We start from the raw sequence: 141453 nt of genomic DNA on the forward strand, positions 1-141453 counted from the left end.
AAAGAAATATAGAGGATGTTATATATAGATGATCTAGTGGTCTACAAAGAGATATAAAGGATGAAACTAGTTTAGATGATCATCCAAATGAAGATATAGATGACCAAATTTAGATGAGCTGTTAGGGATGCTCTTAGGGGTGTTCAGTTGGTGAAATGAAATTTTTTGCGTGTCACATCAGACGTTTGACTGGATGTCGGAAGGGGTTTCGAAAAAAATAAAAAAACGAATTTCACGTCTAGTATAGAAACCGTGAGACGAATCTTGAGCATAATTAATCCGTCATTAGCGCATATGGGTTACTGTAGCACTTATGGCTAATCATATACTAATTAGGCTCAAAAGATTCGTCTCACGATTTCTCACATAACTATACAATTAATTTTTCGATTTATCTATGTTCAATACTCTATTTAGGTGTCCAAAAATTTAATGTGATGTTTTTAGGTGAAAATTTTTGGGAACTAAACCGAGCCTTACATGATCAACTTTAAAACAGGTACACTTTTTCTGGTCAGGTTGCGTAGTCAGATCCGCGTATCTACAGCTCATTTTGTTGGAATAACACGACGGACTACTAATAGAAGTGGTCTCTAGAAGCCATTAGGATAAAGACACGTGTAAAAAAATTCCAATTTCCTACGATGCATGTGGCTTCATGGTGACTTCAAATTTCTATGTCAGCCTCTCGTACTTTCTATTTTAGTTCTCCTATTTTCTTTACTTTATGTAAAGGTCCAAAAATTTACACCACACCCTATAAAATCCTGGGAAAAAAAACAAAAATCTTCCATCGTCTGCAGCGGGTCGCGCCTCCCTCTCCTCCAGCAGTCCAGCGGGTTGCGGCGCCTCACAGGAGCCATCACCTCCACCAAGCCGCATCATCCCGGCCGTTCCCTCCTCCAAGGTGTGTATCCCGGCGGGCATTGTCACGTCCAGAAATTTCACACATAAATTTTTGAACTAAAAGTGCATTAAATCATTGTCTTACAAACATATAAAATAAATAGTCTATTGAATACAGAGAAAAAAGAAAATAAAAGCGAGCTAAGCTCGAGCGCGCGAAGCGATGGCTCCACGCCACAAGCAAGTCTTAACGGTAGGACGAACTTCACTGCTGCGAATTATCTCCATCTAACTTGTATTCTGGCTTTGGTTGAAAATTAGGCAAGCTTGAGTACAATCCACAGTACTCCAACAAGTAGAACACAAGAGGAGAATACGTGAGTGCAATTAGTAACAAGAAGAGGCTAAGGTTAATTTGCATAAAACAACATTTATTTAGCAACACGTAAATGTCACGTCCAAAAATTCCCCACATGAATTTTCGAACTAAAATGTGCATTAAAACCACTGCCTAGGACTAGGCAGGGTACACAAATTGACAATGTTGATTACATAACCTTGTCCTAGAAACAAATAAAGTTTAACAAATAGTCTAACGAAATGCAGCGGAAAAGCTAAAAGCAGACTAGCTAGCAGGCTCCAGCGAAGCAACGGCTCCAGTCCACATGCAACTCTTGATGATTGGATTAGCCATATTCTTGAGAGTTACCTCCGTTCGAGTCATACTCTACCTCTAAAGGGGGAAATTATGCAAGTCTAAGTACAAACCACGTTACTCAACAAGTAACACAAAAAAGGAGGAATAAATGATGCATTGGATCAGAAGAATAGGCTAAGGTTATTTGTACAAAGCAGCTTTTAATAAACAATAGTGCTTGAATAGAATAAAGTACATTAATAAATAATTGAAATAATCAATATCACTGTCCAGCGTTATACCACGCTGCAACATGCAAAACCACTATCCAATGTTACACCATATTGCAGTAGTCCCAAACCAATTCCAGATTAATCCATTTATTAAAGTGAATCTAATCATAGTGAATTTGGCAGTTCATTCATAACCGTGGACACGACTATTCGAATAAGTTTACTCTGATCAGATGTGTACTAATGTACCCACAAGACACAGTTCCACTACACATGAACATGCGCCAACGTGCCACCATGACATACCGGATAGGAACCTGTGATAGGACCCGTCGCATAACCCTCCCTATCCAATCTACCACACTTCATGTTTCACTCTCTCCTTTAAACCTAGTTGGGCAGTCCCCTCTTGTGCCTAGGTGAATCCAGAAGCAACATAGACCGTCGTGGGGTCCATCCATACTCCATTACGCCAACACTTGCCTAGGTACATCGAATAGTTCGAAGCTATACTTCAAATCCCACCGTTGCCCACTCTGGCTTGTGGTTAGCACTAAATAACTTACCGGTTTTCCTGCGAACTGGTCCTTAATTGCCATGGGTGCAACTCTCAAAATCATGCACCCACAACCCACCATTAATCAATATTTCAGTTGGCATTAATCTTGACCGGGTATTAAATCATGATCAATAGCTATTCAAGTCTAGCATTGACTAATTGTGATCCCATGTGCTACTTGTGCTAAGTAAAGCTAAGCATGTCATAGGCCTAACTCTACTTTAATTACCCCTAGTATAACATAGATAATAAAGGATAAACAACGGCATAATAATGGGTAAAGCCTAGAAAATAAATACATTGAATAAATAATGCATGTTTGAATAAATAAAATGAGAATTTTATAATAATAGGAGCAATATGATCAAAGATGAATGTCATTTGCCTTGTTCAGACCCCTGATGTACCTGTACGATGATCTCGAAGTAAATCGGCGCGTCGATGGGCTTCGAATCTAAGCGAAAAAACACAAAAGCAAGCAAAGCAGGCTTAAACTATACTAAAACAACACAATAGTATATTTTAATGAATTCTTAGCATTTTTCAGGATTTAATGAAATTTGAATGGACTAAAACGGAGACTAGATGAATTAGTTATGAATTTTAGAAGTGTTCTGTAATTTTTAACTAAATAGAAAAGCCATAAATCAATTATTACGCAATTAATAAAGTCGTTGGCGTCGGCCCGGGGGAAACCGGTACTAACAAGTGAGGGCCACTTGTCAGCGAGGGGAGAGGCTGACAGGTGGGCCTCAGCCCAGAGAGAGGGAGAGAGGAGTATGGGGCTGGCAAGTGGGCCCGACAGGAGAGAGAGGGGCGACGGGATAAGACTGACCCATGGGCCTGCGGGGAGAGAGAGGGGGGAGGGGCAGTGTAAGATCGACGAGGGGTCCCACTGGTCGGCGATGGGGAACAAAGGAGGAGGAGAGGCCACGGTAGCTCTTGGGCACGGCTCAGCTGGCGACGACTGGTAAGCAGCGGTGGAGACGGTAGCACGACGTCTGGCGGACAGCGAGAACGATAGTGCCGACCAATGACGGCTGAGGGCTCAACGATGTCGCGGCCGAGGAGGATTCACGGTAGTGGCAGCAACAGCGTCGGGGAGATGGCGACGGTGCGTGGCGGTGGTGGAGAGGCGCAGGCATCGATGGCGATGTGTCGGTGATGGTGAGGTTGCGGAGATGGCGTTGGGTTGGGCGGCGAGGATGCACGAAGGCCGGCGGCATCCGAAGGGGAAAAGGAGGGAGGAGGAATGGAAATGGGCGCTCACCGGCGGCGGGGAAGGCGGCGGGGAAGGCGGCATCGAATCGGCGAGGTTGAGGCACAGGGGTGACGATCCCTGGCGACGGAGTTCGACGATGGCCGATGAGATCGGAGGGAGGAGGAAGCGGCACGCACGGGAGGCGGAGGAAAAGGTGGCAATGGCGGTCGGCGCGACGGCATTTATAGCGCGAGCGCGCGCAGGCAAGGTGGGGCGGCGGTTCGAGTCCGTGCCGAGCGTGAGCGGGTCTCATGGCGGTGATTGCAGTGGAGTCAGCATGGCATAGGACTCGGCTGGCGCACGTGGAGGGAAGGCTGATAGGTAGGCCCCACCTGTTAGTCACTCGGGAGGTGGCCCGGACTCGGCGGCGAGAACAAGGGTGGCGTGGGCCTCGACCCAACTTGGGGAGTGGAGGAGAGCACGGGCACACGTGGGAGGGAGAGAGAGTTGGGCCACGGGCATGGCAGCCAACCCAGAGAAGAAAGAAGAGGGGCAGGGAGAGGCAGACCGGGCAGAGGAAAAGGAGAGGGAATTGGGCTGCGGCCCAATTAAAAAAAAGAAAGGACAGGGGAAAAGGAAAAAGAAAGGGAAGAGTTGACCTTTGCCAATTTTTAATTTAATTTTCGAGCAAATTTTATCCTCTACAATTCAAATTTAAATCTTGTTAATAATTTCTCTGATCCCGAGATATTTTTGAATATTTCAGCAAACTTAAATTTAATTAAATTAATTTCTTTTTAATGATTTTCTCGTTAGTGACTTAAGCAAATTATTTTTAGATGATTTATTTAATGCTTTAGGTTTAGGATGAAACTCAGGGTGTGACAAACCTACCCCCTTAAACGGCATCTCGACCCCAAGATTCAGAGGTGTTGGCGAAGAGCTGCGGAAGGGCGATCTTGAGTTCGTCTTCTCTTTCCCAAGTGGCTTCTTCTTTTGAATGGTGGCTTCACTGAACTCTTTAGAACTTGATCACACGGTTCCTGGTCTTCCTTTCACTCGTTTCCAAGATCCGAGCTGGTTTCTCCACATAAGTCAAATCTTCTTGGATGTCGAGGTGCCCTGAATTTGCTTGCTCTTTAGGTACCCGCAAACATTTCTTCAAATGTGACAAATGAAACACATCATGGATCCCTGTCATGTTAGCAAGGAGCTCTAACTGGTAAGCAACTTCTCCTCTGTGTTCCTTCACATCCTATGATCCCACAACGTGTGGTGCCAATTTTCCTTTTGTTTGAAACCGATGAACCTTGCGTAGCGGTGTGACATGAACATACACATAATCTTCTACCTCAAAGGCAAGATCTCTTAGACGGTTGTCGACATAACTCTTCTGTCTGGTTTGAGCAGTCTTTAGTCTTTCTTGGATGATTCTCACTTTTTCTTCAGCTTGGCTCAAAACTTTAGTCCCAAAAACTTGACGTTCTTCTATCTGATCCCAAAAAAAAAGGTGTGCGGCCCTTTCGACCATACAAAGCTTCAAACAATGTCATCTGCAAACTGGTTTGATAACTATTGTTGTAAGAGAACTCTGCATAAGGCAAACTTTTGTCCCATGCTCGCCAAAGTCAAGAGCACATGCTCGAAGCATATCTTCTAGAATTTGATTCACTCATTCAGTGACCAACAGTTTGCGGATGATAAGTTGTGCTAAAATTTAAGCGAGTTTCTAATTCTTCCTGTTGTTTCTGCCAAAACTTCGAGATAAACTGACTCCCACGATCAGAAACAATCTTCTTAGGCACTCCATGTAAACACATGATCTTTGCCAGGTAAATTTCGGTGAGCTTCTTCCCGGAATAGGTGATATGCACCAGTATGAAGTGTGCAACCTTTGTTAAACAATTCACAATAACCCAAATTGAATCATGGCCGGTAGAGGTTCTTGGCAAACCGGTGATGAAGTTCATCCTGATTTCTTCCCACTTCCACTCTGGAATCTTGAGAGGCTATAGCAATCCTACATGCTGACATACGTCGCACAAGGCGACATATTCTGTAATTTCTCTCTTCATACTAACCCACCAGAATCTTTCTTTTAGGTCTTGATACATCTTGGCACTCTTAGGATGAATAGAATACTGAGTTTGATGGGCTTCTTGCAGTATCAACTCTTTATTATCTGGCACACACAATCTGTCACCCATCCAGATTGTCCCATGTTCATCTTCTGTGAAATCTCAGGCTTTACCAACTCTCATGCTTTTCTTGAGTTCTGCTATTTCTGGATTATTAGCTTGTGCTTGGCAAACTTGCTCCACAAGCGTAGGTTGTGCCTCTAGGGCTGCCACAAAACCTTCTTCGACCAAATCCAAATTTAGTCGTTCAAACTCCTGTTGTAGCTGTTCACATACATTAGATGCTAGGGAAACACTGCAATAGTTCTTTCGACTAAGAGCATCTGCAACCACATTTTCTTTACTCGGATGATAATGTATGCTGAAATCATAATCTTTGATCAACTCCAACCATCTTCATTCGCGAAGATTCAAATGCGGCTGAGTAAAGATATACTTTAAACTCTTATGATCAGTATAAACTTCACATCTGTTATCGATTAGGTAATGTCCCTAGATTTTCAAGGCATGTACCACTGCTGCTAACTCCAAATCATGAGTCGAGTAGTTACCTTCATGCGGTCTCAACTAACAAGAAACATATGCAACCACTCTTTCTTCTTCCATCAACACACAGCCTAGACCTGACCTGTATGCATCACAATACACCTAGAAATCTTTCGTCTAATCTGGCAAGATTAAGACTGGCGCTGACACCAATTTCTGCTTGAGTTCTTCAAAACTTTTGGTGCACTCGGATGACCACTTGAACTTTTCTTCTTTCTTCAACAGTTGTGTCATTGACTTGGCAATCTTTGATATATTCTCAATGAACCGACGGTAATATCCCGCAAGTCCTAAGAAACTCCTGATCTGAGAAACTATCTTTGGTGGTGTCCACTTTGTAACAGACTCCACATTACCGGGGTCCACTACTACTCCTTGAGCATTGATCACATGACTCAAAAACTTCATGAAGCTAGAAGTCACATTTACTGAACTTGGCATAAAGCGGGTGTTCTTTTAATTTCTCCCCATGGTAATTAAGGACCTGTTCTCGAGACATTCTTGATATCTTACACGTACTAACCACGAGCCAGAGTGGACAACGGTGGGACCTGTAGCTTAGCTTGTCCCTATTCGACGTACCCATGTAAGGGTGTGGTGGAGCATGGATGGACCCCACGACGGTCTATGCTGCTTCCGGATTCACCTAGGCATAAGAGGGGGCTGCTCGACTTGATGTATAAAGAAGAAGGCAAAACCTATAGTATAGTGCGATTGTCTAGGGAGGATTAGGTGAAAGTCTTATCGTGGTTTCCTTACTGAGATATTATGGTGATATGTTGGGGCATGGTAACATGCTTTGGAAGTCATGTCTTATATGTAAAGTTGTACACCTCTAATCAGATTAAAACTATTTGAATAGATGTGTCCGCGGTTATGGGGCGAACTACCAGATTAGCTGGGATTAGTCGAACCTTTAATATCCTAATAAATTTGGAACTGGTTTGACCCTATCGCAACGTGGTGTAACGTTGGGTAGTGGTCCAGGTATGTCGCAACGCGGTTTAACGTTGGGCAGAGAGTTGACCCTGTTACAACGTGGTGTAACATTGGACAGCGGTTTGTTTGGGCCTATTGTAGTGTGGTGTAACGTTGGACAGTAGATGATTATTTTAAAGATTTATTTCATTTTATTCAGTCTATTTTATTTATTGTTTTGCTCAATACCACCACTTTATACAAACTAACCCTAGTCTCTCCTTATTACCAATTGCATTCATCTACTTCCCTATCTTGTGTGCTGCTTGCTGAGTATTATGGTTTGTACTCAACCCTGCTTAATTTTCCTCACCAGAGCAAGAGCAGAGCCTGAGACAGAAGGTGCTAGTTCGCAAGAGTGAAGTTCGTCCTACCGTCGAGAATGCATGTGGTGTGAAGCCGTCTTCGCCGACTAAGGATTAGATTGTTTTAGTTTGAGTTTGTTTCTTTTGCGCTCCATTTCGATAGACAATTATTTTTTATTTACTTTTAAGTCGTGGAACTATGTATTCGATTTGTCATAGTGTGTACTTGGATTGATTCCTGGACCAAGATATAATACATACTATTGTTCGAAAATTGGTGTAAATTTCTCAGTGTGACAAAATGTAACATACGTGCATGTGTAGCAGTAGCACTATAGTAAAATATATACACCCAAGTAAAATGTTGCCCAAGGTTCACCTGTCTGTGAAAGAAGACATGTTGATTGATTAGTGTTGCCTGGCCAAGAAAATCTGATCGATATAGGAGGTCAAGGGACAGAAAGAATCCAATAAGATTATTTCCAAACATCTACCACTCCCTCAAAGATCTAGAGATTCCCAGTGACACTAAAATTTTAGAACAAGAAGTTTTTCATTTTTCTATAAGTCAGATAATACAATAAATCCAATTAAATTCTAGCTACTCTTATTCTAGCGCAGAACTGAGTTCTGTGATGTAGCAGCCTGCCGTCTCCTGTCGCCACACGATTTCAAAAACCTCATCAAATTTTGAACGCTAATTGTCGACAGCATTCAGTTATGCCTATTCGGATGTTGTTTTCCTCACCAACTCGCCAGACATGAAAAGAGCTCCTGCAGTATCCAGTATTGCAACATTCTTTGTACACACTGGAATGCATTGACAACGTATCCATTAAGCGGCTAACAGCAACGCTCGCATAATCAAGGGAAAAAGAGATGGGAACATTTCTAGCACCATGCTAAATCAGCCTTGTCATTCAGAAATACCGCTCTGCTATATCAGTGTCAGCCTGTCACAAAATCATTGTGTTCCTTTTTCCAAAAAAAAAAAGGTCTGGTAATTCATTGACACACGGTTATGTACAACACTCTGCCTCCAGAAGGAAACAAGCAGCTGTTTGCACAAGAACAACATCTGGAGTCTAAACAGTACCAAGTTCGCAAGTAATTCTTCCGTAATACGAAGGCAGTATCGAAAGGACAGGACGTCTGAAAATACTTACAAGCCGTTTGTTGTCGGTGTCGTGGCTTTGTCTCTTAAGCTTTGGAAGAAACATGACTTGCCTTGATGCCTTTTTGCATTGTCTTAACTCCCTGCATGCCTTTTTGTACCATTCGCTCCTTTCGTCATCATAGACAAAAGTGACAGCAAATGTTTGAAGGGATCCTGCTTTCGACAGTACGAACTTCATAAAACTCATTTGATTTGAGAAGTACTTGACACCACTCAGGGTCACATATTTCAGGCTTGCAAACAAGTCACCCCTTATCTCTGAATTTAGATAGCCCTCATCAATCTTATCTTCCTCTGGCCATTCTGTATCAGCCTGCAAAACAAAGCCAAAATTTTCCAGTGCCAGTTAATTAAATCAATTGACCAAGAATCGTCTTTATATTGCAGCATATCAAGGTGCGAATCTAATGTTACCATAATGTGAAGGTGTTCGATGTGCGGAGCAAACTCTAGCAAAGAAACTAATGATAGAACACTTGAGTGGTTGCCAAAATTTATGTTCAGGTGGGTTTCCGTCAGATTCTCAAACTTCCAGGTAATCCCCTCAAGCAGATTATTGTTTGACTGAAAATCACAAGAACATAGTTACAATATGTCGATGATGCAACTTTGCATCGAAATAATAACATAAGAAATTATTCATATATCTGGACACCATAATCTTTGAACTTACAAAGGTTCTTGTAGCTTCCTTTTGAGAAGCTAATGACTGTCTTGTTAGGCTGCTAATAATATTTATAACTTTGAAAAAGCACGACATGTCATCTTCACAATCTCCTGCTGTTTTTTGGAACAAGAGGGAAAGGATAATGCCCTAGTCCAATTCCATAAAACAAAACCTAACTGTTTGTTGCAAAACTAATATAAGCAGACCAAGCTGGTAAGACAGCATGGTATAAAAACATACCTGACCCTTTTAAGGGCCTGGGACCAATCTGTTAGTTTGCTAATAAAGTGGAGTCAACCTCTTATATGTGTTACTTTATGTTGTCTGATGCTTGTGACGGCAGTAAAAAAACACTTTCAATTGAAACACAAGTTAGACCATTCCAACGGTCTTTATCTGAGCTCACAAACACCAATTGCTCTTCCAATTAAGGCAAACTAGAAGCAATAAATAATTGCCTCCTAACAACCATCACAACCAAATTTTAGGAGAGATCGCATTCTTTCTCAGAACATGCTGAAAGAGAATGTAACCAATATGGATTGCTTGTACAGAATATTGGGAGATACTGATATCCTAATAATCAAGGATGACCTTATGCAGGTGATTCACAAGCACTTTGAAGCAAATACCTCTCTCTCAATACTGTTTACAAACCAGGGACTTTTGTTAGGCGACACCAAAAAGAAAATAATCCATTTCGATCAGAACTAGCCAAAAGTAAAAAAGAATACAATTCTGCCAGGCTAATTTTGTACTTTTTATTAAATATAGTGCATATTCCTCAAATATATTTTTATCATATCATTTTGATATAAATTATTTTCACATCTACGAGAATATATTGTCAAGAACTAAAAAGTGTCCCAAACAGATATACAGTAAAACATTAATGGTACACACAGTGGAGAGCTACTCAAGCAAGCATAGATTACTCTACCATAAAAGACCTAAAGTCAGCACGCCAATTCAAACTGATGGCTTGGCCATAACCACAAAACTTAAAGTATCATAATCACAATCTTTGGATGTGATGACCATCCTCCAGAAGGATTTTTCCTGAGAACAAACTTTGGGTGTTTTTGGATATCTAAACAGCAGTAGTATCAATGTTTAATGCAAACATCTCCTAAGTGGTAATAAAACCAGATCAGGCATAACAAATAGTTTACAGTTTAGACAAGTTCTGAATATAATCAATTCAGGATGACTCGTGACTCAGAGTTACCACAGCAGTTGCAGTGTTACTGTGTCCGTGATTGAAACTCAGTGGAAATGAGGTAACTAAAATTCACAAGGGTGGATGAACATGTAAATGTGATTAAAAAAAGAGATAACTAAAAATGCAGGAAAGTAAGATAGGCGTGTAAGGGTGATTCGAATTCAACAAACTGTTCAAATGATTTGGTTTCATACCAGATCACTGACGAAACAAAGCTCATCGACAGTAGCAATCCGTCGGAAAGCGTCGAGGAAATCTTGGGTCCCGAATAGGCAATCGATTGTGATGTACGCCTTCTCCAGCAGCGGGAACGGCATTTCCAACCCAATGACTGGGAACGGCATTTCCAACCCAATGACTAGATGGTGTCCATAACATTAAATAAGTTGTCATCTAGGATAAAAGATGATGTGGCAAGTGAATAAATGAGGAAAGAGAATGAAACCATGTATCGCATGAGATATCATGTAAGACAAGTAGCATTAAATTGAGTATGGAATAGTGATGTTTGCATTAAAAGAGTAGTGTCTAATACTAGTTTTTTGATGATGTGGAGTTTATGAAAACTATATCAGTGTTATGGGTTAGGAATGCCCTCATAAGCGCTTGGCACGATGATCAGTAGTTCCCGGAGGTTGGGCGCCCGGATGGCCCACGTGTCCACGTCGCCGTGGTCGTGGATGCCAGTGGTAAACACGGCGGGCAACTCGAGCACGGCGAGGCGCGTCGCCGCGGCGATGAGGCGTTCCAGCTGCGCGCCGCCACCGTCGAACGGGAGGATGACGTTGTCGAGTGTGAGCCAGATGAGTTCGGGGAGCCCGAGAAGCCCCGTGGCGCGGGCGGCATGTGGCAGTCCTCGAGGTGGAGGCGGACGAGCGCGGCGCAGGAGAAGATGGCGGGGCCGAGGAAGCAGCGCGGTCTGCTGAACAAGGAGGAGGGCTCGAAGTGCAGGATGAGCTCCCGGACGCGCCTCCGCGCCAAGGCGCGGAGCCAGCGGGCGGCGCGGTAGATATCGCGCCTGCGGATGCGGACGTAGGCGTCGGCGCGGAAGCCTTGGACGGGCGCCGCGCACTGCCAGAGGACGCGTGAGGAGGATCCCGGGGGCAGCTCGACGTGGAGGAAGGGCACAGACTCCCACCGGCGGCGCCACGCGCGGGAGAGACAGCAGGTGCGGACCAGCTGGTTGAGGCCTTGTTCGGCAGGAACATTTCAAACCAAGTCAGGAACCGTTCTAGGTTTAAAATGTATCCAGGTGGATTCACTGGAAATCTAAAACCACCTCTTGGATTGAATCCACTACTTTTGTTAATCCATCTCTCAAAAAAGTGCATTCGGTTTGAGCTGGAATGAAGCCATTCAACATAACACAAGCTGATTACAAAATTGAATTCTCTTGTCACTTGAGACTGAAAAAGAAAGCAAGGACACCACGATATCTTGCCTGAATATTCTGCTGATTACAAGTTGATAGACAGAGTGATTAGTAACGTTCTGCTGATCACAAGCTGAACATTCTGCCTCAGGACTAGTAACGTTGGTCCAATATCATCTTCAATGGCAACAATGATTCAGCATGATTACTCAAATGTGCAGTAGGGATATGCAGCAGAAAACATATGACTACAGAACAGAAACAAGGTGTATGCATGCATGGCTTATAAGCCAAATTCCCCAATCACATATGACTAGAGAACAAAGCCAATACTAGAATAATCCACTGACAGTGCACATGCCAATGCACCACATTGATAGTGTAAAAGAAAATTCTCTTCCTAAAATTCCACATGAGAATGTATCACTCTAGTCCACCACTGATTCCTCCCAACAACATGTACACAAAGAAATCAAGTGCAAGCAGCAGTGCAGAACAACACTAGAAACCTGCTAAATTTCCAACTAAACAGCCAACTTCTTTTGAAGAGTAGAACACAGCCAAAATGTGATTGATGAACTGCCCCTTGTACCCAATGTAGGACCTGTAAGATTTTAACAGAGGTATGCATCAAGCTTTCTGAAACATCAAGCTTTCTGAAACTTCTCAATAAGAGCATTTTCTCCTTGTTCTATTTGGCATCAAAATACTATCTATTGTTTACTTATCATTCTGACAAAACGTAGAAGACAAATAACTTTAACTGAAGAAAGTAACAGGAAAGATGATATCTTGCAGGATTGTGTAATTGCCTAATTGAGCATTGATGGAATTCCTCAACTGTTAAGGCAGAGGGATTTCACTGCAGTGTGATAAGTCATGGGATTTAATTTAATTCTCTTAATAATACAATAGGTTCATTTGTCTGTTGTACTCTAGCAAGAGAGATGTCCTAAATTTGTTTGAATCATTTTAGTATCTGTTTATTCTAATTCTCTTTTTACATACAAACTATGTAGAACATTTCGAAATAAACCAAGAAGCAATGAGAACGAAAATACAAGAAGAGAGTATATACCGTGCAAGTGGAACTCTAATGTGTTGTTTGCAACAAACTTATGAACAAACTTATAAATAAAAAAAACTCTTCCTCTTCCTCCCTTCTCTTTCTAACACGGTCTCTCAAAGTAATATTCATTGGATTACTATATACCAAAAGAACATGGCAGTTATATATTTATTGAAGAACATGGTAGCCATATAGAACAGTAGTTGACAATGAATTCAGCTTAACAAAATTGATAACCAATACTACCATTATCTAATCAGTCATTCACAGGAACCAAAATATATCCACAATAATCAACATTCATAATTAAGAGAGAGATAGGGGGAGAGAGCAACAAACTACTAGAGTACCTTTCGGAGTCAAAACAAAGTCCTAGGAAGGAGGCGGCTCGTCTTCACCAATCCTAGGAACTGCTGGTACAATCTGAAAAAGCACAAAGTAACAAGAAATTAGGAAATGCACAATAATATTTATGAATTGTTAGCAGATCAATGGATGGATATTTTTTATATACTGGACTAATGTATATTTAATAGAAGCAGCGATATATACAGTATGATATCGTAGAATCAGTAATAGGAATCCATCAATTAATCTGAATTAGTAGTATTACTTCTCTTACTGGATTCTATAGTTTTGTAAGGCACAACAAAAATTTTTGAGATGGAGTAGCTAGTATATATTTTAGTTGTATTGTATATAGGAGACATGAAGTGTTATATAAACCAAAAGGAGTGCAAAAATGTCATGCCTCACTAAACTACAGAAAGAATTCATCTCAGTTAAACTCATTCAATTCATCTTTGCTAAACCCATTCAATTGAATTGACCTAATTACTCCCTTGCGCTGTAACACCCCAGCTCGTCCTGTATAAAACCAAGCACTTCCATGCATCTACAGAACACAGCATTACTCTGTATAAAACCGAGCACTTCAATTTAATAATGCATGTCACAGTCTTCCAATCTCTTGCTCGCTAAAAGAAAAAAAAACATAGCCATTTGATTTGTAGCTAGCTGTCTGGTTACCAAAAAAGTGGTCGATCAGGAAAACTTAACCCTGATAGACGTTAAGTTTTCATCATGGAATACAAGAATTCTTTTTCGTAGACACGAAGAAAAATCACAAGAAGCAATCAGATGCAGGAGGAAAAATCACAAGAAGCAATCAGATGCAGGCTCATACTCAAACTAATTAATCAGTTAACTAATAAGCTCAACCATGAATCACACACAAGAGCTAGGTAATTAAGGTAATAGGTGATGATGCGTGGGAGGAGGCGAAGGCGGAGAAGACGATGGCAGCGGGTGCAGGAGAAGCGCTTCTTGCTGCGGAGGCAGATCGGCAGGCACAGCATCCGTCGCGCCCTCTCCACCTCCGTCACCACCACTGCACCGCCGCACCGGGCGCCCTCCACGATCCCATCTCCCTCTCTTCCTGGGCGAGCAGCTGCTCCTCCTCGCGCCCTTCTCCTCCACCTCCTCCACCTCCCCCTCCCCCTCCCCCTCCGCTCCCGGAGATCCTCCACCAAGAACCCTAGCGTCGACGTAAACCCTAGCGCTGGATGGGAAGACAAAGAAGTTACCGGCGAGAAGGACGTCGGATGGGAAGAGGTCGCCGTCGCCGTCGCCGTCGACGTCGGTGAGCAGCCGCGTCGTCTCCTCGCGTCGCCAGCCGCACGCCGCTGCCTCGCGTGGATTGGAGCCAGAAGGTCGGAGGTGTGGATCCGATCCGGGCTAGAAACAGGGGGAACGAGGCCAAAACGGGCCCGTTTTCTATCCGAGCAGGCCGAAACGAACGATGCTTCTGGGCCAGGCCGGATTTAGAAACGGGTCACTTCGTTCCGGCCGGAACGAAGGCCGTTCCAACCCTTAGCGAACAAGGCCTGAAGGGGATCTGCGCGAGGATGCTGTCAAGGATCTCCGTCGGTGGAGACATCAGCTTGTCCGCTCCCGCCGGCGGCGGCGCCTCCGCCACCTGCCGGCGCTTCGGGGACCGGGAGGAGCCCGAGCTGGCCGTTTTTTTTCTATCTTATTATTAGCGAGAAAATTGCGTATCTATAGTTGTCAAATCATGGTTTCGACTTTGATAAAATGTCACAGTTAACATTCTGCTACCCGAGGGACTTTGGATCATTTGCCATCCTCTCGGAAGACGCGTTCCCAAATGTCACTATCTTCGTCAACTTTAACTATTTGCCACTAGCATCACATATTTTATTAATTCAGTGTCACTTTTGAGTTTTGACTAGTTTTGTAGAATTATAGCTATATAAAATCTTTTATCTTAATAATAATTATTTTTTAATTGTTAATTTGAATTTAAAATTTTCTAAGTTATATTTTTATATGAAACACATTTACCTATGTTCTAAATTGTACTGGTTCATAAACTCTTTTCTACATAATATTTAGTTTATAATTCAAATTCTAGATACTTCTAAATTGTATTTTTCCACTAGAATTATTTTCTTAAATACAATTATGGGCCTGAATACTTAGTTTTTTTCATAAAAGTAGACTCCTTCCCTGAATACTTGGTTTTTTTCATAAAAGTAGACTCCTTCCCTGAATACAATTATGGGCCTAAATTCTTGTGCACATAAACTCCTTCCCTGAATACTTGGTTTTTTTTCCACAAGATGTCTACTTTTAATACTCTGTTTCAAGTTATAAGTTGGTCAAAGTCAGACAACTTCAAGTTTAACTAAATTTGTAGACAAATATAGTAACATATACAACACCAAATTAGTTTCATTAAATCTATAATTAAATATATTTTCATAATATGTTTGTATTGTTTTTAAATGTTACTAATCTTTTTATAAACTTGATTAAACTTGGAGTAGTTTGACTTTAACGGAGGGAGTAATTATTAAAGTTTACATTAAGCCACATGAAGAATATATTAAGAATGCTAGTATATTAAAAAAATCGACTCTCTTGCTATGCCGGGTAGTATTGATAATTTATCTCGAAAACTCAAATTAATATCCAAGATTATTATTTCTAGCCAAACACATAATCAAACTTATTTTGATTATGTCCTAAATCTAATTCACCGAGAATCAAAATCAGAATCATTGAATCTCAGAATTAGGAGCCCTACCAAGGCCCGAACTTGGCCATTAGATCTGTTCCACGTCATTTGATTTTTTTCTCCTCTTTATATTAATATATATATATAGCAAAACTAATATGTGCATCTCAGAATAAGCTATTCTATGCACCCCTCCCCTCACAAGGTCCAAACCTATATCCCACCACCTTCCAAGGGCCCAAAAGCTTTCTCCTAGCCTAGTCAAACCTTTTTCCCGCCGGTCAAACCCATTCTTTGGCATTCCTCCCCATCCCATCTTTGTCCAGTCCATCTATTTGAAAAGTACAGTAACACGTAGACAGTAATATGCTTTATAAAATACATAGTAATACCATGACAGATCTAGTTTTTTAAATCCCAATTTTTTAACCACCGTAGTGAAAACGATTTTAAAAAATAATATAAGACACATGAGATATTACTCTCTAAAGATTGAGAATACAACATTTTAGCTCTCCCACATGTATTAGTTGTATTATAGCAATAGTATGAAGTCACATCTCGTGTTACTGTACTTCAATCATAATGTTACTATACGTGTATCATGAGTGTACTTCAATCATAATGTTACTATACGTGTATCATGAGTTTACTGCAATTGTGCAGTAACAACGCACATGTTACTGCACTTATATCCTAATTATGCAGTAACAATACACATATTTTATAGCAACATGACGTTATAGCGTTACTGTAGCTATTGCCATAACATTAGTGTATACTAATACAAATCCTATAGATATTTCTTAAGATTTCAAACTTTAAACAACTTTATCTCTCACATCATATATTATTTTTTAAAAACGTTTGTACCACGTTGTTAGAAAAAAGTACTTTAAAAAATTAGATCCCTCATGGGTATGTTTCGATGTTGTTACTGCAAATTAGTTGTCATGTTACTGTATTTTTGTCTTCATGTTACTACAGAATTTCTGTGAGATGAGAGTTGTGCTTAGATAGATATGAAGGAAATCCCATAAAGGGGTTGACCCACGGGGTTAATACTTTAACCAACCTTTAAATGAGGTGGGGGTGGTTTTTGGGTCTGGAGAGGAGGGTCGGAGGCGGGATGAGCCTTGAGAGGCCTTGGAAGTGAGGGGGTGTAGAATAGCTTATACTAAGGGAGCGTGTGTATTAGTCCTGCTATATATATATATATATATATAGGAAAACTAATATGTGCACCCTCCGTTGAATAAGCTATTCTATGCCCCCTCCCTCATAAGGCCCAAACCATCTCCCACCCCTTCCAAAAGCCCAAAACCTCTCTTTTAGCCTGGTCAAAACACTCTCCTACCGGTCAAATCCGTCATTTGACCTTCCTCCACACCCCACATTTGCCAACTCCTGTCTATCTGAAAAGTGCAGTAACACGAAGCCAAAAATACAATAACATGCCTTATAAAATATGGTAACAACGTCAAAATATGGTCATGATGGATCTAGTTTTTTAAATCACTTTTTTAACTAATGTGGTGAAAACGGTTTTGAAAAATAATATAAAGCACATGAGATATTGCTCTCTAAAGATTAGGAATAAAATATTTTTAGCTCCCTCACATGCATTAGTTATACTATAACAACAATATAAAGTCACGATGTTACTGTACTTCTATCGTGATGTTACTGTATTTCTATCACGATGTTACTGCAACTATACAACACACGTGTTACTGCACGTATATCGCGATGTTACTACACATCTATTATGACGTTATTGCAATTGTGCAGTAACAATACATATATTTTATAGCAACATAACGCTATTACTGTATAAGAGACGCATCATTACTGCATATATAGATATTTCTTAAGATTTTAAACTTTAAACAACTTTATCTCTTATCTCATATACTATTTTTTAAGAATTTTTGTACCATATTGTTTGAAAAAAATTGTTCTAAAAAAGTAGATCCCTCATGGGTATGTTTCGACGTTGTTACTGCAAATTAGTCGTCACGTTACTGTATTTTTGTCGTCGTGTTATTGCACAATTTCTGTAAGACGAGAGATGAGCTTAGATAGACATGAGGAGAAACTCATAAAGGGGTTGACCCACGGGATTAACCCTTTGACCCGCCTTTAAACCAGATGAGGGTGGTTTTTGGACCTTGGGAGCAGGGTGGGAGGTAAGATAGGCCTTGGTAGGCCTTGGAAGGGAGGGGGTGTAAAATAGTTTATACCAAGAGATGCACATATTAGTCTTGTCTCATATATATATATATATATAAAAACTAATATGTGCACCCCTGAGCGGCATGTGCTCCCACCGTTATCCAGCGCATGCGAGAAGAAACAGAATCCGTCCAGTGCACATACTAATACAACATGGAGGCGGCGAGGCTAAAGTCATTCCTCCTCTCTTGCTCAAGTGGTAATTAGCAATTAGTCTGAAGGCAGCTCACGCAGGATCGATCCTCACCAAGCACATATTTTATTTCTTTTTTAAAAAAAGTACTGTGGTTTTTTTGAACCATGCTATAGCTTTTTATACTGTTTTTTAGGGATAATTTTCGCGCTGTTTTTTTACAGTACCATACTATAATTTTTCACGCTCATTTTTTGGTTTTTGCATATGTTTTATAAGCGAAAATTCAAATCTTCGCCCTTACATTTTAAGTTGATTTTGAGTTTTATTATAGTTTATTTTTTAGCCTTGTTTTTAGATCGCTAAGAACACATATATAAATGTTTTATTCATAAATTATTTGCTTTCGTTTATTTTAAATTTTACAGGACCATACCACAATATAGTTTTTAAGTTTCACAATACAATGCTATAGCCAATATGTTCAAACTATTTTGGAAAAATGCTAAAAGAATGTTACAATTTTTTAAAGAAGCGTCTCAACATATCTATGGTATAAATACACATCGATACATGGACAATAAAAAGATAATCTATTAAAGTGAACTTAGCTCATTCGGTTACATTAATTTCGATCGATCCAGCCTATCTAGCCCATCTGTATTAGTTGACAGAGCCACCCTTTTTGTCGCATGAAGAAGGGTGTGGAATTCTCCGCTCGGTGATGATCACTTTTGTTATTCTTTAAATTGATGTTGCAATTATGAATTAAGTTTAGATTTCTCCAGTTGCAACGCACGAGCACTTTTCTAGCATATATATGTGTGTTTGCTAATTGCCTATCGTGGATGCTCATATTTTGAAGAGGAACTATGTTAAAATTTTCCATAATATACAATAACATACGTGTATATTTACACATATGTTATCTGTAGTAACAGTGGTAACATTGTGACTTTTTTATCATTCATTCTTGTATATTTTTCCACTAATTGCCTGTCGTGGATGTCTATATCTGCAGGAGGAACTCTATCAAAATTTTTCATAGTACATAGTAATATATATGTACATTTTTGTGGTAACACACGTGTATATATGCAGTAACAAACATCAATTGCTTCCACAATATGCAGTAACATATGTATATATTTGCAGCAACACATGTGTATATCTGCAGTAACAGCGGTAACATTGTGATTTTTTTACCATTCATTCTTGTACATTTTTCCACTAATTGCCTGTCTTGGATGTCCATATCTGCAGGAGGAACTCTGCCAAAATTTTTTATAGTATACAGTAACATATTACATTTCTGTAGTAACACATGTATATATACAGTAACAGATATCAATTGATTTCATAATATGCAGTAACATACGTATACGTTTACAGCAACACGTGTGTATATCTGTAGTAACAATGGTAACATTCTGATTCTTTTTAATCATACATCCTTGTATATTTTACCACTAATTGTCTGTTCTGGATGTCCGTATCTACAGGAGGAACTCTGCCAAAATTTTTCATAGTACATAATAATATATGTACATTTTGCAGTGACACATGTGTATATGCAATAACAGCATTCACAGTAGTTGTATAATGTTGTAATCAACAAACCAACCAGAGCACAAAATATAGCAGAACTGCAGTAACGTTGCATTATCATTATAGCATCATAAGTGTATGTCTGGAATAACAAGTACAAAAACAGTAAATCAAGCTAGTTTAAGTACAAAAGATCCTCTTCGTCTTCTTCCTCATTGACCTTATCATGTGTTCTTTTTCTTTTACAAACACTTCGTCCATGTCCTGAATTTTTTTGCATCAACATAAAGCATGAATTTTACAGTAAATACATAATCATTATGCAGTAACATAAAGCCTCAATTGGGAAGGGGTGATCCTGACTTTTTTTTGCAGTAACACAAACCATAATTTTTTTACAGTAACCCGACTCATGTAGTATCATAAAACCCTAAAATGCCTCATTTTTTTTAGCAACGAAAGCATGAAATTTTACAGTAACATAATTATCATGCAGTAACACAAAACCTCAAAAGGGAGGAAATCCTGGGGTTTTCAGCAGAAACACAAAATAGTAATTTTTCTGTAATCTAACTAATTTATGTAGTAGATCGAAGCCTGAATTTGCGGTAGGGAGGGGGCCAGAATTATTTATGCAGTAAAACAAATCCTGAATTTGCAGTAAAAAAAATTTTATACAGTAACAACATCGACGTAGCAGTTTTTTAGGTTCAAGGGACTACGAACCTATGGCAATGATGGTGGGAAGAAGCCCCAAATCGTCGCTGCTGTAGGGAGGGATGGATGGGAGGGGGGTGGGGAGGGAGGGAGGGCGGGGGAGCAGGAGGACGGTGTGTGTGGGGGCTGTTGTTGCTACGACCGTCAAGGGAAGGAGGAGGATGGGAGGAAGGTTGCTGCTGCCGTCTTTGAGGGGAGGAGGAGGACGGGGAGAGGAGGTGGAGGTGCTACCGCCTTGGAGGGGAGGAGGGCAATGGGAGAGGGGGAGGGGTGGTTGCTGCTGGCACCGTGGAGGGGAGGAGGAGGACGGGGGAGGGGGGAGGCTACTGGTGCCGTGGAGGGGAGGAGGAGGACGAGGAGGGGGGGGAGGGGGGAGGTGGCTGCCTGGAAAAAAAGAGGAAGGGAGGACGGGGAGGAGGGAGGGGGGAGGTGGCTGCCTGGAAAAAGGAGGAAGGGAGGGGAGGTGGAGGTGATAGTTAGGAAAAGAAAGGAAAAGAGAAGGAGCTGCACAAAATAGCTTATACTAAGAGGGGTACGCGTATTAGTCTTCGTCATTTATTTGCTTGAACCATGACGATGTACGTATTCTGTGATCAAAGTACTGCCCTATTTTTGAGACAAAAGTGCTACCCTAGCTTATTTGTTAACTAATCTGGTAGTTTCACTCATGTCAATTTTTCATTTAATCCTTTATTGATTGAATTTTGAAGGTGTGCCATTGATTATATTTTGCAAAATATTATCTATTGTCTTGAATTCTTGCTGTCAAAATTTGCATTCAGTCTCCATATTATGTATTTTCTCGTGGTGTATCAGTTTCAGAATTTGAATTCTCAGCAGACGCTAGTTTTGCTTGCACCTGTTAGTCTCTTACCTGGCCGCCTAACCAAACAGCGGCAAAGCACGTAATCGGTTACGTTGTAATCGGTTTGCGGTGGAAGCATTCCCAATTACGTTCACGTTAACGTTATTGAAACAAACACCACCTGAAATTAAGTTTGTACGGTAAAGCTGGTTTACCCTAGAAAAGGTATACGTAAATTCTAATTAACAATCCAAATCACCTATTTAGCATGCTCGTATAACCCACGTCACCGAAGAGACAAGAGACACATAAAAATATGCTCTAGCAACAATTGTGTTGTTGATCTGCCACACAATTACACAATTTTGTTTCTAAACAAAAAGGGAAATGGATTATTCCCAGCCACACAATTACACAAATAGGAGTATTGCTTCTTATTCTTAAAGAAAAGGTATGAATAGTACGTGTCCAATGGTAGAAATTTAAAAGAATATATATAGTAACCCCAAGTAGCATATACTGGAACCATATTTTAAAATAGCTTTATTGCAACCTGCTATGGTTGTGGACAGTAAAATGCATTTCTCATTCACATGAATAGTGCCATAAGATAAACTAAATCAGTCTGGGACGATTGTTTTGGTTTTTTATGAAAAAACCAAACGACATATTTATAAATAAAAAATAATTTATGAATAAAACTTTTATACATATTATTAGTGATCTAAAAACTAAGGCTAGAAAATAAACTCAGATGAAAAAACCCAAAACAACTCCAAATTTAATTCCATGATCAAGAAGGCTTTATTCGTGATGGAGCAAGGACATGCTTTTCCTGAAGACCAACAAAGGTGTAAACTGAACCTCCAATGATGTTATGCTATAAAGATGATGTACAGTTACCTCAGATTGTGAATCAAATTTGGATGTTTTGATTTCAATACAAGCTGTCTCCTGCCACCTGCTGAACACCCAGGTTAGGCCAACCCCCCCGCCCCCGGGTGCTTAGATTATCATAGTCAAGAAACAGTAAATTGCATAATATATTCCATCCGAATGTTGTTGCAAGAAAAAAAAGAGTAAACTTATGGAATAATTAGCAATGCGTTTGCAAATTTTACCAAACACATAGGAAATAGAGTAATTAATGGCAGGAAGGGATCAAATCATCGACAACAAGCAGAGAAAATGATGATTGGTTCCCCAGCTACTTCTATCTTCTATTGACAGAGAGCACTTAAAACGAATTTAGATTGACCTGACTCGTAAAGTAGTAAAGAAAAAAAAATCAAACATCTATCCCCATCCAAAACAAAGTCTTGAGAAAGAGCTGTGTGTGAACTAGGGGTGGCAACGGAGCAGGGTGGGGCGGGTTTGCCAGGAACGGCCCCGACCCCGACCCCCGACTACATTACCTGAACCTGGCCCCGACAGCCATTCTGAGGCTGAAGTGCGACCCGGCCCCGAACCCGCCGGGGACCCGACCCCTGACTGGGGCCCCGAACTTGCCTGCTTGCTGGTTACCGCTGCCGGCAGGCGGCATGCCGGATCTGGCCTGCTCGCGCCGTCTACTTGCGTCGTCTGCTCCCGCGTCACGCTGCCCGTTGGCCTACTGCATCGTCGCCTGCCGCCCGCCCGCCAGTCGGTCAGCCATCCACCGTGTCGTCGGCCTACCACGCCGTTGCAGGCTCGGCGCACGCCGCCCGCTCCCCCGCCTTTCGTGGCACCACCGCCCGCTCCCCCGCCTGCCGTGCCCCCGCCGCCGACCGTGTGCCTACTAGCCGGGCCCAGGGGCCGCACCCGTGGAGAGTGGAGAGAGATAGAGAGATTGAGAGGGTATTGGTTAGCTAGGGTTTTGGTTTCTCCTCATTTATATATGATGGGTCAAATGGGCTTTAGTATATGGGCCTAGAATTTACTATGTATGAAGTCTAATAGTTCTCCTCCCCGAGGCTCCGTGGGTCACCCGTGGGTATATTCCCTTCCCCGTCCCCGCCCCTGCCCAGAATCGGGGCTCCGACCCCGATTCCCCGCGGGTGGAAAAATAGCCCTGTCCCCGTCCCCGTCCCCGTAGGGGTAGGTCCCCGGCGGGTCCTCGGCCTCACGGGGGAAATTGCCACCCCTAGTGGGAACTAACAATCCAAATGCCATGTTGCATCGTAAACTAACAGAAAAAAAATTAATCTTCCTTGCCATTCCAAAGTATACACTATGGATCAGACTCAGGTCGTGTTCGCTAGGGTTGATAAGTTAACTTATCATCCTCGTTTTTCGTGTGCACGCTTCCCGAACTGCTAAACGGTGTATGTTTGTAAAAAATTTCTATAGGAAAGTTGTTTTAAAAAATCATATTAATCTATTTTATATTTTTTAATAATTAATAATTAATTAATCATATATTAATCTATTACTACGTTTTTTATGTCAGGTAAGTTAACTTACCTAGCCCGTAAACGAACGCGCCCTTACATGATGCCCAAGATTCGCATGTTTGGGTAAAACATCAATAGAGTGGGTCGTCACTGAAGCACCCACCTATACGTCCTCCTCTTCCGTGCCATGGAGGAGGCGGCGGTTCGGGGGCTGATATCTGAGTGTTTCGAAAAAACCAAACGATATATCTGTAAATGAAAAATAATTTGTAAATAAAATTATATATACGTATTCTTAGCGATCTTAAAGCTATGGCTAGAAAATAAACTTTGATGAAAACCTTAAAATCAACTCTAAATTCAGGGTTGAAAATCTAAATTTTAATTTATAAGCATCAACATAAGCAAAAAGATGGATGTTAGAGGCAGCAGCGCAAAGGGGGCCAGGGGAGGTGGAAGAGGGATAGCAGGGTGGAGAGGAGGCGAGGATAGATGACATGTCAATATTGCAGTAGGGCGGGACCGCCAACTTGCACGGTTAAATGATAACCTATATGTCACATTCAAAAATAGAAATGAGGATTATCAATAGGATAGTAGCAGAGTTGTTTGGAAAAATTTATATCTATCTCTATGCATGCTTACCTACAACAAAAAAATATATGAATAAATTAAATGCAAAATGCAGGAAGAGGTTATTGTTTGAGTTGGTATACTAAATATTTGTTTCCATCAAATACATAGGAGAAGTTATACTAAATCAAACAGCCACACATTGAAAGTGGAGGGATATGGGTAGGCTTCAGGATGGGCGTGGTCTAGGGTGGGTCGACCCAGACCTCCTAGATTGAATTGGTTCCATGGGTCAACCCATCAGATTCATTAGGTATTATGGGTCGATCCATTAAACGTTGCACGCAAAGGATAAGCTCAATCAGAGTTATGGACTGCAGATGTAACCAACAATAGAACATAAAAGAATCGATTTTTTCCAAAGGTGCAAACCACATTAAAGGCATCCACATCTCCCAAGTCGCCTTATCAAATACTATTGATGACCTTGTAAAAGTTACTTTCATCTCTCATCCTAATTGCCGTAGATGTACCGAATTACCTTTCGTTTTACCATTCAAAGCATAGATCAAGTTCAACTCTGTAATGTCATCAGAGTGTAAAGAGGAAGGAAAACCGTGCAATTTCTTGCTGATTTATTTTCATTTCTCCCACTATTTGTCTATAGCCCCTATATATATATTCAAGTGATAAAATCATTACAACATTGTGATAAAGGATTAAGGAATGCTATGAAAGGAGGCAGGGGCAGTTCCATCTTTTTGCATGGCTATTCTGCGGGGAAAAAATAAATGATGCATCAAACTCTCCAAAGTGGTATTTAATTGACAAAAGTAACTTATTGAGTAACACTTTAACAACTACATACATTATAAATGGTGACATTTTATAGAAGCCAACACTATGGAGTAGCATATTCTTAATTTTCTGCCTATGCATCGATGTCCAGTACGAACCCCACCACTGCTGTTGCTCTGCAAAAGCCAGTACCTTGCCCAAGCAAAATCAAACCAGCATTCAGAATCAATTTGTTGGCGACAGATCGATTAATTTACAGAAAATCTAACAAATGTCATTGACAAACACTTTAATTATGAGAAATGTTATCGATAAGTGTGAGTTCTAAGAAATGCCATCGTATAAATGAATTTGTCTAAGAAATGTCATCACCGTTAGGGTTCCGTTAACTTTTTCCGTTAAGTGCTATAGTATGAATAGTGTATTTAACGGCGGAATGGACGGAATCCTAACGTTGACGACATTTCTCAGACAAATTCGTTTGTATGATGATATTTCTTATAATTCGCATTCGTCAATGATATTTCTTAGACTTAGACGTTTATTAATGACATTTTTTAGATTTTTCTCATTAACTTATTCGTTTACTCACCTGGTTAGCAGCAGGATTGTCATCCGTGTTAAAGCATCCGTGTTCAGCAATCTGAGAAAAAAAATAACCTGCGCAAAATTTGAATATTCAACTTTAAATTTGGAGTTGATTTTTTTGGTTCACCGTAGTTTATTTTTCGGTCACTATTTTTATATCACTAAGAACACATAAATAAAAGCTTTATTTATAATTTTTTTAAATATGTCATTTCGTTTTCTCATGAAAAAGCCAAACTATTTATATTGGAAACAGCGTGGCAGAAAGGGAAAAAATACTTTTAGGGAGCGAATAAAATGTTAAGCAAGATATATTCTAGTAGAAAGCAAATTAGTTATTCAAACATGATATAATATGTGATTGAGAACATATTTCAAAGATATTGTCCCTGTAATTCTCAATGAACCAGATCAAATATTTAGTAGCATTTACTGGATTTTTTTTATTTTTAAAACCTTTTAATAATTTTATTACTAAACTCGTGGGAAAAATATTTCCACCTATGAATCTTTTGGCCACGCCATCAATATAGGGATTATATACAAATAGTGGGAGAAATGAAAATAAATCAACAAGAAATTGCACGGTTTTCCTTCCTCTTTACACTCTTATGACATTGAAGAGTTGAACTTGATCTATGCTTTGAATGGGAAAACGAAAGATAATTCGGTACATCTACGGCAATTAGGATGAGAGATGAAAGTAACTTTTACAAGGTCATCAACAGTATTTGATAAGGCGACTGGAAGATGTGGATGCCTTTAGTGTGGTTTGCACCTTTGGATAAAATTGATTCCTTTATGTTCTATTGTTGCTTACATTTACAGTCCATAACTCTGATCGAGCTTATCCTTTCGTGTGCAACGTTTAATGGGTCGACCCATAATATCTAATGAATCTGATGGGTTGATCCATAGAACCAATTCAATCTGGTAGGTCTGGGGTGACCACCCCAGACCACGCTCATCCTAAAGCCTACTCGTATCCCTCCACTTTCAATGTGTGGTTGTTTGATTTAATATAACTTCTCCTATGTATTTGATGGAAACAAATATTTAGTATACCAACTCAAACAATAACCTCTTCCTGCATTTTGCATTTAATTTATTCATATATATTTTTGTTGTAGGTAAGCATGCATAGAGATAGATATAAATTTTTCCAAACAACTCTGCTACTAACCTACTGATAATCCTCATTTCTATTTTTGACTGTAGCATATAGGTTACCATTTAACCATGCAAGTTAGCGGTCCTGCCCTACTGCAATATTGACATGTCATCTATCCTCGCCTCCTCTCCACCCTACTGTCCCTCTGCCGCCTCCCCTAGCCCCCTTTGCGCTGCTGCCTCTTAACTCCATATTTTTCTTATGTTGATGCTTATAAATTAAAATTTGGATTTTCAACCCTAATTTATAGTTGATTTTGAGGTTTTTCATCAAAGTTTATTTTCTAGCCTTAGTTGTTCTTGGCCACTCCAATATTGAATTTACTCTGTTGTTATGTCATTTGACTCTCTTCAAAAGCTCAGAAAATACGATATAATCCCTCAATTTAGCTATGATGAGTATACTAGTACCCGTAGACATATATAGAATGCTTGTTGACGTAAACAACACATAAGAATGATTGCCTCTTTTAGAATGAGAAGAAGATCAAAACTAAATTCATATCAATAATATATAATTCTATAATAAATGCTATGCAAATCATGAAATATATTTTATCAACTCTATTATTCTGAAACTCTTATAAGAAATCTAAATGGGGGATTCTTCATCTAAACTTGCTGGGAGTTACAAAATCAAATAAAGAGATTGTTAAAATAAAACCTTTGAGATATTTTGTCAAGAAATTCATGAAGAGCAATCGTCACATTGTAGAGGACAGGTCAGCTATGACAAACTTCCGAACGGGACAAACTTGAGGTTATAACACCACCATCTCACACCGAAGCGCTCTACTCTCCACCAGTGATCATGTAGTGGTGATAGCAACAAAATCACATGAGATGAAATCAATCTATTGCTCAAGGGGATAATCCATACAAATGCTTCCATGCTAAGATGTCAACTAGTCGATTTAGTAATAAGATTAATAACTTGAATTAGAAATAAACCTCTAAATCATGGCGCTCCCTCGTCGTGCTACGATTCTTGAGAAAGCAGAAAGAGTGGACAATGCTCCTTGCTCATGGTGGGGCAGAAGATGGAGAGATGCTCCTTGCAACCTTGCCTCATGTGACAACAACGGAAGACAGGACCAATAATAAGGTTGAATGTGAGCGGGATGCGGTGGAGTGTTGTACGGGAGGCGGGGTCTACTCGTGATGGTTGAGGAAGAGAGGACGTGTTAGGCTATGAAATCATATGTAGTGATGGAGCTGGATGATCGCTACTTTGGTAAATAGGAGCAGTGGAGCGGAGCTACGTGGAGGGTGCCCTCCGTTGCTCCAATTCAGCCTGGAGGCTACTAGCGTCAGCAACGGTGAAGGAGAGCTATGTAGAGGACGACGGAGGAAAACGATGTGGAGGGCTTCGGTGTCGACTACGATGTATCAAAGGAGGTTGGCGTCCAAGGGGAGCCGCGTCTGTTGCGTGTAGGGGAGTGGCGTAGATAGCGACGAGCCGACGACTGATTGTTGTGCACAGTGGAGCAATTTACGGTCTTTGAGAGGAGCAGTTCATGGGTTGATTAGTCACACGTCGATGAGCTATTACCGGTTGTATCCTAGGTACGATTGCTAGAGAGGAGACTATCATGGATGATCCAGACTATTGGATTGACTCATCAGACGGTTATTGATTGATAGAGGAAAATATGTGTGCTCTAAATTATGTGACTATAGAAAAAATCTACTGCACATTTTTATATTAGTATAGATGAAAAAAATTAATAAACAATTAAAGACACACTGTTTTAGTTGGATACATCTTTATTCACAAACGTAAAAAGAATCGAGATGCAGAAAGCAGAGAGGAGAGAAAAAAAAGGACATCCTTTGGATTTTGGAGCGCAGCAAGTGACGGCAAAACCCCCACACCAGTTCTCTCCAAAGTCCAAAACCCTCTTGCCACGAAACCCTAGGAGGCTAGGAGAGCCGCGGCGGCGGCCATGGCGACCGGCGACGATAAGCCCCTGTCCCTCGACGCCGACATCGACATGGCCGACCTCGCGGCGCTCGACGCACCCACCTCGTCCAACGCGGCCGGCGGCGGCGGCGGAGCCCCCTCCACCCGCTTCCGCCCCAAGGCCAAGGGCAAGCCGAAGACGAAGCTCGAGCCCAAGGTGGAGGAGCCCAAGCCCAAGCCCAAGTTGGAGGATCCCAAACTCGAGGCTGCCGCGCCAATGGAGAACTCCATGGAGGTGGATGAGTTGGGCCCGAGAACCAGGGCGAGTGCTAGCGCGGAAGGCGTTGGGGCGAGCGCGAGCGCTAGCGCGGAGGAGGTGGAGGATGGGGATGACTTCGTGGTCCGGGAGATTGACGTCTACTTCACGCCCAAGCCCTTCGACGACGAGGACTCCATGGTATGGCTCGCAGAATCTCTTCCGTATCCTCGTATCGGTGGTAAAATTGCTTAACTCGTTGCTTGTCAGTAAGGAATTGTGCCAGTTGTTTAGTATTCGCATGCCTGACTGACCAGATTACTTTACTGCGGATGCAAAATGGGGTGATGGTTTGCTGGCCTCTAGTTTGGTAGTGGAACTGCTTCCTTCTTTTAGTGTCCTGTTCTGGTCCTTGTTTGGGGACTTACATGTGATTTGTGTCTCTATACAATAAGGATTGATGCTATGTGATACCCTCTGTTTATATTTGTTCTCACTTAAATTGTCCCATCTATCAAGTTTTCTGAACTTTAGGTTTGTACTGATAGCTCTCCAACGGTAACCTTTTGAAAGTAACACCTTGCCTGTTGATATTTTTGGGTAGATTCAATTTTGTCATTCTGTTGATAATATCATTTAGTCATTTATCTCGTGTTTTCACATTGTTAATGATGGATTATATCCTCTTACTTTGGCTGATGGTTATTATATGAATGCCTTCAAAGCAGTTGAGTCTCATTCCATTGTGGGCATATCCATTGATATTTTCGTTGTCCTTTTTGTATTCTAAAAACTCATTTGGATATTTCATTTGAAAGAACTGGGACTATGTTTTTATCATGTTGAGACAATTGCATATGAACCATTAGCAGGTCTCATAATAGAAACTTGCAATTTTTCACCATTAACTGATTTAAAAGATGAACACCGTGTTTTTGAATTCCCAATTATGCTCTTTTCCTGATGGCTCATAAAGGGCTCATTTTCTTGTTCATGGTGAATATGCTGCCATGCTGGTCATGTACTCAGACACGTTTGGTTTCATGCAATTGTGTCTGAAATGTTATCTGCCATTGGTCATTAATTTGTTTTCTTTGTTGCTTGTGCTAACTTAAAGAAGACAACAAAGTTTCATTTGAGCACATCGTTCTAGTTTAATTCCAGAGGGTCAGCATGGCAGCATGCTCAATTCCCGTGGTCAATGGCTCCTAGTGAGGGAGAAACATGAAATTTAAACAGATATACCCCAAACTTGTGCGGAGATTGTCATAGCCTCATAGGCATTGGGCCTAGGGGCGAGATCCGTAATCTGGCCCAAGAGAAAGGTGTAGCCAGCCAGGGTTTTCGCTTTGTGTGCATGAAGGGTGCAAGGCATGCAATTAAAACACATGCAGAGGTATTTTCTGGAGTCAGGGATTTGATCAGATTAGTTTGGATTGTGAGGTGCTGGTGGCTGGCCTATCTAAGGCTATTTGGTGAGTCTATTGGAGTGAAGCAATGAAGAATTGAAGATCAATCTATAATCTCTTCCCCATTTCATCACCTGAGCCTATAATCATCCTCTCATCCTTATTAGCTGACGCTGCCTGGCTATCCTCCTAGCAATGTTTATCTCCAATGAAACCTTCCCCATACCAGTGCTACTTGCACTAAATAGCTGTTGGAAGTATGCACCTGTGGAATTTAGAATGTTGGTATAGCATGATCGCTTCACAGAGTTAAATATTCAGCTGTTCTCTGGGTTTCTTCTGAGTTAGTGAAGGAATTATTTGATTTTGTGGCAACATTTTATTGTTTGCACTGGATTTAAGAATCACATTTACACATGCACAGTCAAGTTTCAGTTGCATTTACATGGACGTTCCAAGCAGAAACTTTGGAAACTATTGGGCTGAAGTGCCATTTTTATTATTTTTACTGTTTTGGAGTGGCATATATATGGTTATATCTTTACATTTTTTTAAAACAATACATTTGTATGTGAACTCTGCATGTTTTTCCTGTTGTTTTGCTGAAAGATGCTATGTATATTCTCTCTTTGAATTCTCTTTTATGTTATTGAAGAATGATTTTCTATAATTGAAGAGACAAGAAAAGTATGATTTATTTTCATCTTACAGGTTCAACTTTTGTTTTTGGAATAACTGTGCTTTTGACCCTGTTTCCTTAACTTTTCTTATTTGACCCTGTTTTTTTAAAGATAAAGTTACCGTCTGACCTATTCCGTGAAATTAACTTAACAGTGTTAAACTCAAGGCCAAAATACCATTTATACCCTTACTTATTTGATCATACTTTCTCAAAGTTTTGTTTGTGCCAAGATTTGTACTAAATTTATCAAGGTTCAATCAACATTTTGTCAAATTTGTTAAATAAACAAAATCTTAAGTATGTAGGGTACAAATAGGCAAGGGATCAAGTGACATTTTGGCCCTGATTTTATAACACTGTTAACATGGCTTCATGGAATAGGGTCAGATGGTGGTTTTATTTTTGAAAAGCGGGGTCAAATAAGCAAAGTTAAGAGAACATGGTCATATTGGTAGTTAGACTTCAAAATAGGGTCAAAAACACAATTGCACTGTTGTTTTTAATTGTAAATTGTAATGCTTCCTTTGCTATCTACCTACTTTTGTAGGAATTTTATTGTGTTGTAGATTTTGCACTTTCTTGTACTCCTCAACCAGTTACGAACCCATTGGGCTTCTTTCTTCTTCACTTGTACATGTCCTTGATTCCTTGTAGCCAATGATTCAATCTTTGGCCTAGCCTGCACAAGCTTTCCTTGAAAAATTGACCTAAAAGTGTTCCAATATGCTTTTTTCGGTTAATGGCAAATAAAAATGTACCTGGTGCAGCTTTCTTTTGCATTTTTAAGTTTTACTTATTACATTGTTGAGTATATTCAACATATATAAATAGATATTAGCATTACCACATGAGAGCTCATTCAATGTTTCAATCTACTAGCATATTGCCTGTGCATTGGAATGTGGTTTTAATTAAAAGAATATCATTAATCTGTTATTATCTTCATTATCTACTTTTTTTATCTCTTAATTGCTGCATATATTTATTAGTAACATGTGGGGCACACTGTCTTTTTCCCTTGCAAGAAATAGGGAGTTGGTGGTGGGCTGGTGGCAGATTCACCAGTCACCATCACCATTGCTCCTTTTCAAAGGAGTATAGAAATCCAAAACTGAACGGGAAAATGTTTTGTTTTTCCTTCTGGTTAAATTGAGATATACCAAAAGTTCATTGGCAGATACTATTTTAATCATATTTCTTGACACTAAATTTTATCATATATACTTCACAGCTTTACCTTATGCAATATCCACTGAGGTCATCTTGGCGCCCATACGAGCTAAATGAAATATGTAAGGAGGTACATGACCAGTTAACTGTTCACCTTTGGATGATTTATACCTAATTTCGAAATTTATATTGTATTACTCCTGTTTTTTAGTAGATGGCACCCTTGACTTTTAAGAACACATTTGACCATTCGTCTTATTGAATAAACTTTGTGTGATTATCATTTATTTTGTTGTGATTTTATTTATTATTAAATGAATTTAAGCATAACTTACATTTTTGCATATTTGCACAATTTTTTTTTGGATAAGATGAATGGTCAAACATATGCCAAAAATCGACGGCGTCATCTATTGAAAACTGGGAGAGTATTTGACTATACTCACATACTTCTGTGTCAGGTCCGTGTTAAGCCATTGAGTTCAAAAGTTGAAGTAGACTTGGATATCAATACAGAGTGTGAAAACTATGACCCAGAGTTTCCTGTGCCTTTGAGACGAACAGAACAGGTGAGCATTTCCTTTTCTATTTTACAGAATTAATCACATCAAGGTTACCCTTTGCTGTATAGAGAGTAAGCACTTATGTATGACCTGCTTATTTCCACAGTGTGTTCTTGTTAGTTTTGGAATAAGTTGATTTCATTTTGTTGCTATTAATATTTACACGCATCTCTGAAGTAAATATTTCATAGTGTTGCAAGAACTTCTGCAATCATGATACTTATACAGAGGGCCAGTTTGGCATATCTATGCTCAGATGCAGAATCTAGTTAGCTTTAGGAGTTATTACCTTTTCCTAGAGCAAGTGCAATAAGGCCTTAAGCGCTAGCCCCAAGATGCCATTTAGGCTCACATGCTGAGGTGGAGGAGAGAAGGGAGGAGAAACCACCCCTCATGCAAGAGGCAACCCGCACACAAACTCCAAGAGAGTAAAAGGAAAGAAATAGTAGATTGAAAGCAAGTGAATAAAACTTTTTAGTCTTAGGGCTACTGTATTAAAGCCGGTGTATTATGTTGCCTCCTGATTGATGAGTAAATAATGTGGACAAAACAGAGGCATCAATCACCTAAATTAAATTTGCTCTTAGTTAAAATTTTCTATTATGAGTTCAAAATATATATAGTCTGTAAATGTTCAAAATACAAAGAAGTTAAAGTGCTTTCAAGAAACCTTTGCAACGCTAAACTACCACTGAATTCTAGATAACAGTATATCAGTTTCTGATATCAACTTGATCAAACTATCGTGGATTTGGTACGTTGATTTATCGATTGGGACAAAGAGACCGTCGTTGTTAGTGTTGAGCATCTTTAATATCTTAATTGGCATTGGAACAACAGATTTTTCTGCATTGTATTGTAAACTTCTAATTTGCTCTAGAATATATTAGTAGTCAAGCTAGTTTAAGTTACATTCCTTCTCTTTTGATGGTTCTAAATTGGTTTATACTCCCTCCATCTCAAAATATAACTATTTATGCCCTTCTTTAGAGGATTAAGGTTGAGTGAGAAATGGTTGTGATTGGTTGAGGTGAGCAAGTAGATGAAGAAATTAAATGAGATGGGGTAGTAGGTGGAGAAGTAGCTATATTATGAGAGATCTTTTTTTTAGATAAAAGGCTCAAGATTGAGCCCTGCTTTTACTGAAAACAGAAAAGATTTTTGCTGGGATTACCAGCTTACATATTGAGTTCAGAAAAACTCCTGGAAGAAGCCACCTCTAACAAACATAACAAACCAAAAGACCTGAAAATGACAATCTGTTTTTCAAAGTAACTAGCTACCAACACTACCAGAAACTAAGATTAGACTACACCAGTCCTTTGATTCAGTGTCCCCGCCACTTTCTGAAGTTCTTGAATAATCAGCTCCTGGATACTCCTTTCATTTTCCTTCAGAAGCGTCTTCCAGTGCCTAAAAAGAGAAATAACACGAAAGATAATTGTTACTGGGGAGGAAATCAGCTTTTTCCTGAAAATCATACCATTTCTAGTCATCAGCTATAAGCAGCACAATACCAAGATGAGCCTTTTTGTTGCCAGCTCTTCCCAAACTAACCAATGAAAATGCTCAAAGCTCTTCGTGATACATCTCCAACCAAGTGCATCTCTGCAAACACACCAGACAAAGATCGCCATAGGACACTCAAAAATAATTTGTTGGGTATCCTCTATCCCATTACATAAACAGCAAAGTTCGGATCCCCCCATCCTCTTTTTTTCAAATTGTAAGCTGCCTGAATTCTATCCTTCTCTTCCAGCCATAGGAAATGTTTAGATTTCAACGGGCAAGGTGCATTCCAAATATCCTCACATCTTTACTCCACAGAAGGTTAAAGCTCTGTACATAGATTTCACAGAGAAACATCTATCTTTCTCCAATTCCAAAGTAATTTATCAGCAAACCCTGTCAAATAAACCTCAGTAATCTTTCTTTCTAAATCCTGCCAACAACTGAGGTCATACTCACTAAACGATCTCATTAAAGGTTAGATTTCTAAAAGAATCATTAACAATCTCTCTAACTTTCATCTCTTGTTGATTACTGGTTTTAAAAATATTATAGTACCCCACCTTGAGAGGCGCATCCTCTAGCCAAACATCATGCCAAAAACTAATTTGATCACCTCTTCCCAACACCTACTTACTCCCAATATTAAGTCAACTCTTAATCTGAATCAATCCTTTCCAAAATTGTGAGGCACCATCCCCTTCTTGTTGCAAAAGCCCTGAGTGTTGAATATATTTTTTCTTAAGAGATTCAAACGAGGACTTTCTTTGTCAGAGTAAATACTAAATATCAAAGATCCACTTAGAGAGCAAGGCTATATTCATCTTTCTAGTATCAGTAAAACTTAACTCTCCAAACTATTTGGGCTAATCTAAATCTCTCCATTTAATCATGTGATATCTCTTTTTGTCACTAATACCTTCCTAACAGAATTTTCCTCTAATTGAGTCCATCCTCTTATGAATCCCCTCAGGAATGAAGTATAACCCCGTAGTATAGTTAGGAATAGCTGAAAGACAGGAATTAATCAAAATATCTCCCTTATGAGAGAACCTTGAATGGTAGAAGTAGCTATATTTTGAGATGGAGGGAGCAGTTCAGTTTCTGGGCAAGAAATTTATTTGTGTGCTTATATTTGGTATGCACTATATTTGTGTTGGTATCATTGCTATTTCACCACTTCTTTTTTGTTATTTCCAGACACTATCATCATCCAAAGCAGCTGATGTGGCTGATTATGCAGTTGGAGTTCTTAGAGGCAACTTGGTAAGCCACAGGAGAATAGGTTGTAAGGTTGACAGTTATTGTCCACTAATTTACTGAGTAGTACTAGTCTATGCCTCTATGGAACTCTAGCATGCTACATAAGGCAAAGTTTGCAAGGAATACCATACTGAAACATAAACCTGAACTTGGTATATGCCTTTAGACTGTTGAGTGTTAACTATTCTTTTTAACTGTAGTAGTGTAATCAGAGTGGTGTTTAGTGCTTGGCTTCTGTATAAGTTGCTATCTGCTTATCCAAAAGAAACAAACCATTCACAAGCAAGCCTTTGAATTATGTGATTGCTGTTTGCTTATCACACGTTGATCAGGTATGCTCTACTAATGCCAATAGGAATATGTTCAAATAAATATTCTGTGGAAATAGGACACTGATGTGCTCTCTCCATCCCATAATTATAATATAAGGGATTATGCCTTCTTTGGTGAAAGTTAAGAATGTAGGGAACACTAGGATATCCAGTTAAATAAGAGGTGGTTGGAGATGGCAGGGTAGTTGGGGGTAAGGGGGGAAGAAATTAGAATTAGGATTGATTGATTGATGAGATGACTACTATAGCAAAATGCCTTATATTTTGGGAAATACTAGAAGGGCGAAATCCCTTATATGATGGGAGGGAGTAAATGCCAGTAAAATAAGGTAGTACTACTTTCGTTGTTTGTTATGCTCCAATCACCAAAACAACTCCAATCCAAACTAGAGATAATAAGTCTGTTTTTCCCTAAATATCTTCTTCCTTGGTATATAATAAATGTGATTTAGGGCTTACCCGCTCCAATAATTGTTTCTATATGCTGAAAGGCCTTGTGTGCTTCAAGTAGGACTTTGTCAGAGCTTCCCATCATTTTTCTTCTGCTTCTTCTTATAAGTCAAAATTTGAATTTTAAAACTTAATTTTGGAGTTGATTTTGTGGTTATTTCATTGTAATTTATTTTACAACATTTGCTTTTGAATCGCAAAATTTTTACTCACAAATTATTTTTGTTTACTAATAAGCCGTTTTGCTTATTCTTCCAATAAGCGAAATGATGGGAACCAGAGTTTGTCAGAGTTATTTAATATGATGCTCTATTTAAGTATTCATTGAATATAACTGATCCATTGCCTTGTTTTACAGGTTCATTTGAATCATATTGATGTAGTGGTGCAACTGCGACCATCAATGTTACATGTAAATTCTGGTCGATCGAATTCCCGGGAGGCTTTACATGGAGGAGCAAATAGTGATGCTAGCGGCTCAACTATGCCATCAGTTAAGGTGAAACATTCAATCTCTCTCTGTCAGCGCTGGTACTATTTTGTTACTCTTTTATGAGAACAAAAGCTAGAGAAACCTCAAAACAACCAATCAGCTAATTCATGTTCTTTTAAGTTCCATGTCTCCACAAGCTATGTCCACGGTAGCAGCCATAAGACTATATCAATTGAATCAGATTAAGCATGCATATTTGCAGAGCATCCCTCTTTACAACCCTTTTGGTATGATTGCTTTGGGTTATGTATGGCCTGTTAGTTTGACTAAGCATGTACAATCTTCTGAAGGGCTAATTGCTTGTTATTAGCCAAATGGTTCGTTTGGCAGTTGTGCAAAATTTGTTTAGTGTGTCTACTGATTATGCTGTCTGGATCTGAGGAGACAAATCATATGTAGCTCGAGGATATGATGGCACTGTTAGTGTTGTCCTTGGTTCCAACCAACTTTTTTAGCCTATTCTTTTTCAGCATAGTTTTATTTGACCTGTCATACATTTTGGTTTATCAGATTCCTACTTCATGCTCTAGTTATTTTGTTAAGTTATACAAAAAAAAGACTGCAGTATTATTAAAACTTGGGCAGCTCACAGCTGCTGGTGCTAAGCATCTATTGACGATCAAATATGTTGTACTTGCAGCGAAATGAGCGCTTAGAAGATTCCAAAGACTGCACTGAAGAATCTGAGGTTAGGAAAAACAGCTTAACTTTTATGCTTATTGTTGATCAATGTGCCTCTGTATTTTAAGGCTTTCTTTTGGTTCAGCAATCTTTTATTTTCTCAATGTTGTTGAAGGATCTTCAAAGTTGTAACATCAGGTGCATCGGTGTACTTTTGTCACTTGTAGACTTGTTTATTTCTGAAACTACTCCCTCCAGTTCCATAATTCATGTCATTTTCATGTCATTTTGGACAAGTGTACTCAGACTTTTAAAACTTTGACTATTATTAACTTTTAAATTATTTAGTTTCAAAACACTAGAACAACGTGTATAGATGAGTCTTAAAAAAGTGTTTTAATGAAAGTAAACTATTATTTATTTTTTGTATATATTTTGATAGAAAATCACAGTCAAAAGACCATGTTGTCCAAAACAACATGAATTGTCAAACTGGAGGGAGTAGTCTTTAGCCTGGGTATGCATGCCTCATTGTTTGTTTTGATATTGTTAAAAGCATATTGCCTAGACTTCATCTGATGCTAGTGGCTCCAAATCTGAGGCTTGCTCTTGACCTCTGGTAGAAACATGTGCCATAGATACACAAAAAGAATCAGTACAGTGACTTGACATATCTTGGAGTCTGTGAATTTGCTACACTAGGCTAATAGAGTTGATTGTGTCCCTGCCAAATATTGGTCCAGTGGGAACTGGGAACCAACAATGTTCACATTTTAAAATATATTAGTAGTTGCATTAGATTGTTCTATGATGTGTTTTCTGCTTATTTGCATTTGGCCTCTGGTCCCTTGTACATGGGCTTATGGCTCTGTTTAGGGGAACTTATGATTCTAAGAAGCAACTAATGAGAAGTTAGGTTCTCAGAATCTAGAAAAGTTGAATTTTCCAGCTTCTAGCTTCTAGTTCATTTTCTGGATTCTACAACTCCAGATTCTCAAAAGCTAAGTGCTGTTTAAGAGAGCTTCTGACTTTCGGAGATTTTGTGAAGATTTTGTGAGAAGCTGCTTCTACCAGAAGCTCCCCCAAACATGCCCTATATATGTTAGAACAGCATATGCTTTGTACAATTTACTAGTATGGTTTCCTGCATTTTTCTGCTTGTCAACTTGAATTTTTTTAATCTTTTCTTTTAGTAGTCAGCACATAATTAAATGAGTAAAGATTTCACAGACTCTTCCATGTACCTATTTTTCTGTGTAAATTGTAAATAATTGATATGCCTTTTTGTTTCAGCCATGGATTTCTCTCACTTACCAACCGGCTGGGAGTAATATTGCAAGCAAGTACCATGCGGAGATGGTATCAAATGAGGGTGGGCCTATAGATTTCACAATGAACACGTAAGTGTTGTTTGTTCTTCATTATCATGCTGTTGCATTTTGCAAATCATCATCTCTTTTATGAAATGTAATGATAAGTTGATCTGTCATGTATACAAAAAAAGTATGGATTAGATGGAGGGAGAGACTTGAGTAGCCTTGACATGTAGCAGGAGTCCTGGAATATTTATTTTACATGGGTTTAGTAAGCTGAGCATAATATATACAGGAAATTATACTCATTGTATTTTTCTAATGTTTATTTTACTCGGATCTGTTTATTTGAGATTGTTGTACCTATGCTACATTCGCATGTATGATTTGATCCATGTTTCACCAGTAGAGTGGGCTAGATCATGATGACGAATATGGTTTGCTCAATTAGGTCAGGTTGTTTACTTGCCTGAGGTGTGTAACACCGACGAGTGAACATAACTGAAAGTTAGTTTGGGTTGATAAGGAGACAGTCGTTTTTGAGTTGAGGCGCTTGGATTCCAAACAAAACCCAGAAAATGGCTCCTACGTTCGCATTGACTTGTTTGCTTTGATTTATTCCTTGTATGTTGACCTGTTTAAGACTTCCTTGGTTTCTCAAGTACGTTGAGGCAAAGTCTGAACTCTAAGCTCTGGGCTGTGTAGCACTTTATACAATGTAGGTTGTGCAACTTGACATGCTTGTTTTTTTTATCAATATCCCTTCTAGGGAGGCAGTAACGGGACAAACGGGGAGTGGTGAAGGGGTTCAATTTCTATGGTCATCTTGAACATATGAATGAGCTGATTGTTGATTGTGCGGCATGTGTGGTCGTAAGAAGGTTAGGCATGTATGGGTTAGAGAGAGAACTGAATGGTTTGAGTGTATGGGTGTGGAAATATTCTTGTCTGTCTTGTGTCTTCCTCTTCAAGCTTATTGAATACACTATGTGCGAGGGGTATATAAAGTCAGTCAAAATAAAGGTGAAAGTTGGAGGTATATTTAGAAAGTAAAAGCACCACACCAACTGTGCTTTTGCCATATTACTTTTCTTAGTTTGTATTAACTACTCTCCTATAGATATAGATGTGATCCCACCATATATGTAGTTCCTGAGTTCGATGATCAAATAATGGAGTCTATCTGTAGATAGAGGTCATTGTGGGAACCATACAATCAGAATTTTTAAACTTCGATAGTTTGACCATCCAGGTATCTAGAATTATGTAGACAACTAATTGAAAATGTGTTATTGGATTTTCTTAGGAAAATAGGCTGAGTGTAATTTCTATTTTTTTATTATGTTATTTTACAGAAACTGTGATCAAAATTGTTATGATAGACTATCTCTAAAATTATGTTTCATGATTATACTCAATGATTGTGCAAATGATGTTGAGTCATCTGCAGACTGAGTCTTTAGCACAGTGAAGGCTGTATCGTTTACACTTATCTAATAGTGCTTTCTTGTCGAGCATTTCTTTTGCATTCCGATATTCACTTATTTGTTTTTCACTAGTGTCAACATTATGTGTTGATGCTATGCCTTGAGAATCGTGAATAGAATAGTAGATAAGTTTATCGAAATTTTCAAACAGGCAATCTTCTTCTACAGTGCATGCATATCTGATCCTGTCAAATTTGTCATGCAGATCTGATTATTTAATGTCCTTGTGCCCTGGAGGGTCGACAGGCAGCAAGGGTGTCAACAGAAGTCATGCAATAAGGTGCAGTGCATATCTTTTCCTCTGCCAGTGCAACTGATCTTGTTATTTACTAGTATATGTATTTCGTTGCTTCTTTCTGTTTGCTTTGGTTTTTGGTGGGACAGCTTCCTTTATAATAGTACCATGGTGATAAACCTAACATTTGCTTCCTCCATTACCATCTAATTGTGAATTTTGAACCAAAAAGGTTGTTGCAAATATTTGGCACTGCATGGAACCCACTGTCTAATTTCCATTTTAACCCTATGATTAGAAATTGTACAAAGTTCTTTAAGATAGTGTACATATATGTGCTGCTTTGAACACTAAACAATTTATCTAGCCTTCTATGGGCAAAATGGCCATATGTCGTACTAATATGGTTGCCTAGTTTTAAATGCCCTAGTCAAGGGTGTCCATAAAAAGAAAACAGAGGAGTGAGTACAGTGACATGTCCTGGGAAAATGGTAGGAGGATTTGGTTTGAATGTTGGTAGTCACAGAGGACCCGCTTGTTAGATGTATATGTATTCTTGTATTTTGCCATTGTATAAGGTGCTTTTGTGCATATTTACCCACTCCTGTACCTATATATATTTGAGCCTAGAGCCCCTATAATGAATAGAAGTGCTATTCATAGCATGGTATCAGAGCCAAACTACGATTTTTTTTCCCACCGTACGAACGCACTTCCGTGCACAATCTTCATGATATTAAATGTTTGGAATTCATTTTATTCTGTGAACAGAATTACCAACAAGCTTCTAACTCAATTTCACATGTTGTTATGTAGTGTTTTTGCTCCCTTTAATTTTAGTACTTCTGTCTTGTCCCCTTTTTCTCAAGGTAGACCTGAGATAAAAAGTGTAATTCAGCATAGAAATTACAACCTTTTCTCATTCACTGCTTAACAGGGAAATGCTTAAACTGCCATTGGAAGAGCGCTTGAAGAAATGGTTTACTGAGGTTAGATCTTAGATGCTCTGATTTTAATGGATGTTCTTACTCCGTCAACAGTTTTAAGTTCTCTTAACTTTTGTCCTTATTACTTGTGCATTTGCTCAAAATAGGTATCACAAGTAAATCAATTTGATGCTCTGATGCATCTTGCCCAAACCTATTCAGAGGATGATCTTCTCAAAGTGCTTCCGGTGTATGCGGATTTGGTGCATGGTTTGTGGGTCTGCAAAAGTTCTTTACTGTTTGATGATGGATATGCTTGCAAAAGAGATAGAATTCTTCTTGAATTTACGAAAAAGGATTCCATCCCTTTGAAGGACGTAGACAGATTGATTAGGGTTGATGATGAGAGAAGGAAAATACTTCTGCCTCCATTGTGTAAAAGAAGGGAAAAACTTCAAGACTACAAATTTATATTACCAGTGGATTCTTCCTTTATAAAACGCTACCCCCATATAGTCAAGGAGCAAGATCATGCTTGGTCTGTACGTGAGATAACTATGCGTGACTCTCAAGAGACATCCAGCCATACTGAGGCAAGGAAAACCAAGAACTCAGCTAAGTCTAACATTCCTTCAAAGGGGCCTGATCCAAATACAAGCAAGGCCAAGGATGGTCCTGTACAGGGAGTAGAAAACCTTGTGCAGTCTGTTTTGGAAACTATTTTCACTGCCAATAAAGTTCGCAGGTAATTGTGTAGAGATTTGAGATCTTGATCTGTATCCCTTCCTGTTCCAGTTTTAGTGTCTTTGTATTATAATCCATCTACCTGCATTTGTTGGGTCTAAATGTCTAATGCACATGTATGACAATTGAAGGTACTATGCATCTCTAGAATAACTACAGGTAACAGTCTTAGGCTGTAGATATCCACCTTCAGCCCTTCAGGGTGTAGGACTGGCACTAGGATGGTAAAATACCAATATTTTTACCTGCATTAAATATTATTTTCTGTTAGTTTCTAATATAAACTTTACCTGGCTTAGTACCAGATGCTTCATGGTAGAGCATGTGATTTCATGGAGGACTGTCCTGGAGAGTCACGGTTTCAGATTAGGCCCATACTAATACCAGCACTTTCGCAAGACAACAAACGAATATAAAAAGATATTACATTTGTAGGTTGTTGATGATAACTTTTAGATTTTATTTACATGTTTTGAGCAAGTACTTTAACAATTTTCAATACTTTGTGCTAGAATGCATTAAGTGCTGGTTATAGTGCCTAGTGCTGCACTAACTGCAGAACATCTGGTTTTCTTATTTCCTTTATGTTTTTTTTTTCACATTTCTGATTGCATCTTTAGACTTTTTCATTGTGATAATTTCGATATATTTTTGATTTAGTATTCAGGCAATTCGTAGAGACTTGAGGCAGTTGGCAGCTAAATATGCTTCTGATAGAAAGGATGGACAAAAATTGCAAGCTCTGTCAAATGCTGCAACATCTTGTGCTGCGCTTCCTCTTGTAGAACTCCAAAAGTCAGTAGAGCAAGTTGCTGTCCATGTTCATGGTGTATATGTTGCAAAGACTCCAACCAAGAAATCTTTACGGTATGTAGAATTTGAAAAACTGAACACCGTCTTACTGTTGACACGGAACTCCATACTTATTTGTTAACTTGGTGTCCTGCAGACATTTAATTCTTAAGCTCTTCCATGATAAAGATCCCAATGCAAAATTAACCAAGCAGGAAATCCTGGATAGTGCAGTTATTCTAAAGAGAGACATTGAAAAAGAGTACCATCAGGTGTGGAGGGAAATCAGCTATTTGTTAACTTTTGTACTGTTACTGCATAATACTGCATTGCTGGCACCATTCAATTAGTTTAGTGCATTGTTTTTTTTACCTATTATCAATTCTCTCGTTTTACAAGTGGGAATGATGTTCAATAATAATTTTAGGCACAAAACCGAGCTGAATATTGATTGTTAATAACTGATATTAGGCCATTTTGAAATTATATTGACTAGTTAACTTGCTTGAAATTTTAAGAGGGGGCTATTCTAGGTCCTTTTCTAGTATCTTTTTTCATTCTCTCTTAATCTCATCGAATAATTGCACTTGGCACATGTATCTAAAATTTTCATTTGAATCTCCAAATAACGGTGAGTTGACAATGTCCTTTCATTTCTTGGGGTTAAGTGAACTCTAGCAAAGACGAATCCTGTTCGAACCATTTAAACTATACAGGCGACTAACTATATTTTATAGATGATCTGTTACTATACCTACTCATACCTATAAGTAACCATAAGAGGTTCTTCAAGGTCTGTTAAGATTACAGTGGCTACCTTAAGGATTCATTTTCTGTCTGTATTCTGGCTGTATTTCTAGGTGCACCTCTATTTAGGCCAGGCATTTCAATTTGTTTATGTGATGGAAATTCATTTTCTCTAAACTAGGAACATCATTTTGTTATCAGGTTATATCTGAGATCTGCATCCAGACTGAAGATGGACACTTGGTGCTTAAAAATGGTGATGAACCCTGAACCTTGTAAATGCTCAAAGAGTTTCCTATTCCTTGAAATTACAGGTATGTTTTAGCTTTTCTTTCATATATTAAGGAGAATATAGTTCTTAGTGAATAATAACATATATTAAAAATGAAATGGAAGAACTAAATTACCGTACTCCATCTCTGCCAAAAATTGAAGACCGTTAGATCCAAACTCCCCCCTCTAGCAAGTGCTAACCTAGCTTTTCTATTCACTATTTTGAGCTGAATTTTAGTTGGTTGGTGAATGGTGATTCAAAACACAATTCTTTTACTAGTTTTTGTGGATCTCTTTAATCACATATTGGTCAGCTTACTCATGAGCTCTGTTGTTACCGATTGATTTTATTATGGGACTCATTTGTTTTTATTTCCAATCTAATAAGCGATTTACTCCTATGTTTTGTTTATTTCAACAGTTTTTGAAGTTCTTCAGAGTCACGGAAATCAGTACATAAGCATCTGAGATTAGGTTTAGTTGCAAGTTCACAACATCTAGCCTTAGGCCAGACTCCAAGCATGGTTAGCTTTGATTGCACGTTTCCAGATTTTCGTTCCCTGGGAACAGTATTTCGTTCAGAAGGCTTGTTGTGAAGTTTGCATGTGACATGCAATTACAGAAGGAATGACAGTTTCCATTATTAGAATGATATTTTGTTAGTGTTAATAGGAATGCGTGTATCCTAGTTCCTTCTATACTCATAACACCATGGGACAATTGGCAGATCCGCCTCTTGATGATTTAACAATATATTTTTCATACCCGTCAATCGTTTATCTATGAAATGATATTTTGTGCTGCTTCTGAAACTAGAGCTGTTTTGTTGCTTACGCATATCAATGTCAAATTTTTATGGAGTGGAAATGTTTTGGAGCTAAATTTTACACAATTCATGGTTGGCACTGGGCAATTGTCCAGTAGATTAGGTGCCAGAAGAAGCAAAGTAAGCGTTTAGAGAGATGAAGCAATGTTACCAGTAGCTTTTGTTTTTTTAAAAAGAAAGAATGTACTCCCTTTGTGCTAAAATATAAAAATTTCTACAAAGGTCCTTTAGCAAGGATTAAGGTTGGGCAGAAAATACTTATTGTGTCTACCTTTGTTATTAAATATAAGATATTCTAGAAATGAATATGGACATAGATGGAGATAAAATGAGAAGAATTTTGAATGATAAGTGATTAATGAGACAAGTAGAAGTGTGAATAGCGATATAAGTACTTATATTGTGTAATAAAATTTAAATCTCAGAAATGCTTACATCTTTTGTCACAAACTAACCTAGTACTGGATTTGATATATCCCAGGACTGCGAATCTTCACATTCAGTAGTATTAGATTAATTTTTGTGTAATGAGGAGTATGTTTTCTCATTAATTACTTGTGACTGCCTATATTGTACGGATGTGATTTTTTGGTGTTTTATAGAAAAAACCAAATGACATTTGTAAATGAAAAATAATATGTGAATAAATTTTTTATATCGTATTCTTAGCGATCTAAAAACCAATGCTAGAAAGTAAACTTTGATGAAAAAAAATCCTAAAATCAACTTTAAATTTAAGGTTTAAAATTTAACATGTAAGCATAAACCTAAGCGAAAGGTATGGGGGTGTAACTCAGCAGAAGTGCAAAGCTATATATATATATATATATATATATATATATATATATATTCTTATTTACAATTGTTGGTTACGTTACATCAACTGTGCCTTTTGTATCAAAGTAAAAAAGTATAGTACACGCCACAATTTACATGAGCTGTCAATATATCACCATATGTGCATGTATTTACACCATACAAAAGATGGCAAGGAAAAGAAAACCGTAAATCAGCAATCTTTGTACTCAAGTCAACAATCTTCAAAACCAATAGAAAATGCCATCAGGCCTTCAAGCATCTCACGGTATGTACATCATTGCCTGTCAACATAATCCAGAATAAATTCATATTGAAAACAGTAAACGCCCAAACAGTACATAGGTTGGCCATTTGGTGCAATTATTAACGTAACCATGTAAATGCATGATGCTTTCGTGTAATGGACAAGTACACATTCCATCACAGGGAAGAGAGATGCCCTGACTTGTTAGGGGAACCATAGCCTTTAGGGGGTGTTTGGATTAAGAAAATTTTTGGTAATAGACAAGTACACATTCCATCACAGGGAAGAGAGATGCCCTGACAAGGGGAACCATAGCCTTTAGGGGGTGTTTAGATTGAGAAAATTTTTGGGAGAAATATCACGTCAAATGTTTGACCGGATGTCGGAAGGGGTTTTCGGACACGAATGAGAAAACGAATTTCACGGCTAGCCTGGAAACCGCGAGACGAATCTTTTGAGCCTAATTAATCCGTCATTAGCCCATGTTGGTTACTGTAACACTTATGGCTAATCATGGACTAATTAGGCTCAAAAGATTCGTCTCAAGATTTCTTCCATAACTATGCAATTAGTTTTTTGGTTCATCTATGTTTAATGCTTTATTTAGGTGTCCAAAAATTTGATGTGATGTTTTTGGAAAAAAAATTAGGAACTAAACAAGGCCTTAGGGGTTGTTTAGTTGGCAAAAATTTTTGCTAAAGGGGTCACATCGAACGTTTGACCAGATGTCGGAAGGGGTTTTCGGATGCAAATAAAAAACGAATTTCACAGCTAGCCTAGAAACCGTGGGACGAATTTTTTGAGACTAATTAATCCGTCATTAGCACATGTTTATTGTAGTACTTATAGCTAATCATGGACTAATTAGGCTTAAAAGATTCGTCTCAAGATTTCTTCCGTAACTGTGCAATTAGTTTTTTGATTCATATATATTTAATACTTTATTTGGGTATTCAAAGATTCGATGTAATGTTTTTGAAAAAAAATTTTAGAAACTAAACAAGGCCTTAGTTTTAGTGACAAGTTACATTCACTTCCAAAATGAATTTGGACAAGCTCCCATTCTGAAATTTTTCGTCAGGAGTCGGCACAAAAAAATGCTGAACAAGACAGTGAGTTCTTGTTTGAGCATTTTTTTTCACCCAGATATGCTCTTATTACAAATGAGTGAATAAAAGTTCAAGGAATCAAAATTGAAGTGGGGAAAAAGAAACTACTCTCTTGACACACTGTATACCATTTGCTTACAAGTGCATCATCACTAGTTGATCAAAACTTTTCTGAGCACCACAGCCAAGACCAGTATCAAGAAGCATCTAAAGAATGGCATGGATGCAGCAGCCTTGATCAAAGGCCTAACTATCGGAGCAGAGAAGATGGCTGCACTCACCTCAATGAAATGGTTCATCAGCAGCAGCTCACTCTGTGTGTGCCCTCCTCCCCCTTTGGACGAGCTACCTCCTTCCCTGCTCAGAGCTCTCACCGGCGGCACAGGAGCAGATGGTCTCTTCTCCACCTGAACATCCTGCTGCTGCGCTTGGATCATATCGAGTTTTGCGCAGATTTTGGCCAGTAGTTGGGCTTGCGAATCGCCGTTGGTGATGGCGGATTCCTTCGTTTTGATGAATTCGGTCTGAAGATTTTGTACATTGAGCTTGATCTGCTCGATGCCTTCGCCCAGTTCGGCAATGGTGGTGTGGTCGCTGCAGTTGCACTCTTTTCGCGCCTTCGCGCTGTGGCGGGAGGCCATGTCATCGTCGTCTTCTTCGGAGATGATCTCCGGGGAAGCTCTCGTGGTAGATCTCAGGGTGGCGCTCTCCGAGTATCTTGGCACTCGCCGGAGCCGGTGCGACGCCGACCGGTGCAGCTTTGGCGCCGGCGGTGGCGGCTGGTGGTGGTGGTGGGTCGCATTGGACGTCAGCCACTCGTTCTTCTCCCTTCTGATCACCTCGCCTATGTCGGACACCGTCCTCGCCGGCCTCCCGTCGCCGCCGCCGTTCTTGCCGGCGGAGTCGATCTCCGAGCAGAGCTCCTCCAGCCGTGCGGCGGGGAGGGAGGCGTTCCTTCTTGACGGAACGACGCCGTTCTTGGCGAGCTTCCTCAGCCAGGGGAGGTCGGCGGCTGCGGCGGCGGCGCCGTCACCGGCGGGAGGCGCGTACGGCGGGTCGCAGCAGACGGCCAGCAGGCGGCGGTTGAGGGAGGCGATCTCCATCTCCTGGTGGAAGACGACGGCCTTGAGGAACGCGAGCGAGTCCCCGTCGTGCAGGATCCTCTCCTCCGCCACCCGCCGGAACTGCTCCGCCTCCATCCGCTCCGCCGCTTTCTCCGCCTGCAGCCGCAGGATCATGGCCAGCGCCTCGTCCGCGCCCGACGACGCCGCCTGCCTCTCCTCCTCCAGCTCGGCCCTCAGCTCCTCCACGGCGGCCGCCTGCTGCCGCAGAGCCTCCCGCAGCGCGGCCACCTCGCCTTCTTCTCCAACTCCGGCCATACTTGCAAATCAGTATGCAGTTATGCACACTGTTGCATACCTTTAAAAAAACTAAAATCTTTGAAGAAGCCCCCCCAAAAAAGGGAAACAGATTTGCAAAACAAGCAACTGAAAAATCCAATATGTTTCTTGGTTCTGTGAGAAATCAGAAATGGATTGGATTTGGATCAAGACAAACACAAGAGAAGACAGAGTGGAAGATGACAAGTCATCACTGCAGATTGACAGGAGCTATCCAGATGTGAAAGCAAAGAAAGGAGAGGATGAAGCATCAAGAACACAATTTCCAACTTCTAGCTAGAACAAACTCTATTTTCTCATCACTACAACTATGAAGTCCAAATAATTGGCAACTTTAGGAGTAAGGAAAGCTACCCATGATTAGAACCTTGCACTATTTTGTCATTGTCAAGAAGAAAGCTGTAGTGCCAAGGAGTGGCATCCATCGATTGGCTTAATATATACTCCACATTTATATGGGTTTATAAATATTTTAGGCCAACTTTACCTCATATCTTTATATGAAAAAAAAGAACCATTCAATTCTCACAAGAACATGCATCTGCCACTCTTATAACATAAATACATGTATTCGTCAAAAGAACATAAATAAATATAAGAAAGATAAAAAACATGCCTAAGGTCAACCGTATTGATTCCGAAATATGGGTTAGTCATATATATAGCCCACATGTCAATGCCCTCTTCTTGTATGGGTATAATTTTCTTTTCTTTTCTAAAATATATACCTAACTATATATATATTATATATGACCCACGTATCATTGTCCCTCTTTGTTGTTGAGTTTAAACTGCCTGTCACGAAGGAGGGCGGCATGGCGCGAAGCGCCCAAGACGTGGAGTCACCGCCAGCCCAATCACCTGACGCCACGTGGCAGTGCAGGATTTGTCCATCCTGGAAAACGATGGGTTCCCAACTTTTTTTTTTCTTTTACGCGTCAAACAATCAGATTGAGAAAGGTGTGCTGGAGCAAGATTTAATAATAGTGCTGGCGTTCCCCGCTGCTACATTCAGTTTAGCTAATTAGCGCATGAAAACAATTAAATACTTAGCATATAATCAATCAAGTATTAAGCTATTTCAAACCTAAAAATAGATTAATATGATATTTAAAAACAAATTTTATATAAATTTTACAAGAAAATGTTTAGCAGTCTGGGGACGGTGCGTCCATAAAAAGAAAATTTATATATAGTTAATCTAATACTTTATTTATAAAACAGTTAGCTATAAATATACATTAATATAACATTATGCTAGTACTAGATACCATACGTCCATACCATCTTATTTTCCTGCCGATTTTTTTTTGGGAGCTGGTACTGTAGGTTATAGCTAGCTACCGAGGTGGCAAGTGCTGTAGCCCATTAGATCTTATAGTACTTCTCTTATATCTTGATTTTCATTTTTAAGGGAAAATTATGATTTTTTTTGGGGCATTACATACTCATGCTGGGTGGCTAATGACTTCATCTACACAACGCATATACTGTAGGTGATAGGGATTTGGACAGACAAATGTTTTGATCATTGAATTATTGAAATGATATTATCTCTAGTTTTAATTTAAAAATGAACTAACCAACATCACTTAATTGAGAATGGAGAGAGTATATAAGGAGTGTTTGTTTGTCTTTTCATGGAAAAAGCCAAATAATATATTTGCAAAAGAAAAATAATTTGACAATAAAACTTTTATATATGTATTCTTAGAGATCTAAAAGTCACGGCTGAAAATAAACTTCAGTGAAAAAAATCAACTTCAAATTTGCGGTTAAAATTTAAATTTTGGCTTATAAGCATAAGAAGAAGCTTGGCCAAATAAAAGGATGTTGAAAGGATATAGTTTGTGTCAAAAAAGTTAGGGCATTGAGCTATTTTGTACAAAAATTAGTAAATTTCAAACAACCCAGTAAAACAATAGTAGAGAAAAATAAATAACTTTTACGGTACAATATACTGGCAATATATACTATTTTAATAGCAAACACGATTAGTTGTAAAGTTGTGCCCTCGTATGTTAATGACTTCACCTACCATAATTTACACATAGCGCAGGAATGTAGCACCATGCACATATTTCGTGTAATAATAAAATTGACAAAGGCTGATTGGGTAGAGCTGCAACTCATAAATCTAGTTTGGTTGGAGTTGGAGCTGAGAAGAGCTGGAGCCTTCACCATTTCAATTTTTTAAATATGCACCGTTTACTTGGGCTCCAGTTTCATCGGACTGTTCTTAAGTTTAAACAAATGGACCTGAATGTATTGAAAATTAGAAAACACAGTGCTTGATACCTGTAATTTAATATAATAGTCAAAGCCGTTTTTTATATATGTTTAACCATTCGTCTTGTTAAAAAAACTTAGGTAACTAACATTTATTTTGGTTATGAAGAAATTTATTACTAAAACTATTTTCACTGTAACCCGTAATTTTTTATATATTTCTATAAAATTTTTAAATAAAATTAATAAAATAGCGTAAACCAAAAATCAGAAATGAGGAAACACGCATGAATCACAGCTAGAGATGACAACGGGGAATTCACCGTCGGGGATTAACCCCGCGTCCCCGTCCCTGCGGTGATAAATTTTCCCTGTCCCCGTCCCCGCGAAACACCACAGGGTTTATATTGAACCCATCCCTGATCACCGCGGGGATTTTTTCACCGTGGTTTTCCCCGCCCCGTTTAATCAACAATTCAATCTCTAAATCATATAAAAAGCAAAAGAACACAGATCAGTTGTACATCAATATATATATCTAATCCATTGAATATATTATAGGCAATATAATCACTAATAAACAGTATGTCATATCAATATATATCCAATCCACTGAACAAACCAACAAGCATCATATCAATGTATATCCAAATTCCAAAATAATCCAGTCTCCAGCCAAGCAACCCCAACAAATAAACGTGCTGCATGCAGCAACATAAGTGCATCTCTGTCTCTGCCTCTCTGGGCAGCAACAACTAATTTAGTAGCATATAGCAACAAATAGGCATATAGCAACATAAGCATCATGCATGCATATGCTAAGGTTGTCACTTGTCACTTTGTCAAGTACATCAATCTTTGAGCAAAATATCCAAAAATATCTCAACCAGCCAAAAGTTTACAACATCAACAAGACAACAACTTGATGACCCAAATATTAAAGTACTACATGCTATATGAGGTAGCTTAGAAGGCACTGTGACCACTGTCTTTCAACTCTTCATGATTCGAAGTTCAAACCAATTCAAGTCCCTGAATACAAGAACAAGTAAAATAAATGGGTATTAGTCAATTATTTGATAGCAAGCAAATGAGGGGAGTAGTGAGTACAATGCAATACCTCCATCTTATCTTGGATGTCTTGGAGGCAACTCCAAAAGCTTGCAGGTTCTTCATTACCAGCATCTATAAAAATAGTTGTAATCATTAGTATGCAGCCATGACATTGCAAAGTATCAATGAACACAAGATTTATGAATGGTAGAACATAGACCTTTGTACTTGTTTCGTAGCCAATTTTGGGAACACATTAAGGCCTCCAAGATATCTGAAGTCAGTCGACTACGATGTTCACTAAGTACCCGCCCACTAGTGCTAAATGTGGCCTCTGATGCAACTATACTAACTGGAATGGCAAATATATCTCGTGCTACTTTTCTCAATGTAGGATATCGTGTCCCAGCCACCTTCCACCAATCAAGAATCTTAAAGTTCTCCATATTAATTGAGACCAATTCATCCTCCAAATACCTATCTAACTCAGATTTGAATCTTATTGCTAGTGGCCTCCTTCTAGCAACATGAGCACTGATTGAAGACAGAAAACCTGAATTAGCAAGTGAAGGAGCTGAAGATTCAGTGTTATCTTCATCCTCCTCCATTTCATACTCCTTCATGAGATCATACAAGTTGTTTTTAACATCATCAAGTTTCTCTAGACACTCTTCACTTGATTGACTAGTAATGGACTCAATGAATCCAAGGAAGTAATTTGTCTTAAACCGAGGATCAAATATGGTTGCAAATCCCATCGGTCCTTGGATCTCCTTCCAATACTTATCAAACTTTGCAATCATCTCAGTTGACATTTCCTCTATAATAGTGTTGCCACATGAAGCCCACTGCCTAAATTGTGCTTTAGCATCACAAATTTTAAAGAGTTGGACATTGGCAGTTACATAACTTGTACCGGAGAATACTTCAGTGATGTCATTGAACAATTTCAACCTATTCACTACCTCTGTAGCAAAATCCCATTCTTCTTCACTAGGGGTGCAATCAAAGAGCTTCTCAACACGTCGTGCACGTTCAAAAACACGTTGACAAGGTAAAGCCGTAGTAAGCATCTTGTAGGTGGAATTCCACCTAGTTTTGCAATCAAGGCCTAACTTGTGATCCATTTTAACTTTGTCATGCTTAGCAATTTCATCAAATTTCTCTATTCTCTTAGGTGTGGCTGTCCAAAAAGCAACAGTTTCATGAATTTTTGCAATTGAATCTTTTATGACCTCTAAACCATCCTTCACAATCAAGTTTAGAATATGGGCAGCACAACACATATGCAACAATTTCCTCTCCAACATCAACTTATGCTTGCCTATCTTCTTACCAAGTTCACTGATTACCTTATCATTTGTGGTACAATTATCAAGGGTCAAAGTTGAGATATTCTCATCAAGATTCCATTCCACCAATGCTTCATAAAGATGTTCACATATAACTTCAGCCGTGTGTGGCACAGGCACATATATGAATCTACACAAATTTATTTCAGATTAAAATCAGATCAGCATTAAAATGAAATTAAATCGTTTGTAGGTCAAGTACCTCATGATAATGCTTCTAAGTGTCCAAGAATCATCAATGAAATGGGCTGTGTGACAGCCATGTACCCTCTTTTTTGGTTATTGGAAGTCCACAAGTCCGTAGTAATAGCAACTCTTGACTTAATTCCAGCCATGTAGGCAAATGCCTTCTTCCTTTCTTCCATATAATAGTCCATAATGTCCTTCCTACCATTGCAAAAATGATAATTTGTCATCCTACATGCAGGTATTAGTATTTAAGACCTAAAACAAATAAATATCGCTTCGAGTCACCATCTTGAATAATGGTTGAAGGGCAGTTACAAACCTTCGAAATCTAGTATGATCAACAATTGATAAAGGATACTCATGCAATATAATCATGGCAACTAGCCCTTTCCTAGCTATTTGTGGATCAAATGTGTACTTCTCGACGGATATTTTTCCTCCATCCTGGGAATTGAACCTCAAAGAAGATTGTGCAAGTGTCTTGTTTTGTCCCGCCATCTTGATCTTTTTTAGTGTGCAAATTTTCAAATGGTCATGAAGATGTCTTGTTCCATTAGTGCTTTTCCCTCCAAGCCTCTTGTGACAATGAAGGCATTGAGCCTTCACTTCACCAAAAATTTTTACTTTCTTGAAATCCTTCCAAATGATGGAAGTAAGTTTTCTCTTCGTCCCAAAGTCTGCATCCTCCTCAGCTTCAGCCTCATCTTCATCATCATCAATTTGTATTGGGTGAGAATCATTGACACTCTCATCTTGTGGTGGAAGTGATCGTGTTTCTTGACGGCTGCTATTCGCACTACACGTCGTTGAATTTGATGTGAATCTAGGATGTGAGAAATAAATTTATATCTAAATTTCTGCAATGGCCTAATAACATACTGAAATATATGCATAAATATGTGAAAGGGGGTTTCTTTAAAATAGTAATTTAAAGTTCAGATCTTGTTCATGCATAGCAATACAATGAGAAGAAATAATACATGTACAACAATATAAATTGTACGTTTAAAGTCACACATCCAAAGAAATATTACTTTAATTTGCACACAAATATATAACACTAACATCAATCATTGCATCATTCAGCACAAATTGTTAAAAAATGAGCTAAAACAAATAAGAGGGGTAGCCTGCTTGAAATCAAACCCCATGGATTTTAATAGACGAAGGCCGGCGGCGGAGGATGACGTTTTTGGAGTAGTCGGAGCAGAAGGAGCTCCTTCAACTGCAAGACGGCTTTTCGGCTTGGTGGTCGTCCTTTTCAAAGGAGGCAACCTACGAAGCGCATTTGCATTGGACTGGCGAGAGGGCCCAGCACCCGACCCGACGACCGCAGGGGCTGTACACGATGCAACGACCGTAGGGGCAGCACCCAGCGTGACGGCGGATCCGGCAGTGGGCCCAATGTTGGGTGCGGCTGCGGCAGCGGATACTATTGCGGATACTATTGGCATGTCCAATTCCATGGCGGCATTCCTTCGCATGGACCGCCGGACGTGGGTTAACGAGTCAACGACGCAACCATGGAAGATGAAAAACTCGATGGAGAAGAACCAGATCTCCGGCGTCTATGGAGCAGAGAGAATGGGAATAGAGATACACGGCTCACCTTGGTTCGTCGCCGTTGGAGCTTACGGGGGGAGAGGCCGAAGCCATGGGTGGCGGCTGTCGGGCAGCCAATGTGGCGGGGAGCGGCGCGTCAGGGGTTGGCCATCGGCCGGAGAGGCAACAGACCACCGGCGCAGCGGTCGGCGTGACGGGGGGCGGCGTCGGGCGGGGAGGCAGCGCCGCGGCGGTCGACCAGCATGGCAGGTGACGGCGAGTCGGTGGACAGGTGACAGAAAGCTGGCGCAGCGGAGGCCTGAGGCCTCCCCTACCGTACTTCAGTAATAAAAAAGGAGTATGAATGTACCTGATTAGAAATGTCTCTTTTTGGATTTTTTTTAAGGTATCCTGCGGTGTGTGTGAACCGTCCATTACGGCTAATCCAATGGCTTAGATATGTTAATAGTGTGGTGATTAGATTATGTAGTAGTGTAGTAGAAGAATAATATGGTAAACATAATTATGGCATTACTGTAATTTGAGTGTTTGAGTCACGTAGTTAGCGTCCTCTTCGGCAAATGATTAGAAGAGCATCCAACGTATTCCGGCGGCAGGGGCACGTGATGTACGGCCGAATAATTTGCGGCGGCAGCGTCGCGCGTGCGTACGAATACGTGGTCACCGGCAGTGGGCCTTTGCCATGCTTCCGGAGGATTTTTTTTTCCTGTTATCATTTCCTTCTATTACCATTTTCTTTTTATTATAATTTCCTCTTTTCTTTATTTTAAAAACTTCACGTCATAACATATTCCTCTTTGCTTTGCTTATTATTTCATTCTTTCCTTATAATGATAACATATGACAAAATGATATGTAGTACGCTGGTTCTGTAATCTCTATATACGGAAGCTACGCAGTTTCTCTGGCTAGGAACGTGTCACGTGGCACTGCCAACAGCCTACGAAATGAGAAGGCAACGCTTGACACTATACTAGCAATGTGAGTAACTATTTATGGATTATTTTTTTTCTATTTCTGTTTTAGCTTATTTCGTGTTGTGTAATGAGTATTTAAAACGTAGACGATAAACAGTTATCATGCTAAGTTGGTAAAAATTTTACAGTGAGATATGTAACTATCAAACATCGAATAAAATTTTCCGACTTAATCAAAGCAGTAAGAAATAATACTTTAAGGTGCATTTGGATGTTGGTCAAGATGGGATAGGATATGACCATCTATATTTTCAAGGATACGTTAATTCACATCTAATCTTTTTTATTTGGTGAGATGGATAAGATGAGCATATTGAAATACTAATAAATAATAATATAAATTAATCATCATAGATATTTTTATAATTAGTACAAGTTAACAACAAAATAATCTATGATCACTAAACAGCAAGATTGAAGGCAGCTAACACTGTAGTCCACAGCAGCCACCAGCAGGCGGCAGCCCGCCAGGCGCCAGGCCACACTGCTAGCAAAACAAAATCTTTCCCAACACTACATGTCCATTGAATTACTTTTGCGACTTACCTTCTTCTTCTCGAGTAATGAGTGTCAAGTAACAAATATTTAAGCTTAACAAGCCTATAATATTTCATCAAATATCATTGGATAATAAATAATCCTAATAAACCTTTATACTCCTTCCAATTTTTTAATTAACGTAGTTCACTTTTAATCTATGATTGACTATGTGTCTTATTAAAAAAACTATATAATTATTGATTATTTTTTTATGATTTGATTTATTACTAAAATAAATTTAAGTATAATTTATAATTATGCATATTTGATAAAAAGTTTGAATAAAATAAAGAGTCAAACATAAATCTAAAAAATTAATTGTGTCGTTTAAAAAATCAAAGGGAGTATTTAGGTGCGTGCGGCAATGCCGTGCGTTGTTTCTAGTTATATACTAATTTTCTAGCTATATACTAATTCGTACCAAAGTTTCTGTGTCGAGCATTTGACCATCCATTTTATTTATTAAATTTATAAAAAAATTATAAATAATTAGCCACACGTACAATATTATTTATTTTTAATCCTCTATTAACAATAAAAATATTAATCATAAACATAATAAATAAGACGAATATTCAAATATTGTACTAAAAACTGAAAATTTGATTAATTCTATGACAGATGTTGTACATCTAATTAGCCATCTCTTATAGGGTTGTATCCAAGGGGGCGATCTAATGCGCAGGCACGCTATACACACACTAGAAAAGATCTCTGTGCTTCTTTGCACTGGGTCAAGTTAATTTTGATTGTTCAAATAAAAATAAGCTTTAAAAACAAATCGTGGGCTTTTATTTTCTTTATTTTATGGAACCAAATTAAAATATTATGTGTAGAGGAAAAACATAAAGACATTTGAGATTGTGTAAATAACATTAAAAAACTTAAATTTAGATTTTGTAGAAAATAAATTTAGATACTAGTGAAAACTTAAATTCAGACAATTTATTCCATCGGAAGCTTCCGCGGAGCTGAACAATCATCAGTGATATGTTAAATGCAAGTGACTTGTTGTACATGAAGTGTCATGCATATACACTATTATAATAGTGTATATATATACACACATTCCCCATAAACCGAACTTGTTCTACACATTGTTTGTTTTTTTTTATTTGTGTGATACTCTATTCAATTGTTAACATGCCCCACTAAATAAACAACGTTTCCCCTTATTGATATCAAAACCATCTCAATATTTTTTGTTATATTAAGTTCTCTTTAAAGTGAAAATAAATTTTTAACCTTCTACTTGGAATTGTATATTTGCAAAAAAAAATCATTGGTAAACTTTCTACATAAATAAAATATTTCTATTCATAAACATAATATTTCAATTCATCAATTTTTTAAATAAATATTCATAAACTTTACATATAGATAAAATATTTATAGTCATAAATTTTATGCATAGGTATTCATAAAACTATGTAAATAAAATATCCATATGTGGAAATATTTTTGCTCATCAACTTGGTATAACAATTGAAATAGTCTACCCTAAAATTACAATAATAATGTTTTATTTTTAGAATTAATTTAGATCACAAAATTATTGTGTTAAAATTTATAATACATGCTCAGTCCACAACTATGCATAATATAGTCATGAAATTTTTACATAGGTATTCATAAATCTACGTAAATAAAATATTTATATCTAGAAATATTTTTTGTTGTCGACTTTGTATAACAATTGAAATAGTCTACCCTAAAATAACAATAATAATGATTTATTTTTAAATTTATTTGGATCACAAAATTATGGTGTTAAAATTTACAATACATCGATGCTCAGTCCGCAGCCCAAAAAAAAAAAAGGTTACAAAATCATGTGGATTGAAAACCGATTCAGTTTTTAAACTGAGCGCAAGTTTTGCACTTTCCTTTTTTTCGTTACGTTACAATCTATCTATGTTTGAATTCCCGTGGCAAATCTCGGCCCACTCAATAAATAAAACAAAAGGATTAATTTGCCCCCTCTTTATTTAAGCAAATGACAAAAATACCCGTTAAAATTAACGGTGTCGGATGCCCTTACTACACTGCTATATCTCTAAGTAAGGGGTACCATAAAAGTGTCCCTCTTTTTCCCTTGATCCTGCAAGTTTAGTAGATTTTAGCCTCTTATTGGATATGTTGTGTTTGGTTTCATGGATGGGATGGGTTGGGACAGAGCCAACGTATTCTTGACACTGTTTGGTTGGTGGATAGGTGAGATGGATTGGACCCAGAAGCGGAATATTCCTCTCATATCCAGGTCCAACCCATCCCACCAAAACGGTGGGACGGATTCATCACAGGATGACCACAATGCAGGTAGGGGTGTCTATTTTATTTATTAAATTTATTTAAAATATATTACTTATATAAATATACATCTAATTACTTTACGTTATTTCATATATTAATCCTAGTATTTAATATTTTATTTTGGATATGAGAGGTAACATCTATCTCATCCCCTTAACCAAACAAAAAATAGTTCTAACTCATCCCTCCCACCAAACAAAAAACAGGTCCAACTCATTTATCCAACCAAATAGAAAAATAGAACCAACACATCCTATAATCCAGGGATGGATCTAACTTAACTCACCTCGTCCACGAACCAAACGCATTGTTAGTCTAGAAAGAATTGGATTTCGTGAGAGAAAAACGATGGTATGCCATTTAAGTTGTAAAATGACTTCCCATTTTAGACGACAACAAAATCAATAGAACGGTGCCCCAACCATCTTATGAGCTGTGAACTCTCTCTCTCTCCGCGCGCGCGCAAGAAACATTCCTCCACCACAAGGCGCTGGGGGTAAGGATTAAGGAATTGTGCTAGCTCGATCTTGCTAACCTGAAGTTTTTAGCTTTAGTTTCGTCACCATCCACCTCGGCAGTGCTGCAGCAGTACTTAGGCCACCTCTAATAATAGAGATAACATACTATCTCTAAACATTTTAAAAGACAACTTATTCAATGATCTAGCTCTTAGCAAATAACTCATAATACAAATGACCCTATAATCCATTCTCACTTGATATTAAAATATGGCCAAGAGTCTCACTTGATATTAAAATATATGCAAGAGGCTATCTTTTGATTAAGAGATAGTTTTTATCTGTCTTCTATTAAAAAATTATATAGTATATCTTATAAATAGCTTACAGATACTCATTAGAGATGGTCTTATTGACATGTGACCTCAAATGTTATTGGGCTCATGTGTCCAGTGAGTACTGCAGCTATCCAACGTTGCCAGAAGAACCTTTATTCTTTAGGGATATAAAAGGTAACATTAATTTATACTAAATTCGTATTTTAATATATAATGTTTTAAACTTTTGACTCAACGGTTCCATCATTTGTCCTGTTATATACAAATTAGTGAAGTGTTAAAAAATATATATTGAACCTAAAGTAATTTTAGAGATAAAACAAATCACAACAAAATAAATAATGCTTCCTAAAATATTTGATTAAGATGAACAGTAAAAACTTTATGTCTAAAAGTCAAAAGCTTCACATACATTTAAATATAAAGTGAGTATTAACTTAATTTATTACTGTAGTTATAGGATTAGAAGACTTTCTCTATACAATCTATTTTTACCGGACAAAAATGCGAATATAGTTTGAATTTTTGACTCGAAAACCTTTTATCGTTCAGAGCAATTCTTATTTTGGAATTGATTATAACCTTAGAGGTGGCAGTTACCTCCTAATCGGCTTCTGTCTGTAGACCAGTAACCGGCCCGTGAGGCCGTTACCTCTAGTTCTTGGAGCCCTACCCTATGCAGACAAAATTCTTTGATGACCATGGAGACCACGAATTTTTTTATTTTTCAATTTTAAAACTAAAACTTCTTAAAAACTATTTCTAGATTTGAACATTTTGCCATGCCAATCAAGCCATGACCAGGTTTCATTTATCGTGGAGGGGGCCGAAACCGGTCCTAGGCGGATCGACGATTATCGTTAAGAAAACCGTGTGAATTCAAACTCAAAAATTCAAAAAAAAAGTCATGGTTTTGGACATCAAAATGCACGGTTTGACATGATTATCGTGCGGTTTGGAGCGATAATCGTGGCGATTTTGAAGACAACGATAATCACGGCTTTGATCACGATAATCGCAGTCGCACGATTTTGAATACAACGATAATCATGGTTTTGATCACGATAATCATGTGATTATCTGTGATTATCGTGTGGTTTGCTACGATTATTTCGGCGATTTTGAATTCTTCCATATTGGGCCTCAGGAACAGTACGGTTTTTATTTGTTTTCTCACCTTTTGACCTTTTTAATTGATTCATATCTTGTTTTTGAAATTTTTTCTTCACCACTAAGTTTGGGATAAACATAACTAGCACCATGATTTTTTTGGATTTATATACTAATTTTTTAATTTTTTTTGAATTTGGGCGATATTTGTGAAACTGTATCGCCAAAAACTGCTACCATATCTCAGCGATATGTGTGATTATCGCAATAATCACCGCGATAATTGTGATTTTGTGAACCCTGGGCGTGACAATGTTTTTCTCCCACACCGATCCCACTAGTGTGGCAACGTTATTTGGCAACTTTAGAAGAATACTGTGCCATGATGGTGTTGTTTAGCAGTCGAATGGCATGCTCAAATTGTTCACTTATGGACATAAGCCTTAGGAGGGTTTAATATGAAATTTAAAAATAAAAATGTTTAAAAAATAAAATAAATTCATAAACCACATAAATTTCAAAAAAAAAAAAGAAAAACGAAAAGAAAGATGAGAGAGACCATGGGCCTATTTGGGAGCTTCTCCCGGCTGCAGCTTTTTCCAAAAACTGCTTCGGCCAGAAACTGCCTCAAACAGTCCATGACTTCTGAGAATATGTAGTTACATATTCTGTAAAATGAACTAAGAATCCAGAAGCTGGAAAAACTGAGTTTAGGAGCTTTTTCAGATTCTCAGAAGCTAGCTACCAAGTAGCTGCTTCTCAGAATCAACTCCTCCAAACAAGCCCCATATGACAGAAAAGTGCGATGCATAGAACTTGATCCTTATATATACAGTTTACCCCCATAAAAGAAGGTTTTCCAAACTCGGTCTAAGTTGAGCTTAATAGTAAGTGAAGAAAAAGAAAAAGGAAAAGAAACACAAAATGAGGTATCTTATTCATGAATAATAAATTAAACATTAGATTATTGTAAACTTGAAAAATAAATTAATATAATTTTTAAAATAAGTTTTAGAAAACTTTGTTTAAAAAACACAAGCATGCTCATGGAAAATAAGCAGGGTTTTTACTCTTTGTCCTCCTCCCACACGAAGCCTTAGATTACATTATCTTCTACCGAATCAAACAACTTTCACTGCTGAACAGGACCATATCAAGGGATCAAGATAACCTACCACAACTGTAACACAAGGTGTATCTCAAGTGTTCCCTACCATTTAATTTCCACCCCACGACGAATAATGGTGAACAGTTAAATTCCTGCATATCCATTACTTTCCCCAAAGCTCTCTCTAATAATCAGAAAAGGCTTGAACTGGCACATGACATTTATGGTCCTTTTGAGTTTGAGCTAGCTTAAAGCATCACTCTTTCTTGAAGGGATAGAAAGGGGATGCTAATTCAGAGGTAATCAACCTTCTTCCCCCACAGAACACAACACTACTCTAGGTATTTTGTAATTCCAAAACTTTCCCAAGAAACTATTGGCTTATTCGCCAAATTTAAAAACAAAATTTCCAAGAAAGGTGCAAATTTTATATAACATTCCCAGCACGTACCGACAATTCACCAATATCTAAAACTATCGTCATGATGGCTCAAAAGCTGGACATAGGAGCAGCATCAGATTCTGGAATCAAGCACTAGTATGGCACTGAAAAGCAGGTGGATTGGATCCTGAGAGCAAGTTCAATAGTATAGCGAACTACTGCCTCTAATTTATATATAATCTATCTAATAGTCAATTTATATAATAACTATATACAAAACATATACTACCATGTCCTACCTGTTATACACACATTATGTCTTGGAGTCTGTGCTGCAGCTGACTATAAATATGTAATATGTAGCTCATTTCTCTTTTCTCTCTTCTCTTATCTCTTTAAAATATATTTATAGCTAGCTTATAGTTTGCTATTTGTATCTGCTCTTATAGCACTGGTGCTACAATGAGGTGTAGGGAGGTACGCAACTAGGAGCACAAAGTTGATAGCAGATCGCTGATCCAGGTCTACGTAGCAGATCGTGGATAGCCGACGCTAAGTTCCAATAATGGTATTTAATAATCACATATATATTTAACTATGTGTAGATGATTAATGGCTTTTTAACATATTCACAGAACATCTGACAAATAAATTAGTGATAAATCATAATACACTTATAGTTGAAGAAGATAAATAGATATTTATGTACAATAGTTAATGTCTTGTTCCACCATGAGCCACGGCAGCCGCCGCTCGCCACCCGACGTTCAGTTGGCCTGTCAGTGCTGATATGTGCACAGCGCAAGCGATGTAGTGCTTGCGAGTCGTAACGGCGTGATTAGATGGGAATATAAGAAGACATGAGTGAAGCGATGGGTTACCTATGATTGCGGTCCACTAAGTCATTTTGCGTACACTATCGTGGCCCACTAACTACAATTGTGGCTGCTAAGTTTCAGATCGTACATATAAACCGTTACCTCATAGCGGTAGCGGAAGTGACCGATACCGCAATAGTGCTGCTATACACTGTAGCGATCGATCTCGTGCGCTCGTTGCAAATCGGATGCCTGAAAACACACCTAAAGTTATGGTACTGTGCATATCTGACTTTTGAATGGGACGTTGGAGAATCCCGTTCACAAAAATAGAGATTTACATACTATCTTTGACAAATTGGATATCCATAAAATAGCATTTCTTTCCAAAAGAAGTGGCAAACTGAAATGATTTCACGTGGCACTGCCAGATCCCTAAGCTCCCCCAACTCCTCTTTTCCAAAATCATTTATCATTTTTTTTTTGCGACAGAAGTGAACTATTGACCACTCTATCATCATAGGCTGCGCAATTTGACTACAGATCAAACATTAAAGTTTATCTTTGTAAACCCAAAATTCAGCAGACTGAAGTGGATGCTTCAATTTCTAGCAACTTTTTCAGCAATTGATCTTCCAATTCGACAGCAACGGTAAGTACTAGCAAGAACAATCTCTGTAACACCATGAGACAGATGATAAAATCAAGAACAAGATACAGGCTGATCATTAGCCATGAAACAATTTCAGTGTACTTCTGACAAACTGGATACACAAATTCAGAGGTTATTACCACACCACTAAACACAAATACTGCTAAAAGAACCCCCCCCCCCCCCCCCCCCCCCCCACACACACACACACACAGAGAGTATAGCTTCAGAAGCTGAAAGCTGAGAGAACAGCGGCACAGGTGAAAGCCAGTGCCAGGACGGACGCCTTCGCCGGCGCCGGCACCGTCGCCGCGCTGTTCTTCCCGTTGTGCGGCCGCGTCTCAGCCACTCCGCCGCCGCCGGCGGCGGCGCCACCCGTGCTGCCACCTTTGTGAGCTATGGCCATTCTCTTGGGAACCTTCGCCTCATGGTGTGTGTGGTCATCTGCTCGGCCAAGCTTCCTTGGGACCTGAATCATGGTCTTCTTGCCTTCGGTGACTGAACAAAGCCCAAATAAATTTTCAGAAAACTTGTTAAATCAGATTCTCCAGAAGATTAGTAACACAAATTAATTCAGATCACACTCAAGATCACCATGGCAGATAAGAATCGTCAAGGAAGAAGAAATCAAGCAACAGAGAGATCACCGACCGTGCTGCTCTTTCACCTGGAGATGTGGCCTCAGATGAGCTGCATTCATCCCGCGGCTTCTCTCGGCAGCACACCATGTGCCCTGGGAGGCAAAGGTGAGCAGGAGGAAGAGAGCAAGAAAGCAGCTTTTCTTCATCTTGAGATGTACTGATCACCAACAACAAAGCATTGTGTGGAGTGTGTGGGTAGGCTAGCCCTTCTTCTTATAGCACCAGTAGTGTAGCTACTAGCTACTAAGATATACTTTTTTTATGGCACTTGACAAATGACAACTTTATGGTGTTTAGATTGAGAAAATTTTTAGGAGAAGTGTCATGTTAAATATTTGACCGGATATTGTAGACACGAATGAAAAAACGAATTTCACGGCTAGCCTAGAAACCGCAAGACGAATCTTTTGAGCCTAATTAATCCGCCTTTAGCACATGTTGGTTACTGTAGCACTTATGGCTAATCATGGACTAATTAAGCTCAAAAGATGTGTCTCAAGATTTCTTTCATAACTGTGTAATTATTTTTTTGGTTCATCTATATTTAATGCTTTATTTAGGTGTCTAAAAATTCGATGTGATATTTTTGAAAAAAAACTTTAGGAACTAAACAACGCCTTAGTGAGAGGTACAGCATTTTTTAACGTGAATTTTGTTGCCTTCCTGGTGCTAAGGTAGGGCTGCCTCTGTAGAAAATATTATATTTTTCGTTGTTTATGTTCATTATCTATTATTTAAAATTTTATGATTATTATTTTTATTGTTATTAGATGATAAAATATGAATAATATTTTATATGTGATTTTTTTTATTTTTTCATAAATTTTTGAAATAAAATGAATGGTTAAAGGTTGAACACGAAAATCCATAAGTACACCAAAAAAATAATACATATTTTTCTAAATATGACATAGATAACTCTATTCCGACTATTTTTCTATCAAAGTATAACAATACATTTCGAGGGAAAGAATATAACAATAATATGTAGTATCGTGAAAGTAGTTGCATAAATGTACCACATGGTTCTTATGTTTCCAAATTAAATATTACGTCATCTCAATATAACTTTATTTTTCACTCATCTCAAACATATATACCAATTGTCCATCACTTAATCTAGTTCATATTCGTATATTTTCTGCTATCTTAAACTCTGATGTAGAGATTACTTAAAAAAATAAATTTATTTTTAGGACAATGAAGAGAGGACAAAGATGATTTTATTTTGGTATTGAGGGAATATTTGAGAGCTATTCTTTGTCAAAGTTATGTATTTGAACAAATAAAATCAACAGTTGCATATTTTTAAATACATATGGAGTAAAACTGAAGCTGCGGTGAGAACCGTAAGAATCTTTAGGCTCCCATAAGTCTCCTCCTTAATTGTTGGAGATATAAAATCTACAAGTTTCACACATTAATAAGAAGCTAGAAATTATCTCATTAATTGACAAAAAGAAAAAAAACACTCCTAACCATCTAATCTCTTGAACCGGTACAATCTATGATTGTCAAGATGTGATATCGTAAATATTCTCGTTTGTCCCCCAAATTACCAATTTCAGTGTTCAAAATTTGTCCCACATAATGTAGCAACTTCTTTGCCTACTTCCTTATCTCAACTAATCACAACAATCTATTTATAAATATATACATGTAAAAATATTTTATATTTTAGGATTTATATTTTTGGACGGATGGAGTATATCATTTCGCATAACGAAGAGTGAGTTGGAGTCAAATTATGCAAGTTTTCGGTTAAGTTCCACGCAATTCTGACTTTTGCTTCTAGGAGTCCCAAACTGAACAAAACAAGATACCAAACGAACAGTCCTCTACGTCAGACATCCTTCGTTTCGTTTAGAATTTGGCCATCACGTCACTCCTCTATATTGCAATCAACCTTTGTATTTCCACTGCACATGCCTTAAGAGGCAAGCCGCAATGACAAGCTCCAACACAGCAACGATTTTGTCCATGCTGAGGACCACACCCTCCAAACTCCGGTTCCCTGAACTAACAATTCTCAATCACCAACCTGAATATGTTTGATTTCCAAATACTCACTCTTTTTCATATTCTAAAATATTTTGGCTCCAACTAGGTTCATATATGGATCCATGAATATGTTTTATATATTCATTTAAATTTACTATCATCCACGTGAATCTAAAAAAGACTAAGAATATGAAACAGGATTAATAGTATATTTCGGCGCCACTACAGTGAGCTAGATCCTTTGGCTACCTGCGGCTATCATGTAGGGTGAGAAGATACAAAATGAATACTTATATTGGTCCCAATTAATGCGCTATCATTTGTAGGAAAATCAATATTTGAAAATTCTGACCAACAATTAAACTAACAATATATATTTTTAGTGTCAAGCATCTGATATCATTAGATTTGAATTTGACTATGCTTTCATATGATGTTAATTTCATAGCTGATAATATATTATAAAATAAATTAATGATTAAGGTATAATATTATAGACTCTGAAAAAAAAATATTCTTATATTGTAGGACTAAGAGAGTAGGAGTGTGTAAGATATCTTTTAGTGGCGAGTATCTGACAACGGTGTTTTTGCATTGGCATTGCAACGATTGCAATCTATATTGGATCATATTCCTTAGTGTGGCCAATCTTCAGAGTGACATATATCCGATTTTCAAAAGTATAAAAGAGCTATAACATGTCACCTGTCTTGCTCTGGTCCCTCAAGAAAACTTTCCTGTCTAGTGCGCCAAACCTATCCTTGTTAACGGACAACGTAGACAACGAACGGAACTGTCCGTAGGAAACAGAACCATAAACCAATGGATATCCATAGAATAGCATCTCTCTTCAGAAGAAGTGGCAAACTGAATGATTTCACGTGGTGCCAGATCCCTAATCATTGGCCCCCACAATGCTTTCAGCCAAGTGTCCCCTTTTTCCAAGAAGATTATAATATTGGCCACTCTTATCACCCTATACAGGACAATTCGACTACAGAATCAAAGATTATTTTTTTATCCTTTGTAAAGTAAACCCAAAATTCAGCAGGGGGAGTTGAGCCTCCAAGATATGAACACATCGCAAAATTTTCATCACCAGCAGCATGTGTTTTACTAATTGAACTGAACATAAGATGTGAAGAATTATAACTGCAACAACCAAAGAACGATCTTTGGGACGGCATGAGACAGATGATAGATCAACAATTTGAGATACAGGCTAAGAAAGTAAGAATTAGCAACGGAACAGTTTCAGTGTGCTTCTGACAAAGTGGATACACAAAATTCAGAGACTGCCACACAACTAAAATACATATACTTTTTTTTCCTTGCAAGAACACCACCACACACACACACATACACACACAAAGCTTTAGAAGCTGCAAGCTGAGACAGCAATGGCACAGGCGAAAGCCAGCGCCAAGATAGACGTCGGCGCCGGCATCGCCGCCGCGCTGCTCCTCCCGGTGTGCGGCCGCGTGTCAGCAGCTCCGTTGACATTCCTCCCGCCGACGCTTGTGCCGCCGGCCCTAGTGCCGCCGCCGACGCCGCCGGCGCTGCCACCCCTGTGAGCTATGGCCATTCTCATGGGAATCTTCACCTCATCATGGTGTGTGTGTTCGTGTTCTTGGCCAAGCTTCTTGCCTTCAGTGACTGAACAAACCGACAATTTTCACAAAAAAAAAGGGTTTAATTCTCCAAAATTAGTACTACTAATTCAGCTCTCTAGAAAACTATCACCACCATGTCAAGAAGGAGAAATATTATCAAGAAAGAAGAAGAAAACCGAGAGATCACTGACCATGCAATTCTCCAACCTGGAGATGAGGTCTCAGATGAGCTCCATTAATCACGTAGGTTCCCTCAGCACCACACCATGTGCCCTGGGAGGCAAGGGCGTGCAGTAGGAGGAAGAGAGCAAGAAAGCAGCTTTTCTTCATCATCTTGAGATGGACTTACCACCAACAAGAAGCTATTTTGTGGAGCTTGTGTAGCCTCTTCCTCTTATAACTCGTGTAGTTTTAGTGTAGCTACTAAGATAGAGACTAAACGGAACGAGCTAGGGAGAGGTACGATGATTTTTAGTGTAATTTCTTTAGGGGAGTACACAAAAAGACTTGCGAGTGTTCGTATACTAAGAGAGTAGTGTAAATTTTGCAACCTCTACACAGCGTTAAGGTATTAGGAGGTAATATAACATGTTTGACTTTTTAGTTGTAATATTTGACCATTCGTCTTATTTAAAAATTTAGCATAAATATAAAACATAACAAGACATACTTAAAATTCTTTTGATAATAAAGTAAGTCACAAGTAAAATAAATAATATTTTTATAATTTTTGAATAAGACAAATGATCAAGAGCAATTTTATCATCCTTGAGTAAGTACCAAAAGATATCACTGTTTTCTATGTAAAATTTACTATCACCTCTGTTTTCTATGTAAAATTTGGTACTAAATTTTACATAAAAAACCAAATTTTACATAGAAAACGATGGTATCTAATGTTACCTAGGAAAAAAGCTCAATGATTACAGTCAAACATCTTGTATTATGAAACAGAGGGAGTATCACAAAACTAATACTTCATCCATTGATCAATATTATATTTATATATATAGGAAGTCTCTATCCTATGTAGCTACTCCCTTCACGTCTAAGTTGCAGAAACACCTCTATACGTATTTTTTCTCTCTTCCAACAGAAAGTACAAACACTATACATGTAGTTATATCATTCACATGAGATTTAATAGTGTCCATACTTTCTGTTGGGTAGGAGCAGAAACAGTTATGAAAATGTTTTTTATCATGAACGTGCAGAGAGTAGCAACACCTGGTAGTAGGATATAATTTTCCAGATATAGCTACTCCCTTCACGTCTAAGCTATATATATGTGTGTGTTTTTATATTTATTAATATCTATATGAATCTAACAAATTCTATAAAGTCTTATATTATGAAATAAAAATGGAGGTAGTACCGAATATGACAGCACCACCCGTGCACCGTAAAATTACTCACTGAGATAGACCTAGTACAAGTTACAGCACGATGGCACCTGTTCCTGTCTGCTTTTTTGGGGAAAACTCCCAAGAAAGGTTAGGGGAACATTGTGAGTTGGAGATGCTTTGTGGCCTTGTCACTCTATTTAGCTTATATATATAATCCAGGATTCCTGGCTTGGTTCAGGTCTAATGGGACCTGTCACCCAATACGATTGCTGATTTGGCACTCTTAAACAGACAAAATTTATGCTGTTTTTTTTTTTGTTTCCAAGCTTCTGACTGTAATGATGTTGTGCAGGATGAAAGAGGGACACAAGGCATTGCAGGCAACAGAGTTTTTTTTTTTTGCATGTGGTTGGTGCCGATTTTTGGTGCTCCATGGAGCAGGGTCCTTGCCAGATCTCACCCACAATATTGTGACAGCCTGTAATATCTGAATTGAGAAGTTGATTTTCATATTTCGTCAGTGACTGACGAAGAAAAAACTTCAATTCTGGCAAACTGTTTCAGCATGTGCGTTTTCAATAGACAGAATCCAATGTATATGTGAAGTTATGAACAGTTAAAAATGAGAACTACAAGAACCTGCAAGAACAATATTTATGGCACCATGTGGCACATGATAAATCAAGAGTATAAGATAGAAGCTGCGAATTATCCAAGAAACAATTTCAGTGCACTTCTGACAAGCTGGATACACAAATTCAGAGAATACGACACCACTAACACGACATACTGTGATACTAATACCTTTCTTGCAAGAACATCACCTACACACACAGCTTCAGTCTTCAGAAGCTGAAAGCTGATAGAACAATGGCGCAGGTGAAGGCCAGTGCCAGGATGGACGCCGTCGCCGGAACCGGCAGCGACGCCGCGCTTTTCCTCCCAGCGTGTGACGCCGGTCCGCCATTGACATTGCTGGCGCCACCGGTTGTGCCGCCGCCCGTGCTGCCACCCTTGTGAGCTATGGCCATTCTCTTGGGAACCTTCGCCTCATGGTACCGTCTGTGTTCGTCTGCTTGGCCAAGTTTCCTGGGAACCTGAATCTCCAGGGGCTTCTTGCCTTCAGCGACTGAACAATCCAAATATGTTTCAGAAGATTGATTAGCATCAAAATTCACAAATTGTTCTTTAGAAGAACTATCAAGAAAGAAGAAAGCAACTGTGAGGTCACTGACCGTGTAATTCTTCAGCCTGGAGATGAGGTCTCAGATGAGCTCCATTAATCCTGTGGCTTCTGTCAGCAGCACACCATATTCCCTGGGAGGCAATGGTGAGTAGGAGGAAGAAGAGAGCAAGAGAACCTTTCTTCATCTTCAGATGGACTTATCACCAACAAGAAGCTATTATTTATGTGGATTGTGTGTGGAGTCTCCTCTTCTTATAACTCCTATTGAGTAGGCGTAGCTGCTAAGATAGTGACTTTTTACAGTACTCGACAATCTAGTGAGAGGTACAATATATTTATGTAAAGCTTGCTAAATTTGTAGTGTCAAGGCACCAGGAAGTATCACAAATTAACACTGAAAAGAGCAGCACCTCCTCAAGTACAGTAAAAATCACCTTTAAAAATCTACAAATTATGGCAGGATGGCAGCTATTCCTGTAATCCCGTGTGCTTTTTTGGGGTAACTTGGAAGAAAGTTAAGGGAACTTTGTGAGGTGGAGGTGCTTTGTGGTCCTGTCACTTACTCTATAGTTTATTTATATCTTAAATAAAAAAAACTCTTTAGATTTTAATAATTCATTTAGATGGCTTAGTCACTTAGCATGATGGGATCTGTAACCCAATAAGATTGATTATTTGGTACTCTTAAACAGCGAGGATTAACATATGTTTTTCTGTTCCCAAGCTTATGTCTCCAATGATGTTCTGCAGGGCGAAAGAGGAGCAGATATGGTTGCTTTCTTGCATGTGGTTTGTGCAGATTTTTCAAGGTGCTCCATGGACCAGGGAGCTTTGCCAGATCTCACCAACAAGATAGTGGCAGCCTGTAATCTGTGGATTTAAAATGTGGTTTTCATCTTTTGTCAGTGACTGAAGAAGATTTCAAAACTGAAGGAAAAAAAAGACTAGCATTTATCAGACCTATATTGTTTGATGAATAGTGAAGGCTCCCTTTAGCCCATGATTCTGTCGTGCCACTAACTGCAGAACAAAGAGAGCACGAAAATGATGGTAAGATAATAAATAAATTTCTTACAAAAATGTGTAAGATACACTTCTTGGTCGGTTTTCATCAGTGATTCTAAAGTAGATTCCGTTTTCATGATCATTGGTCATCCTGAAAAGGATAAGGTGATGCTACAGATTGAAGGGGAAAATAAATGTGGCCATTTCCATGACTGATTTCTGAAAATGAAAGGCGTCTTTTTATATGCAGACAAAGAAAGGCCGGTTAATTTACCTTCTCTCGTGTCTCTATACAAGGATGCTAATCATTCTCACAATGCCCTCGGTTTGTTGTTTCTGTTACATGAGATGTTGATGCTCACAAACCAAACAAACATACCAGATTTGAGATCCCAACTGAATGAAAGGTAATGCGTTATCTGTCCATAAAAGAAAGCATATCGTATCTGTTGGCACATTAACATGACAAGCAATCAAAATGAAGCAAAGAGCCACAAGGTTGACAGCCATGCTTGAAAGGTGCTCTGAATCAGCATCGAATAAATAAACCATCTTGCGTGAACACAAGTTATGCCATTATTCCAGGAATCAACAAAGAGAAATGATGTGAACATAACACAATGGCAGACGGACTTCAGATGTTGCATAAACACAATTCAGCTATCTTCTCAAAACATAGATGACATGAGCACCAGATATTTGATATAAACTTTGAAATATCATTGTAGATAACTTTACACGTATTAGCTGAAGCACTACATGGAAAAGATGAATAAAGCAGCACTATACATGGTATTATTGTCATTATTCTTGAAAACACACACATACAACATTCATACTAATAAATATAAGCCATAGGTCAACGAGAACAAACCCCTAAGGTGATCCTTGAACTTGAGGCTGTCTTTATATCTGGAATACATTTGTCTGGAACCTTTCATCGTATAACTGCCAGTGCCCATACCTCCCCATGTGGAAGGAGGATCTGGGTATGTAGAAATTGGGCTTCTCTAGTTCCTTCAGATTTTTCATGTTAGAAGTAGCCTGTTGTATTCCCCTGAGAGTCAAATTGGCACAGCCATATAAGTCAAGAACCTCCAATTCCTTGCATCCTCCTGAGATTGCATTGAGGCCAACGACAGACAGCTTTGAGAACCTAATTACAAGATGCTTCAAATTTTGCATGAACTTAGAAATTGCAATGGCTTCTCTGTCACCATCTTGGGGGCAATCTCTTAGATAATCATCAGGAACTATGCCAATATGCTCCGATGAATCAAGCCAATTGAATATGTTCCGTTTGAGTACAATCAGGTTTGGGCAGTTCTGGCCAATCATCTCTAGTGACTTGTATGAAACCTCATGACAGTAGCTAATGTCCAATTCAGTAAGCATACGGCAGCATGATGCAATACTGAGCATCGATCGATCACTTACACTTGGGCTGCTCCTAATGGAAAGAATACTGAGCTTTGGAGACCTGCACATATGAATACAGTAAGAAAAATATTGCCAGTCACAATCAATAGTGGCACTCAAATTATTCATTTGACAATTTGACATAGTAAATTCAGGAAAATAAAGCAGACTTTAATATTTTGCTTGTAACAGCACTTCTCTAAACAACTTATACAAATGGACCCAGCCTGAAACTATAATGGGCCCCGTTTTACTGTTTTATATCTCACTGCCAAGATCCCTGGTGCTAAACTTTGTGACATGTTGCCAGCAGCGCCTGCAGCTCAGTGTTAAAATGGGTGACACTGAGCTGCACGAGCTCCAAGTCAATGATGATGGGAGTATGGGACTGAGCCTGTGTATTGTGGTACTCACGCAATGTAAGTAAGTTTCTGTCATGGTCTTGTAGTGGAAAATGATAACACCCTTTCCTCGAACTGCATTCAGTTTTTTGAATTGTTCAGCTATTTGTTGGTTATTTGTTTGTTTGTTTCCCTTTAAACCAAATTGCAAGCAAATATGTTCTTTGCTACAGACTTGACTCTGGGCCATACTTATGTGTTTCATGAAGGAGCATGGACGTTGGCGCAAAGCTATCAGTTGACACAGGTTTGGTGGATGTCTGATTGTCTGGTGAACATAAAGAAGGTTGTTTAGGAGATTAGTTTTGTTACTCACATTCTCATATTGGATTGGTTTGTTTGTACCGAACTACTCATCCCTGAATACCAGATTCAACATGCTTATATCAGGCTCAGGTTAGCTAATCCATTAAAAGATGGACTTATCTCTACATTAGTTCAGTCTCTCACCACTGTTGGCCAGGAGCAACTCCCACTGTCTGTAAGAGGTAAGCTTGTAACTCTTGTCATCTCTTATACTCACACTCAGAAACACATTTCCTCCATTGTCCACTCACCAAAGGCAATAGCATTACACATTCACAAATAACAGAAATGAGATGAACCACCACTGGAAATTGAATTTAAGTAATTTTAATCTAATTTGCGAAACATACCCAGAAATGGACCCAACTTAAGGAATAATTTGTGAAATTTAATGAGACAGAGAAATGATAGAAACAAATAGGTGGTATAGTACTGAGGTCCGAAATGGACTAGACCGCCACATAGTAAGATGATTAAGCTTGGACGATACAAGCTCAAATAAAATTCAGGAAACTATTTTGCTAAGAATGATGTATTGTAGAAGCAGATAAACGTTCACAATAAACCTGTACAACTATATGGGATGGTTGGTTCCATGTAGATTTTTGGAAGTATATTAACAGGAACAAACTTATTTACTTCATGGAAGAGTTGTGTTTAAAACAAGCACAAGATTATTGCAATACATTTTTTTTTGGCAAATTCATGAGTACAAAGCAGGCACCTAGTTTTGCTTGATCGTGATGCAGTCAGCTACTCAGTTTAACATCTAGAGAAATTATAGTTCACCAATATCTATGACAACTCGAGCTGTTATCTGGAAAATAGTGGGAGGTTTTTATCACCAAGAAGACCAAAGAATATGTATACAAGAACCAAGAATAAACATAAAATAAATGCATACCACATGCAAAAAAAATAACAACTATCAGTAACTTCTACAAATCAAGGCATTAGGCCACACAAACAAAAAGGGTCCCAATTGAGAAAGGGACAATGATAACTTGGCGTCGACATTATACAGAGCACAAATATTTAGTATATCATTATATATTTGACCTCGAAGTTGTAAGAAGATCAAGTCCCTCGCTTGCTATGAGCATATCTGTTGGTCACCGAAGAGCACTTAGGGAGAAAAAAAAATTCCAGAAGGCCCCTGTGACGGGAAAGTTGAAAAGAACAACGGTGTGCAATTATATGCATAATCACAAGAAATTAAATCTTCTAATTATTCAAAAAAGGTTTCATGCGCCTCTACAAATTTGGAAGAAAATACCGCTGTTCATGTGGATAGAAAAGCTCCAATCTTGCGCAAACGTTGATCCGCATGGGCTCATCCCGTCACTTCCAAGGGAAAAACATAAAAGAAAGCAATACCTTTCGGCGGCGAACGCGAGTGCGTCGTCGGAGCAGTGCCGGACGCGGACCTCCCGGAGCTCCCCCGCGGCGAGCGAGGAGGCGGAGCGGAGCATGGCGTCAACGCGGCGCTGGAAGGCGGGCGTCCACCACTCGGCTGCGTCGGCGCCGACGGACGCGAAGGCCGGCTCGAGGTCGAGCGCCGCGAAGAGCGCGGGGCGGGAGGTCGCGGCGTCCCGCCACGAGCGGCAGCACGCCATGGCGCCGCGCCACAGGTCCTCCAGGCCCAGCCGAGAGAACGCCTCCGCCAGGCAGGCCGGGGTCATATCTGACCAGTCCCTTTCCTCCTCCGCCGCCGGCGGCGTCTCGCCTATGGCCATATCGAGCCCTAGGGCTAGGCTAGGGTTTTCTGCACCTTTCCCCCAATGAAGTCGTTCGTCGGATTCGTTATCGTTTCCCTTCGCATTTCGGGACTCGCGAGAGAGCTTTCGATACCGATAGTTCTATGCTTATAAGTACCGTCGGTACTTAAACCGGTGACGCGGTATTATTTAGGTACATAAATTTAGAAAATACACGTTTAGTTATATAAACTTGTTTTAATGTCTGAAATTATGGACCTGGATAGTACATTAAAACGAGTTTATAAACCTGAATGATATATTAAAACAAGTTCATGGACCTGGATGGTACATTAAAACAAGCTTATTGGACCTAAACGTGTATTTTCTAAATATGGACCTAAGTGATATCACGTCACAAGTTTAAAGAACGGCCATATACTTTACTCCTTAGTTACGATTTTTGTACGACCGTGAACGGACGGTGGACGTCGATTGTTATCTAAGGTGGTGTTTGGAACAGGAACTAAGAGTATCCCCAATAGCTTTTTTATCATATCGTCTATCTTAAAAATAGAGGATGAAAAGTAAAAATAGTGCTCCAACAGAACATCTATTCCATCCTATATTTTTAGATGTCCTCTATATCAGGAGAGAGAATATCTATATTTAGATGTTCTTTCTCCATCATCTAAAACTCAATTGTCCCCACTTCGACCACTGTAAAACATAAAACAAATGCATGGTAGTAAAACATAAAACAAATGCATGGTAGTTACATGTATCAATAAAATATAATAGACTAGAATATAGATGCTCTAATATGGATGATCTGTTAGAGCACACAAATATATAGAGGATGAAAATATTTTAGATGACCATCCAAACTAAAATATATAGGACCAAATTTAGATGAGCTATTGGGATGCTCTAAATGTTTGGACGCTTGTTATAAATAGTAATGGTAGATATTAATAAAACCATTTCATAATCTTGGACTAATTCGCGAGACGAATCTATTGAGCCTAATTGATCCATGATTAGCCTATGTGATGCTATAGTGAACATGCTCTAATTATTGATTAGTTAGGCTTAAAAAAATTGTCGTGCAAATTAGGCCTCATTTCTACAATTAGTTTTATACTTACTCTACATTTAAACACCTCCTAACTCTAGACTTGCACTATGCTACACAGATGATGGATGCCATAGACGTCTTATCGTACCAGCGTCGTATAAAAAAGCCATATGTATAGCACTACTCGATACACACCCTTCCAAACTTAATACGGAAATTTATAATCGTGGCATTATGATTTTTCAATTCTTAAATATACATGGATAGTTCGATCAAGGTGAAATTTATTCTATGTTTTATAAACTGACGGCTTAAAAGATTTAAAAAATTAAATGGTGAAGTGCTGCATCTATTTTAAATACAGAAAGTCTACGTGACAGATTTCCGTTATGGACGGGATCAACTAAATGAGTTGCCTGCATATGCCCGCTTCCTCGCCAGCGTCGCTTCGCCTCTACTCACACAGTACCATCATGTTCATAATATATACCATCCAGACAAGATTCCATCCTTAGTTCTACAAATTACATCTCAGTGATCTGAACATACATACGCAACTGTATCGCCAACATGGTCGTCTAATTTACATGTTGATCTACATTAAGGTGTTGGTTCTAGTCATCCCCATCGACAATGTTGTTGACCCCTAGAATTCTTCAATTACCCTCCCTAAAAACATGCAACTTATGTTTTGTCGAGTCACTTTCGTAGAATATACGAAGAACTTGTTTCACAAGAATAAATGATTCATTTGCATATCCCACCTTGTTGAGATCAACGATCGTGAAACCTTGCTTAATCTATCTTCACTCCTCCATGCAGATTGACCTAGTTGAGAACCGAGCGGGCGCTAAATGAGGCGTCGGGCGATAGCGTAGGTTCTTATGCGGAATGGTGATTAAAAATCGGTTTTGTGGGTTCCATCATTGGTGACCACCCTATTCGATCCCATGCGCATCGTCCTCTGCCCTTCGTTGCTTCACCAACCAATGCCTGCCGCTTGCCGCTGGCGAAATCCACCAGCCAATCTCCCCGTCAACGACATTTGCTGATGACCGTAGCGGCCGTGGCGGTGATAGCCGCTGTAGCTCTCCGCAGGTACCAGCATACCCACTCTTCTATGGCCACGTCCGCGCACCGGCACAAGAGCACTGGTGGAGTCGCCCTCGTCGTCTCGTGTTGATACATAGGCTAATCACAAATGAAAGTTGGGTGGGATGGAAGGATCTATCGAGGCATGGAGCTGACCCACAGCGAGCTTGCTCTGCCATGAGCCCTTAAATCAACACCCTTGCACCAGCTAGCTGCTCCTTAGTTTTTTTTTTTGTTTTTCCCTTACTTTCTTTTCTTCCGTGTGAATTGGCTATGGATAAAAATAATAAATTACCAATCGTTATCTTCTAGTTTCTATTTGTGGTGTTTTTTTAAAATGTAGGTATGGTGGCTGTTGTGATATGGCCTTTGAAGAAAAAAAGAGGGGAAAATTGGAAGAAGAAACATGAGTTAGCAATCGATTTTCTATGTTATACTTGTACCACACATGGCCACAAAGATAGAGTTCACTCTTGATCGTACATGTCTACATGTAATGCAAAATTAAATTTGATAAGATGGAGCCTGCATAGTAGCCACTCTATTGTACTGGTTGCTTTTAATGTTGACTGTAAAATGACATGGCAACGAGAGTAGAGCAAGCCTATGGCTATACTATTGACCTTGCGCTTAGTCGATGGCCGAGACACCTATTGTTGCTGGCTTGCTGCATTGGGATTCAACAATCATCAGCTTGACCATTCAGAGGGTCTAGGCTATAGGCGGGTGTCACGCCCAGAAATTTACACCAATTTTTAAACAATAGCATGGATTAATCTCGGTCTAGGAATTAGCCCGAGTACACGCTATGACAAATTAATACACAATTCCATGACTTAAAAACAAATAAAATAATTATCTATCAAAATACAGCGGAAAAGGAAAACAAACTTAAACATCTAATCTTCAGCTTCAGCTGACGATGACAGCTCCACACCACAGGCATTCTTGACGGCGGACTGAACCTCACTTCAACCTTCAGAATGACCTTCTTCTAACACGGGCTCTAACACTTGCTCTGGTGGGGAAAAATTAAGCAAGACTGAGTACAAACCACGGTACTCAACAAGTAATGCCCAAGAGAGGAAGAATAATGAATGCAATAATGTATCAAGGATAGGCTAAGGTTAAATTGCACAAAGCAGCATTTATTTAGCAAAGCAGTAAATAAAGCGGAGTAAAACGAGTAAAGTAAACATTTAAAAATAAACATGCACTGTCCAACATTACACCATGTTGCAACAAGCCTAGACCGCTGTCGAACGTTACACCACGTAGCGACATGGTCAACCCTCTGCCCAACGTTACACCATGTTGCGATAGACCTAAACCACTGCCCAATGTTACACCATATTGCGCGCAAGGTCAAACTAGTTCCAAATTTATCAAGTTATTAAAGGTTCAACTAATCCTAGTGAATCTGTCAGTTCGCCTCATAACCGCGAGCACGGCTATTTGAATAGTTTTACTCTGCAGAGGTATACAACTTTACCCACAAGACACAGCTTCACTACACTTGAACGTGTGCTGGTGTATCACCACGATACCACAAAAAGAAAACTGTGATAGGACCCGTCACATAACCCTCCCTATTTAATCGCACTGCACTTCAGGTTTCACCCCCTCCTTTATACCAAGTCGAGCAGTCTTCTCTTGTGCCTTAGTGAATCCGGAAACAACATAGTCCATCGTTACACCATGACTTCCATCCATACTCCATCGTGCCCACCCTTGCCTTGGTACGTCAAATAGTTCGAAGCTACGCTTCAAATCCCACCTTACTCATTCTCGGCTTGTAGTTAGTACGTGTAAGACTTTCAGGGTTTTCCGAGAACCGGTCCTTAATTGTCATGGGTGCGACTCTCAAAACCATGGACCCATAGCCCACCATAAGCAACATTTTAGTTATTATTTAACTCACATCGAGAGATTAATCATCATCAAGAACTATTAAAGTCTAGCATTAATGAAATATTAACCCATGAGATAGTTGAACTAAGCATGGCTAAGCATTGCCTAAGCCTATTTCTAGTCAAATTAACTCTGGGATAACAATAACAATAGATGGGAATCAACAGGTAATAGCCCAGTAGATAAATAAGGTAAATTTTGCATAAAGTAATGCATGGTTGAATGTAAAGCGGGGAAGTTTATAAATATAGGTTCAATATGATCAAAGACGGGTGCCACTTGCCTTGCTCAGACTCACGAGGAACTTCGGTGACGACTTCGAGGACGATCGGCGCTTCGACGGGCGAAAAAACTATGACAAACAGAGCAACAAGCAAAAACAGGCTATAAAACTACTGAAACAGAGAAAGAAACTATTTTAATGGATTCTTGACATTTTTCTAGATTTAATGAAATTTGAATGGACGTAAACATAGACTAGAGGAATTAGTTATGAATTTTAGAAGTTAAACTGTGTTTTTAAACTAAACAAGAAAAACCTTAATTGATTTATTGCGTAATTAATTGGAGGCATGACGTCAGCGACAAGAGAGACTAAGCTGACAGATGGGTCCCACTGGGCAATGAGACAAGGGGGATGGTGCACCGTGGATAGGGTTCACGGGCTAGCTCAAGGGAGAGAGGAGCTGCTGACACGCAGGGCTCGCGTATCAGTGGCACAAGCCGAGGGGAGAGGAGAAAGAGACTGACGTGGGGACCCCACAGGTCAGAGAGAGAAAGGAGGGGAGAGGGGACTGACTGGCTAGGCCTACCTGGCAGTGAGACAAAACAGAGAGAGGGAGGGGACTTGGCCGAAACAGAGGGGGAAGGCGATGGCGCCGGCCGAGTAGGCAGCAGCGGCACGGCGAGGACCGACGGCATGACGGCGACGGAGGCTTGGCACCCAACATCGGTGAAGACGACGGCGACAGCCAAGAGGTGGCAGTGCACCACCAACGACTGTGATGGCGGCACAAAGAGGGTCGAGGTGACTTCAGCTTGGGGAGATGTTGGCACGATGGCGGCATGTGCGAGCGGGCGGTGCAAGGGTGGCTCGACGGCGAGCGGAGATGCTCGGTCGCGGTGGCGGCGTGGGCGGAGGGAGAGGGGCGAGACCGGCTCGGCCAAGCGGGGCGGCGGCACGGCACAGCTGCGCATGCATGACGACGGCGACGCGATGGCGGTCGGCGATCGGCAAGCGGCGGGTCAGCGGTGTAGGGAAGGCGAGGACCGCGACGCGAGCGACAACGGCCGAGAGGGATGGCAGCGCGATGGCTTGGCACGACTGCGTGGGCGATGCGGCAAGGCTAGCGGCGGCGAAGCGTGCACGCAAGCGCAAGACTGCGGCGACGCGCATCCGCACAGCAGCGCTAGGCAGCGAGGATGCGGCGGCAACCGGGGAAAGGCATCGCGAGCGCAGCCGGAGAGAGGAGAGGACGGGGAAGGAGGAGATGGCGGCCTCGGGTTGGCCCTACGGCAGCGCAGGAAACGACGGCGGTGATGGCCGGCAGCGCGGCGATGGCCGGAGACGAGGAAGAAGGGGATGGCAGAGGGGACACAGCCCGATGCGGTGACGGCCGGCGGCGGGGAAGGACCGTGGCGGCGCAGCGATGACATCGTCGCGCGAGGAGAGGAAGGGAAGGGGAGACGAGGCGAGCCTACAACCGGCAGACAACGTGATCCACACGCGCGGAGGCGGCGGGAGGAGGAAGGGGAAAACTAGGGCTCACTGGTGAGGGCGTAGCGAGGAGGAGACGGTGGCGTCGGTGAGATCGACGGCGACGGTGGCACGGCCAGACAGCGACAGCCGGTGACGCAGGGCGCACGCGCGTTCTCGACGACGCGTGGAGGAAACACGAAGGGGGAGAGGAGGGAGGGGAAAATGCTCACCGACGACGGAGCGGCGACGGTGAGGACGTCGCCCGGCGGCGGCGAAGACCTATGCCGACGCTTGACGGAGGAAATCAGTGCGACGACGACGAATGTGGTGCGGCCGTTGCGCCGGTCGGGGAAGGAGGGGCACGGGCACAGGCGAAGCAGCGCCCGGTGGCGACGAGGGGACGGCGACGGTGACGTCGACCGGCGCGGACGGAGGCGGGAGAGGCGACTACACCGGCCGGCGGCTGCGGCGTGGGTGTGCGACCGCCGGTGCAGAGGCAGCCCGACGACGCGGCGCGGCGTGGGAGGAGGAAAAATCTGCAGCGACGAATGGAGAGGTATTTAAATAGGAGGGGAGGATGGCGCCGATTTGGAAAGGGGAGGATACATGGAAAGCGGAGATTTAGGCTCAATTAGGGGCATGATTGGGGTAGGAATTTGTGGCGGAACTGGTGGCAGAATTTGTGGCAGCGATTGCACGCACGCGACCGACGGACGCGGACACGACGCGGGCAGAGCAACGGCGCGACGGGATGCGCACACGTGAGGGCACGGCGTGGCCGGCACGGACGAGCATAGGCGGAGGCCGAGCGGAGCGCGTCGGCCGATGGTGCGGCATGGCGCGACGGCGAGCAGCGATGCGGCTCGGCGTAGGCATGGTGAGGTACGGGACGCCGAGAAAACATCGCGGCATGGGGAAGCGGCAGCGAGGGGCAGCGCCGTTTTTTTTTTGGAAAGTAGGGGGAACATGGAAAGCGATGATTTAGGCAAGGTTTGGGGGGAGTCATTGGTGGGGCGGTGATTGTGCGCGTGATTTGCGGCGGAATTTAAGGGATTGATGGTGGAGATCGTGGGATGCGAGCGTGGGCAGGGACGCGGCGACTAGCGACGCAATCGCGGGTGCGATGACGTGACACGGGCAAACGGGTGGCGCGGCTGCACGGGGAGGCGACATCTCGAGAAAGCGCGAATAGAACATGTATTCGCAAAACAAAACCAAAACGTGTACGAATCAGAGATTCACACGACGAATTAGAACCATGACGCAAAACCTTGAACTGTTTAGCGGAACAACAGCGGGAGTTATTGACCCATTAAATCGAGATTTGATGATTCGCTATAAAAAAGGAAACTAGGGATAAACTAGGATCCTTCTCCTATAAAAAGGAAATGATTGAGTGTCCATGGAATAGGAGATAGAATCCTAATATGTGGGGATTGATTTTTGGCATGAGGGAGAGAGATTTGTGCGCACATTAGGGAGGGAAAAATATGTGTGACAGAGAGGTGGAAAGGAAAGTCGCAAAAAGGGGAGGGGAGAAGGGGAGTTCGGCCAAGGGGATTGGGGAAGGAGGCAGGCTGCACGTGGAGAAGGAAGGAAGAAGAGAAACGAAAGGGAAAAAGAAGGAAAAGAAAGAAAGGAAAAAAAAAGAAAGGAACAAAGGAGGAAAGGGAAAAAGGGAAAAGGTTGGAGGGAAAAAGGGAAAAGAAAAAAAAAGAAATTACCTCCAATTTTACCGATTTTTATTAAGTTGATTTAAGCAAATTTTATTGGCTGCAATTCAACTTAAATCTTGTTAATCATTTAAAATGCTTTTAAGATATTTTAGAATATCCAAAAAGCTTCCAATTAATTTAATTAATTTACACCAGGTTTTCTCCTGAACTTTAATTAATAAATTATTTTTAATGCATTATTTAATTATTTTAAGCTAGGGTAAAACTCTGGTCGTTGACACTGGGCCACCCTGAGCCCACTGTCTATCCAGCCAACGGCTCGTTTGCCCGGCAACTTTGTCTAATAGGTGGCGTTTTGCATCACGGTATTTGCTATTACTCCCATTGTTTGGCGCTGGAAAGCCTGGGCAGTTGCCCTGGCTGCCCGGGAGGTGAATTTGCCCCTGCAGTAAAAGTCTTCGAGAATGCTTACAAATGTATAGTCTATGATCAGGCATTATGATGGTTATAATGCTTACTGTCGATGGAGGTACTTTTGGTAAGGGACATTTATGCAAAAGTCTTTGGCGACGGCGTACAACTGCATACAAGAACTAATTTTGTTTCAGTTTTCTATTGTTATATAACTGGGGCTGACTATAGTGTATTTTACATACAGTAGAATTTAATCCACGTCGTTAATCTGTTTTTATTAAACGGCTATGATTAAATTATACTACCAACAATATTAGATGCCATAGAAATTTGAAAGGTTAGTATTATCCTTTTTATTGTGATCTTTATTGTTAAAAAATAAAATTACAAAATACTAATAATTAATTAATTAACAAAGTACGAAAATACCTTTTTAAATCAACGGTCCTGGAGAGAGACCCATATCATTATATGTAGGATTTATGCATGTATGCAAATCAGATGTGGTTTGAAGTTTGGGCACTTGAGGTGTTCGGATTAGGACATGGGCCTGGATACAGAGACGGTGAAATGACGTATTTGTAAATTAAAAATAATTTATAAATAAAATTTTTATATATGTGTTTTGGCAATCTAAAAGTCAATGCTGAAAAATAAACTTCAACTTAGAAAAAATATAAAATTAACTTCAAATTTAAGACGAAAAATTTAAATTAGCGTATAAGCACCAGCATAAAAAAAATATGGCGGTGAGAATAGGATGTATGCAGTGTATACGCAAATTGGGCGTGGTGCGGTATCTTGGTCATTGCGGTGTTCGGATTAGGATGTGGTGTGACCGTACAATCTGGTCATGGCCAGGGTGCAACCAATGTGGACTCCGGCTGATGCCAACGATCTGGACACAGGGGGAGGGGCACAAGTCACACCTCTGTTCCATCCCCCATACAACAAACAGAGTAAAAATTAAGCTACATCAGAACATCTCCTTCATCATCTATTTTTTTATTTCATTCATATTAGAAATATTAGAAGAGAAACTCTCTATTTAGATGCTCTTTCTCTATATCCAAAGAGATATGAATGATATTATATATAGATGATCTATTGACGTATAAATATATATAAAAAATAAAATTGTTTTAGATAATCATTTAAATATTCAAATGAAGATACAGGTGACCAAATTTATAAGAACTGTTGAGTTGAGAATGCTATCATTGCCTTGGGATGACGATGCCGAAAAATACATACATGTGTGCAGGGCACCAGTCGGAAGATGGACGAGTTCTTCGACAGAAGCACTAACGAAATTATTTTGATAGAAACACTATTTGTTTTAGGTTCAGTTTGTGAAGCTTAAAATCAAGATTACAGGAAGAAGCCAGTGTGAGCTCATTTTGTGGATTCTATGGGTATGAGAAGCTAACGAACTTCATAAGACTGTGTAACAAACTATAGCTATCAGAAGTTCCCTTATATGATCTTACGATAATATTTCCCGTCCTAATTAAATTTTGTATCACAATATAATCATTTCTGTAATGATTCTCATGATTTGAATCATTTCAATGATTTTAGAGTCAATCAGGTGCTTAGAGAGAATCTAACCAATTTAAAATTAGAAATTGATCACTCCACTGGCTAAAAAATCTTTTAATATTTTTTGGTGTAGGTTAAATAACCTAGAAATATTTAAATTTTTGGAGGTATATGTATATAGGTAAAAGATTTAACCGGTCTATTGGGCCTTGTTTTGGGGTCGTCTGGCTAATGCATGGGCTGTAATAAACCCAAATATAAGTAACCTAAACCGGGCGCTCAAAACGGCAAAAACCCAAACTCCTCCCCTCCTCCACCGCCGTCGTCGTCTCCGTCCACCCAACCATGGCCAGCACCGCCGCCGCCGCCGCTGCGGCGGGGGAGACCGCTCTGGCGGTGCCTCCCGCCGTGGTTTCCGCCGCGGAGGACACGCTCGCGGCCGCCGAGTCCGTCGGGGACCGCCTTGCCGAGCTGGTCGCTGCGGCGGGCGCGGACCCCGACGCCATCGCCGAGCTCCCGCCGCTGCGCCGCGCGCGCGCGTTCCTCGCCATGGCGCAGGCCGCCACCTCCCTCTTCGCAGGCAGGCTCTCGCGGTGACTTTCCCATTATGGCTGCGTGGTCCGCATCGCTTCTGAGTTCTCACCAAAATGCGTGTTTCCTTTTATCCCTTTGTTGTTACAGCGCGGCTTAGGTGTTCGGGAGTTGATCCGGATGAACACCCTATCAAGAAGGAATTCGTAAGCCATCTCTTACTTCCTATAATCCTATCTACTTCTACATTGTTCTCGTGAATGCACCTACAGTAGAAATTAGGTTTCCGAGTCGCCCATGAGAACAAAGTTTTGGGTGTTTTGGGATTGCCAATAAGAACAAAAATTTGGGTTTTTGTTTAGGTTTTCAGTTTACGGTTTTACGCCAATAAATTTCCAATTGGGAATTTGTGCAACATACCAGATTATTGTAACCAGGATTCCTGTACTTATTTTATACCCTGTTGTTTTAGGCAAAGGCGAACCACTTTCATGTAAAGAGAATAACAAGGTTCGACACATTAGCATTAGACAAAAGGAAAAGGAAAGAGCTGGTTTTACCTGTGGCATATAAATCATTAGTAGTAAGGCCAATCTTACAACTACCATTGTCGAAACATAACACACATTAAGTCACCCTTACAACTGTCTTTAAAGTGTTCGACAGGAAGCTCAATTATCTGCCTTGTTGTCGATTTATCAATGTTGATTTCTGAAAGTAGACTCCCAAGTAGGGATTCATTGGAGTAGGATGGCACAATCTTTCAAGTTGGTCGAACAAAGAAGTGTAACTAACTCGCAACCCAATCTAGAAAATAGAAGGGAATGTCAAACAAGATATCAAACCCAAGAAGGTAATTTGAACCAGGACTCCATAATTTACTAAACATGATGGGCCTAATGAAATTTGATGCTCCAATTCTTTTGGTTGCCATGTGCCGCGTACACATTTGTAGACAGACCCCACCCAAGGCACTTAAAGAAAGCCCAAGCATGGGTTAGTAGAGAAATAGGTGCTGACATAGACTTGCATGCATATTTGAAAAAGTCAGACCAGCCATTGAACAAGAGTAGTTACTGGCTAACCAGCCCAGTGGTCCAACCACTGGTTCAGTCGGCTCAATTACGGATAAAAAATCAGTAATATAGCCTATAGTTTCCCTTAAAATACTAGAGACTGACTGGTTTGGTTGCTAACTGAGCACGTCTTTTCCGTGGAGACCTCAGCACGAACCTTGGGCACACTGCTTTTATGCTTATTTTCTCGTATATAATGTGCTTTGGACCTTCAAGTGTATGATTTGGGCATTTTGTTGGCCCATTTTTCTCCAGAAGCCAGCTATTAAGCTGTTTCTGACCATCCAGTATTTTTCACCATCAGATCAGACAGGCTGCAATTCCTGGTTTTCTCTAGTCCGAGCCGTGGTCCAGCCCATTTTTGTGTACTATACTCCCTTGGTTAGCTGAACTCGTTCACTAGTTATTCCAGCATCTTCTTAACTGATTAATTGACACATAGGGATCTCCCTTGATTATGCTCTGGACACTGGAGGCTGTTAAACAAACCAACCAAAAATATATTCAGACTCAAAGAAAGAAACCATGCAATTTTAGATGCCTTTTCAATTTTGTTGGCACTGCATGCATGTTCATTCCCCTTGCATCCTTTTGTTTTCATCATGCAACTATCACATGCAAGAATTGTTTGCACCAGACCATGTGCACTAACCAAAGGGCCCTGTTCACGGTGCACTGTCCATGAACACCCTCCTGTGCAGAAGAACAAGAAATAATCAAATAGTCTGTAGGATAATTTAAAAAGCATCAGAGTAGCAATTTTAGAAATATTTTAGTATTCAGAAATATTTGATAATTTTAGGGATATTTTAGAAAACAAATACTCAAATAGCCGTGAACACCCACCCTCCTGTGTGCAAGCTTTTTGTTCAAAGATGAGTGCAAAGATCAATAACACACTTGCCAATGTCATGTGTCCATTTCCTTTGCATCAACTGCATACTAGTTGCTAACTTGCTATACTATCCTGAGGGGCCTGCTACAAAAGGAACAAAAATATTACAATTGAATATTGCCATTCCAAAGTCTTTTCATCTGCCAATTGTCATATACTAAAGCAATTTTATTTTCTATTGAGCCATGTAGGAATTAGTTTACTGACCTCTCCAGTGCGTAGTGAGCCACATCCTATTCCTGATTCATATATGCATCATCAAGCCATAAGTATAGCTCTGTCCACTTTTGCATCTTATTATCCCGAAAAGAACTCTGCAACAATGTGTAATTCATATTGAAGTTAGACAAATAGTTGAATATTGAGGTGAAGGATGGTCACATCTTATATAATTTTCTGAAGTGGCATTAAATTAGTGGTAGCAGCCAAGTGTTATGCCAAAATTTTGTAGTTAAAAACCTAATATACTAGATTTTTACTTTGTCCAATTGTTTTACTTTGTGCAATTCTTCCCAAACTTGTTTACTTCTGATGACCCATAGGATCAGCGTGAATAAGTTTTTCCCTCCCTGGCACTTCCTATAATCCTATCTAATATCTGAAGCAACATAATTGCTACCTTCTATAATCCCATAACCACTTACTTAGTAGGCACAAATTGATGATCCTGGTAATTAAAGCGTACACTCTACAACCCTTTGCAGCTTGAATATTACACCATCCATGTTCCATGCTCATTTCAGGAATTACTATCCAGTTACTCATCTGATTTTGTCTAGAGCCTGTATGTTTGCAATCTCGCTCATTTATCCTACTACATGTGTCCGAAAGTAAAAGAAGTTTTGAGGTTGGACATGTGTATTAAGTAGGTGGAGTTAAATGGGGACTTTGGATGATTTGCCGTCCTCCCGGGAGGCGCATTCCCAAATGCCACTTTCTTCGTGAACTTTAACTATTTATTACCGGTCTCATAGGTTTTGTTGATTCAATGCCACTTTTGTCTAGTTTTGTAGAATTATAGCTATACGAGATCGTTTATCTTGATAATAATTATTTTTTAATTGTTAATTTGAATTTTAAATTTTCTAAATTATGTTTTTACATGGAACTCATTTACCTATATTCTAAATTATACTTGTTCATAAAGTCTTTTCTACATAATATTTAATTTATAATTTAAATTCTAGATACTTCTAAATTGTATTTATATATTGACCTTTTCTCTTAATTTACACATGGACCCTTTTTTATTTTTAAATCTTAAATTGTATTTCTAATCTGATTCCCTGAAATTTTAGTTGTTTACAAATTGTATTCATCGATGGACTCTTTCCTCAATATCAATTTTAATATCAATTGTTTTATTTGTAATAATTTTCAATATATAAATACAATTTAGAAGTATCTGGAATTTGAATTATAAATTAAATATTATGTAGAAAAGAGTTTATGGACAAGTACAATTTAGAATATAGGTAAATGGTTTCCATGTAAAAATATAATTGTAAAATTTTAAATTCAAATTAACAATTAGAAAATAATTATTATCAAGATAAGAGATCCTATATAGCTATAATCCTACAAAACTAGGCAAAGGTGGCACTGAATCAACAAAACCTATAGATCGAATGGCAAATAGTTAAAGTTCATGAAGAAAGTGGCATTTGGGAATGCGCCATCCGGAGGATGACAAATCATCCAAAGACCCAGTTAAATGGGGGGAAGGTTGTGATTGGATAATGTAGGTGTTAAAGTTAAATATGGAAGGTTGCGTTTGGTTGAGAAGAAAATGTAGGTTGGGACAAATTTTAAATGCTAAAAGTTATATTTGGGCCGGAGGGAGTTAACTCCTAACATGATTTAATGTTAGTTCACTATGTTGTTCCTGTGGCAGTGAATCGGTTAAAGATTAAGTATTGGATTGGGTAGATTTGATATTTGTGATTCTTAGATGGAAAATTTGCATGGAACAATCTCAAATGGAAAATCCAATCAATATGTTTTATCAAGTGTCAAGTCCAATGCTGACTGTTGGATATTTAATTCTAGTTCTGCTTTATTTGTTTACAGGAGAGGTTAAGCTTGTGGGAGGAAAAGTTAAATCGGTTTGAGGACTGGGACAAGGGTACTTGACAGCTCATTAACTATTGTTGAATATGATATTTATCGCACATACATCAAATTACTGCTTGTGTTCTGAATTGCAGCACCATTGCGTCCAACCACTACTGTGAATACACAGGCAGCAGCAAGGTTCATTGGTCACTCGTTGTCCCATTTGACAGCTGGTATGCAATCAATTCTTGAATTTTTTTTATGAGTAGTTGGGGTTTTATGGTGTAGAGTTGAGGTATCATTTGTTATTTCAGATCAGAAGAGGAGCATGCAGGCAATCAGTAAAGGAGAAGGAGGGAGTTACTCTGGGAACAAAAGAAAACCACAGCCCCCATTTCAAAATAAGAAATCTGTTCGTGCTGCCACAGAAGAATTCCTTGCAAAAGCTGCTCTGGAGCTTAGTGGGCATAATGGTAGCAAGGTGAAGGGCCCTATTAGACTCATCTCTGATGAAGATGAGGACTAAGATTATGTATAATTGGTTTTATCCAGAGAGGTATTCATTGCTGCTTCCCTGCATTCATATTTTCTTCTGTATCATTGCAATCAAGGCTTCACTGGATAGTGTAAGGGTTCAGAGACCAGGGGTTAGAGTGGTTATTCGTCCTCTTGTAGTGCTAGCAAGGCTTCTCCCAGTTGAGCTAAGAGAAGGTTTAGGTCTAACTTTGTAGATTCATTGACTAATTCATAATAGAGTACATAGCCTCCCTTTATATATAGGGAGGACTGGCTTTACATTTAAGGAAATAATTCTAATATTGTAGAAACCAATCCAATCTATATCTCTAATTTACTAACAAACCTCATCTCTTCCCTAACCAGATGATCTCTTACCTTTATTTGATTAATTCCTAAACTGTCATGCAGACCTGCTGCATGGGCCTGGCCCATCTCCATAACATATTGCTCCACAATGACAATGTAAATCGCAATTCTTGCAGCACTGAAATGCCCATTATTCGTTGGCTAATTGACTAAATGCCCGGTGAACTAGCCAAAACTAGTAGTCAGGCCTTGGTCAGACTGCCAGAAGCAAGTCTTTTTTTTTTTTTTAATTTGGGGTGAGTTTTTGGACTCTGTAATCCTCGCTCCATCCTATCACTGATTAGGTGCTAGTCACCGGCTTACCACCTGAGTAGCACCTCAAAGTCCTGTGTTCGACACTCTACAGTAGCGAAATTTTAGGCTTTGTTAAAAAAGGTCACTCGTTGGCCTCTCAACAACACTATTAAGAATCGATCTATGGAGGGTGGGCTCTCATGTATGGGGCAGGGGCCTCAAAACACAGGTTAAGGACCGATCTATAGGGGACGAGTCCGTGTGTGGAGTGCCAGGGTTTGTGGTCGTTCTCGGCTGGTTTGGTTGAGACTTCTTAATAGAAAGCCGTGGGGGCGGTCATTCCCCTGCTGGTAAGTTCTATTCACTGTCAGACATGCAATTACTCCAGACACTTACATATCAACTACTCACATAATCTTAACGCGAACACTTTTATCTATACACTTCACTACTGTCTGATTTTACTCCCTAACTTCTAATTGATGATAGACGTGATGCAGGTAGAGGTTGGAGACAACAGTTCAACTTGTCAGGGGAATAATCCTTTAATCCATAGCAATACAGAATTTTTGATCTAATTATACTGAGCGGGTGCATTTCAGCAGCCTATAACTGAAGTGAAGAAATGATACGATAAATATGCCATGCAAGAGACTAGTACGGCAAAAAGTTTCTCTAAAGCATAATGCTAGAGAAGGGCAACTTGAAGCATCTCTCACTTTTGCCCTTTTTTTCTTTGAAAGTGGTCATATTTACTATTTGGCATGATGTTAGACTGGTCATTTTCTAAGGCTAGCTTTATTATCTAAGCTGTCCGCTTGAGATTAGGTTACTTTAGCACTTCTGATAAATTGTGGCTATCCTTCTAAACCCCCCAACTATCTGTTTCACTTCCATGCAGATCAAATAGTAGCTGCCTACTTCAAAAACATGGACAGCGTGGAAAACTCTTGGGCAATGAAGAAAATTTTGCTTACAGTTTTGCTGCGGTGTACATGCCAAGGCAAAATGAAGTAAAAGCTTGATGTAAACTGTAACATTACCTTTGCTCTGAGAGCAATGTTGTAGTCCAGTCTGAGAGCCGTTTTTAGAAGGAAATTTGGACTGCTCTTAGTTAGAGCAACTGGAATAATTAAGGGCCATAATCTAATGGTTTGGGCTTGTGCAACGCACCCTAGTGATTAGTGTTCGTGTGACCCTTGAGTGCTACTGGCAGTTGTCCATTGCTGAAGATTTCTAGTGGTGCTTGATCATGTATAACATCGCTGAAGTACTTGGATGTTGCCCAAGTGTCTTATCCATTTTTTGTGATTGCTTGCGGTATGAGTTAATGTACTAGTTTGTACATGCCGTACATGCCAATAATTATATGTTGTAGCACAGGATAATACGCTTCAATCGACTTGGTCCTATTGAATGTTTGGACGTTTATTATGGTTGGGATAAGGGATTTATTTTTAGTCCTTTGTCTCATCGAATGTTTGGACGCTTATTATAAATAGTAAATGTTGACTATTAATAAAATCCATTTATAATCTTGGGCTAATTCGTAAGACAAATCTATTGAGTCTAATTAATCTATGATTAGCCTATGTGGTATTACAGTAAACATGCTCTAATTATGGATTAATTAGACTTAAAAAATTTGTCTCGCGGGTTACCACTCATTTATAAAATTAGTTTTTTACTAGTCTATATTTTATACTTCAAATTAGTGTCAAAACATCCGATGTGATATAGGGCTAAAAAGTTTAGCCTCATCTAAACAACCCTTTAGCGTATATTTCAATTGTGAAATATCTGACGTTAAGTGAAAAGTTGGGGGTTATCCTTCTGCACCCTATAAATATGTGAATTTTACCTCTACGAGCCCGGATGATTATGTTCTTCTATGTTTTTATATTTCATGGTGGCAGTAGAAATATATTTGAATCATTTGATAAAATTAGATTGAACGGCAACTACCAGATCCCCACGGCGGGGTTATTTCACTTAACGTTAGAATTTGGAGGGGTCTCCTTCACGGTTGCTTTGCTCTTTGCTCGACCTGTGTCAGGGTTAATATCTTTCTATTACATCAGGAGAGAGAGAGAGAGAGCAATCAATATTATGTGTTACTCTCTTGAAGCCTTGCTCCAAAATAATCAGGGAGTGTGCTCGACAGACGACAACAGAGCTATGCCAAGCAAGTTCACCAGTCTATGATGCATTGGTTTAGTTTCAGTACGAAGAGAAAAATAGAATCGTTAATGCCTAGAACACATCTTCACATTATCGTCTGTTGAGCTAGCAGAAAACAATCATGTCGTAGATAAATGAATAGTTGGAACTCAAAGTTGAGGTTTCACGAACCAATTTATCGCCAGCACTATGATGACAAAATTAATCTAAGCAAAACACAAATACCTAAAGTAGGGGATAATGACTAAATATAGTATTTGGGATATGGTGCCCTCTGGATGTGCCTTACATGGTCCAACGGTACAAAAGACGATGTAACATATTTTAAACGCTGACTTGTTTCGATGATTCTCATTGATTCGTAATAAAATTATCTTTCCATGCATATGTTGATCATAAAAAACTAGATCCGAATGCATCTTGGCCGTTTGTTTTACTGCAAGCTGGTCCTGGATGAGGAGTGAGGACGACAAGGCAGACTCGAGCTCAAGTTGGACTAAGGCCGCGTTCATTTTGGTATATTTTGGGTAAGTTATCAGGCGCGGAAAATGTAGTAATAGATTAGTACATGATTAATTATAAAAATTAAAAAATAGATTAATATAATATTTTAAAGCAACTTTTCTATAAAAAATTTCACAAAAAATATACTATTTAGCAGTTCAAAATACGTGCGCGTGAAAACGAGAGAATCTGGATAGGTAAGAGGGACCACGGAACGCAGCCTAAGCCTCTTACTTTACTTGGACATCCTTGATTGTCTTCTCAGCTCCACACCTCTGTCTAATTAATTCATGAGTCTTTCCAATGTTTGTAAACATGATAACACCATTAGGTAGTAATCTATTCTCAAAACTACAAAAAGAAGTACTTAAGAACGAAGATCTCACTTGTAGTTGACAGACGCATGCTTTAATAATTGGACCTTGCATAATAAATTAAGTATTGTGTGTATGTGTACCTGAAGAGTGATGTCTCATCACATTGACCTTTGACACCTTACTTCCTCTTGTCATCTCAAATTATATATCTTACACCTAAACATAAAAACATAAAAGATAAATAAAAATGTTACTTTATCGGTTTTACCGTAGGATGGGAACTTGGGGAGGAGGGAAGGACCCATATCCTCAATATGGTTTTATTTTTTTTAAAAAAATTACTACCTCTGTTTTATATTGTAAGACTTTCTGGTCATGTATAAATTCATCGATCGATGAATGTATATAATTTATATATATATATATATATATGTCTAGATTCATTAGCATTCATATGAATCTAGACAAGGCTAGAAAGTCTTATATTGTAAAACGGAAGGAATACTTTATAAATTTTCTCATATGATGGGGAGGATATATCCTAATTATAAAAATAATTAGGGGAAATGAATCATCATAGTTTATAATAGGGGAAATGAATTATTATACATTGGTTAATACTTTTTTTAAAAAAATCAATAACAAATCCATAGGATTTGGAGAGGAGCAAGAGAGGTTAGCAGTCGATCATACGTAGCATACGAGCAACGGTAAACTAACACCTCTTCAAATGTTCTCTTTTGACATCGACCTCTTATTATGTCTTATTCGGGCATTATTATTATGGGAGCGAGTACCGAAATATTGATTTTTGTCCAGTAATCTATATAAATGGGTTAATTCTTTTCGGTCAGTTTTATTTGTACTCAACCTATAAAATATATTAAAAAAACAAATTACAAACAATAATTTACAAGCAACCCGCAACCCCCCTCCCCCATCATCGTCGTCCCCGCGACGGTTCCAGTTCGATCTCCCAAGTCCCCAACGAAAGCAGCGGGGAGAGACGAGACCGCGTCAAAAGGGCAGCGTCGCCATTTCCGCAGCTCACTCATCATCACACATCAGCAGCAGTATAGGAGTACGAAGAGAATTGTAGTATTTAAAATCAGGGAGAGGTGCAAGTGCAACACGCACACACAGCAATGTCCACCAAGAAACAAACAGCTACCCCACCCAGCCCCCGGCATCATCGTCCCCCTGCCCCGCGTGCAAACGTGTTCATAACCCTCTCAACCACTGCACGCACCACCACCATCACTCGCGTAAATCCACCGCCCCACCCCCAACCCGACCCAGGCAGAAAGGGAAACAAAGGAAATATCTCCCAGCCATGGATGGATGGACGCAGCAAGCAAGGAGAGAAAAAGAGAGAGAGAGGTCCATGTCCCCAACGAATGGCCCATCTGCCTACGGACCATGACATTTCTGTACAGAGAGAGAGAGAGGCGGCAGCAGCAGCGGCAGCATTCACTCATGGTGGACAGACTCGTTCTCCCTCCACCCCCCAAGATTCCAAGAATGCCCCAGGTGAGGTGGGTTTCTCTCCTCCTCTGGAGACGGAGACGGAGGGTGGACGACAGCAGCAGCGACCAACCAACCATCCATCCCGTCCCTTCCCTCCACATGCCACGCCATTACCACCACCCCACCCCAACCTCAATCGCCTGCCTGCGGCTGCGCCTAGAGAGAGAAAGAGAGAGAAGGGGGGTTGGGGTTGGTGCTGGTGCTGCTCGGCTCTGCCCTCGGTTGCCGTCCATAGGCCAACCCGTCCCTTGCAACCGAGTCTACCACCACCATGCATGGGCCTTTTGGGGTTTTTGGCACCACCTCCATGGGTCTCCTTCACACGGCGCCGCAGCTGCAGCCAGCGAGCAGCGAGAGGAGAGAGAGAGAGAAGACCGAGAAAGGGGAGGGGAGGGGAGGAAGCAGCGGCCGCAAGAAACTTCCCCCATCTTCCTCCTCCTTTATTTCATTATTGTCTTCTTCTTCTTCCTTCTTCCTTGTTCCCTTCGCCTTCTATTCTGCTCATCCCCCTCCTCTCCCTGCTCGCGTCTCTTGGTTGGTTTCTGGGCCGGGTGAGGTAGGGTTTCTTGGGCTATGAGGAAGGCCAAGGTGGTCTTGGCTCAGCCGGCGGCGAGGGCGCCGCCGTCGCCGCTGCTGCCGAGGCACGTCCGCGGCGGCGCCGTGGGTGTCGGGGAGGAGGTGTACAGGGCGAGGGCCAAGTTCAAGAACCTCCTCCAGGACTACGAGGAGCTCCTCAAGGTGCGTTCATGCCGTCCTTGGGGTCACGCCGGCTCGTCGATCTGATCTTGATTTTGGGGGGAGTTTTGGGTGATCTGATCGGTTAATCCTCAGATGGGCATTTTACGATGTTCTATTTCATCTCTTAGGTTTTTAATTTTGTTTAGATTTTGTGATGTTCGATTCGATCTTGGTGGTTCTGTTCTTGATTGATTTTCTTTAGGGAGTTCTTGGTTTCTTTTATTCTGAGAGTTTTGGTGTATTTTGCGGATCTGGAGTTTATCTTTTGGGTTAGATCTGATCTGGGGTTCTAAGATTGAATGATTTATCGTGGTTTTGATGTGTTCCAAGTCAACTGATAAATTGATGAATAATTTGGCAAGGTTTTGATGAGTTAAGTCAGCTGATAATAAGTGTTATTGTAGTTAAGCTTTCTTCTCAGGATGGCAACTCTCTTAATTTAGGATTTATGGAAATGCAGTTTGTTTGTCATAGTTTGATGATGATTAGCTCTGTTGATTTATCAGGAAACTCATGCAAAGAAAAAGAGATTACAGGTGGAGAAGCTGAAGAAACAGAAACTTTTGGCTGAAGTGAAGTAAGGAACTGAACAAATCATCTTCTCCGGTCTGATTTACTATTATTGATCGAGAATAAACCTGTTGCTATTTAGCAAATCTCATCATTCTCCATACAATTATGGCATATTGTAGGTTTTTGCGGAGCAGGTACAGATCAATGTCTGAAAATCCATCACAGACGTTTGTCTATAGAGTGAAGAATCCGGCATTGCCACCCACATTGCAGCATAATGGTTGGGTTCATGGTGACGAGCATCAAACATTTCAGGCTATTGGAAGCCCTAGCAAAGGCCCATCAGCGCACCGAAGACTGAAATCTGCTCCAAGAACATCTCCGGTGATTGATCTCAATGAGGCTTGCCAGCCGGTAATAATTTGGGGAACTCAGGTTCATTTGTTGCGAATGCAAAAGTTATCATCTGAACAGGGTTGAACTTGCTCTTTCCACAGAGTTCTGAAGAGATGGAGGAACTTCATGGTTACCAGCAGCCTGTTAGGGCTGGCAAGGTCATGAAGTACCCAATGGAGGATGATGGTGCCACGGGTGCTGGTCCTAGTAATGCGAAAATGGCGGCATTCTGGGATGCCCGGAGCGCCGCCTCCCGAGCTGGTAAGAGAAAGATCTCATGGCAGGATCAGTTAGCTCTTAGAGTATAGCTCGATCTCATGGTTGGTAATAACAGTGTTGAGAGTTAGCTGGGAAGAGGAACTATGTTTCGGCATCCCTGTTCCTCGAGTTGTAAAAGAATCCTTAAAGAGGAATCAGTGGATGGGTACCGTGCTCCTGGCGCTTGATGAAATCGTAATTATCAATCACTGATTTGTTGTGTTGGGTTAGTGTGCCATCTCGACAACAACTCTAGGTCTCTAGGGCTAATCTTATTTGAGCGAATGAATTTTAATGGGAATCCAGTGAGATCTTCTATTCTTGTTGCTGGAGCTGCATCAGTTTATTCTTATAGAGCTGTAAACAATAAGGGAATAGGATTGTGGAATCCATTGTTACTGTGGATTACATACCTGTATGAAGAGTGTATTGACAGTGTGAGATGCAAATGCATGGTTCTTGCAGCCATGTACATATTTCTGTTATTTAAGGTGCATCAGGTCTATTGCCATGCTGGTTCACATCTACTGATATTTTAGGTAGTTAAGCAGGATTGTAACCCTAAGGGCTCTCCCAGCGCTTCCGTTCTATAATTCTACAAGTTAAAATTTGAAGAGTGAAGTACACCAGCGGTCTATAAACTTGTGTGCATGTATCATCTAAGTCAACTCTCAAAATGTATTTTTAGGTCTCTGAACTTGTCTGGTGTGTCATATAGGTCCAAACGGGTTCCGATTCGTTTCATCCGCTGACGTGGCATGGCCACGGTGACGCCTACGTGTTGGTGGGGTTAGGTGGGTTCCACGGACCTACATGGCCCCACCAACACGTAGGCATCACCGTGGCATGCCACGTCAACGGATGGAGCGGGTCGGAGCCCGTTTGGACCTATATGACACACCAGATAAGTTTGGAGACCCAAAGATGCATTTTGAGAGTTCGGGGATCTAGATGACACATGCACATAAGTTTATGGACCGCTGGTGCACTTGACTCAAATTTGAATTTAATTTTAATGTTGATTTTTTTGGCTTTCCACCGTAGTTTATTTTATAATATTTGCTTTTCAATCACTATAGATATGTTTATAAAAGTTTTACATATAAATTATCTTTTACTCTCTGTGGTTTTCATAACGCCTGTTGGTTTTTTTTATGTTTAACTATTTGTATTATTAAAAGTTTTAAATAAGATAATAAAAAACTAAAAATTAATCATATTTTAGGACGGAGGTCGTCCGAGTATCACGTTGTTACTCTTGTGTTGATTGGATATGCGATGGATGCCTATTTATTGTTCTCCTTGACTACTTCCCTCTTCCCTCTCTTTCGTTAGGGCCGAAGGGCATAAAAGGATGGCTCCTGCTAACTTTTACGAGTTAAAAATCTAATTAGGTTTAGTTTATGACTTAATCTCGTTGGACTTGTTAATGAATTTTATCTAATTTTTTATCATCTTTATAGTTTCCACATTTTCTATTTTGTTGGATATAAACAAGATAAAGTACTAGCTAGATACGAATAGTTTTGGGTGAATTTGAAGACGTTAAGAAGCGGTAAGCATACAAAATTGAGTGGGTAGCATAACGATCCAAATTTTAAAAACAAATTTAAGTATACTTTTTTTTCTTCTTCCATTTTGCATATATAAACGTGTTGGAAGAGAAATTGCGAAAATATATGTGGGGAGATGGCACCGCAGTGCTGCCCGATGGGGGTTCGTGACACCAGAACGGTGTGGCGCTGTTGGGCTGCGGGAACGGCCGACGTGACGACATCAGCTATCGTCTTCCGTACGATCCAACGCAGTGCACGCTGGTGCGAACGGCCATGCGACGCCACGATACCACTCCAGAGCGATGCGACAATGCGTTCGCACCTCCTCCTCGTGCCAATGGGTCTAATCGGCACATATAAAATAAAAATTATTAACATATGATAAATTAAGTATTAGTTTTTATAAACTTTTTTAAAAATCTTTTATATACTTTTTATAAAAAATACATAGCTTGATAGTTCGGAAACGTGTACACGGAAAAACAGAAAAAAAATTGCATCAGGTGTCATTTGTGAACGCCCAATGTCTTCTTGTCGTGTCAGCGAGCCATATTTTTGCAATTTCTTTTTTCCGTGTACGTTCATGCAAAATAGAAAAAATATTTTAAAAAATCCATATTTTATTACTAACAATTGAACTAATAATGATACATACATAGTGTTAGTGCAATGCATGTAGTATCATTAGATTTGCCGTTCAATTTTTTTTGAGTAAATTACACGAGTGGTACACAAATTTACAAGGTGGATGCAATTTTGGTACATGAACTTGGAAAGTGCTTATTTTAGTACTTGAAGTTGCTTAGCATGTGCGTACCAAATCCAATGATACACCATGGCTAACCTTGCAGAGGATGACGCTGATTATAACATTACATAGGCATGTACATGACAACAACTTGTGTTGGTGGCCTGTTATATACGTAGTATTGCTCCGGTTCATATTGTAAGACTTTATAGCGTTGACTAAATTTATCAATTGATGAATGTATATAATTTATATATATATGTCTAGATTTATTAGCATCCATATGAATCTAGGCAAGGCTAGAAACTCTTATATTATAAAACGGAGGGAATACATGCTTAAGGGCTTGTTTGGGGGGCTTTAGATTCTGAGAAGCTGCTGCTTGGTAGCCAGCTTCTGAGAATCTGGAAAAGCTCCTAAACCCAGCTTCTCCAGTTTCTGGATTCTTAGTTCATTTTCCAGAATCTATAACTACAGATTCTCAGAAGCGGTGAACCGTTTGGGGGCAGCTTCTGGCAGAAGCAGCTTTTTGGAAAAGCTGTTGCTGGGAGAAGCTCCCCCAAACATGCCCTAAATATACGAATCTAACTCTAATAACTTAAGATCACCTCTCCAGCGCCAAATTACTTTCCACGAACCAATGCAAATCCTAAATTGGTATCACTCCATAAAACTGAAATTAGGTTAACAATTCCTTTTTCTTTACAATGTGTTAGCCGAAAGGACGTAGTATTCTTTCAGTTTTTTCGAATAAATCTTTAAAATGTAAAAAATACCCATAAAAATTGTAATTTTAGTTTCAACACTGTATGGACTAGAATACTAACCAGTAGTACTCCCTCTAAAATTTTTTTTATGACATTGGCTAGTTTATACATTAACACATGGAGGGAGCAGATACAAAGTGTCTTTTTTAGCATATGACTTTAAAAACTTAGCTCCGGTGTGCCATCTTGACCTTAGTTCGTACGTACTACAAAAGTTCCTGCACTAAAACAAACATTTTGCGAGTTTGTACGCTAGATTGCACCTACATCACAAGCTCATATATCACCCATGTAATTTACTCAATTATTTTGATATGACATTAGTTTTATTATTGATAATATATGCTATGAAAAGAATTAATGGTCAAAAGATGTATTTTTGATTGAAAGTGACGTCGCAAAATTAAGAAGAAAGTATAGTTTGAGACACCTTTTATTACCTATATGATTTGGTTTGGACCACCCTTATTTAATATCCCACTTTGTAGTAGACCTCCAATCTTTTTGCCTGTGTTATGCTTACAAACCAAAATTTAAAAATTAAAATTAATATTTGGATATGAATTTGGTGTAAATTCATGTTAATTTATTTTTCACCTTTTTCTTTTAAATCACTAAGAAAACATATATAAAAAATTTTATTTATAAATTATTATATTAATTATTAATAAGTCATTTCTATTATGCTTAATTTTAGCGAAATAACGAGGCTTAGATGAACTACCGTTTATCACTTTGAACTACCGTTAACTCTGTTCTTAAGCATGTGACATGGATTTCATAGCCCTTGTGACGATGAACTCACTTAACTATATGTAGATCATACTCCTTTTATTAGAATAAGCTGAACATGGATAAGGTGACGTGAACCATACATGTGCTCGCTCCGTCCGTTCGGAGCTCTCCATCTAGCATCTGAGTAGAATGTTCCCTATTAGACCACCCGTATTCTCCTTCTGCTCATCAACCAAACACATCTAAAACTCAGGCTACCAAACCATATCCACTCATGCCTTACTATCCAAACACATTCTTAGTCAAAGAGAAAAACGTTGGTAAATAATGGGTCAAACAAAAAATTTGTAAAAAAGAAGGGTCCAAACTGTAATTTACTCTATAATTAAATAATAAGCCCTTCCTCTATTTTATAGTATATGTTATTATCCTCGGTCAAGTTTGATCAAATTTATATAAAATAGTTTCACCAAATTAATCATTGAACATGATTTTATAGTGTATTTATTTTATATTGAAAATATTATTCTATTTTTTGTAAGAACCATCCATATATCACTTGATGTATTTTTTCCTCGTAATCACATACCTACTACATGTCTAATGTAAATAAAAAATGCCTATAATTTAGTCCTAGGTTTTTAAATACATTCTATTTGAGCGGAAGTGTTCTGTGGAGCACTACTAAGACCAGGATCCTGAGACGGATGGATGATTACATTACCAAAAAGTTACATTATAATTGCAAAACAACTGTATTTACATTCATTCGATTTATAGCAAAACTGTTTTTCATAAATTGAATTAAATTCAAAGATGTTTGACTTGGGATAAAAGCCAAAATGATTTTCTAATATGAAACGGCGCTAGTGCTAGCACTAGCGGCACTTGATTAATTCATCGGCACTACCACCACGTCCAGTCTCCTGCAACATGGCAGATCCACCGAAACTTCCGACAATAGACGGTGTCACTGAAACTTCAACGCACACCACATAGCGTACTCGTCGGAACATTACATCGATCTGACGTGGAATTTTGATATTTTGGTACTTTAAAAAACTTATTTTATAAATAAATCTAGAAAAAACTTATTGTATAAATAGATATTTTTGACCACACCAACGATATTGACGTCATCCTCACGCCACGTAAATATAACATTATTACTTGGAAGACGATACTAATATCATTGGTGCTGTCCTATATAACGATAGTGCCAATAATGTTGGCTGGCACAGTTAAAAAGATCCATTTATACAAATAAGTTTTTTAGATGTCTATTTATAAAATAAGTTTTTTAAAAGAACCAAAATATAAAAAATGGATTGAGATCCGGTGATATCATAGTACCAACTGCATGTTAAGAACCGCACCGGATCTCAAACTTACATCTTTTTAACCAAAGGCCAAGATGCGATGCTACAATACCCGCACTACAGTGTCTTCTACATTGGTTTTCGTATGAACAGTGTCACAAAATTTTTTTGGACCGTTGGATTGGGATCAAACAGCTATACTGCCACTGCATAAGTTGCAGTTACAGCATGGGATCCAAATCCATAAAAATTGCAGTCGATCTGACATAATGATCAAGATCATCCACACATGCCATGCCGGCAAACAACCCGAGCCATTCCCACTCTAAGATCGCCGCTGCTAATCGCCGCCGTCGTGCAGAGGAGACACGGCCGCCGCCGGCTTCTTCTCCTCCTCCACCTCACGCCCACGCGCGCCGCACTTGTCCCAGTGCTCCCTGGTGTAGAGATGAAACACCATGTCAGTCTTGCCGGAGCAGTGCACGCCGCAGGGCGCGCACAGCAGCGCGCCGTTCGCCTGACGCAGCACCACGAACATCCTCCCCTCTACCTGGATCTTCAGCTGCTGGCCGGTGGCAGCCGCCGCGGTGGTGGCGCTGTTGGGTTCGGCGGCCGCCTCGACATCGCCGGCGGCCGATGGTGCACCGTCGTGTCTGGTCATTGCAGGTTGCTTGGCTTCCGTGGGCGCCATGGAGGCATCGGCGTCTGCAGCGTCACGTCGCCGCGCAGGCAGTGGCGTCGCCGCCGCAGATGCTCTCTGTGCTGCTCCCTGTTCTTTGATGGAGGCGGCGGCCTCTGACTTGGCCTTGGCCATCGGCATGGCCGCCGCCGCCGCCGCTGTCTTACCTTCTTGAAGCTTCGATTTGTTCTTGTGCCTCCTTCCGACGAGGTGAATCCTCATGTCGCTCGCCGACGTCGTCCTCACTTTGCAGTACATCGGATCCAAGACATCAACGGGGGCAGGACGAGCAATCTTCGTTGCTTTCTCTCCTCCCGGAGCATCGCTGACGTCGTCGTCGACGTTGCTGGCGACGTCTTCCACTGCCATGCCTCCCGTCTCTTGCACCTCGAGTTTCTTGTCAGCTTCGCCGGCCACGGAAATGGCAGCCTCCGACTTCGCCTTCGCCGCGGCATTGGACCTGTGCTTCCTTCCGGCGAGGTGGGACTGCATGACGCTCACCGACGGCGCCTTCACGTTGCAAGCATCGCACACAAGGAAGCTGCCCGGCGCCTTGGACTTCACGGCCATGGCGTGCGGTTTGCTTTCAACCTCCACCTTCTCGGGAAAGGCAGGCGCCGGTGGCTTTCCGGCGGTTTGGTGCTTGAGCTTCATGGCCTTGGAGACGTGCTTGCCACCCTCGAGGTGGCACATCATGGTGACGCGGTCGGCCGTCCTCACGTTGCACTCCTCGCAGAGGAGGTAGCCGTCCATCTGCAACACCTCGTACACGACGCCGGCGCTCGTCAGCATGCTCAGCTTCGTCGGTGTGTAGCCGCCGTCCGAAGCCAGCTGCATCGTCGACGTCGGCGCCGCATCCTCCGCCGCCTCTTCTTGCCCGGCCGGCTCCTGCGGCGCGGACAGCGCGAGCGCGGCCGCCTTCTTCTTATGTCCCTTCCCCCTGAGATGTTCCTCCATGGCCTTCTCGCCGGTCGCCGTGATGCCGCACGCGGCGCAGGTCAGGTCAGGCTTGCACCTTTTGCTGCTGGTCGCCGCGGAGGCGGTGGCTGGGTTCTTCCTCTTGGCCGGCAAGGTGACCGCCGATGCTGATGCGTTCGCCTTCGCGACGGCCTGCATAGTCCGGCATGAAACTAACATGCTCGTAAGTACCAGGAAGTAGTTTTTTAAGTATACGGGTGTAACTACGTCCATTGCTTGCATGCTATCTAAATAGTTATTAAAAATTTAATAAGATAGTTTAATATGAGTTATATCATTTCACCAATATACAAGTTTAAATTCAACTTCTACAAGTTATAGCAAAAATAATAAAAACAATTATAAATATACGGTTTTGTTTTTTTTTTGCTATAACTTATAGAAGTTATATTTAAATTTGTATTTTTGTGGAGTGATATAACTGATATTATTATCTTATCAAATTTTAGTTACAGTTCATGCATTAGAGTAGATCGGGCCCCAAATTTAAGAAGTTCAGATTCAGATATATTTGTTAATTTCTGAATATTAATAAATTAGCAGAAGCTCAACTCAAGTTGTGAGAGTATGAACGCACTGTTCGTAATGTGGAATGTGAAATCGATGATATAATTTCTCTTTTCTATTTTGTAGGAGCTATTCAGCTTCGTACCCAAATTAGTGCTCTTAAGCTTAAATGAGTTTAAAATTGCATACAATGTCCAATATGCCGCTGAATTTTTTACAAGGATAACACTCGATGCTAGTGATGCAGCTAATTAAGCCCTTGTGGGTGTATTCCATTGTTCCTTGCATAGATTGTTATATCATTAAGCATTATAAATGGAATTTAGCCTTGCGAAGTTTACCAAGCCATCTACCCAGGGGTGGAGTTAGGCCCATGGCACGCACCCTAGGCCATGGCCCAAGTCTTGGGGTAAAAACAAATGGAATAAGTTTATTTGATGTCCTTTAACTTGATAGGAGTTCAATTTTTTATCCCTGAATCGCAATACCATATACAACATGTCTCTCAACTATCAAAATCGGTGCAGACGAGATCCCTCGGTAATTTAGATGGCAGTTTTGGCTAACGTGGCACCTACGTGGCTAGTTTGACTTTGTTCTCGCCCTACTTGGCAATAACGTGTCACTCAAAGCATGATATAAAAAAATAAAACTTTTAAAAAATACGGGGCCCCATACCAGTTAAACAAAAATAGTGGAGACCTACCTGTTAGTGAGTCCCATACTCCCCCTTTTATCTTCACGGCAAGTTGACGCCGTCTCCTCTCTCCCTCCCAACTATCATTTCCCCACATATTTGGTTTTATTTTTTAATTATTAAATTTTGTTTCACGTGTCACGTCAGATGAAGGCCGAGTCAAATTAGCTAGTAGATGCCACGTCAGCTGAAACCACAGTCCAGATTGTCTTAGGACTTATCTTGCACCGGTTTTTGACATTTGAAGGACTCGTTGTATCTAGTTTTTCGATAGGGGGACAAAAATCGAATTCGTTGATAAGAGAGACCTCCGATGAATTTATTTTAAAACAAATGGGTTAGGACAAACTTTTACCATGGTGGATTATTTTTCTGATAAAATTACACGGCCGGTCTAAACCATTGCTGCTAGGCTTTGGGTCCGCCCATACATCTATCATATATTGTAAAGCTTGCATGTTTGTGGAATAGCCATAGTCTATGTTTTTTTCCCCTCAATTTACTAACTATTTGGATCTGTATGCAAGAAATATGGAGAGCATATGTTGTTGAGAACTCAAAATGAACCTCGTTATCAACGATTGCACAGATTCCTATCCTTGTGCTACATGACTTAATCTGCTTCCTTTAACTACCTATATTAATCTTTCCATTTGTTCCAACCTCTATATGTGTTTAAGGCCATGTTTGAGTAGCTTCTGACACATGTAGTTTCTCTTAGCTTCAATCTGTAGAGGTCAGAAGCTCCCAAACAACATTTAGCTTCTAAGCATCTAGAGTTATACATTCTAAGAAATTGACTATAAATTAGAAGTTAGAAAACCCGGATTTTTAAAATTTTGGGAAGCTAACTTCGCACTAGCTACTCTTAGAATTTTAACCTCTCCAAATGAAATCTAGCACTGTCATATCTCACAATAATGGATTGACCAAACAAACAAACAACAATAATTGATTGACCAAACAATTTGACAAATTCTAAAAGCATGCACCGAAGGAAAAAAACAGGGTACATACTGTATAACACTCGCCCAGTCGCCCTCGTGGAATATCCAATGATATAGCCTTAATGAGATGGTCTATATTTGTTAAACATAATATCTAGTATGGCGATTTTTTCAATATGATTCATATTCATTCAATAAATAAATCTAGTAATATGATATCTATATCCCACAATCCATATTTGTTGAGCACTTTTTATATACTTATTTATCAAAACCCTGACCTTAGCTCCTCACACCCCTTCCCATTTGCCATCACCACCACCACACCACATTTGACCATTCTTTCCATGGCTTTCTTAATATCTCCACGCCCATGCTGGGCATACCCTAATCGGTTGTCTCTGTTATTCTACTAGCATGCTATCTACCCTTGATCGTCGTGACGTTCAACTCTTGGTGCACAAAATCGTAAAATATAATCTACTATCTTCATTCTGAAATATAAGTATTTATAGATTGTTTTGCATAGACTAAGGAAATGTCAAAATTTTCTTTTTAATCATTTCAGTAAAAAAAATAAATTTTAAATTGATTAGATCCGTTTCTAATTATCTAATTGGCTCTAAAATAATTAGAATGATTGAAATTATGAAAATCAGTAAAAAAAAATACTGTGCAGTGCGGACCTAAGGGGTGCGTGATGCCGGAGCAAGAAGAAGAGAAGTTAAACTCTAACAATTAACAAATATTTGTTTTGTCATTTGGTTAGTCTAAATGCATATCTAGACAGGAGGCATTGCTTAAAAAAAACAGCACAATGGTAAAAACAACCCAAAAAACAACGCATAAAGAGAAGAAAACGATACTACCGCTTTTCATCATGTAAGTTTTAGTATTTCTACGTTCATGTATAGTTACTAAGGTTGTGTTCGTCCGTGGCTATAAGATAACTTATCACCCTCGTTTTTCACGCGCACGTTTCCCAAACTGCTAAACGGTGTATTTTTTTAAAAAAATTTTATAGTAAAGTTGTTTTAAAAAATCATATTAATTTATTTTATATTTTTTTAATAACTAATAATTAATTAATCATGTATTAATCTAATATTACGTTTTCCGCATCAGGATAGGTTACGTCCAATCAAACACGGCCTAATAAATCTAATCATATATTAAAAAAATATAAATTGACGTATAGATAAATATTGGGTATAGCTAACCCATCTTACAATATAAACGAGAACCCAAATCAAATCGAACGTACCTGCAGTGCAGTCGTCGTTGCAGCGGGCGGCGACGCGCACGGCGTTGCAGCATTCCTAGAAGATCCCAGCAACGCAAAGATCTGCCCCATGAGCTCCCGCCGGACCTCCGCCTCGAGCTCCCATTCCTCCGCCTCCTCCCGGAGTATCCGCTCCCTTATCTTCTCCTTCTTCGCCCGCCGCCGCAGCTCGTCACCGCCCGCTGCCGCCGCCATCGGAGAATCAGGCCGGCATGGCACCAGGGTCGAATCGCCTCCATGGCCGTCTGATCGCACGCACGCAAGGCACCCAGATGTCAAGAAACAAGGCAACGAAAACATACCCGGCCGCAATGCAGAGGAGAGGGATCGAGAAAATCGAGAAAACCTTCGCTGGCCGGGATCTCAAGGGCGGATCCAGAGCTCGCGTCCACCGGGGGCGGCGGAGGGGACCGGCTGCGGTCGTCGCCGGCGCGGTACATGAACTCCATGGCGCGGCGCGTTGCTCTCGCGCTGGGGTTTTTGCGGGGGGTGGCAAACGTGAGCGGGTACTGTGGTGGGCTTGTGGAGGAAGGGACTCGACGCGGTTCTTGAGAAGGCGGTTGGGAGTGCGGATTTAACGCACGCGCGACGCGAGCTGCTTGGGGTGATCGCAAACGGCTCCGACGCGGATGCTCTGATGCCGTCCGTTTAGGCCTGTTTAGTTACGCTGAGAATTAAATATAAATAAAAATAAAACTAATTGCACAGTTAAGGGGAGAATCATGAGACAAATTTTTTGAGTCTAATCAGTGCATGATTAGCCATAAGTGCTACATTAAGCAATATGTGCTAATGACGGATTAAAGCCACGTTCCGGAGGTGTGGAGGTAAGTTAACTTACCCGGTGCGGAAAACAGAGTAATAGATTAGTATATAATTAATTAATTATTAAAAAATATGAAATAAATTAATATGCTTTTTTAAAACAACTTTTCTATAGAAAAGTTTTGCAAAAAAACACTGTTTAACAGTTCGGGAAGCGTGCGCATAGAAAACAAATGAGCTAAGTTATCTTAGCTACCCCGCGAAAGCAGCCTAATTAGGCTCAAAAGATTCGTCTTGCGGTTTCTAGGCGAGCTGTGAATTTATTTTTTCATTCGTGTCCGAAAACCCATTTCGACATCCGATCAAACATTTGATATGACCCTTTTGCCAAAAATTTTTGGCTACTAAACAAGGCCTTAGATAGACGGGGATCGATCACCGATTCCTCGCGGTGAATTCACCCATTAGTGGACAGGGATGGATAATACCCACCACCCATGGGGAATCAAATGGTTCGGATGGACCAGACTCATCATCGTCGGGGATGGTGGGAATGGGGACAGTGCACCACTCCCCGTCTCCGTTCCCAACGGTGACTCGTTTACATTGTAGAGGGACCCAATATAGACTTTATATATATTTTGGTCCAATAAGCATGGTATATAAACCACAACCTTAGTAAACAACTGACCCTACCCTCTCTGTCCCCATCCCTCCCCTTCCGCGCCGCATGTCCTAGAGGCTGCGGCCTAGCCGACGCTCACCTCGCTGCCGCCGCTTCCCGACCAAGTCTCCGGCGCGACCTCCTAGTTGACGCATCGCCTCTCTGCCTGCTCCGCCTGTCGCCCCGCCGACGTGAGCCTCTGCCTCTCTCTGCCGCCCATAACACGCGGCCCCGCCAACGTGGCGCCTTTCTTCCTACCCACGGTCGCGGTCCACACTCCGTCGGCATGCCACCAGCGCTCGCCGTCTCATCTAGCACAGTATGGGTGGGTGAAACCATAGGGGATTTTTCTCTGCAGTGAATAGGGATGGGTTAAAATTTAGCCCCATCGTGATTGACGGGGACGGGGCAGGGACGGGGAAAATTTTCACCGCATGGACGGGAACACGGTGGTGACCCCATCGGTGAATTCCTGTTGTCATCTCTACGTCTGTTCCATTCCATCTACAGAATACTAGCTTGCTGGGCCATTCTTTTTTTTTAGTCCTTTCGGTCCAGATCAAAGTTCTTTTGGGTCTCAAATTATTACTAAGTTCCCTTTGAGTCCTCTAACTATGGCTAGTTTTGGTCCAACCGTAAAACGATGTATACTACTGTATATTTCTTAACTGTTAACGTCGTTGTAAATTAACTCTCTATGTGGTTCTGCATGTGGTTTTATCCTATGTGACCTCTGAGTGACAATTTGACGGTCCTTCATGTGACATAAGATCTATATGACACACATATCAATCCATAAAAATAAAAATATAGTGGAACCCACCAACTTCAACCACCCCACCGTCCATTCATCTCTTGTTTATCTTCTCGTCTCTCTTCTCTTTCCTCTCTCTCGTACCAACATCAATAGCTTGGCAGAGAAGAGAGCTCCGGCCTAGCGGAGCTTGTCCAAGCAGAACGGTTATTTGTCGGCCATTGATCTCGAGAATCGAGAACCTCAAGTGTTTTCCTGTATTAATCCTTCGATTAGCAGTTGGTACCCATAAGAATGGCCAAATCATAACTATAATTCATAAGAAATATGACTAAATGAGTCTTTGCTAAGGCCAATTGGATAGTGGCCGAGAGACATACTCACGTCACAGTAGAAGTGATAAGCCCTTGAGGGGCTGTTTAGTTCCAAAAAATTTTCACCAAAAAACATCGCATTGATTCTTTAGACATCTAAATAGAGTATTAAATATAGATAAAATAAAAAGCTAATTGTATAGTTACGTGAGAAATCATGAGACGGATCTTTTGAACCTAATTAGTACGTGATTAGCCATAAGTGCTACAGTAACCCACATGCGTTAATGACGGATTAATTAGGCTCCAAAGATTTGTCTCGCGGTTTATAGGCCAGGTCAGCCATGAAATTCGTTTTTTCATTCGTGTTCGAAAACCTCTTCCGACACTCGGTTAAACGTCTGATGTGATATGCAAAAATTTTCATTTCACCAACTAAACACCCCCTGAGTTCCATTTGATACACTCTTGTCATACCTACAAATTATACTAATTTCCTAACAATAGTATTTCTTCAATCTCGGTACAGGACAAGTCCTACAGATCGATTATCCAAGCCTGAGTACACACTATAACAATTCAGTACGGATTGATTACCTTAAATAAATAAATAAAATAAAACATAGTCTTAACAACACACCAAAAAAACAAAATCTAATGCAACATTTTAAACAAGCGACGGTATCGACACAACCCCATAGGCATCACTTGAGCGTAGCAACTCGCCTAATCTTCGTATGGCTCCTCGTCGGACGCAACTTCGGCTTCTGGTGGAAAGAGGAAAAAAGCAAGGCTGAGTACAACCACCGATAAATGTAAGACAAATGCATAGGTATGAACAAAGGAAAATACGGGTAAGGCTCACTTTTGTAAAAACAATAATTTAAACAAAAGCAAAAGAGAATAATAGATAGTTAAATAAATAGTAGTTAAATAACAGTATTAAACCAACCACTAGCTAGTACTAAACCACACCACACTAGTCCCAACACTAATACTGTGCTAAACAACACAATACTAGGGTTGCACTAATAACATGTTAAACCACTTGGTACCAACTCAACTATCTCAATAGGTTTTACGATATTTAATTAATTATGAAAACAGATAAACTAATCATAGCGAATCTCTTTCGATTGCCCAATGACCGCAGGCATGATTGTTTAAATAGTTTTACTCTGATAAGAGGTGCATAACTTACCCACAAAACACAGTCCCACATACGTACCTACACGCCAGCATGTTACCACGGCATCTTGTGAAGAGGCTGTGACAAGACCCTTCACATAATCCACTCCTAACCATCCACACTAGACTGAGGTTGCATTACTCACACCCTAACTTGAGTTAGCAAGACTACCCTGTGTATCATGGAAGATCTGACAGACAATCAATCCATCTACGGACCGACCCCCAACTCCTTCACTTCCACCCTTACCTGGGTGCCTAGAAGAGAAATGAGTTATATGTCAAGTCCAGACGTTGTACACACTGGGTTGCGGTAAGTACGGATATTTCTCATGAGGGTTTCTTGTGAGCTAGTCCTTAATTGCCACGAGCATCACTTGCAAAACTATTTCACTCACAGTCCACTATTAGTCATGTTTTAGTTGTTTAGTGAAAATACCTAAACACAATTACTATCATTGTGAAACAAAATCTCGACTTAATTAATGAGAATGAATATAATGTCCCAATCAAAATTAAGTGAAGTTTACACTAAGAAGGGCTAAGCAAATCAGCTTAAATAAAATAAAAACCTAGGTTACAATATAATGGCTCTAAAGCACAGCATAGGTTAACCAATAAGCATGTAATTGCAAAAATATTGCATATTTAAAAATAGCGGTGCAAAAACAATTTTAAAAACTAGAATTAACATGCTTAAGGATTTAGTAACGAATTGCTAAGAAAGTGACATGTCTTGCGACTCTAGAATGTCTTCGTAGTAGACCAAACTCTGGTTTCACCGAAATCTAGAACAAACAATTCAAAACATTTAAAAAAGTACAAAGGGCCACTGAAACAGTAAAATAAACTATTTTTAAGGACTCATGAGAAAATTATTGATCCACTACAATTTGAATGTGCTTAAAAGAACTTTGGATTAATTTACAATTTTTAGAATTCCTGCAGTTTCCTCACTAAACCTGAAAAACAAGTTAACAACTTTTCAACGGCAACCTAAACGAAACAAGGAAAACGACCAAGAAAACAGAATTTACCCCGAACTGATGACTGACTAACGACTCACGTATGAATCATAGATTCGCACAACAAACTCATTAACAACACGACTAGAAAACGCCAGACGAAACACGAATTCACACGACATGACATAAACGTGTATGAATCAGAGATTCGCATGATGAATTAATACTAGAACATGGTTCATGAAACACACGAAAGAAAACAACGACAAAGTTATCGATAGAAAAAACGACAGGATTAACGACTCGTTACTGACATAATGTAATGACCCACTAAAAATGAAAATTAATGGCTCAGTAAAGGACTTTAACAAAAGATCAACATACGCATATAAAATGGAGAATTCGCATGATAGATCGGTGATCCATTAAATCACTCACACGTACTTCAGTGGCAAAGCAATCTAATAGATTAGATTGATTTCGTGCGCTTGCGACCTATGTGAAACAACACTATGCACACACGATCTACGCAACAAAGCAGAGACTAGTGACATGTGTGTGAACAACAATGAAACCGCGCATTGTTCATGCGGACATCAGGCGACAACAAGGGGAACGGCACGACCGGAGGCTTGGGGCAGCAGCAATGCTTGGGTACGGGCGAAACTAGGGTTTCAAAAGGTGACAAGGGCAGCGACAACAACAGAACTGAGTGGCTGCAACAGCAAAACAGCTAGGGTGGTGACACAAGAAAGCGGTTTATAGGGGAGGCCAACGACTATGAGGGTTTCGGGGCTGGTGGATCCTCTATTTATAGAGGTATTAGAGATAAAAACCAACTGGGAGTCCTTCCCCTATAAAAAGGAAAGGATAAGGCTTAAATGATATATTAGATAGACTCGATACTAGTTTAAGATTCATATGGGATTTGGATAGGTGGGATTGGAAGGAGTTCGTCTGGGCAGGGAGAGACAGGCGTAGAGCCAAGGTTGGCTCGGCCTGGTGGCATACTCGGCCAGGGAGGGGAGATACACGACCAGGGAGAGGAGAGGGGCTAGCTAGACTAGGCACTGGGCCGACTTTGCACGAACCTGACTTTTGACCCACTGACAACTCCGTATGACTAAAAAAAGAAAAAAACAGATGAACTAGTTGATGACTTTACTACTGCCTCGTCGGTACTATAATAACTTTATTTTTTGTTTTTTCGTGTCTAACGCTTAACCATTCGTCTTATTTAAAAAATTTGTATAAAAAATTTAAAAAATTATTCACGCATAAAGTACTATTTATTTTTTATTATCTAGTAACAATAAAAATATTAATCGTAAAAGATATCAAAAAAGACGAAGAGTCAAAACAATGTAACAGAAAACTGAAAAATGAAGTTATTATGGGACGAAGGTAATAAAACTTTGGACGACTTTGTTCAGTGAATTATTAACCCGCTTCTTCTGAAATTTCAATTGTACATATAGTTAATCGAGTTTGACACAACGAAATACGAAAACAAGTATTCGTGGCATTTTGGGTGAATTAATTAAACAATTTATTTTGGTTAATTAACTCAATACTAAACCAAACGATTTCTTGTAATTCAATTTAGAAAACGATTTATTGGCTTTGGGAAAAACTCGGGAGGTTACATATAGTACTGTCTATGCGACTATTTTATTGTGTTATTACAAGGGGTTCCGAATATAAAAAATATTAACTCTATGAACAAATATATTCCACTATAATTATATTCTCCAAAGATATAAAAAAATAACATTAGTTGTCCAAGACCAATTAGATTAGCAAATAATTTATCCTTCAAACTATTGAGGTTACAAAGTTCATCAAATTAATTATAGTCCAGACCGTGTGAAGAAGAAAACAACTTAGGTGCGTTCGGTTGGTGGTCAAGGTGGGATGGGATATAGCCATTCATATTTTTAGGGATACGGTGATCTAGATTTATGTTTGGTTGGATGGATGGGACGATCCAATGTTTTGTTTGGTTGGATGGATGGGATGAGCATATTTAATTACTAATAAATAATAATATTAATTAATCAACATAAATATTATCCTAATTAGTACAAATTAACCATGAAATATCTATCATCACTAATTAACACTAATTTAAACTTGTTAATTACTAATTAATAACAAAACACGCTAATTATCACTAAACAATCACTAATGAACACCGTTAGTGAAGGTGGATGAGCTCATCCAGCCAATTTGGCCGGATACACCCATCCAGCATCTTTATAGAATATTCCTCTTCTGGGCCACCCTATCCAGCTTCGTCCGCGAACCAAACACAACAAACAACTGAGCGGCCATCTCCCATCCAGGCAAGTCCAGCTAACCAAACACACCCTTAAGATCTTCATTCTCACTAGAAACGTGAACAATATGCTAAAGGTCATTGCACAAATCAGTATGAAAAAAGAAACAACTGCAACATGTTTGATTTGGTAGTTGTGGTGCGGATATAGCTGAAGCATAATCATGCATCATTTCTTTATCACAAAGAACAAGTAATCAACCTATGACAAAGTAATTTTAGCAATAGGTTCTACTAATGGTTGCTCTACTATAGCATGAAAAGTGGACATGAGTAGCTCAACATTAGAATACTCACCTTCATTTATCTTAACACCATTTGATTTTTCTTATATGATTACTTAATATTTAATTTAAATATACTTTTATGTAATATAAGAAAACACGATGAAATTTGTTTTTAATCTTATAATAAATTTAGATTTTTAATTACGTGTTATTCGAGAGTTGCATAGTTGTTTTTTCTTTGATATACGCAAACATCAACAAAAAAATTATTTATTATAAGTAGACGAAAAAATGTATGTGATGCAACTCAAATTTGTATAAAATGGTTTTCATTAAATTTAGCATTATAGAGTTTAAAATTTATCTTAATATTAGATAATATGAATATATTATTTAATAAAAATTATCCTTGTAATGTATGAACTTGATAATGCACTAATTCTAAAATTAGTGTATCAAATTTATTGTTACAATGTTTTTGAAATTAGCATATAAAGTTGAGCTTGCAAGTTCTGCAATTTACCGTCCAAACTTGAAAACTTATATTTTCTTACCATATGATTGAACATATAATTAATCATGTAAAGTTACAATAGTCACTATTAATGAGTGCTTTGTGCCCATTTTATCAGAGTTTGTTTAAATAATTAGATTAATAAATTCTTGATGGACAAATAAATTTAAATGTTTGGTTTATATATGATTGTATTTTAAAAATTATAATATACTACCTTCAAACTCTTGTATGAGGTTGCCTAGTTTACCGTACCTTAGCACATCGAGGGAATATATCATTTACATTATTAAACTGAGCCTTTAGCCTTAGGGGTTGTTTATGTCACATCGGATATTTAGACACTAATTTAATTTGAAGTATTAAACTTAGACTAATAAAAATACTAATTTTATAAATGAGTGCTAATCCATGAGATGATTTTCTTAGCCTAATTAATTTATAATTAGAGCATGTTTACTGTAGCATCATAGAGACTAATTATGAATTAATTAGGCTCAATAGATTCATCTCGCGAATTAGTCCAAGATTATAGATGAGTTTTATTAATAATCTATATTTTATATTTATAATAAGCGTATACATATTCGATGGACCTAAACCGCACCTTAGTATCAATTTCCATCTCGGAGCTTCTTATGCAACGAACGAACGAGATGACAGCAAACTCCACGATCGACGACGCGTCCACATCGAACTTACCCCAAAACACAACCTCTAGTAATCCTTGCCAACTCGCCCGTTCCCCCTCGCATGGCGCCGCCGCTCGCCGCGGCCCTCCGCCGCCACGTCCTCCGGCTTCTCCTCCCCCACTCTCGGCGTCTCTGCCTACTCGCCGCCCACTCCCATTCCGACCACAGCGACTTCGAGCACGACTACCCCCTGCCCCCGGCCCGCGCCCCCGACGGTGACGGGGACGGCGAGCTCACCGCCTTCCTCCGCCGCCTCTACGACGCCAAAACCGCCGCGTCCTCCCCGAAGCACGCGCTGTCGCTCCTCCTGTCCTCGCCGCCCTCGTCGGCCCCGGCCCAGGCATCGCGCGACCTCCTCGTCCGCGCGCTCTGGGAGCTCCGCCGCGACCCTGACGTGGCGGCGCTCGCGCTCCGGTGGGGGGAGGAGTGCGCCAGCTCCTCCGGGGAGTGTGCGGGGCCCCCGCCGCCGGCCGAGGCGTGGCACCTGGCCATATGGGCCGCGGGGAAGGCCCGGCGGTTCGACCTGGCGTGGGCGGTCGTGCGCCGCATGCTGCGCCGCGGGGTGCTCACCAGCCGCGCCATGGTCATCGTGATGGAGAGGTGGGATGTCCTCCTCGGAACCGGTCTCCATTTTTCTGTTCTGTGTATAGCTTTCATTGTTGTGAGACTGGAAACTGCTTTGTCTTAGTGCTGTGCATCAATTTGTTTGCTTTACAAGTTCAGCTATGTCTAATTGCTCGTCAGAATTATGTGTTATTATTTGTTTGTGCTTATGTATTCCTTCATTTTGAATGCTTTACTTTGGTCATTGAATTGGTATTTCTAAGGTATGTGCGCCTGTCGAACTTGTTATGTTGTATTGATTTCGTTAAGAAAAACAGTTATCTGCTTGCACAAACGTATTAGCAAGTAAAACTGTTGCCAAGCAAGCAGCTTGTATGGATCCAGGATCTTCTTGAATATTATGACGTAGCTGTTCTATAGTCCATGACTATGATGGTCAACAGATATTCATGGTTTTGGTTCAATTTATTTATTAGATTAGTGCCTGGGAATATAAAGCTGTTGCATATCGTTAAGTTACCATTTCATGCAAGTTTTTAAGTAGTGATAATTCTGGGATTGTCTCCTTTAATCTTGTTGTAACTTATGAGTTGGATAAAATATATGTATGTTTCAATTAGCTGTCTTCCTATGAGGGGGCCATGAAAATGCTGACTTTGCAGCTGTCCATATTGTAGTGGCAGCGTTTTTTTTAATTGAGTTTTTACGTTTCCAAAATGCTTGATGGTCATCTCAGGGACATGGCTATTAATTTCAGGTATGCAGCTGCCAATGAAGTGAAAAAAGCAATCAGGACATTTGACGCAATGGAGAAGTTTAAAACAGAAGCAGACCAAACTGCATTTTACTCCCTTCTTCGTGCTCTTTGCAAAAATAAAAACATAGAGGATGCTGAGGAATTGCTTCTTGTGAGAAAGAAATTCTTCCCACTTACTACAGAAGGTTTCAACATAATTCTAGATGGTTGGTGTAATATAATCACTGATATAGCTGAAGCAAAGAGAGTTTGGAGAGAAATGTCAAATTACTGCATTACTCCTGATGGCACATCTTATATCCTCATGGTCAGTTGTTTTGCAAAAGTTGGAAACCTTTTTGATACCCTGAGGGTTTACGATGAGATGAAAAACAGGGGTTGGATTCCTAGTATTGCTGTTTATAATTCACTTATCTATGTCCTGACAAAAGAGAACTGCATGAAGGATGCACAGAATATATTCACTAAAATTGTTGATGAAGGTCTCCAACCAAATGTCGAAACCTACAACAGTATGATAGTTCCATTATGTGAAAGTCGCGATCTTGATAAAGCAAGGATGGTGTTGGAAGACATGATGCTGAAAGGAATTGTTCCAACTATTTTGACATACAATACATTTTTGAGACAAGAAAGCATCGATGAAACTATGATTCTCTTGAGAAAAATGAAGCAAGATCGCTGTGGCCCTAAGAGTGATACATTTCTCATGCTTATTGATAGATTTTTTCAATTGAATGAGCCTGGAAATGCTTTGAAGCTCTGGAATGAAATGAAAAGATATGACATCACCCCTTCTTGTTCACACTATATGTCAGTTATCCAAGGTCTGATCAAACAAGGATGCATGGAAAGAGCTTTAGAGTATTATGATGAAATGAAGGAAAATGGCTTTGCTTCTGATCCAAAACTTGAAAAGGAGTTCAGAACCTTTTTGTTGGCCAACAGAGACCATTGGAGAGGAAGTGGCAAATATAATATTATTCCACAGCGTAGCAAACATTTTGCTAGACGGTAAAGAATTCGGTGATAAATGCTGTACCATTAAATGTTCTTCTAATTGTTATTATCATCATGGAGACTTCATTAACAAAGGTGAATATTTTGGTCTTAAACAGTTGTGCCATCTGGCATCTTATCATTCTAACTAATGAATAGCCACTGAGTTTTCCATGAACCACACTTCCAAAGACTAACATACACAGTATTTTCTTTTGTCACTTAACAATTCTTAAACTATTGTTTTTGCACTTGGCATTTTTCATGGATATCATCCTTTATCTGGAAAAATGTTAATCTTTGTGTTATTTCATAGCTTATCTTTAGACATATTTGCATATCTGGAGCAGAAACAACTAATATTTTTTGGCAAATTTGAGGAATCATATTGTTTCTTGTTTTCAACTCTTTAGATTATGGAGGAATTAGGGATTCCCCTTCTCCTTTACGATGTTCTTGGAGATTTAAGTATTGGAATGTTAGGCCCTTATGATGTAGATATATGCGCCATGCTTTGCTTTGATCTTTGAGGAGTCAATTATGGGATATACATGCTTTCTGACATATTCCACTGACCCCCAAGAAAAAACGGCCAGCATCTTTTAGTATCTCGCATCTTTATGGTTTTGCACAAGTGTCTGTTTATTTTAGATTGGAGTTGCCCGAAGAGATCAAAGTAGTGAAATAATGATAATGAACATTGCACAATGTTTACTACATAGTTGATACCTCAACTGAAATATGTATATCTGATGCTGCATATCATTGAATTTGTTCATTAGTGTTTATTGAGTTTGACAGCAGAATCTGAAGGTCAGCAACTGTAGAAAACACATGACAAACTAATAATACAATGTAGCTAGTGTCACCTACATAAACAATATTTACTACATTTCCTATGTCTCACCTGTATGTGGACATCTGCTGATAGTTGCGGTAAAATGGTTCATCAGAGTTTGTTGAATATGAAGAATCCGCAGTTCAGTACATGCTGAAGAAAATATGATAAGGGAGCTATCTTGTTGGACTTGGGCATCATATTGCTAATCAATGGGATAATTCTGTGGCTGCCCGCGTATTATCCATGTAAGTCCTTGTTTAGTTCCCAAAAATTTCTCCCAAAAACATCATATTGAATCTTTGGACATTTAAATAGAGCATTAAATATAAATAAAACGAAAAACTAATTATATAGTTATGTGAGAAATCGTGAGCCTAATTAGTCCATGATTAGCCATAAGTGCTACAGTAACTCACATGCACTAATGATGGATTAATTAGGCTCAAAAGATTCATCTCGCGGTTTATAGCCGAGCCATGAAATTCGTTTTTTCCATTCATGTCCGAAAGTCTCTTCTAACATCCGGTCAAACTCCGACATCCCGTCAAACGTCTGATGTGACACCTAAAAATTTTTATTTCCCCAACTAAACACCCCCTAAGACCTGATGGTATACATTTCAAATCAGAGAATTTGACTCTTGGTCAGCCAAACTGAATCTTATAGATGTGCCATATTCCCTAGAGATTGAGCTACTTCAAGTTGCAAAAACATAACATCACCTCATAAAAGCTTACTGTTGACTTGGGTTTTTGCAGCAGGTTACTTTCAGTTGGGCTGGCCATCATTACGTTAACCATTTCAGTTGTATGTAAAGACAGCAGCTCCTCAGATGAGCATAATAAAATTGATGGTATCCTTCATTTTATTAATGCTGCTGGATCTCACACTTATGTTTCAGATACACACACAAACACAATATTTCAAAAATAAGTTAATCTCCATTTGATTAACTATCTCAGTTTCCATTTGAAGCCAAGCAAATCAGCCAGTTGCAAGTAGAGTCAGCTTTCAGTAATAGAACAGATATGAAATGCACAAGTGGCTGTCAACAAGCTGGTGCATGCCTTCAGATGATTTCTGGTCCAAATCATGGATGAATCCATAGAGTTAAGAGGTACTTTCTCTGGTAACAAATGCTTGATATTTTAGACAAAGATCCAGTATTCCATTTCAACTTTTCAGGGCCCCTTTGAAACACAGGAATGAAAAAACGGAGGAATAAAAAAACATAGGATTCTAACATGAATGTATGTGTAAAACAGAGGATTGCAAAAAAAAAGAAAAAACGTAAGAATGACCATTTGATTGGACCACAGGAAAAACATAGGAATTTGAGGAGAGAGATAGACTCACAGGATTTTTTTTCCATGAGGTTAAGGCCCCTTTTGATTCAAAGAAAGTTTATAGGAATTTTACAGGATTTTCTTTCTATAAGAATTTTTCCTACAAAAGCCCTTTGAATCAAAGGATTTTCATAGAAAAACTGGAGGAATTGAACTGTTTCCTATGAAATCCCTGTAAAATTCCTGTGAAATGAAGAGGCCGCCTCTTCCTATGCAAATTTTGGAGGTATTATAACAATAGGTAGAACCTCATGGAAAAAATCCTACGAGTCTTTATCTCTCCTCAAATTCTTATGTTTTTCATGTGGTCCAATCAAACGGTTGTTTCTAAGTTTTTCCTGTGTTTTGCAATCTTCAATTTTACACTTGCATTCAACCTCTTGTTAAATTTCCTCCAAAACAAAACTTGTATAGGAAGATGCATTCCATAGAAATTTTATAGGATTTCATAGGATTCATTCCTTTGATTCAAAGGGCTTTGTAGGAAAAATCCCTATAAAAATGAAATCTTCTAAAATTCCTATAAAATTCCATTGAATCAATGGGGGCCTCAAAGTGACTATGCGACATATTATAGGGCTCTTTGGGGATTTTTTTTTTTGGGGGGATGGAAAGCGGAGGTCCGCTGTAACAGACCGTTTCTGGTAATAAACTGTAAACAAAATTAATAACGAAAAATTGTGCTACCTATGTGCTTGTGTATTTAATTTCGTGTTTGATGTAATGTTTGGAGGGATTTCGGGTTTCTTAATCATCGCATGCGCAAAAAGTCGTCAACTCAAACTCTGCGACTAACAAAATCACAAAGTAAAATATATCAATGTGTTACTAGTAACTATAGTAACACAAAAACAAACAAAATAAAGAATGTATTTTATTCCCACCCAAAACGTAAGAGTAGAAGGTTCAAAAATCTCTAGGCATACCTGCACCTTTACGGATCAACTTTATAGGTGCATCTTAGTATATGGTTTATTAATTATAAAATATAAATTTTAGTTAAGAGGCTCAATGGTCCATGAGTATACATGTTTAGATTTATTTTCCAAAGATCCAGTGAACTAGTATTATTTAGTTTTTTAGTCCCATTGAATCAATAGTCACAAAAACGTACAATTACTAGTATCAAAGTGAGTCTCAACCACTAACCTACTCACTGTTGCTTTATTTTACTTTACTTATATTTTTGTTTTATGAGCAAAGAATTGGTATTATAACATTGATGACATAGTACTTCTAGACCTACTGTTGCTTTTTAATACATTGTGCACTTAAAAATGATTATTCACTATTGCTTTATCCTTTCTGGTGATACATAAAATATCTAAAATATCTAAGTATTTAGCGTTGACTTTGCTATTATTGTTTAATTTACCATTTTACTTTATTTAACTATTTTATTCATTATTTATTGCCGCTTTACGCAAATTAACGTAGCCACCCTTGCTACCGTATCGCATTCATACATTTCCCTTGGTGTGACTTGCTGAGTACCGTGGATTATACCCTGTCTTGCTCAATTTTCTTCCACTAGAGATGGGGTACGAGTCAGATGGAGACAACTCATAGGATTAGGTTTGATCCTACTGTCGAGACTGCCTATGGATGGGAGCCGCCGCTTTGCCAGATCAAAACTAGTCTAGTTGTTTATCTTTTTCCGCTGCATTCGAAGACTATTTTATTTGTTTGTAAGAAGTGGAACTGTAAGTTAACTTTGTCGATTGTGTACTCCGTCTGGTCATGTATGAGGATTTAATACATATTTAGTTTGGAAATTCTGGTTTGGAATATATAAGTGTGACAAGTTGGTCTCAGAGCCAATCTTGATCTTAGGATGAGCCAAATGAAAAACAGAGCCCTCTGAATTCTCCCCATATGCATATGCTTTTGCATCTTGAGTTGATCACATGTAGATTTTGTTTCCATGGTTGGTAAATTCTTACTCGCTCGTTAAAAATCGGATTTCTCTTGGAAAAGAGTCTGCTAGGGTATTAGTAAGTTCTGGGTTGAGAAAATTCAAGTCTTATTGGATCTTTATCAACTATTGGTTGAGAATTTGATGGAAGTATGCATTAGATCAAAACTAGGATTTAGGAGTTGTGGTATTTAAGTATCTATTCTAAGCTAAGTATTTTATTGTTGCATTAAATTTGTACTATAGTTATGGTTAATGAGGTTGTGTCTGGTATCATGCAAAAACGTTTCGTGCATTAAAAGCCTTCTTTTCATGTTTTGTTCACTTTAGTTGTTTATCGTTTTATTTAATTTGAATCTAAGCATTCATTGATTCCCAACCTTTGACTTCTATATAGAAGTCAGACCTACCGCCGCCGCACCGCCAGGACTTGGGAAATTTTGTCACAAAGCTTAATTAGTTGCATGACATTTCTGGTGGGCTCAGTGGCGAGTTCCCTCATCGTGTCAGCCTAGAGTTACACAATATCCCCACCCACTTGACCAACATGGTGGTCACAGCGTCAGGAGGCACATCGAGCACACTTGTCAAGAGGCAACCTACAGGATGATGACGAGGGTTCACGAGAGACATGACATTGACCTTCACAGCACCTATACCAGTACCACCCTAGTCGAGGCCACAACGATAGCGTCGACACCTTTCGTTTGGCAACAGGAGAGCAGGACTCCAACCTCCTCAAGGCACCCAAGGCCCTCAATGACAGGAAGCTTCTAGAGATAGCTAGTCTGCAGGACGAGGTGACCCACCTCAACATGGAGACTCTAGGGGCGACCAATGTCGAGAGGGCCTCATATCCGTGTCATGCCACGGAAGTCAACCACTGCTACTATGCATGTGTAGCTGGCACACCAGAATTCGCCACCCACACCGGAGCCTTTGTCGTAGTTCGTCCCACTGCCTTCACCGGTAGTAGGTCCTCCCCTCACCTTCATACCCCCTTCCGCGATGGTGGAATCATCTAGTGGTAATGGTGGATGGATATCCGCTATACCCTCCCTATCTGATACCACCGGGAGTGGGTCTAGCTTAGCTTTTGGCAACGATGAGTCGTACCTGCGCTACTCCAAGAGCTGCTCAAAGGAAGAAGGAGATGAGTAGGAGTCAGACTACAATTGCACCGATCGCCACAACCTCTGCGAGCACTAGACATCATCCCTAGTTTGCCGTTTTCATTAATTTGCTTGGTTGGTAGTTTCCGTGCTTAGGTTTGCTTTGATTGTGGGTTAGTGGTGCACCATAGCAAGTAGAGGTGTTATGCTTGCGCCATTAGGTGTCACTTCCCTTTATTTGTTTTAATTCATATCAGACAATTGAACTATATATATATTGTAATAAAGCCTATGAATTAAAACTAGGGTCGGGTGGACAGTGTCGCACGGCCGGTGGGGGCATGCGGGCGTTGGCGGGCAGTCAGCAGATAGGAACATGCGACTGTGAGTGTGTGAGAGAGTACTGACCACTACTAAAACTAGGGCTAAAACTAGGGTTTATTATTCATATGGTCCAAAGGCCCAATAAGCTTTGTATAAAAAATGAGCCAAATCATTTTATTTTTTTATTTCATGGCCCCGTGGGGATCCTACAGGTAAATATTGCCTCGATCCCGAATCCCCGTGGGGATAATTTTATCCACGAACCCGTTCCCGCCGGGTCCTCACCCTTTGCGAGGAAATTGCCAAGCCTATGTCTGATCCACTTGTAAGCAAACAAGTCCTAAATTTAGGATGGATAACAAGGTTAGAGATCTTACCATAGCGAGCTAAAAGGATCAGCTTAGCTTGTTAACCTGTCTTTTATTTAAATCGCTTTCATAATTAAATAACTTACCAATTTATTGTATACTAACATAATAATAACCACTAACCGATAGAGACTTCACTAAATAAAAATAGTTAGGTGTAATTAAAACAGTAAGCGCTAGCTAAGGGATAACAAGTATATGACGATTTAGGCCGCGTTCGGTGAGGAGGTTGGTAAGTTAACTTATCCGGCACGGAAAACGTAGTACTAGATTAGTATATGATTAATTAATTATTAATTATTAAAAATATAAAATAGATTAATATGATTTTTTAAAATAACTTTCCTATAGAATTTTTTGCAAAAAAATACACCGTTTAGCAGTTTGGGAAGCGTGCGCGCGGAAAACGAGACAGATAAGTTAACTAACATGTGTTGACGAATGCGGCCTTAGTAATCTTTATACTAGAAAGTGAGACGAGCCACTCAGGGGCTAACCCACTTTGACTCGACTTGTTACCACGTGAATTAAATTCAAGCCAAGCTCGTCACGAGACGATTCGAATCACAAACTTCGAATTTTGTTCACGTCTATCTAAACTTGGGTGAGAATTTTTCTAATTTTCTTAGAATAACTTCAATTTATGTAGAAGTGACTTGATATTTTTTTATTTTTATTACTGTTCTCGAAGAAAAACAACTTTCTATTGGCACATCACATGGAACACTCCATCCACCGGGATATTGCAAGGGTCACACAGTTGTCACTCACTCACTCACCCGTGGGCCCCACCCAACTGGTCCCAGGCTGCCAGCCGCAGGTGACAGGAGCACCCATTGCAATCCAGCCCAGTGCCTGCCTGCCCGCCAACGGTAAAGTCCAAAACAGAAGCATCCTTTACAGCAGCAGCCTGCCCCCTCCCCCGCCACTGGATGCTCTGCCACGCGTCTTTTACGCTACCCGATGCCATGCGGCCCCTGCCCTGCCTCTCCCGAACGTTCGAAAGCCCAACGGCTACCTCCACCCCCGCCTCGCTATTTAACCCTTCCCCCTCCCCGATGGCCTGCCTGGACACCACCACCATCACCATCTCCTCCTCCTCCTGCTTCCCACGACTCCTTCCTCTCTCTCTGCTCGCTCGTCCGTAACTACGCCAGTCCGATGGCGGCGGTGTTGGCTGCGATGCTCTGCGCCGCGCTGGTGGTGTTCGCGGCCGTGGCGGACGCCAGGGACCTCACTGTCGGCGGCAACGGCGGCGGCGGTGGGTGGAAGGTGCCGCCGCAGCCCGACGCACTCAACAAGTGGGCCGCGGCCACCCGCTTCCACGTAGGCGATAAGCTCGGTGAGTCACTCGTGGGATTGTGATTCCTCCACTCGCGGACTCCTCTGTCTTGTTTGATCTGCTGTCTTCTCATCTTCTCGCTGTGTGCGTGCGTGCGCGCAGTGTTCAAGTTCGACGGCGCGGCGGACGCGGTGCTGGAGGTGACCCGGGAGGACTACAACCGCTGCAGCACGGCGAGCCCGCTCGCCACCTACAAGCCCACCGGCGGCGCCGGCGCCGCCACGGTGCCGCTGACGCGCTCGGGCCTGCACTACTTCGTGAGCGGCGCCCCCGGGAGCTGCGACAAGGGGGAGCGCGTCATCGTCCTCGTCATGTCGGAGAAGCACAGCCGCCCAGGCCACGGCTTCTTCGCGCCGGTGCCGGCCCCCGCGCCCGGGCAGTCCCCACTGGCCGCGGGGCTCTTCCAGGGCCCCGCCCCGTCGCCGGCGACCGGTGCCGCCGGAACGACCGCGGCGAGCGCCGCCCTGCTCGTTGCCGCAGCCCTCCTCGTTGCGGCGGCGGTCGCCGGCTTCTGAGAAGACTTGGTTTTTTACTGGGAAGCCTGGATAGAGTTTTGGGATTCTTTGATTTCTCTAGTTTTGCGTGTTGTGCTGTGAGATTGCTGGAAAAAAAACGCTTCTTCTGTCTATAGAAGAGGATGATAAACTCATAAATGGATGGTGAATCGATCAGATGAACTTGTTGCATCAAGATCATATGGCTTGTTTATTTCATGAAATTTTTTGGATTACATGTCACAGGTGATATTTGATCTGATGTTGGAAGACTATTTCTATAACTAATTAAAAAAAAACTATTTACATAAGAATTTGTTCTATCATTATTACATATGAGTTACTAGAGCAGTTATGGCTAATCAATTTTTTTCTAAACTATGTAATTAATTATTTCTTTTAACTACCTGCTTGTGTAGTAGTGATAATAACCTAAACTCCAGCCAAGTAACAGTAGTTTCCAGCATTTCCTTGGCTGTTTCTGAAAGGTGTACTAAAGAAAAATCCATGTCTGTGCACCAGCTGCTTCAATGACTCATACCATGTGATCCCTAATGCCATCGCTAAAATCATGTTTTAGTTTGTTGCTGAAACCTTCAAACTTTGCATACGAAGGAAATTATGTTCAGATGTTTTGCGTAATATTCTTGCAGTATTAAGAGGTTCGCAGTCACCAAGTTGCACGTCTGCATGCAGTTATGAGGATTAGCTGTTTTACTAAAGAAAAGGACTAGGAAAAATCCATGTCTGTGCACCAGCTGCTTCAATGACTCATACCATGTGATCCCTAATGCCATCGCTAAAATCATGTTTTAGTTTGTTGCTGAAACCTTCAAACTTTGCATATGAAGGAAATTATGTTCAGATGTTTTGCGTAATATTCTTGCAGTATTAAGAGGTTCGCAGTATTTAGAGGTTCGCAGTCCCTAAATAGGAGTATGAAATATCTCTGGTTCATCAACATACACTTGGTAACTGCCAGCACTATGATAGAGCAATTATTGCAGGTCTAGAATAAGATTGGACGTAAATATCAATAAGGAGTATATACTTTATAAAATAACTCTGCTTTCTAGCTAGACCACACAATTAATTGGAAAGTGAATGTCTAGATGACATAAAACTAAGAGATGCTATAGGTAAAGTAGTACCCCTCTGTAGAGTAAAATGTGGATATTCACTCCTTGGTTTCTAAATTGAAAATTACATCCATAGCAGAAAAATGAATCTATGGGAGATTCTGGCCTGCACATAGGTGAAAAATAATTTCTTTTATTTTTAGTGGCTGAACTTGTATGATTTAAAGTACAAAATTGAAAAAAAATTTAAAAAAATTCCAAAACAATGTGATTAGATATTTGTAAAGCATATTTGTGTCAACCTTGTGGATGGCCAATCTAACGAGGTCCAATGTGTCCATGGAGTGTGCCATCGAGATCTTTGCCCTTAGTAGCCACGATATGGATAAGTTCAAAGCCAAAGACATTGGTGCAGATGATCTATTTATAATTTTTTTGGAAAAGGATCTAGACGTAGGAAAACAAATATACAGATAGGTCCTCAATGCCACCCACGCCAAGCGACGAAGGTCTGGCATGTGCTCATTGGGAGCTCCTTCGCTACATCCTTCGAATATGCCATTTGGGTCAGATCCAGGAGTTCCGGAGGCATAAGTGCTTAGAGGTGGATTTGGCTACAAATACTGATAAGATCTGGCCGTGTAGTGGGCTGCTAGCCGGTGGAGGAGCAGAGGCAGTTACATTCAGTAGAGAGAGTACTTGCCAATTGTAGAGTCAAAGTAACTGGTATGACTCGAAAACGAAAGTTTAGAACTTGTTTTAAGATCTCTTACGCATTCAACGTGTTAATGCTAATTTTATGTCAACAAAAACATAACAACAACAACAACTATATGTCAAGAAATTATCCACGTGTAAAAGATCGAACTTAAATGATGTAAAGCCAATAGTTCGCTTTACTGGAAACTATAACTGGTTTGTTGATGTGCCTAAATTGTATTGAAATTAATTTGTTTTTACATGACCTTGGGCAGATATATCTATACACTTGGGCCAAACTAGACCCTGAATCAACTACATGCATCCGATCGGACTCCTGTCTGTAGGGCTCAAGGAAACCTATAACTTTAATCAACTATATCTGTATCCAATTTGAAAATCATCAATCTTCTTAATAGATACCTTCCTGCGCATGAATCGATTTCCAAATCTTCACACCAACACTTTAGAAACTATCGACTTTGTTTATAGAACTTTTTTGTGAACGCATCGATTTCTGATTTTACGGTATCTTCCCAAAGATCAAAACACTAACGAATATCAAAATACCACCGTTAACAATTCTATTTCATAGATATATAATAATTGTATGGGAACATTTAAAGCTAGTCATCTGACACTAAGAGGGTCTATATGAAATTCTGTATAAACATGAAAAGTTTTTTTAAATAAACAATCTAACACGACTAAATTTATCCAAGCAGTCAATTATTTTTTTTAAAAAAATAAAAAGTTTGATTACGGTAGTTGGGTCTTACAAGCAGAATTGACATGTCAAACGAGCCTCTTAGTTGAGCAAGTAAGAGAGTAAGTCCTTCCCGTAGAGAGATAGTAATCTCTTTAGGTTTGTTTTGAACATGCTTTTATGCGATTGAAAGAATGTGATATTTCTTACAAGTTTTGCCCATCAGATAAGGATTGGATAGTTTTTACAAGAAATCAAATTATTAAGAAAAAAACACGGTCAGAGGAATTTATCCATAGCTATAGAAGCCGAGCTGTCTACTTTGCTCCACCTAAACTTATCTTGGGAGAAACTAAAGAAAACAACAGAATATGCACAAAAAAATAACAAACTCGAAGCAGCAACTGGAACCAAATTTCAAGATTTAAGAAAAAATCACAAACAAAATCAAGAAACCAAGAATTGAAAATATAGCAATGGTGGCGGTGTTACCTAGAACCATAAAATCTGATAGAAGAAACACAATTTTCATTGGCGTAGATGGACAAAGAAGCTACCGATCACAAGCGGTGAGATAGAGCAGACACTGACCATGACACATCCCTCCATACTTACCTTGCTTTATTGGTACAAATTAGACAACACAACTATTGGATCGCTCGTGGTTATAGAGTGGGTGAATATAGACATAGTTAAAACCCCGTTAGTACCAGGTCAAATTTTTATCTCTTGATACATAGCAATTTGAGAAATGGTAGATCAAAAGAGAAGCTAATGAAAAAGTTAAATCAAAAGGTAGAGATTCAAAACTAACATCTCTTTGAGAATAGACAGATATAAATAGACACATCAAAAATAAAATACATCATTAAAAAATCCAAATAGAAATTAAATGTGGAAAGCATAAATTCAGAATTTAAATGAAGTCAATAAATTAAACTTCATAATTTATAAGTTAATAAAATTTGAATAGACTAAAATGGAGACTAGATGAATTAGTTATGGATTTTATAAGTTTAATGTGTTTTTAAGCTAAACAGAAAAGCCTTAAATCGATTATTGCACAATTGATGGGGTTTAAGACGTCAGCACCGGAGGAGGCTAGCGCCGACAGGTGGACCCCACCTATTGCTGAGAGGGGAGGGGAGAGAGGCTGGCGAGCGGGCTCGGCCTGGGAGAGAGAGGGAAGGGGGAGGATAGTCGGCTGACGAGCAGGCCCCACCGACCAGAGGGAGAGAACAGGGGAGGGGAAGAGGAGTTGGCCGGCGGTGCGATGGGTGACCAACGGTGATGACGACAACGGCACGGGGAGCGGCGGCGTGAGGGCGTGGTCAGGGGAAGCGGCGGCGTCGGACCGACGTGGTGGTGACGGCGCACGACGAGCGTAGATGCACCTGGGCACCAGCGACGATGGCTTGGCGGCGGCGAGGCGAAGGCAGGGTGAGGAGTGAAGGCAGGGTGAAATTCAACTTTAAATCCAGTTTATGATTTTCTGTTCCCGAGATATTTTGGAATATTCCGACGTACTTTGATTTAATTAAATTAATTCTTTAGAGGGGATTTTTCCTTAGTTAATTCATCGAATTATTGTTTACCGATTTTTTATTGATCTTGGCTTGGGATAGAAACTTGGGGTGTGAGATCAGCTGAGAAAACCTTGTGGCTAGTTATTTGGCTTATTTTGTAGCACTGATTCTGGATCTAATGGCTAAAATCAGCTGAGATAAAGCAGCAGTTTAAATAAATAACAGAGCTTAAAGAATAAAGGTAATTAAGAACAGTAAAGCGTAAATAAAATAAGCAGTTGTAAAGTACCACAACACTGTCCAACATTACACCACGTTGCAACAGGCCTAACCACTACTCAACATTACACCACGTTGCAGTAGTCCCGAGAGATAACCAATTTACTCAAGTTATTAGGGTTCACTAATCACAGTGAAGCTGGGAGCTCGCCCGTAACCGTGGGCACGGCTATTCGAATAGTTTATACTTTGATCAGAGGTGTACTACTGTACCCACAAGACATGACTCCACTACACTTGAATGTGCGCCGACATACCACCACGGCATACCGGAAAGGAGACCGTGATAGGACCCATTACACAACCCTCCCTATTTAATCGTACCACACTTCAGGTTTCACCCCCACCTTTACACCAAGTCGGGCAGTCCCCTCTTGTGCCTTGGTAGATCCGGAAGCAGGAGAAGCTTTCGTTACACCACGATTGCCCGTCCATACTCCATCACGCCTACCCTTGCCTGGGTACGTCAAATAGTTCGAAGTCATGCTCCAAATCCCACCTTACCCATTTCGGCATGTCGTTAGTACTTAATGACTTCCAGGGTTTCCCGTGAACCGGTCCTTAATCGCCATGGGTGCGAATCTCAAAACCATGCACCCACAGCTCACCATTATCAATGTTTTAGTTGACATTAACCCGAACCGGGTAGTGAATCATTATCTCAGCTATTCAGAACTAAGCATAATTATATGTGATCCCATGAGCTATTTGTTCTAAGCATGGCTAAGCATTAACCTAGGCCTGACTCTAATCAAGTTACCCCTGGTCCAGCAATGAACAAAGTTGGATAAACAACGGCATAATAATAAGGTTTACCCAAAAATAGCATAAAGTAAGTACTTTAATTAAAACAATGCATATTTGAAATAAATAAGCGGGGAATTTGCAATAATGGGTTCAATATGTTCAAGGATGAGTGTCACTTGCCTTGCTCTGGCCCTTGGGGAACTTCGGCGACGATCTCGAAGTAAACCGGCTCTTCGGCGGGGTCCGAATCTAAGCGACAAAGCACAAAAATAAATAAAACAGGCACAAACTCTACTGAAACAGCAAAAGAAACTATTTTTAATGGATTCTTGATAATTTTATGAATTTAATGAAATTTGAATGGACCTAAACGGAGACTAGATGAATTACTTATGAATTTTAGAAGTTTTCTGGGTTTTTAGCTAAACAGAAAAGTCCTAAATCAATTATTGCGCAATTAATGGGGCTGCTGACGTCAGCGAGGAGAGAGAAAACTGACGGCTGACAGGTGGGGACCACCTGTCGGTGAGAGAAGGGGAGAGGGAGAGACTGACACGCGGGTCCCACGGGAGGAGAGAGGAAGGAGGGGCGCGGGGTGACTGACGGGTGGGGCGCACTCGTCAGCGAGAGGGAACAGAGAGGAGGGGAGCAGAGCGCGGCTCGGGCGGACGGCGGCGGCCGGCGGGAGCGGCGGGCGACGCGGCGGCGGCGGCGCACGGTGACGGCGGCGCGACGGCGACGTCGCGACGGTGACGACCGGCGAGCGGCGACGGCGTGACAGCGACGACGGCCGAGGCGGCGACGCACGGCGACGATGGAAGAACAGCGGCGACGGCGACTGGCGAGCGGCGACGGCACGGCACGCGCGGGCGCAAGCAACGGCGGCCAGACGTCGGCGACGCGGAGGCGACGACGACCACGGTGGCCGGCGGGAGCGGCGAGCTTCGGTCTCGTCCGTCGACGGCGCGCGACTCAGCGGCGGTCGGCCGGAAAGGGGGAGAGAGAGGGGAGGAGGATGGGGATGCTCACCGGTGTCGTCCAGAGCGCGGACGGGTTGGCGAGATCGAGGCGAAGGTGGCGACGCGGGTTGGAGCGGGAGATCGGCAGCGGCGGCGGAGATCGACGGGCGACGGCGAGGGGGCGAGACGCGGTGGCGGAGGGGTTGGAGGAGCTGCGGCGGGCGCGAGGCGTCCACCGGCGACGATGAGAGCCCGGGAGAGGTTGGCGACACCGAGGCGGAGGCAATAACGCGGCTAGGCGGCGACGACCGGCGACTGGTAGCGAGATTGCGAGGCGGCGGCGAACGGCGGCAGCGCGGCGGCGACTCGAGCGACGACGGAAAGTGAGCGACGGCGCGCGGCGGCTTGGGATTTATAGGGTGGCGGCACCGGCTAGGGCGGGCGGAGGTTGGAGACCGAGTCGGCGACGACGCGGTCTCGGTGGCGGCCGTTGCGGCGGCGGCGGTTGCGGCGACGGCGCGGAGTCCGGTTCGGACGCGGCGCGGCGCGGCGCGGGCTGGCGGAGAGGCGGCGAAACGGTCACTGACAGGTGGGCCCCACCTGTCAGTGGCGCGAGAGAGGAGGGAGGCGGCGCAGACTCGCGGCGCGGGTGCAGGAGCGGGAGCTGCGCCAAACGGCGGCCCAGGCGGGAGCGCGCGCGGGCGGAGGGAAGCGGCCGGCGCGGCTGGGCCGGCCCGGGAAGGAAAAGAAAAGGAAAAAGAAAAAGAAAAGGAAAAAGAGAGAGGGAGGAAAATTGGACTTCGGCCCAATTTGAGAAGGAAGGGAAAAAGAAAGGAAAAAGGAGGGAAAAAAGGAAAACCCCACTTTTGCCGAGTTTTAAATTAATTTGTTTGGCCAAATTTTATACTTCTGCAATTTGAATTTAAATCCTGTTAGTTGATTTGCGAGCCTCGATTTAATTGAATTAATTCCTTTTAGAGGGATTTTTCCAAAGTTAATTAAGCCAATTGTTATTTACGGATTTCTTTTTACGATTTAGGCTTAGGACGAAACTCCGTGTGTGACAAACCTACCCCCCTTAAACGGAATCTCGACCCCGAGATTCGGAGGCACTGGCGAAGAGGGGCGGATGGGCGGCCTTGAGCTCATCTTCTCTTTCCCATGTTGCTTCTTCTTCTGAGTGGTGACTCCACTGAACTCTGCAGAATCTGATCACACGGTTTCGAGTCTTCCTTTCACTGGTTTCTAGAATCCGTGCTGGCTTCTCCAAATAAGTTAGATCTTCCTGAAGATCGATGTGTTCGGAGTTGGTCTGTTCTTCAGGCACACGTAGGCACTTCTTGAGCTGCGACACATGGAACACGTCATGGATTCCGGCCATGTCAGCGGGGAGTTCCAACTGATACGCAACTTCTCCCCAGCGTTCCACTATCTGATATGGTCCCACGAAACGTGGTGCCAATTTTCCTTTGGTCTGAAATCGGTGTACTCCTCGCAAAGGTGTGACGCGGAGGTACACATAGTCTCCTACTTCGAAGGCTAAGTCCCTTCGACGATTATCTGCATAACTCTTCTGTCGAGTTTGAGCTGTTTTCAACCTTTCACGGATTATTCTGACTTTTTCTTCCGCTTGGCCTAAAACTTCAGTCCCAAAAACTTGACGTTCTCCTGTTTGATCCCAGAAGAGGGGTGTACGACACTTTCGCCCATACGGCAAATTCTTATCCCACGTTCCTCCAAAGTCGAGAGCGCAAGCTCTGAGCATATCTTCAAGAATCTGATTTACCCTCTCTGTCTGACCATCTGTCTGTGGGTGATATGTCGTACTGAAGTTCAGTCGGGTTCCCAATTCTTCCTGTAGCTTCTGCCAAAACTTTGAAGTAAACTGGCTTCCACGGTCAGAAACGATCTTCTTCGGTACTCCATGTAAACACATGATCCTAGCCAAGTAAATCTCGGCTAATCTTTTCCCCGAGTAGGTAGTGTGAACTGGTATGAAATGAGCGACCTTTGTCAATCGATCAACAATTACCCAAATCGAGTCATGACCAGCAGCAGTCCTTGGTAAACCAGTGATGAAATCCATCCTGATTTCTTCCCATTTTCATTCTGGAATCTGGAGAGGTTGCAATAGTCCTGCTGGCCTTTGGTGTTCTGCTTTGACTCGTTGACAAACATCGCACAAGGCGACGTATTCTGCAATTTCTCTCTTCATACTAACCCACCAAAACTTTTCTTTGAGGTCCTGATACATCTTAGTACTCCCAGGGTGAATAGAGTACTGGGTTTGATGAGCTTCTTGGAGTATCAGCTCCTTCAACTCCCTGTTATCTGGTACGCACAACCTGTTTACCATCCAGATTGTTCCATGTTCATCTTCTGAAAAATCTCGGGCCTTACCGACTCGCATGTTTTTCTTTAGCTCGGCTATCTCCGGATCATTTGCTTGGGATTGGCGAACTTGATCCACCAAAGTGGGCTGCGCTTCTAGAGCTGCCACAAAGCCTTCTTCGACTAAACCCAAATTTAGTCGTTCAAACTCCTGTTGTAACTGCTCACAAACTTCTGTTGTTACCGCAGCATTGCAGTAATTCTTCCGGCTCAAAGCATCTGCAACTACATTTGCTTTGCCTGGATGGTAATGGATACTTAAATCATAATCCTTGATCAATTCCAACCATCTTCGCTGGCGGAGATTCAAATCCGGTTGTGTAAAGATATACTTTAAACTCTTATGATCCGTATATACTTCACACTTGTTACCGATCAAGTAGTGTCGCCAAATCTTTAGGGCATGCACCACAGCTGCTAGTTCCAAATCATGAGTCGAGTAGTTACCCTCATGTGGTCTCAATTGACGAGAGGCGTAAGCAACCACATTTCCTTCTTGCATTAGCACACATCCCAGTCCTGATCCGGATGCGTCACAGTAAACCTGGAAGTCCTTCGTTTGATCCGGCAAAACCAACACGGGTGCCGAAACGAACCTTTGCTTGAGCTCTTCAAAACTCCTATCGCACTCACTAGACCACTTGAACTTCTCTTCCTTTTTCAACAACTGTGTCATTGGCTTGGCTATCTTTGAGAAATTCTCAATGAACCAGCGGTAATAGCCCGCAAGTCCTAAGAAACTCCTGATTTGGGAAACCGTCTTAGGCGGGGTCCACTTGATCACTGACTCCACGTTACTGGGGTCTACTGCTACACCTTGGGCATTGATCACATGGCCAAGGAACTTCACTTCATGCAGCCAAAAATCACACTTGCTGAACTTGGCATACAACTGGTGTTCTCTTAGCTTCTCTAGCACAATCTGCAAATGTTGCTCGTGCTCTTCTTCTGACTTGGAGTAGATAAGAATGTCGTCGATGAAGACAACCACAAACTTATCCAGGTATTCCATGAACACCTTATTCATGAGATTCATGAAGAATGCCGGGGCATTAGTAAGTCCAAACGACATTACCATACACTCATACAAGCCATAGCGAGTAGTGAATGCCGTCTTAGGGATATCTTCTTCCCGAATTCTCAACTGGTGATACCCTGATCTCAAATCGATCTTGGAGAAAACTTTGGCTCCCTTCAACTGATCAAATAGGTCATCAATCCTTGGCAGAGGATACTTATTCTTAATAGTGACATCGTTCAAAGCACGATAGTCCAGACACATTCTCTTAGTTTTGTCCTTCTTCTCAACAAAAATAACCGAGGCACCCCAAGGCGAGGTACTCGGTCGGATATAACCTTTCTGAAGCTGTTCATCCACTTGCTTCTTCACTTCTGCCATCTCATTGGCGGCCATCCTGTAGGGTCTCTTATAGATCGGTGCGGTTCCGGGTACCAAGTCGATGCGGAACTCGATCTCTCTTTCTGGCGGCATCGTTGTGAGATCATCTGGAAACACCTCCGGATACTCACAAACCACTGGTATGTCTTCCAACTTCTTTGGGTCTTTGACTTTTTCCGAGGGCTGCTCTTCGGCTTCCATCTGATTCAAACAAGTCCTGGTTGACACTGACTCCAGCGACTGATAAGTCACCACTTTACCTTCTTCACTGGTCAAGGTGATTGTACGCTTGGCACAATCAATCACTCCTTGATGCTTTGTAAGCCAGTCCATTCCCAAAATGACATCTAGGTCTTTAGATTCGAGAAGGATGAGATTGGCTAGAAAGGGTATCCCTTGGATTTTTATGGACACATCAGGGCTACAAAGGTCCGAAAACATACTATGCCCTGGAGTATTAACCCGCATCGGGTCTCTTAACTTTTCCCTTTTTAACCCAAGCAATCCCATAAACTTCCTTGAAATAAAAGAGTGTGTAGCACCAGAATCAAAAAGTACTGTAGCAGGTACGGAGTTGACAAGAAACGTACCCAGTATTACTTCTGGCGCAGCCTGTGTTTCTTCGGCGGTGACGTGATTTACGCGAGCTTGCACGAACCTTTGCCCACTGTGCTTCGGCTTCGGGCACTTGTCAGCAAAGTGACCTGGGTTGCCACAGTTGTAGCACACCCCAGGCTTTGCACCTGCATCCTTCCTGACTGGAGGAGGTTGAGCTGTTGGTGGAGGAGCATTCTGTTGTCGGGGAGCTGGTGCTGGAAGAGCGCGTTGAGGTGGAGCACGCTGGGATGAACCACTGGAGAAGTTGCTGGGATTGTAAGGACGATGTTGGCGGACAATGAAGGTTGATTGCCCGTGCTGCTGATTCGAAGGATAGGAGCCGGTGTGGAATCGGGGCTTCTAAGGAGGCGGCTGGTTAGACCTGGACTGCGAAGCCTTCCTCTTTCTATCCATCTGGAGGTGCTGGTCCTCTTGACGGATGGCCTTGTCTACTAGTTTCTCAAAATCAGCATAGTCGCCCGAAAGCAACTGCTTTTTCAGTTCATCATCCAAGCCTCCGAGGAACTTTTCTTGTCTTTCGGCGTCAGTGCGGACGTCCTCGGGAGCGTATCGCGCTAGGCGATTGAACTCATGAAGGTACTCAGTCACCGTCTTGGTACCTTGCTGCAAAGCGTGGAACTCACGCTTCTTCTGTGTGACTATCCCATCGGGAATATGGGCCTTGCGGAAGTTAAGGCAGAACTCCGCCCAAGTCACTTCCGTGGTAGCGGTGCGGGTAACCAGGAAATTATCCCACCAAGCAGAGGCGGGACCCATCAGTTGATGTGCGGCGAAGGAAACCTTCTCTTGGTCAGTGCACTGCAGTAGATTGAGCTTCTTCTCGATAGCATGGAGCCAATCACTTGCCTCCTTGGGGTTGGTGGTACTTGAGAAGGTTGGGGACGAACACGAAGAAACTCTGGTAACTTGGACTGCACAGGGGGTGGTCCATGCTGTTGCTGGTTGTTTAGGTTCTGATTTAGAAGCTGGTGGAGCACTTGTTGATGTTGCTGCTGTTGCTGTTGCATCTGCTGCATCATCCAAGAGAGCATCTGCATCTGGCTAGCAAGAATCTGGGCAAGCGACGGGTTCTCTGGTGGAGGCGGCGGGGGCGGTCCTCCGGTGCTGGACTGGTCGGTGTCGCGGTGGCCGTGGCGGGTGTTCACCATCTGCGGGGGCGGGAGGAACAGAAAGAGAAAGAAGAAAAAGAAACGACTAAGGAAACATGGGCTTTATTTAATTAGTGAACTGTAATTGTCTTGCTTAAGAAACACACTTAAAAACCACACAACTCCTGGCGGCACAACCATAACCCCACTACTGCTATGGTTCACCACTAGCCCCAAGCGAAGCAAACCTAACACACCAAAACTAGCACACAACGACTAAAACGAAGCTAAGGGCGGCGTCTAGGGCACGGAAGGGGAGCGACGATCGACGACGGGAGACGGATCTTCTTCCTCGTCTTCAGAGCGGCTTCTTGAGTTGCTAGGGAGACCATCTTCATCTTCACCAGAAGCGGACTCGCTGCTGCTAGAGACCGAGACGACCCTGTTGCGGTTCCTTGCTGCGTTGAACGGGGAGACACCTTCCTCGGGCACAGGGGTCGGAGAGGTTGGCACCATCTGCATTAGGGGTCTTGGTTCATCCGCGGCACCAGGGTAAGACTGAACTCTTGGCGGCCCACGGGTTCGCTTCCTTGCCGTCGTGCGACACCTTGCACCTCCGGGCTCTGGGAGTCCTTTAAGCCTGGCGTTCTCCTTCTTCAACCGGTCGACCTCATCTTGCAGACGAACGATCTGGGTGAGCTTGGCGTCGTTCAGAGCCTTGGACGCTTCGTGGAGGTCGTGATGCATCTGGTCGAGACCCTGCAGCGCCGTGCACATCCTACCGAAGGTAGGGTCTTGCTCACTTCGGGCAGACCGAAACCTACTGACCATGGAGTTGGGTCCACGACCAGGGTGATACCGGTAAGCCGAATGCCGAAACGTCAGGTCATGCCTGGCCCTGAGCGTTGTCATCAGACTGTAGGCAGCTTCTTGGCAGGCATGCTCATGCGAACCTCCAGCTCCTTCTGCTTCCAAGTTAGGGAGGAAACCGGGGATTCCATGTAGCTCCAATCTGACTCGGTGGGGGAACTCGCCTTCGAGAGGGTGGATCGTGGTGTACTCCGGCTCATAGGGGTACCCTGCTGTGAACGAGACTCTTGCCAACTCTGCCACGAACCCAGCCATTCCGTTTCCACGATGGTACAAGGGGTGGTCGGCCATCTAAAGAACACAAGGATTTGGAATCAATAGATGCAAAATTTTATTTCAAGATAAATAAATCATAAAAGAAAGAAAGTAAATAAAGTTTTACCCGTAAATCGATTTACTCACGCTTTTCAATCAAAGGGGTTTTGTCTTTTTAAAACACTCACGCTTTTGAAAAGCACTAACCCATTTTCAAAACAGTCCCATTTTCGCAAACTATGCACAAACATGAAAAGCAGAGGGCTCTTAGGGCTTCCATTGGGCTGATCCTACGGTCAAAGGTGGCTCTGATACCAACTTGTCACGCCTAGAAATTCCTCACACAAATTTCTGAACTTAATTGTGTATTAAATCCCTGTCCAGGACCAGCCAGGGTACACAAAAAGACAATGTTGATTACATAACCATCGTTCTTAGAAACAACTGAAAAATTACACTTATTCTAGCGGAAATGCAGCGGAAAGAAAAACAAAGGGGTAGACTAGCTCCAGCGGGTACGGCTCCAGCCCACAGGCAACACTTCGACGGCGGAACAGCTCACTCCTGAGAGGCACCTCCATCGGACTCGACTTCTAGCTCTAGGGTGGGAAAGTTAAGCAAGGCTGAGTACATCACCGTACTCAACAAGTAACACGGACAAGGGGAAGAATAAATGATGCAACGGGATTTACAAGGACAGGCTAAGGTTAGTTGCGATAAAGCAGCAGTTTAAATAAATAACAGAGCTTAAAGAATAAAGGTAATTAAGTACAGTAAAGCATAAATAAAAATAAGCAGTTGTAAAGTACCACAAGACTGTCCAACATTACACCACGTTGCAACAGGCCCAACCACTACTCAACGTTACACCACGTTGCAGTAGTCCCGAGTGATAACAAATTACTCAAATTATTAAGGTTCACTAATCACAGTGAAGCTGGGAGCTCGCCCTTAACCGTGGGCACGGCTATTCGAATAGTTTATACTCTGATCAGAGGTGTACTACTGTACCCACAAGACACGACTCCACTACACTTGAACGTGCGCCGACATACCACTATGGCATACCGGAAAGGAGACCATGATAGGACCCGTTACACAACCCTTCCTATTTAATCGTACCACACTTCAGGTTTCACCCCCTCCTTTACACCAAGTCGGGCAGTCCCCTCTTGTGCCTTGGTAGATCCGGAAGCAGGAGAAGCTTTCGTTACACCACGATTGCCCGTCCATACTCCATCACGCCTACCCTTGCCTGGGTACGTCAAATAGTTCGAAGTCATGCTTCAAATCCCACCTTACCCATTTCGGCATGTGGTTAGCACTTATTTACTTCCAGGGTTTCCCGTGAACCGGTCCTTAACTGCCATGGGTGCGACTCTCAAAACCATGCACCCACAGCCCACCATTATCAATATTTTAGTTGACATTAACCCGAACCGGGTAGTGAATCAGTATCTCGGCTATTCAGAACTAAGCATAATTAAATGTGATCCCATGAGCTATTTGTTCTAAGCATGGCTAAGCATTAACCTAGGCCTGACTCTAATCAAGTTACCCCTGGTCCAGCAATGAATAAAGTTGGATAAACAACGGCATAATAATAAGGTTTACCCGAAAATAGCATAAGGTAAGTACTTTAATTAAAACAATGCATATTTGAAATAAATAAGCGGGGAATTTGCAATAATGGGTTCAATATGTTCAAGGATGAGTGTCACTTGCCTTGCTCTGGCCCTTGGGGAACTTCGGCGACGATCTCGAAGTAAACCGGCTCTTCGGCGGGGTCCGAATCTAAGCGACAAAGCACAAAAATAAATAAAACAGGCACAAACTCTACTGAAACAGCAAAAGAAACTATTTTTAATGGATTCTTGATAATTTTATGAATTTAATGAAATTTGAATGGACCTAAATGGAGACTATGAATTACTTATGAATTTTAGAAGTTTTCTGGGTTTTTTAGCTAAACAGAAAAGTCCTAAATCAATTATTGCGCAATTATTGGGGCTGCTGACGTCAGCGAGGAGAGAGGAAACTGACGGCTGACAGGTGGGGACCACCTGTCGGTGAGAGAAGGGGAGAGGGAGAGACTGCCACGTGGGCCCGGGGAGGAGAGAGAGGAGGCGGGCGTGGGACGACTGACGGGTGGGACCCACTCGTCAGCGAGAGGGGAACAGAGAGAAGGGGAGCGCGCGGGCTCGGGCGGACGGCGGCGACGGCAGGAGCGGCGGGCGACGCGGCGGCAGCGGCGCACGGCGACGGCGGCGCGACAGCGACGGCGCGACGGCGACGACCGGCGAGCGGCGACGGCGCGACGGCGACGACGGCCGGGGCGGCGACGCACGGGCGCAACCCGGCAGAACAGCGGCGACGGTGACTGGCGAGCGGCGACGGCGCGGCACGCGCGGGCGAAAGTGACGGCGGCCAGACGTCGGCGACGCGGAGGCGACGACGACCACGGCGGCCAGCGGGAGGGGCGAGCTTCGCACTCGTCCGGCGACGGCACGTGACTCGGCGGCGATCGGCCGGAACGGGGAGAAAGAGGGGAGGAGGGTGCGGGTGCTCACCGGCGGCGGCGAGGACGCGGGCGGGTCGGCGAGACCGAGGCGGAGGTGACGACGCGGGCGGGTGCGGGAGATCGGCGGTGGCGGCGGAGATCGATTGGCGGCGGTGAGACGACCGGGCGCGACGGAGGAATGCACGGCGCGGGGGATGCTCACTGGCGACGACGAGGATGGCGACCGGTCGGCGACAGCGGCGCGGAGGCGATGACGCGGCTGGACAGCGGCGAAGGCGTCCGACGGCGAAAATTGCACGGCGGCGACAAGGGGCAGCAGCGCGGCGATGACACGAGCGACGGCGGAAAGTGGGCGACGGCGCGGCGGCGGTGGGGATTTATAGGGTGGCGGCACCGGCTAGGGCGGGCGGAGGTTGGAGACCGAGTCAGCGACGACGCGGTCTCGGCGGCGGCCGTTGCGGCGGCTGCGGTAGCGGCGCGGCGGCGGACTCGGACTCGGCCGGCGCAGGCACGGCGCGGGCTGGCGGAGTTCGGTCGCTGACAGGTGGGCCCCACCTGTCAGTGGCGCGAGAGAGAGGAGGGAGGCGGCACGGACTCGCGGGCGCGGGCGAGCGGGCGAGCGGGCGACGCGGGAGCTGGGCCGAGCGGCGGCCCAGGCGGGCGCGCGCTGGCGGGCGGAGGGAGGCCGGCTCGGCTGGGCCAGCCGAGGAGGAGGCTGCGGGCTGGCTCGGCTAGGCCGGCCCGGGAAGAAAAAGAAAAAGAAAAAGAAAAGGAAAAAAAAGAGGGAGGAAAATTGGACTTCGGCCCAATTTGAGAAGGAAGGGAAAAAGAAAAGAAAAAGGAGGGAAAAAGAAAAAAACCCACTTTTGCCGAGTTTTAAATTAGTTTGTTTGGCCAAATTTTA

At 40.9% G+C, this 141453-nt stretch overlaps 13 protein-coding genes and 1 long non-coding RNA gene across 22 annotated transcripts; 5 read left to right on the forward strand and 9 right to left on the reverse strand.

Annotated features, from left to right (window-relative positions):
• Positions 1 to 8360: 8360 nt before the first annotated feature.
• LOC102702489 (F-box/FBD/LRR-repeat protein At1g51370-like) lies at positions 8361 to 11718 on the reverse strand (the record flags this gene model as incomplete). The annotated part of the gene is given in 5 exon segments (XM_040526747.1): positions 8361 to 8932; positions 8965 to 9184; positions 10704 to 10834; positions 11098 to 11310; positions 11313 to 11718. Coding segments are annotated over 5 exon segments (1374 nt in total), but the record flags the coding sequence as incomplete, so codon positions are not given.
• A 107-nt stretch (positions 11719 to 11825) lies between these two features.
• LOC102711005 lies at positions 11826 to 14670 on the reverse strand. Its single transcript, XR_005812342.1, has 3 exons — positions 14537 to 14670; positions 13301 to 13373; positions 11826 to 12485 (listed from the first exon to the last, which is right to left on the reverse strand). It is a non-coding gene; the product is annotated as an uncharacterized LOC102711005 (long non-coding RNA).
• A 14101-nt stretch (positions 14671 to 28771) lies between these two features.
• Positions 28772 to 44896, forward strand: LOC102702776 (DNA-directed RNA polymerase III subunit RPC5). Of its 2 annotated transcripts, XM_006659929.3 has the most exons (14): positions 28772 to 29289; positions 32411 to 32479; positions 32811 to 32918; positions 35622 to 35687; positions 36825 to 36965; positions 37600 to 37647; positions 38874 to 38980; positions 40586 to 40660; positions 41553 to 41604; positions 41709 to 42286; positions 42946 to 43152; positions 43235 to 43349; positions 44026 to 44138; positions 44519 to 44896. In XM_006659929.3, the coding sequence occupies exons 1-13, from the start codon at positions 28876 to 28878 to the stop codon at positions 44092 to 44094; spliced, it is 2049 nt and encodes a 682-aa protein (XP_006659992.1). In that variant the 5' UTR covers positions 28772 to 28875; the 3' UTR covers positions 44095 to 44138; positions 44519 to 44896. The 2 variants fall into 2 exon arrangements, with proteins under 2 accessions (XP_006659992.1, XP_015695739.1); XM_015840253.2 differs by lacking the exon at positions 32411 to 32479.
• An 895-nt stretch (positions 44897 to 45791) lies between these two features.
• LOC102703056 lies at positions 45792 to 48889 on the reverse strand. 2 transcript variants are annotated; one of them, XM_040526929.1, is made up of 2 exons: positions 47377 to 48884; positions 45792 to 46023 (listed from the first exon to the last, which is right to left on the reverse strand). In XM_040526929.1, exons 1-2 carry the CDS (start codon positions 48472 to 48474, stop codon positions 46003 to 46005), a joined length of 1119 nt encoding a protein of 372 aa, XP_040382863.1. In that variant the 5' UTR covers positions 48475 to 48884; the 3' UTR covers positions 45792 to 46002. The 2 variants fall into 2 exon arrangements, with proteins under 2 accessions (XP_040382863.1, XP_040382862.1); XM_040526928.1 differs by lacking the exon at positions 45792 to 46023 and having other exon boundaries at positions 46999 to 48889.
• Positions 48890 to 63623: 14734 nt separating this feature from the next.
• On the reverse strand, positions 63624 to 64414 carry LOC121055183. Its single transcript, XM_040527071.1, has 2 exons — positions 64229 to 64414; positions 63624 to 64075 (listed from the first exon to the last, which is right to left on the reverse strand). Exons 1-2 carry the CDS (start codon positions 64362 to 64364, stop codon positions 63804 to 63806), a joined length of 408 nt encoding a protein of 135 aa, XP_040383005.1. The 5' UTR covers positions 64365 to 64414; the 3' UTR covers positions 63624 to 63803.
• A 2907-nt stretch (positions 64415 to 67321) lies between these two features.
• LOC102710719 lies at positions 67322 to 68236 on the reverse strand. Its single transcript, XM_006659202.3, has 2 exons — positions 68024 to 68236; positions 67322 to 67875 (listed from the first exon to the last, which is right to left on the reverse strand). The coding sequence occupies exons 1-2, from the start codon at positions 68163 to 68165 to the stop codon at positions 67595 to 67597; spliced, it is 423 nt and encodes a 140-aa protein (XP_006659265.1). The 5' UTR covers positions 68166 to 68236; the 3' UTR covers positions 67322 to 67594.
• A 1609-nt stretch (positions 68237 to 69845) lies between these two features.
• Positions 69846 to 70594, reverse strand: LOC102710427. Its single transcript, XM_006659201.3, has 2 exons — positions 70414 to 70594; positions 69846 to 70307 (listed from the first exon to the last, which is right to left on the reverse strand). Exons 1-2 carry the CDS (start codon positions 70547 to 70549, stop codon positions 70024 to 70026), a joined length of 420 nt encoding a protein of 139 aa, XP_006659264.1. The 5' UTR covers positions 70550 to 70594; the 3' UTR covers positions 69846 to 70023.
• A 1482-nt stretch (positions 70595 to 72076) lies between these two features.
• On the reverse strand, positions 72077 to 75326 carry LOC102710142 (F-box protein SKIP1-like). The gene is made up of 2 exons (XM_040527063.1): positions 74873 to 75326; positions 72077 to 72849 (listed from the first exon to the last, which is right to left on the reverse strand). The coding sequence occupies exons 1-2, from the start codon at positions 75229 to 75231 to the stop codon at positions 72276 to 72278; spliced, it is 933 nt and encodes a 310-aa protein (XP_040382997.1). The 5' UTR covers positions 75232 to 75326; the 3' UTR covers positions 72077 to 72275.
• Positions 75327 to 78271: 2945 nt separating this feature from the next.
• LOC121055147 lies at positions 78272 to 81767 on the reverse strand. Its single transcript, XM_040526748.1, has 4 exons — positions 81675 to 81767; positions 81203 to 81508; positions 79557 to 79625; positions 78272 to 78380 (listed from the first exon to the last, which is right to left on the reverse strand). Exons 1-4 carry the CDS (start codon positions 81765 to 81767, stop codon positions 78369 to 78371), a joined length of 480 nt encoding a protein of 159 aa, XP_040382682.1. The 3' UTR covers positions 78272 to 78368.
• Positions 81768 to 84906: 3139 nt separating this feature from the next.
• On the forward strand, positions 84907 to 91732 carry LOC102703607 (nuclear nucleic acid-binding protein C1D). The gene is made up of 6 exons (XM_015840269.2): positions 84907 to 85184; positions 85286 to 85341; positions 89177 to 89231; positions 89314 to 89394; positions 89476 to 89717; positions 91182 to 91732. Exons 1-5 carry the CDS (start codon positions 84950 to 84952, stop codon positions 89685 to 89687), a joined length of 639 nt encoding a protein of 212 aa, XP_015695755.2. The 5' UTR covers positions 84907 to 84949; the 3' UTR covers positions 89688 to 89717; positions 91182 to 91732.
• A 2830-nt stretch (positions 91733 to 94562) lies between these two features.
• Positions 94563 to 97219, forward strand: LOC102709863. Its single transcript, XM_006659199.3, has 4 exons — positions 94563 to 95547; positions 96054 to 96124; positions 96240 to 96474; positions 96558 to 97219. Exons 1-4 carry the CDS (start codon positions 95383 to 95385, stop codon positions 96762 to 96764), a joined length of 678 nt encoding a protein of 225 aa, XP_006659262.1. The 5' UTR covers positions 94563 to 95382; the 3' UTR covers positions 96765 to 97219.
• Positions 97220 to 101808: 4589 nt separating this feature from the next.
• LOC121055187 (zinc finger protein 346-like) lies at positions 101809 to 107412 on the reverse strand. Of its 2 annotated transcripts, XM_040527085.1 has the most exons (4): positions 107276 to 107412; positions 106912 to 107174; positions 102390 to 103628; positions 101809 to 102276 (listed from the first exon to the last, which is right to left on the reverse strand). In XM_040527085.1, the coding sequence occupies exons 1-4, from the start codon at positions 107376 to 107378 to the stop codon at positions 102241 to 102243; spliced, it is 1641 nt and encodes a 546-aa protein (XP_040383019.1). In that variant the 5' UTR covers positions 107379 to 107412; the 3' UTR covers positions 101809 to 102240. The 2 variants fall into 2 exon arrangements, with proteins under 2 accessions (XP_040383019.1, XP_040383018.1); XM_040527084.1 differs by having other exon boundaries at positions 101809 to 103628.
• Positions 107413 to 115362: 7950 nt separating this feature from the next.
• LOC102704170 (pentatricopeptide repeat-containing protein At1g80880, mitochondrial) lies at positions 115363 to 121721 on the forward strand. 6 transcript variants are annotated; one of them, XR_001550807.2, is made up of 5 exons: positions 115363 to 115950; positions 116672 to 117766; positions 118624 to 118756; positions 119270 to 119628; positions 121392 to 121721. XR_001550807.2 is itself a non-coding variant. In XM_006659933.3 (2 exons), the coding sequence occupies exons 1-2, from the start codon at positions 115412 to 115414 to the stop codon at positions 117687 to 117689; spliced, it is 1557 nt and encodes a 518-aa protein (XP_006659996.3). In that variant the 5' UTR covers positions 115363 to 115411; the 3' UTR covers positions 117690 to 117837. The 6 variants fall into 6 exon arrangements, 1 of the variants encoding a protein (XP_006659996.3); XR_005812346.1 differs by lacking the exon at positions 121392 to 121721 and having other exon boundaries at positions 119270 to 119364; positions 119487 to 119779; XR_001550810.2 differs by lacking the exon at positions 121392 to 121721 and having other exon boundaries at positions 118602 to 118756; positions 119270 to 119779.
• A 2935-nt stretch (positions 121722 to 124656) lies between these two features.
• On the forward strand, positions 124657 to 125679 carry LOC102704442 (mavicyanin). Its single transcript, XM_040527129.1, has 2 exons — positions 124657 to 124918; positions 125021 to 125679. Exons 1-2 carry the CDS (start codon positions 124738 to 124740, stop codon positions 125431 to 125433), a joined length of 594 nt encoding a protein of 197 aa, XP_040383063.1. The 5' UTR covers positions 124657 to 124737; the 3' UTR covers positions 125434 to 125679.
• The last annotated feature ends 15774 nt before the right edge of the window (positions 125680 to 141453 follow it).

Source organism: Oryza brachyantha, chromosome 8, assembly GCF_000231095.2.
Source record: "Oryza brachyantha chromosome 8, ObraRS2, whole genome shotgun sequence".
Classification (NCBI taxonomy): domain Eukaryota; kingdom Viridiplantae; phylum Streptophyta; class Magnoliopsida; order Poales; family Poaceae; genus Oryza; species Oryza brachyantha.

What these genes read in the sequence shown, in the direction of transcription:
- LOC102702776 (XM_006659929.3), top strand. Translation starts at nt 28,876, where the DNA reads ATGGCGACCGGCGACGATAAGCCCCTGTCCCTCGACGCCGACATCGAC. An exon ending in CAACTATGCCATCAGTTAAG is followed by an intron (nt 36,966 to 37,599) that starts GTGAAACATTCA and finishes TTGTACTTGCAG; the next exon opens with CGAAATGAGCGCTTAGAAGA. An exon ending in ACTGCCAATAAAGTTCGCAG is followed by an intron (nt 42,287 to 42,945) that starts GTAATTGTGTAG and finishes TTTTTGATTTAG; the next exon opens with TATTCAGGCAATTCGTAGAG.
- LOC102703056 (XM_040526928.1), bottom strand. Translation starts at nt 48,474, where the DNA reads ATGGCCGGAGTTGGAGAAGAAGGCGAGGTGGCCGCGCTGCGGGAGGCT.
- LOC121055183 (XM_040527071.1), bottom strand. Translation starts at nt 64,364, where the DNA reads ATGAAGAAAAGCTGCTTTCTTGCTCTCTTCCTCCTGCTCACCTTTGCC. An exon ending in CCAGGTGAAAGAGCAGCACG is followed by an intron (nt 64,076 to 64,228) that starts GTCGGTGATCTC and finishes GGCTTTGTTCAG; the next exon opens with TCACCGAAGGCAAGAAGACC.
- LOC102710719 (XM_006659202.3), bottom strand. Translation starts at nt 68,165, where the DNA reads ATGATGAAGAAAAGCTGCTTTCTTGCTCTCTTCCTCCTACTGCACGCC. An exon ending in CCAGGTTGGAGAATTGCATG is followed by an intron (nt 67,876 to 68,023) that starts GTCAGTGATCTC and finishes CGGTTTGTTCAG; the next exon opens with TCACTGAAGGCAAGAAGCTT.
- LOC102710427 (XM_006659201.3), bottom strand. Translation starts at nt 70,549, where the DNA reads ATGAAGAAAGGTTCTCTTGCTCTCTTCTTCCTCCTACTCACCATTGCC. An exon ending in CCAGGCTGAAGAATTACACG is followed by an intron (nt 70,308 to 70,413) that starts GTCAGTGACCTC and finishes TGGATTGTTCAG; the next exon opens with TCGCTGAAGGCAAGAAGCCC.
- LOC102710142 (XM_040527063.1), bottom strand. Translation starts at nt 75,231, where the DNA reads ATGGCCATAGGCGAGACGCCGCCGGCGGCGGAGGAGGAAAGGGACTGG. An exon ending in CTCGCGTTCGCCGCCGAAAG is followed by an intron (nt 72,850 to 74,872) that starts GTATTGCTTTCT and finishes TCATATGTGCAG; the next exon opens with GTCTCCAAAGCTCAGTATTC.
- LOC121055147 (XM_040526748.1), bottom strand. Translation starts at nt 81,767, where the DNA reads ATGCTCGTCCGTGCCGGCCACGCCGTGCCCTCACGTGTGCGCATCCCG. An exon ending in TGTCCGCGTCCGTCGGTCGC is followed by an intron (nt 81,509 to 81,674) that starts GTGCGTGCAATC and finishes TCGTCGCTGCAG; the next exon opens with ATTTTTCCTCCTCCCACGCC. An exon ending in CCGTCGCCGCTCCGTCGTCG is followed by an intron (nt 79,626 to 81,202) that starts GTGAGCATTTTC and finishes TGTTTGTCATAG; the next exon opens with TTTTTTCGCCCGTCGAAGCG.
- LOC102703607 (XM_015840269.2), top strand. Translation starts at nt 84,950, where the DNA reads ATGGCCAGCACCGCCGCCGCCGCCGCTGCGGCGGGGGAGACCGCTCTG. An exon ending in ACCCTATCAAGAAGGAATTC is followed by an intron (nt 85,342 to 89,176) that starts GTAAGCCATCTC and finishes ATTTGTTTACAG; the next exon opens with GAGAGGTTAAGCTTGTGGGA. An exon ending in GTTTGAGGACTGGGACAAGG is followed by an intron (nt 89,232 to 89,313) that starts GTACTTGACAGC and finishes TCTGAATTGCAG; the next exon opens with CACCATTGCGTCCAACCACT.
- LOC102709863 (XM_006659199.3), top strand. Translation starts at nt 95,383, where the DNA reads ATGAGGAAGGCCAAGGTGGTCTTGGCTCAGCCGGCGGCGAGGGCGCCG. An exon ending in ACTACGAGGAGCTCCTCAAG is followed by an intron (nt 95,548 to 96,053) that starts GTGCGTTCATGC and finishes TTGATTTATCAG; the next exon opens with GAAACTCATGCAAAGAAAAA. An exon ending in AAACTTTTGGCTGAAGTGAA is followed by an intron (nt 96,125 to 96,239) that starts GTAAGGAACTGA and finishes GGCATATTGTAG; the next exon opens with GTTTTTGCGGAGCAGGTACA.
- LOC121055187 (XM_040527084.1), bottom strand. Translation starts at nt 107,378, where the DNA reads ATGGAGTTCATGTACCGCGCCGGCGACGACCGCAGCCGGTCCCCTCCG. An exon ending in TGAGATCCCGGCCAGCGAAG is followed by an intron (nt 107,175 to 107,275) that starts GTTTTCTCGATT and finishes GCGTGCGATCAG; the next exon opens with ACGGCCATGGAGGCGATTCG. An exon ending in CAACGACGACTGCACTGCAG is followed by an intron (nt 103,629 to 106,911) that starts GTACGTTCGATT and finishes CGGACTATGCAG; the next exon opens with GCCGTCGCGAAGGCGAACGC.
- LOC102704170 (XM_006659933.3), top strand. Translation starts at nt 115,412, where the DNA reads ATGGCGCCGCCGCTCGCCGCGGCCCTCCGCCGCCACGTCCTCCGGCTT. An exon ending in ATGGTCATCGTGATGGAGAG is followed by an intron (nt 115,951 to 116,671) that starts GTGGGATGTCCT and finishes TATTAATTTCAG; the next exon opens with GTATGCAGCTGCCAATGAAG.
- LOC102704442 (XM_040527129.1), top strand. Translation starts at nt 124,738, where the DNA reads ATGGCGGCGGTGTTGGCTGCGATGCTCTGCGCCGCGCTGGTGGTGTTC. An exon ending in CCACGTAGGCGATAAGCTCG is followed by an intron (nt 124,919 to 125,020) that starts GTGAGTCACTCG and finishes GCGTGCGCGCAG; the next exon opens with TGTTCAAGTTCGACGGCGCG.